The sequence below is a fragment of the Sorex araneus genome, chromosome 1, assembly GCF_027595985.1.
Source record: "Sorex araneus isolate mSorAra2 chromosome 1, mSorAra2.pri, whole genome shotgun sequence".
In the NCBI taxonomy this organism is placed as follows: domain Eukaryota; kingdom Metazoa; phylum Chordata; class Mammalia; order Eulipotyphla; family Soricidae; genus Sorex; species Sorex araneus.
In genome coordinates, this window is record NC_073302.1 from 228584406 (window position 1) to 228711552 (window position 127147).

The following is a 127147-nucleotide window of genomic DNA, read 5'->3' on the forward strand; positions in this document are numbered from 1 at the left end:
GATTCCTGAGTGCAAAGCCAGGAGTAACCCCTGAGCATCGCTGGGTGTGACCCAAAAAGCAAAAAAAAAAAAAAGATTAAAACAGGGCTAATGGAAGTATGGTGAAAGTAATATTTTAGGAACACTGACATGACTTATATCTGTGGGAGGCTTCAGAAAAGACTGGGAGGAACCATATGCATCAAGAAACCAGTCTTTGATGCACACAATAATGAGAGTACAAACTGGACCGCGGAAAGGAAAAGAGAAGTGAGCCGGATCTGAAAGATACTGAAAATGCAACTTTTATCATTGCTTTTTCACTGTCAGTAAAATTTAATCTTGACCTATTTCTACACAAGCTGTTATCAATTATGATTCCCAGATATTTTTGCCCATCGCCCCAACTGCACAAAAGGCACAATTAGCAATTCTCTTGTTTCATCAAGGTCCTCAGTATGATTCATACCCTCTGCTACACAATTATCCACCATAAATATAGTTCAGTCTAGTACAAGCCGCAGTTCCTTATTAAGTTCATTCTTATGCTGCTTATTCCAGTAATACTTGTTTCAATCTTTCAATCTTTGAGATCTTTTATTTTTTTCTCTTCTACCCAAGATTCTCAACTCACATTAGACAACAATAAATAATCTCAGGGTCAGGATAGCAATGTTTTAATATAATTGTACATCCAGGCAAAGCTCAAAGGTGCAATGGTGTTTATGACCTTATCTTTTTGTTCTTGTTTGTTTTGGAGTCACATGCAGTGGTGCTCAGGAATAACACCTAGTGGTGCTCAGGAGACATATGTGGTTATGTGGGATATGAACTGATGGCTGCATGCAACGCAGATGCCTTAACTCCTATACTATTTCTCCAGTTCCAAGAACTCATCTTTTAAATGGAAATATGGGGCAAGAGAGAGAGGAATGTGGCTCAGTGGTAAAGCACTTGCCTCATGTGTGTGAGGTCCTGGGTCAATTCCTGGTATCATCGCCCAAAAGGAAAGGAAATAAGGTAGATCAAATGACTTCCATAGGAAAAGTTTATTGATCTCTTGCACAGGACCAGTAACCTAGAAAAAAACAGAAGTTTTTGGTTGTCAGTGGGGAGTGAGTGAAAACCAAGTGTGTTGATTTTACTTTTTAAATAAGGACACCATAAAATCTAGAGGACAGCCATGCTGTAAGGTATCTGAGATGCAGAGATCAGGCAAGGTCTAAGAAGATGCCAGATTGCAGATAGACAACACAGAGGGATGAGCACTGTTCACTGGTGATGGAAAATTGCTGTAAGGCTTCTGTGTCCCCATGAAATTCACAGTCAGTTTTCCCTCAAGTCATTGTGAAAACATTCCCTATCCGAATACACTTCTTCCCATGTTCTTAATCCTATATTCCTCCAATGGCCAGATTCTACCTGTACTAGCATCCTCACCTTCCAACTTCTAGACAGAGTCTCCCTCTTTCCTAGATACTTTCTGGCTGTTTCAGTTTTAAGAAATATATAGTTCAACACCATCTTAAATTGTCTTTGAAATCCAGGCTTAGCAGTTCCAGTAAAAATTAGGTCCTTTTAGAGGAGTTTTGATGCCAGATAACTTTTGTTCTTCCCACAGGGAAAAAAAGAAAAAGAAAAAAGAACATGGAATAAGTGAATAAAGAATGATATTCTGAAAATATTGTTGTGTCTATTGTGTTGTTCTCAAAATACCATTTAAGGCAGCTTGGATCTTATAGCTTTAGAAGCTGCTCCTTATTTAGGGATTGGTTTGTAAACTACATAGTTTTGAAAATACATCCCAGTCAAGGACTTTCTCTACAGCTGGTGTTAAAGAAATGAACAAAGCTGGAGTCTAAAAAGACAAATGTAGTCAATGTGCTGAGACAAATGTCAGCAGCTGCCAGGGTAGATTTCATACTTAGAACGGTTAGTCAGCTAGAGATTGGAGCTATTAAAAGAATTTGTTTCCTCTGCAAAAGAGAAGTTTGAATACATTAAATCTCAATGAGTTTTCTAGAGGCTTGGGCATACAACTCACACACAGACCCAAAAAATTACAAAGCACAGATTTTAGAGCAGGTTCAACAATTTTCAACAAAGGGAAATAATTAAATTTTTTTCTTAGAAAATAAATTACACCAAAAAGTGTTTCTCTACATTAATGCCCAAAAAATAAATATTGGTGCCACCACGATTTTATTTTGTGCCATCTTTTAACCATGTGTTTATATACTCATTCATTGAATATATGTCCTAGGCACTAAAAAAAATATAAAAGTAAGACATCCTCACTTACAAGAATGTTAAACTGTGAGAGATACACATTTTTAAATAAAGACCAATGCCCTAATAAGAGTATATACCTATTGGGGGTTTGGAACCAGGACTAAAGGATCTGGGCTTCATTAAATGGGTAGAACTGACTTAGTAATATTTACCTAACACTAACATTAGCACTAACACTAGTATTAATACTAGCACGGGGGGAAGGGGCACAGGTATGTTGTTCTCCAGTGGTGCTCAGGAAGACCAATATTACCAATGCCAGAATTCTCTGTCTAGTTGGGCCAGTTTAGTGCTTCAACCAGGCTATGAGATGCAAGTCAAGCCCAGAACTTAAGGGTTGCCACTGCAGTGCTGGGGAACACCAGGGCCACACACAGTGATGCACATGTCGCAGAAGTCTAGAATTACCAAGATAAAGAGAAAAATTAGATGTCAGTAATCCAGAAAAATAGCACCTGAGCCAAGAGGCTTACCATGTCAGGCTAAGTATTAAAAAAAAATAGCAATAATAAGGAAAAAAAGAAACCGCTGCCTAGGCCAGCGGTCTGTATCAAAGATGTTCAGGTAAGCACAGCTGTGATCAGGGCCTGAGGAAGGAAAATCTTGAAGGTAACCTGACATCCATGGTGAACCTACCTTTAATTTGTCTTACACTATACAATATTTCTTATAATCCCACACCCCAAAGTATGAGAGTTTACAGTTGAGAAAACTGAATCTCAAAGATATTAAGTAATTTTCCCTAAACCACAGTGATCGTTATAGTAGATGCAGGATTCCAACCCTGGTCTAATCACATGACTAAGCATAATACAATAAATCTTATTTACTTCTAGCCTAGTAAGGAACCTATAAAAGTGGCTTTAGAGCTGTGAAAAACATGAGAAAACTCTGCAGATTAATTTAGAGGAGCCTGCTAAGAAATATGGGGTAGGAGACCCACATCCCACTGCCTCTGCCATGTAAACAACAGCCGAGCTTCACAACTTCACAACTAATCCCAGAAGAAATGTGAACTCTAGGAAACACCCAGGTATGTGGGTTTCCCGGCTGAAAACACTGGGGGCCCCTTGGGAAGGGGAGCAGGCCAAGCCTCCACCCTGCTGAAGTCCAACAGCTGCAACCACACCCCACAGCTGCTGCCATTTAAACAGCTCAGCTTCACTGCCTCAAGACTAATCTTGGAAGAGACACCACATGAACGAAACTTCCAGGTACACCAGTTTTTTGGCTGAAAACCCTGGTATCTTCTTGGACCTCCTATCCCCAAACTCTCCAAACTCCCCAAACTCAGCAGCCACACCCAGATTCAAAGTCTCCACCATGGGGCCCAATTTCACAACTAATCCAGGAAGAGATACCAAGCTGGTGAAAGTCACAGGTACCTCAATCCTTGGACTGAAAGCCCAGGGCCTTCTCAGGAAAGCGATGGGCAAGAACTGTCCCAGTCCTACAATCCTTGAGTTTCTGGAGCATGTGTACATGGTTGCACAACATCCCCAAATTCTACAATATGGACAGCCCAGGAGCACACCAAATTTGATGGGAAAGCAGCATGTAATATTAGCAACTATGCTAATATTAACTAAAAGAATAACACATAAGACTCAACTAGTACAAACAAGGTCTTTAGTGAACCCCATGGTGAAATACAATTTTCAAAATTCACAAAGTAACTGGGCAAGAAAATATTACAAAAGAAATTCAAATTGGAAAAGAAGTAAAACTATCATTACTTAGATTTATGTGATAATATCACCGTATCACTATATCACTGTCATCCCTTTACTCATCAATTTGTTCGAGCGGGCACCAGTAACGTCTCCATTGTGAGACTTGTTACTGTTTTTGGCATATCGAATATGCTCGGGGTAGCTTGCCAGAATCTGCCATGGGGGTGGGATACTCTCGGTAGCTTGCTGGGCTCTCCAAGAGGGACGGAGGAATTGAACCCGGGTCGGCCACGTGCAAGGAAAATGTCCTACCCACTGTGCTATAGCTCCAGTCCTACTTTATATAATTGGTGAACTCAGTAATGTGGAGAACTCAAAATCAATACAAATGAATCTAATTTATTTATATGTACACAGGAGTTAGAGGGAAAAAAGAAATTAAAGTAACGATTACTGTGTTACCTCAGGCAACAGAGGAAACAAAAAACTTTGCACTGCAAACTATGACATAACTAAAAGAAATAGAAGATACAAAAACAACAACAAAAAGCTATCCCTTCTTCATAGATCAAAATACACACTACTTAAATGGGTGACCAGGCTGAAAAGATAGCTCAGAGACCTGAGCACAGAGCCAGGAGGTGTGCAAAAACAAAACAAAACAAAACAAAAATGGCCACTAGCTACAGCAAACCCTATCAAACCATAAACATTTTTTTAAAAGCTAAAACATAGGTGAAACATTCAGGATATCAATAGCAGAAGTGCATTGGCAATAATTCTACTGGGTAAGGGAAGTCAACGCGACTGCATCCAACTGAAAAGAGCTGTTAGACAGCTACAGTACCACAAAGGCCAAAAGGCAACCAAAGAGTTTGAAGATTTTTTTTTTTTTTGGTGTTTTTTGGGTTTTGGGCCACACCCAGCAGTGCTCAGGTTTTACTCTGGCTCCTCCCTGCACTCAGGAAATACTCCTGAAAGTGCTGGAGGGACTGTATGGGATGCGGAGGACCAAAGCCAGGTCAGCCGCATGCAAGGCAAACGCCCTGCGGGCTTTACTAAGGCTCCAGCCGCATGGAGAACAAATATGTGTGTATTTTTTTAAGTGGGTGAGGTTCAGGACTTACTCTTGACTCTGTACTCAGAAATTATTCCTGTAGGGTTGGAGTGCTGGGGATCAAACCTGGGTGGCTCAGTGCAAGGCAAATGCCCTACCCGCTGTACTAGCACCACTCCCCATTAAGATTTTAGTATAATATATCTGACTGTCAAACACAGGATTCACAGAACTTCTTTTTGACAAACTTTAAACTTGGGGGATTTTGGCCACACCTGGCGGTGCTCAGGGTTTACGACTGGCTCTGCACTGGGGATCACAGCGGGCAGGCTTTGGGGTCCTTCTGGGGGGACTGAAACAAAGAAAGCAAAAGCGCTTTCCCCACTCAAATAGTGCTTCGGCCCCGAAAAAAAAAGGGCAAAAGACCTGAGCTGACAGTGCTCCAAAGAAAACGTATGGAATACCGCAAAGCCACGAGAAGGCAAACCAGTATCACCTTCTACCGGGCGAGCGAGGCCGGCACCGAGACTGGAAGCAAAAGTCAAGACCGTGGAAGGAAAGGCTGCCGGGTGGACCGCGGGCGCGGGCAAAACCCGTGAACGCCAACTGCCACAGCGCGACGGTGGAGGCCAACCCCGACACCAAATCGGGAGGGGCGCGGGACCCATGCCCATCACGGGCAGCGAGGTATGCCTTTGTGCACAGTGTCACCTCTCCAGGCCCCGCGACAGCTCCAGACACTGCACTGCAGCGTCAATGACTAAGACTGTTCACTTCCCCTCAGAGGATGGCGCAGCATCGACGGAGACGTCTCCGTCCGGTCTGGGGCTCGGAGGCTGGAGTCCTGCGGCTTCTTCTCCGCGACCCCCGTTTCCGCTGCATAAGATGCACCGCCCTCAGCACACGCGCCGCCCCGGTGTTGCCCACCAGTGCGGGGCGCGGCTCCCCGGTCAAGGTGCGTGGACGGAACGTGGCTCGCGCACCACCCGCGGTCCCGCGAGACTTCTAAGGTCGGGGCGCTTCCGCAAAGATGGCGGCGGCGGCCGGGAGGCGGCTGGCGGCCTGGGGCGGGAGCGTGCGGCGCGGCTTCGCCGCCGGCCGGCGGGCTGTAGTGCGGCCCGGCCCCATGGCGGCGGCGGTGGCCGCAGTGGCGCTGGGAGGCAGCGGACTGGCCTGGTACCACGGCCGCGTGAGCGTCGCGGTCCCCGCGGGGAGCCTCACAGTCTTCGCCAAGGTATGCCCGGCCCTCCGCCCGCAGGCTCCGCCCCGACGGCCGCGGTTGGGAGGGGGCGCCCGCGCCTGCCGGGGGGATGCTGGCCGGCCAAACTCGGGGCGGGCGTGCGTGCGGCCGGTCCCGACCCGACCGCGCCTCGCTCCCGAGCGCGCGAACGTGGACTCTGGCAGTGACGTTGCGTCTGCGGGCCCTCGGGGTTGGGTTCGGGTGGGGCCCGCCCGAGCGCGGGGCTCCGCTCCTACCTGCGCGCGGGACTGCGCGGGGTGCCGCGGCTCCGTACCCGCCGTCAGCGGGCGGGCTGGACCCCCGCTGCCGACAACCTCTGCGGTGGGCCTAGCAAATGGGGCCCGAGAGAGTGCAGGATCCAGGGGCGTGGGCCCCGGCACTGCCAGGAGTGACCCCCACACACACCCCAAATTACCAACCACAAAAATTAGTTGGTTGATCATTTCCAGATTTCAGGATGAACTGGAAGATGCACTGTCACGTGATCTGAAACGTCAATGCAGGTCCTTTCTAAGTACGAAGCAAAAGTTTTTTTCTGAAATCGCTCGTTAAAGGTCACGTTCAAGAGTTCAAGATGAAATTGCTTTATAAGACAGTTTGTCAGTCTGCAAAAGTGCTACTTTTAAAATATTTGCTGGACATTTTAATTTGAGTAAGGTTTTGTGTATGCGTACACACACATCCATTCATAGTCTGAGGTTCAATCCCAGGTCACATGCGTGCAAGGTATGCACATTATCACTGAATCACACACCCAACCCAAGGTTTTATCTTTCCTTTTTCAATTGATAGCAGTAATATTTTTTCCTGTTGTTTAGGTTTACTTTATGCCTAAAAAAACTCAAATAACATACTAGAGGAAAGCAATCCCTTGGAATTCCTAACAAATTAGTTTTACTTATAATAAGTAATCATACTGCAAAGATAGTATATGCATTTATATTATATACCTTTTCCCTGTCCTTATGCTGTTTCTGATCACCACTGTCAGTTCTCTGATCTTTCTTAAGATCTTTGTTGGTTAATTTTGTCAAGTAATTTATTTTTCATCATTGGTTTCTGGGACTTTTCAGTCCCCTAATTGAGCCTACTTGGAACCTTAAATTTAATCTTCTGAATAGTATCACTTTAATCACAAATCTACTCTTCTTCAGAAATCATTACTGTTTCATTCTTTCTGCCTAGGCTAAAATCCACATTTCCATATTTAGAGCTCTCCATAGTTGTGCTCTAACCTGTCACTGTTCAGACACAGACCTTCCAAAGTAATTTCAGGGCTGCAGAGCGAGTACAAGGGAAAGGCTCCTGTCTTGCACACAGCTCACTCCCCTTGGATCACCAGCATCACAAATGGACCCCTCAGCAGCACCAAATGTGAACTAGTCCACACCCCAAAATGTAATTCCTGGTCTCCAAAGTGTGACAGCAGTTTACCTCTTTTACAATTTATAAATTCTGATTCTGTGTCATCATCTGTCTTTGCTCAACCACTTCTTGCTTGTTTTTATTTTAAATTTCTAACATGACATAAGAAAGGCTATACCAGTATAATAGGTTGAATCCTTTCTATTTTTCCTGACACCAGTGTTGGTACTTTCACCTTTGCCAAAGTCAGAAACCCTGATTTTTATTGTTTATTTTGGGGCCATACTCCAGGGTTTACTGCTGTCTCTGTGCTCAGGGATCAGTCCTAGGCTTCAGAAACCATATATAGTACTGAGACAGAACCCAAGTGTGTTGCATGCAAAGCAAGAGCCTAAACGCTTGCACTGTATGAACTGGAAAACCCTGTTAATGCCTTTATAAGGTCTGTTGACTCAGCAGTTGTTTAGTTTGCTGTTGAAAGCATTTATGAAGTGGTTCTCATGGACCTGAAGGTGACCACATACATGTCCCTCTCAGCAGCATTGATTACTTAAACAGTTGATCACGAATCACGTCACGAAATCCCGTTGATAGTCTATTTCTTGAGCAGGCTCAGTAACCTTTCCATTCATCCTATCCCTGAGATTTTTTTAGAAGCCTCTCTCCACTTGGCTTTCTCAACAATGCTGCATTGGAGGCTCTTTGAGGGTCAGGTGAATGAGATTCAGCTGGTCACTGGCTTTAGCATATGAATACACCATGGGAAGCTTGCAAGGCTGTCCCATGTGGGCAGGAAGCTCTCAGTAGCTTGCTAGTTTCTCCCAGAGGGAAGTGGGTTATAAGAAGCGGCCGACCACTTCTGGGAGCTTGCTTTTAAGTCTCTGGATGTTGGCCGTTGATGGGATTACACACACCTGGGTTCCTCTGCCAATACCTTCATGCGTGAGGCTTGTCCGAACGTGTGGAGAAGGGCCTTGAGCATGCTGTGCCTAGGTTCCGGTGGTCTTCAGCCCGACAGGAGCTCTGCTCAGGGCGGGGATGGAAGCTGGAGCCCATCCCCTCTGAAACAGTTGATAAAAAAAACAGTTGATAATACCCAAAATTTGTAAACCATTTCTGTGTCAGCGGTGACACCTCCCTAAAGGAAGTTTGCTGCTCCCACCACCTCTCCCCTTGTCCTTTAGGAGCCATATGTGTATAGTTGAGAATTACTGGGTATAAATTCTATCTCCTATTATTATACTTTATTAGTGTTATTCTTCTACTATTGCTGAATCAATTTTTTAAAAAATCTTCCTCATTTGACCCCATTAGACCTTTTGATCCCCACCAGGTTGATCCCTGAGTGCAGATCCAGGAGTAAGCCCTGAGCATTGCTGGGCGTGACCCAAAAACAAACAAACAAGAAACCTAAAAAACTTCCTGATAGGAATTTTTAGTAGTAGTAATAATCTCTGAACTTATCAGTGATTTTTCTGATAAAAATAATAAATTTCTATTAGTTAGTCCTAGATTTGATTGGTTCCCATTCTGATAACAATTTGTATGTTTTAGTCAGTCAGGAGTTAAGAGTAGAATTTATTCAGGATCATGAACTTAATTCTCTGCCTGGATCTCTTGGGGTCTATGAGGTTTAAGATTTCCTGTGAAGGGTCAAAGACACAGAGCAGATTAAGGTACTTGCTTTGCATGTGGCCAACCTGGGTTTTCAATTCCAAGCTCTGCCTGGAGTGATCCCTGGAGGAGGAGGAGGAGGAGGAGGAGGAGTGGGGGAGGGGAAAGCAGGAGGAGAAGGAGGAGAAAGAAGAGAAGGGGGGGAGGAAGAGGAAAGAGGAAGAAGACCACAGTTTTCCTGCTATCTCATGTTAAAAGTTCTGTCTTAAAGAAGCATAAGCAGATCAGAGAGCATCATGATCTGGTTCTCTATTCTGATAAGCCTCCACTCCCAGTTTTAAACTTTATATGAGTCTTTTGCAGCTCACACTCTCCTAAATTCAACTCTTTGAGATGCTGCTTAGACTATTCTCTTTGCTGAAAATATTCCCCACTCTGGCCCTTCTCCAGTCAACTTCCAGCTCTACATGTATCAGCATTGTTTCAGGAAAGCAACAGTGCTCTTGCACCAAGCTCCTCCAGCATCTATTAAAGCCCAATACAGAATTTACCACACTACATTGGAATTGCCCTTTCCCTTGAATTCCCTACTCCTTGCATGCTACCTGACAGAGTAAACACTTCAGGAGGAAGAAAAGAAATAAGGAAAATTCTGATTTATTGTTTCATGATCTTGAATTCTACCTTTTAATCCCTGATTAACTTTCCCAGATGCAAGCAGTTAGTCACAGTGGCAGCCAGAAATGTGCAAGTTTCAAGTTTCAATTAATACAATTTTACTGGAAAAGTCAGCTACTCTGATGATCAAATGTGAAGATAATTACTGTACCTATAGCAGAAAGATTTTGCCTTAAACCAACATCTAGTTCAGAGTGAGCCATAACTTCCAATTCTCTGAAGGCTGAGAGACTGAGAAAAGTAAGAAAACGTCAGAAGGAAAGTTGGAAGCTAACAGCAACTGGTTCACGAGGTTGTCGAGCCATGGTTCTCAACCACTAAGTGGTCCAGAGACTAGTGCCGGTCTGACATTACAGGAAGGTTGAAAACCACTGGTCTACTACCTTGGTTATCTTTTCTATTCCATGGACCATATGTGGACCAGATGCTGATGTGTAGGTGTGAAAATGTTGAAGAGGCTGCTCTAGAGAAAGAACTAGTCTCCATAGCATCTAAGTGCAAGCTCAAGTAGCAAGTTCTAAGGTAGAAGCTGTGTCAGGCTGCCAGCTCTAGCTACCAGAGTTGATAAAGGTAGCTATACTAAACAATGGATTTTCGTTGTCAAGGAAATAATATTGTATTGGCAGAGATGCTCTTGGGTCTTTCAGAGCTGGAAGGAAGTTTGTGCTTGATTTCAAAGGGTCAAAGGGCAGGCTGACTAATGCAGCTGATGATTCTGAGTTTAAGCCAACAGCCACTTATTGGGGAAATTCTAGCCATGTCTTAAAAATAATATATATAGGTGTGATTTGGCACTTATTCCATATGTAGTGACCTTGACCTATTTAGTCCTAAACTGATAATTTTGTGTCTTAAGTAGTAAGACAATGTTTTTAGCAAGGATCATTCCTGTCGCGTTTCAAGCATACTGTAGCAGTATTAGATGATTTATTAAAGACTTGTTTCTATCACAGAGCAACATTAGCTTTTACAGACTTTCTTGTTTTCTCAGAAGTGCCTACTTTTTTATGCCTTTAAAATTTTTTGCATTTATGATAATTTTCAGGTTTTATCAACTCCTGCTCATATGTAATAATCAAATATTATAATTAAGATTATCCCCTCCTCTGGCTATTTAACCTCTATTGAGGAAGATGGTTTCCTTGAAGTTTATCTCCTTTTTAAAATTTTTTATGTAATTCTGGTGTGTGCCATTAATTAGCTGTTCCTTAGGAACAGCTCCAATATCTAGTTTCTTTAAGCTTATTAGCCTTAAGCTCAGAAAGTTATTTTTATGTTTGGTTTTTGTTTGTTTGTTTGTTGGGGGAGTACACCTTGGGGATGCTCAGGGGCTCATTTGTGGTGCCAATAATTGAACCTGGGTTGGCTGTCTGGGAAGCTGGTGTCCTATCTGCTGCATCGTCTCTAGCCCCTTTTTACATGGTGATCCAAAACATTTTCCCAGGTGATTAAATATAATTTTATTGGATAGCGAATGACTTAAAATTCCTTTTTGATTTGTTTCGGTTTCCTTGGGGACTACACCTAGCAGTGCTCAGAGACTACTCCTGGCTCTGCACTCAGGAATTACTCCTAGAGGTGCTTGGGGGACCATGTGGGATGTGGGGAATTGACCCTGGGTCGGCCCTGAGCAAGGCACGCATCCTACCTGCTATGCTACTACTCTGGCCCAGACTTTTAAAATTCTTAATAGAGTTAAGAATATAATAGCACTTCTACTTTATTATACTTCTGTTAATATTATACTTCTGTTATATTTTGCTCATTCTAGAACACTTTTTTGTTGGGGGCTGGGGGAAGGTCTACATAAGTGCTCAGGGTTTATTCCTGGCTCTGTGCTCAGGGCAGGGCAGGCTCAGGGAACCAGGCAGTGCTGGAGATCAAAACCCAAGTTGATCAGTTGGTTGTATGCAAGGCAAGCTCCTTAGCCACGATACAATTGCTTATGGCACTTTTTTTTTTTAACATCTTACTATCAGAAATCAGAATATCTCCTAGAGTTGGTGTGTCTTACCATCCCTTTAGGTCAGGTGGTAGTCAGGAGAATTTGGTCAAACTTTTATCTCTTGAAATAAGAGACATTCCACAAACACAAACACTCATTGTTTGTGGAAATAGTAGTCTTTAGGAGAAAAGAAATCAGATACACAAATATCTCTCAAAGAAACATTAAAAGGTTTTAGCAACCTTGACAGTAGTGTTTTCAGTGAAATAATTGGGACAGAAATGTTTTTGGAATAGCTTGAGAAGAAATTTGAAGTAAGGAAGCAAAACATGGTAAAAGATACTTTTTAGAAGTATTGCTGTAAAGGCGCTTTGGAGTGAATAGGCAAAAGACCCAGGACAGGTTTTGAGGCTGGGTTGGGCTTTGTTGTTGCTAAGATTTGAACATAAGATGAGGTGCTTACCTTGCGTGCAGCCAACCCTAGTTCCACCCCAGCACTCCCTGTGATCCCTGGAGCTTCACCCGGAGTGAGCTGCAGAGATAGGAGTAAACCCTGAGCACAGCCAGGTATGGTCACAATACTTCAAATAAATGAAAAATAATAAATTGGCAATTTTTTAAAAAAAGCAGCTTGAGATAATAGAGGTTTGATGATAAAATTATGTGCAATAAGGAAGTAAAAATTGCCCTCCCTGGGGAGACAGAGGCTCAAAACTGAGAAAGGAGTATAGTCACAACCACAAGAAGAAAGTTTAGACTATGAAGGTCCCAGGATTTTTGTTCTATTATAACACATGAGTAGTGAAAAAAAGGTTTAGACCAATTCCAGAAACTGTCTATAAACCTCTTCTTTCCCCCACCCTATAGGTTTTATACCCTATAAAACCTCTTCTTTCCCCCACCCCTATACTTTGTGGTTTACAAAGTTGTTCATAATGATTTGTTACAGGTATTCGATTATTCAAGATGGTTTGTTAGAGTTATTCAATATTACACCACCAGTCTCACCACCACTGTCACCTTCCTTCTAGCATTATCCCCATATTTCCAATAGCCCCTCAAGACTGCCCCCGGGGCATACCCACAATCATTTATCTTATATTGCTTGTTACTCATAAATGACTAAAGATCAAGAAATATTTCCTTAGAAGAAAATTAGTGGGGCTAGAGCGCTAGTACAGCATGTAGGGCATTTGCCTTGCACAAGGCTGACCTGGGTTGGATTCCCAGCATCCCATATGGTCCCCCGAGCACCGCCAGGAGTAATTCCTGAGTGCATAAGCCAGGAATAACCTCTGTGCATCGCTGTGTGTGACCCCAAAAGCAATAAAGAAGAAAATTAGTGAAAATTGTATCTCACCATACAGATACTAGTCCTTGTTTGAGGGATTACTAAAATGTTACAAGTTAAGCTTCCGTGTTAATATTTTTGTTAGTGGAGATTGGTTGGCTTCTAAATTATATCCGATCCAATCTGGTGTGCCACTACTAAATTGTCAGTGCTGTAGAATATGGTAGATGTCACTCCAGGAAATGCACTATTTTTTAACTGGCCCATCCAGCTGAAGTTTAATTTTTCACTGTTGAGTTTACACGGAGGCAGAGATGGTTTGTGGGCGTGACTGCTGTGACTGCCTGAAGTCCAGGGCATGAGGGGAGGCAGCCTGCCCCGACCTTGAGCCATGGGACCTGAGTATCTGAGATTTCAACAGGGTTAGCTTCACTGGGAAGCTCAGTAGCCCTGGGATGCTGGAGGCCAGCTGAAGGCTTGATGGCAGCTTTTTTCCTCCTCTTGTTTTTAAAAGGAAAAGGGGAACAGTTTATGAGCTTTCCTTACAAAGAAGGAGGTAGTTTCTGGGAAATAACTGTCAGAGAGACCTATAATGACTGTTACTGAAGAGAAAAGCAAAAAGAGGAGCTAAAACTTAGAGAGTTACTAAAGAAAGAGAACTTTGAAATAACAATGAGAAAAGCAATTCCAATTGTCTCAAAGTTCTAGTGGTGTTATCCCCAATGTTGCTAAAAATTGACATCAAACATTTTTAAGAAATCTTCATATTTTTAGTTTAATATAAGTAACTTATTTTAAAATTTATTAAAAATCTAGATGTGAGTAAAACCTGACTAAAGCAAATGGTTAGTTTTCTTTGGGGCCACATTCAACTGTGCTCAGGATCTGCTCCCATTTCAGTGTCAGAGGTAGTGCTTAGGACACCATTCTCTACCAGGACTCAAGCCTGCAGCCCCATCCAGGCAAGGAAATGCTCTCAAACTTCATACCTGGCCCCAAATTTTAAATAAAGTTTTAGCAAGGACATCATATTTAAAGAAACATTGGGAAGAGAATTTGCCGGTTTTGTTAGATTAGGTCAGATCAGACTATCCTATTTCAGTGAATATTTTTAAGACTCATAATAGGATGGAGCTATTTTAATCTATAGGAGCCAAAATAATGTAAAATTTTATTTGTAGTGATTATTTTTAATCATTTCACTTTACCTATAGTGGTGACTTTTGTGAGTAATGAAGTTATACTTTGTAAAAAAAAAGAATAATTTGTAAAAATGTTTAGCACATTAGTAATGTCTAAAACTTATTATATTGTACTTGGATTGCAGTGTTTTGATTGCATGTTAAAATTGCCATACCAAGTAAACTTCACTTATAGGAGCTTGATAATCATGAAACATTGTAAACCCAATGAAGACAAGGAAAAGTGAAGCCAGATTACAAAGTAATTCTTAAACTTATTTTCTACAGGTAAATTATCTCTAGAAAGCACTAAATGATAGAAAAGATTTGTTGTTAAAAAAAAAACTCAAATGGAAGTCAAAACTCAATGTTTCTAAGCGTTGATTAGATTGTGAAAAGAAAGATGATAAAACTATACCCTGTCATTAGTTGTAATTAGTATTTTTTGGCTTAGCGATTTGCGCTTAGCTAGGAGTAAGAAGTTGTCTTATTTTCCTTCCTAGCGATAGCACAGTGGTAGGGCGTTCGTTCGCCTTTTACGCGGTCGACCCATGTTTGATTCCTCCGCCCCTCTCGGAGAGCCAGGCAAGCTACCGAGAGTATTGTGCCTCCACAGCAGAGCCTGGCAAGCTACCCTTGGCATATTTGATATGCCAAAAACAGTAACAATAAGTCTCACAATGTGAGACGTTACTGGTGCCCACTTGAACAAATCGATGAGCAACGGGATGACAGTGACAGTGACTATATAATAGGCAGTGCTTACCGATTCTACTATAAATCTCTGAAGTTAGTGGGGACAGGGGAGGAGAGGTAGCAAAAATAAAAGAGAAACAAATTATAATATACAGACAAATGTTTTAAAAGGAAATGTCTTTCCTTTTGCAGTTTTACTTGTTTTGCATTATACCTGGCTTTTGGTATCAATCATTTGTAATATACTGCCTTTTCTGTGATACTCTTTTACCAGTTCTTCACTTCTATTTCGCCATAGTGCTTTCTCTATTTCTAGGCCAATATATGTTGTTGGCCCTATCATATTGATATATTCTATTTATACCTTAGATATAGTAGATACAGTAGATAAGTGAGGAATAGGGAGGGACCAGCCACAGTAGATAAGTGAGGAGTAAGAAGGGGCCAGCTACAGACGATAAATAAGGAGTAGGGAGGGGGCCAGCTATTGTAGATAAGTGAGGGAGTTGGAAAGGGGCCACCTCTCTACATGCCACCCATATGGCAGAGCCTGGCAAGCTACCCATGGCATATTCGATATGCCAAAAACAGTAACAAAAATGGGTCTCATTCTCCCTACCCCGGAAGAACCCCCAGTACAGCAGCATTGAGAAGGACAAGCAAGGAGAGGCTGCTAAAATCTCAGGGCCAAACTAGGCTGCCAAAACGAAGAAATATTAAAATGATTGTCTATACTTTAAACGCACGTACACTGTCATCAGAAGCATCCATCGAGGACCTGATGGTGCAAGCTTACAAGATCAAGTACGACGTCATTGTATTAACCGAGACAAGAAGGCATCAATCACATCATGCCGTTTTCGACACTGGAAAAGAACTGGTCCTCGGAACATGCAATAGCAGAGGCATCGGTGGTGTCAGTGTCCTCGTCAGCACAAACTTGGCCATAAGCATTGATTCATTCGAATGCGTAACAACTTGAATCAGACTCTTATGTTTGAATAGATGTGGCTCATTGCCGGCAGTTTCTATCTTCATCTACGCACCAACATCCAACTACATTTGAAGAAAAAATTGAGAATTTCTACATGGAGCTGGAGAAGTTCTATAAAGAAGACCACACCTTCTACAAGGTCATTGTTGGTGATTTTAACACCAAGATAGGACCCAGAAGGTCATGTGAAGAACTCCACATCGGGACCCACGGCCTAGAATGGAACGAACAGGGTGAGAGACTGTCTGAGTTCATCATATTGACCAAGACCATCCATGATAACTCGCAGTTCCAGAAGGCCGGATCTAAACATTGGACATGGGAGTCTCCCAGTGGACAGTTCCACAACGAAGTTGACCATATCATATTCATTTTTTTTTCTTTTTGGGTCACACCCAGCGATGCTCAGGGGTTACTCCTGGCTTTGCACTCAGGAATTACTCCTGGCGGTGCTTGGGGAACCATATGGGATGCCGGGGATCGAACCCGGGTCGGCCGTGTGCAAGGCAAACGCCCTACCCGCTGTGCTATTGCTCCGGCCCCCCATATCATATTCATTTGATGGTTTTGTCTGACTGATGTTGCTGTTGTCCCAAAATTCCACACGGGATCATACCACCATCTCCTTCATGAGAAATTCTACTTCATGGAGCGGGAAGGAAAGGCTGCAAAGTTTAAGAAGAGAATTCCCAGAATGACCACCAACTGGGAGCTCTTTGGCACTATTGCAGCAATATGGGAAGATGCCATCGTTGACAACATCGATGAGGAATACGATCTACTGATTCAGCAACTTCATGATTGTGTGAGGAACACTGAGAGAGAGAAAGACAAAAAGACAGCGGTCTTTGGAAACTTTCTAGCTCATTCACCAATGTGGTTTGGCTCGAGCCTCAGGCAATCACAAGCTAACATCCAAGCTTGCAAATCTATGCAGAGTAACGACAGAGGAAGACCTCAAAGAGAGAAGAGCAGCAGTGTTGGCTGATGAGGCAGAAGCCAGGAAAAGTATTCACAATGCCCACCTGTCCTTCGCCAACTACAAGACCAAGATGACTGCACCGATATCCTAATGGATCTATCACATCTTCCAGAAGGGCAATGGAGAGGATTATCCAACGACTTCTACTCTGATCTCTTTGATAGCCATGTCCACCTGCCCACATACCAAATTCCGCAGGATGGATATGTCATTCCCAGCGTTCTCCCTGCCACCAGTACTCATCAATACACTGGCTCAGCTCTTTACATGCTACCTGTCTGAATGCAACTTTCCATCCCAATGGAAAACCAGCAGTTCCGAAAAGGATTCAGCACAATCGACCATATCCACACGGTGACCAAGCTCATTGAGGTTTTTGCGAGAGTTCAAGATGCCGCTCCGTCTAACATTCATTGATTTGCAGAAGACCTTTGATTTTGTTGAGACTGAAGCGGTCATCGAAGCCCTAGCCAGACAGGTCGTTCAAACTCAGTGCATCAGGATCCTCTGTGAGCTGTATTACGGATTCACCACCAGGATCTCACCATTCTACAAGGAAGTGATCATCGACGTAAAGAGAGGGGTTCAGCAGGGCGACATCATTTCACTGAAACTCTTCAGTGCCACCCTCGAGAACATCATACGATGACTGGAATGGGAAGGAATGGGAGTGAAGATAGACAGTCGGCAACTACACCACCTCCGCTTCACTGATGACATCATTCTAATAACACCAAACATTAGCCAAGCTTCATGAATGCTGACCGACTTCAACCATGTGTGTAGAAAGGTTGGGCTGCAGCTGAATCTCACGAAGACAATGTTCATGAGAAATGGACTAGTTCCTGATGTTCCATTTGCTCTCAATGGAACGAACATCTCCAAATGCAGCAGTTATGTGTACCTAGGTCAAGAACTCAACATAACAAATGACCTGGCACCTGAGCTGCACAGGAAGAAGAAAGTGGCGTGGAACGCCTTCAAGAGCATTAAGTTCTTAAGAGGATGGATGAAGAACCTCCAGCTCCTGGCACATCTTTTCTACTCCAACGTTCTTCCTGAACTAACACAGACCTCAGAGACCCTACGAAAACAGGATAAGAACACTATTTGGGTCTCCCAAAGAGGAATCGAAAGAGCTATGCTTGGAATATCACGTTTCACTCAAGTGACAGAAGGAATCCAGAGTTCCAACCTTCTTTGATGATCAAAACTTAGAGACACTGTCTCATTTGCCAAGAAATCGAAAATCAGATGAGCTGGACACATAATGTGATTTGGAGATGACCGCTGGACTAGAGCTGTTACTGACTGGATTCCATGGGACATCAAAAGAACACCTGGCCACCCAATAGGATGGTCAAACTTCTTCATCAAGACCCTGAACGAATGGTTTGAGGCTCTTCATGTTTCTAGAGTGAGCAGATGCCATTGGGCTACACTAGTACATGACAGGGACAAATGGAGATGTTACTGGCGCCTGCTTGAGCAAATCGATGAGAAAGGGGATGACAAGTGATACATTTTTATGGAATAGATGCCATTGTCTAAAATATGCCCCTCCTCTGTAAGTCAGAAAGACCCATCATGTAAGTGATCTTCAAGTTTATTCTTTTTACCCTCTGTGAGTTGAATTACTCAAGTTTCTCAGGTTTAAGAAACCTATCTAGCCGCGGCCCTGAGCACCCCGGGCTTCCCTCCCCTCCGGACTGCCGGCCGAGTGGCCGGCACGCCGACCCCAAGCGCCGCCGCCATCCTGTCTTCCGGCAAAGGTCTGTGACGCTCCCTCGACCCGCCCTTCCGGACCCAGCCTGCTCCGCGGCCCTGAGCATCCCGGGCTTCTCTCCCCTCCGGACTGCCGGCCAAGTGGCCGGCACGCCACCCCCAGCACGTTGACTGCTGTCGGGTTGTGGGAAAGGGGCGTGGCCTAACCACCAGGGGGCGTGGCCTGAGAAAAGTGGGCGTGGCCTCACTGCCGGCAGCCACCACTAACGCGGCGGCAAGTAGTTTCCTCAACATCCTATCCAAGACTAACATCCTAGCTATTCGCAAGCAGTAGGACAATAAAACACAAGACTTCACATAAGAACTGAAGGAAACATCTCAGTAGGAGACCAGGTTCTACAACCGGCAAGTAAAAAGCCAACCACTATTAACTGAGCCTATCCACAATCCTTTTTCGCAACAAAAGGAAACAGGGACACTCATCATCAAGGGCCCTCTTTCATATCACCACAAACAACATGAAGAAACAGCGAAAATCCCCATTGCAACCAGAGGACGATCAAAGGAGTCCGGAAAACTCAATGGGCGCTTCCTAAAAACTTGACCTCTCTGAGAAAGAATTCAGACTTGAAATCCTCAACATGTTCAATGAACTCAATGCAAAGATGGACAACTTCAAGGAAGACGTGGCGGAAACAATACAACAGACAGCCGACAAAATACGGGAAGAAATGAGAGCAGAAATAAAAAACCTTCAAAAAGAAATGAAGGATTCCGTACATGAAATCAAAAACTCTCTGGCTTCCCTCAACAATAGGATGACTGCAGCCGAAGACAGAATCAGTATGCTTGAAGATGAGCTGCAAGAGGCCTACAGGCAACATCAAACCATGGCAAGAGACCTCAAAATAGCTCTAGCCAGAATCAGAGTCCTAGGGGATGAATTCAAGAGGAACAACATTAGAATCATTGGACTACCAGAACCACAGGGAACCAACCCCAACGAAAAAGACACAGTCAAACAAATCATTGCGGAAAACTTCCCACAGCTGGACAATGCGGGCATCCAGATTCAAGGCGCCCGAAGAGTGCCAGCTAAAAGAGATCCTAACAGAAAAACCCCAAGACATATCATAGTTACAATGATGGACATCTTCCAGAGAGACACAATACTCCAAGCAGCAAGGTCCAAGAAGGAAATCGCATACAAAGGAGCACCCCTTAGGCTCACAGCAGATCTATCAGAGGAAACCCTCCAAGCTCGAAGGCAATGGTGGGATATAGTGAAAAAACTCAATGAAATCAACGCTTCACCAAGAATACTTTATCCGGCTAAACTCTCATTCAAACTACAAGGAATCATACACTACTTTGGGGATAAACAACAGCTCAGGAACTTCATAGACTCAAAACCAAACCTAAAAGAAGCACTAAAGGGGCTATTGTAAGACAAGAACAACCCCTACAAGCACAACAAACACTTGCACAAAGACGGCACAAAATCCCATAACAATAATCTCCCTTAATGTCAATGGTCTGAATTCACCAATTAAGAGACACAGACTGGCAAAATGGATTCAGAGACTCAAGCCAACATTCTGTTGCCTGCAAGAAACACATCTGAATAGCCAGAACAAACACAGACTCAAAGTCAAAGGATGGAAAACAATCCTGCAAGCAAACAACTCCCTCAAGAAAGCCGGGGTGGCTTTACTAGTATCGGACAACATAGACTTCAGGTTGAAAAAGATTAGAAGGGATAGTGAAGGCCACTTTTTATTAATCAAGGGATGTGTACATCAGGAAGAAATCACACTCCTAAATGTCTACGCACCCAATGAGGGACCAGCTAAATACCTACAACAGCTGCTAAGAGACCTCGAGAAGGACATCTCGAGCAACACAATAGTAGTTGGAGACTTCAACACCGCACTGTCTCCTCTGGACAGATCTAGAAGATTAAAACTCACCAATGAAATACTGGCTTTGAAGGAAGAAATAGAAGAGAGAGGGCTAATAGATCTATACAGGGCTTTATATCCCCAAAAAAAGGAATACACATTCTTTTCCAGTGCACATGGAACATTTTCCAGAATAGACCATGCGCTGGGCCACACAACATACCTCAACAGAATCAACAAGATAGACATTGTACCAGCTATCTTTTCAGACCATGATGCACTGAAGATAAAACTTAACTGTTGACAGATGCAGAAAACCAAATCAAACACCTGGAAATTAAATAGCTCGATATTGAACAATGGAAATTAAATAGCTCGATATTGATTTCAGGAAGGAAATCAAGGAAGAAATCAAAAGGTACCTAGAAACAAATGAGAATGAAGACACGAGCTACCAGAACCTGTGGGACGCAGCTAAAGCCATTTTAAGGGGAAAATTTATAGCTCTGCAGGCATATCTCAGGAAGGAAGAAAGGGCCCACATAAATAACTTGACTTCACAGCTCAAGACCTTAGAAAAGGACCAACAAAAGGAGCCAAAAACAGGCAGAAGGAAAGAGATAATAAAACTTAGAGCAGAAATTAATGACATGGAAACCCAAAAGACAATCCGGAAGATCAATGAAACCAAGAGCTGGTTCTTCGAGAAAATAAACAAGATTGATAAACCACTAGCAAGACTCACAAAGAAAGAGAGAGAGAGAACCCTTATAAGCCGAATCAGAAATGAAAAGGGGGACATCACAACAGAAACCAATGAAATTCAAAAGATCATCAGAGACTACTTTGAAAACCTCTATGCCACGAAACAAGAGAATCTAGAAGAAATGGATAAATTCCTCGACTCCTATAATCTCCCAAGGCTGAACCAAGAAGACCTGGAGTACCTGAATAGTCCAATTAACATCAAGGAAATTGAAATGGTAATCAAAAGTCTCCCCAAAAACAAAAGCCCAGGTCCAGACGGATTCACTAGTGAGTTCTTCCAAACATTTAAAGAGGACCTTTTGCCAGTCCTTCTCAAGCTCTTCCAGGAAATTGAAGAAACAGAAACCCTCCCTAACAGTTTCTATGAGGCTCATATCTCCCTAATACCAAAAGCAAACAAAGACACCACAAAAAAAGAAAACTACAGGCCAATATCCCTGATGAACACAGATGCAAAAATTCTCAACAAAATATTAGCAAATAGAATTCAACAACTCATCAAAAAGATCATACACCACGACCAAGTGGGATTCATCCCGGGGATGCAAGGATGGTTTAACATCCGGAAATCAATCAACATAATCCACCATATCAACAAAAGAAAAGATAAAAATCATATAATCATATCAATAGATGCAGAGAAAGCATTTGACAAGATCCAGCATCCGTTTATGATGAAAACACTAGCCAAAATGGGTATAGAAGGGACCTTCCTCAATATAGTCAAAGCCATTTATCACAAGCCTATGGCAAGCATTGTCCTCAATGGGGAAAAACTAAGAGCCTTCCCTCTGAGAACAGGGACGAGACAAGGATGCCCACTCTCTCCACTTCTGTTCAATATAGTACTGGAAGTACTTGCAATAGCGATTAGGCAAGAAAAAGACATTAAGGGCATTCAGGTAGGAAAGGAAGAAATCAAGCTCTCACTATTCGCAGATGATATGATACTATACTTAGAGAACCCTAAAACCTCTACCAAGAAACTCCTAGAAACAATAGACTCGTACAGTAAAGTTGCAGGCTATAGAATCAATACCCAAAAGTCCATGGCTTTCCTATATGCAAATAATGAGAGAGAAGAAAGTGACCTGAGAAAAGCAATCCCATTCACAATTGCGCCTCAAAAAATCAAATACCTCGGAATCAGCTTAACAAAGGAGGTAAAGGACTTGTATAGTGAAAACTATAAAACACTACTTCAGGAAATAAAAGAGGACACGAGGAAATGGAAAGACATCCCCTGCTCATGGATTGGAAGAATTAATATTGTCAAAATGGCAATTCTCCCCAAAGCAGTGTACAAATTCAATGCGATCCCTATAGGGATACCCTTGACATTCTTCAAAGAAATGGAGCAAGCGCTCCTGAAATTCATATGGAACAATAAGCCCCCACGAATAGCTAAAGCAATCCTTGGGAAAAAGAAAATGGGAGGAATCAACCTCCCCAACTTCCAACTCTACTACAAAGAGGTAGTCATTAAAACAGCATGGTACTGGAACAAAGGCAGAGCGGCAGACCAATGGAACAGGGTTGAATACTCTGACATACACCCCCAAATATATGATCATCTAATCTTTGATAAGGGAGCAAGAAATGTGAAGTGGAGCAAGGAAAGCATGTTTAACAAATTGTGCTGGCAAAACTGGATGGCTACATGCAAAAAAATGGGCTTAGACCTCCATCTATCACCATGTACAAAAATCAGATCAAACTGGATTAAAGACCTCAACATCAGACCAGAATCCCTAAGGTACATTGAAGATAAGGTCGGCAAAACCCTCCGCGACATTGAAGCCAAAGGTATCTTCAAAGCTGACACGCCACTGGCTAAGCTCGTGAAAACAAAGATAAATAAATGGGACTATCTCAAACTAAGAAGCTTCTGCAACTCAAAAGAAACAGTGACCAAAATACAAAGACAATCTACAGAATGGGAAAGGATATTTATGCAGTACCCATCTGATAAAGGGTTGATAACAAGGATATACAATGCACTGGTTGAACTCCACAAGAAGAAAACTGCCAACCCGATCAAAAAATGGGCTGATGAAATGAACAGAAACTTTTCCAAAGAAGAAATCCGAATGGCTAAGAGGCACATGAGAAAATGTTCAACATCACTAATCATCAGGGAGATGCAGATCAAAACAACAATGAGATATCATCTCACACCACAGAGACTGGCCCACATCCCCCAAAACAAAAGCAACCGGTGTTGGCGTGGATGTGGGGAGAAAGGGACTCTCCTTCACTGCTGGTGGGAATGCCGACTGGTTCAGCCCTTTTGGAAAACAATATGGATGATTCTCAAAAAGTTAGAAATTGAGCTCCCATTTGACCCAGCAATACCACTCCTGGGAATATATCCCGGCGAGGCAAAAAGGTATAGTAGAGATGACATCTGCATTTCCATGTTCATTGCCGCTCTGTTCACAATAGCCACAATATGGAAAAAACCAGAGTGCCCGAAAACAGATGATTGGCTAAAGAAACTCTGGTATATTTACACAATGGAATACTATGTAGCTGTCAGGAAACATGAAGTCATGAAATTTGCATACAAGTGGATCAACATGGAAAGTATCATGTTGAGTGAAATGAGTCAGAAAGAAAGAGACAGACATAGAAAGATTGCACTCATATGTGGAATATAATGTAACTGAGAAGTACAAGTTGGCAACGATGCAACTTCTGGCAGATATCTCTCTGGACTTAGTTACTAAAATACTAAATTACAGAAACCCAAAACTGAGAGGCTGCTAAGTGTGGTCACTCGACCTCATACTTCTTCATCCTCAGCAATGGAAAACAAATTATCTAATGCTTCCTTTTCAGCAGGTCTGACTTTAGGGGAGAGACTCTCCAAACAATAATAGTGAGTTTTGTTGAAATATTGTATGCAATCAAAGTGAAAGTAAAGTGAAATTTATTAGTTACACAGGCGGGGGGGGGCTTAGGGTGGGGGAGCTAGGGGCGTGGGGGGGGGGGTTGGGGTGTGAGGGGGCGGGGTGGAGCTATACTGGGATTCTTGGTGGTGGAATATGAGCACTGGTGAAGGGATGGGTATTCGAGCATTGTATAACTGAGATTTAAACCTGAAAACTTTGTAACTTTGTAACTTTCCACAATAAAAAATTAAAAAAAAAGAAACCTATCTATGAATAGATAGGAATATTTTTCATATTGCTAGTTGTATACTTACATAATTATGTAGAATTTAAAATTATAAATTGAAAGTAATTTTAAACTTCAAGTAACGAAATTATCAAAGTCTTTAAATATTTAGAGTTACTATTTGGAACTTCGTTGACAATTCATGTTTGAAGGGTGGGGTTGCCCAAATTATTTGGGAACTTCAGGTTCTGCCTGTTCTGCATATCTCTGTTCCATTTCCCGCCCCCCCCCGCCCCCGCCACTTATTTCAAGATAGAAGTAGGGTTACTCTTTTTTAATGATTTTTTTTTCTTTTTGGGTCACACCCAGGGATTACTCCTGGCTCTGCATTCACGAATCATTCCTGGCAGTGTTCGGGGGGCCATATGGGATGCTGGGAATCAAACCCAGGTCGGCCTAGTGCAAGGCAAACGCCCTACCCGCTCAGCACCCTCTAGTGAAATATTTTGAAGAATAGTAATAAAACTATTCTTTTGATTTTGAGTATGGGAATATATTAACCTCTAGAATTTAATTTTATCTCTTCCCCTTCTCTGTACCTTAGTTGATATTGTTTCCGTGACTGGGACTGCGCACACACCTGTCTGGTGCTCTCTCAGCCCCTGTGCTGACTGAGGTTTCCCCTCCTTCTGAGTGGTGCTATATATGTGCTTCTCAGTGAAAATGCTTTTAGCTGGGGCCCACAAGTTACCATGAGGTGCTTACTGGAGGCCCCTTTGTGCTCACACACTTACTTGCCTGCGGATACACTTCCTAGTTGTGGTACTTGCATATCTTTTTAGTTGCAGTTTTAGCAACCCAGTTAGTGGCCCTCATCTGGCCATGGTGTGACTAGAAATAATTTGTGGTACCACAGATCAAAGACAGAGTAATTGCCAGGCTCAAACAGCAGACTCTCCGGGAGCTCACTCAGTATATGTGGGGCACCAGAAATTTGAACTCATGATCATATCTTGCAAGGCAGGCATCTAAGCCAACTCACTACTCCTCCAGGTTTCACCAAATAAATGTCAATGGAGAAAGATTATTCATGTGCTAACTCCATTCTTCCCTACCCTTAAAAGTACATACATAACCATTCATAAGCTATAAGTCTTCACTGGTTTATTTCTCATGTGTGATTCGTTCTTAAGATTCTTAGGGGTCATGATGCATATTTTCTTTAATATGCATCCAAAGGACCATTTATTTGGTCAAGACATCACTATTTCCTGGGCAAATGCTAGCATTTCTTTTTAGTACATGATTCACTGGCACAATTTCAGATCGTTCCTTTCCTGTACCTGAAGGGTAAGATGAAGAGACTATACCAACTGTTACCAAAGACATACAGGGTCATACGGAAATTGAAACAAACAAACAACAACAACAACAACAAAAAACCCTGCTACAATGGTAATTAATAGGAGTTATAAAGTGTGAAGTTTTTTTCCCCATTTATTTAGCAATTGTATACTTTATTTTTGGTATTACCTTAATGCATTTTTTTCAGTCATTGTATTACTAATTCCATTATAAAATCATGTTATGTGTTCACTGTAAAACATGCTCTCACTCCACTGAGCTAGATCTCTAGTCCCTCTTCCTTCTCTTTATAAAAGTGGTTTGTTTTTTTTTTTTAAATTTTGGGAGTTGGCTTTTTGGTTTTTGGAGGGGTGGGTTGTGGAGTGGTACACCGGGCAGTGCTTGGTGCCTGCTCTCAGTGTGGTCCTAGGGGACCATACGGTGGTGTGGGTTGAGCCTGGGCTCCTCATCTGCATGCAGTGCTGTAACATGTTGAGCTATTTCCCTAGCCTCTAAAATCTATAGTGATTAACAATATACAATAATGTGTGTTTATAATAACCAAAAACAAATCTATGTGCTTACTTAGCACAGCTCTGCATCTCCGAGTACAACCTAACAATCTAAAGATATTTTAGTAAATAGTTAATAGGTTTAAAATATGTAAGTAGAAAAACGAAATTTTCGCATATTGATTAAATGGCTGAAATAGTTTTGAAGATTTATTTACTTTCAGTGGTTTGGGGGAGCCAATCTAGGATCTCTCACATTGCAGGGCAAGTGTTCTTAACCCTGAACATCATTAGCCCTGAGATATTAATTTAGTAAAATCACACTTTGAGTTTGGGTCTGTTCCCTTTCATAAAGCTTGCTTGGTTTTAGTAGGAATGTTGTTTCCTTGTTTTTAACCATTTAACAATGTTGTTGACCATGTGGGCTGGAGCGATAGCACAGTGGTTGGGCGTTCGCCTTTCATGCGGCTGACCTGAGTTCGATTCCTCTGCCCCTCTTGGAGAGCCCGGCAAGCTACTAAGAGTATCGAGCCCGCGCGGCAGAGCCTGGCAAGCTAACCGTGCATATTGGATATGCCAAAAACAGTAACAATAAGTCTCTCAATGAGAGAAGTTACTGGTGCCCGCTCGAACAAATCGATGAGCAAAGGGGATGACAGTTGGCCGTGTAATAGAACCAGAGATCCAGAGTCTAAAGCTACTTCTGTTCTTGAGAGATTCATTGCAGTGGGACAAAGATCATTCTAAAAGTCATTAGGGGTTTCATGAGCATGTGCTAAGGGTTCTGTGTGCTCACTCAGAAGAGTCGCCTAATTCAAGTAGGTGCTCTGGGAAGGACATCCAGGAAAGATGCTACCACAACTCATTCTTAGCAAAATAAGGCAGTCAAATGAAATGGGGGCCAAAACAATGAGCCGTGTTACTTGCTTAGTTTTATGGTGTGTTTTAATGCCATTCAGAAACAGTAGGTGTTGATTTAATTTGTCTTCTGGAAAAGTTCTAAATGTTTATTCAAGTTCATCAAAGGGAGCCAGGAGAGCACTGATACTAAAGACACCAGAGTTAGACGAATCAGATTTAAGAAAATTACTATCATTGAATAAAACTCAGGCTGATACTGTAAATCAGTACATTATTATTTTGTATAAAATGAAACTCATTGAAGAAAAACTGGTATTAATGTGTATTTAAAATAGAAATGTAAGGGGTTTTTTGTATGCATGAGCCATGATTTATTAAATATGCATCTAATATTTTCTGCTGTGCAGGTAATATACTCCTGGTAGCTTGCCAGGCTCTCCAAGAGGGCTCTTATTTAAAAAAGATAAATCCTAAGCTGAAAGATAAGGGTTCGATTGCTGGCACCACGTAGGCTTTGCCCATCCCCATACCCTCCCCTCACACACACACAGCATCACTGGTCCTAACATTCAGGCCTGGAGAAACTCTGGGTGTGATCTTGGAAACCCCCCAGCACTGCCTAGTGACCCAGGTACCCTGGCATCACAGGATGCAAGCAGCATCACATCCGAGACCCTTTTACCAAATGTAATGCACAGTTCAGAATTTCAAGTGAGGTGTCTGGACTTCTTGATCACTGCTGGAGAGCCCCTCCCCCCCACTTCAAAAAATCTTGGCTTTACCGGACTTTTTGTAAAGTTAGTGTGTGTGACTTAAGGGACTTACTGGTAGAGAAAGAAACCACCATCAGTATTGAGACACAAAGTTTGAAAATTCATCCTGTTATTTTCCTATGCTGAGGAGATGTCTTTTGCTGATGATTGGGAATGTGGAAGTTTGAGTGAATCACAGAGAATTCAATCTTGATCACAGAGAGATCAAGGGGAAATAGCACAAAATACAATACAATTGAATCCCTTCTACAATCTCCAACTATAAATTACAGCCAAGATTGCAGCTGTTGCCCAAGAAAGGAAGGCAGGAAGGAGAGAGGGATTCTTTAATCCACTCCTCCCTTGCTCTACCCTGTGTCACATTGTCTGATACAGTTTCATAAATGCTGTGATCCCTACTGGTAGCCTATTTGGGACTCAGCTCTCTGACAGCAGCACCTTTCCAAGGCTTGCTTTTAGTTCTCAGTTCCAAGGAGATCTTTCACTTCAATGGGTAATGTTTACAAAACTAGATCACACCTTCTATCTTAAAAGGATCTTGTTACTGTTCTGCTGTATGTCTTCATTGCAGGAAGAAGAGAGATCACAATCCAGATAAATTGTTAGTTTCTGTTTAAGTAGATAGTCTTGAGAAACATGAGTCATATAAATTTTACTTTAAAAGTTAGAAGTCAAAAGTTATCAACCATTTATGGCTGATAAGTGACTGGAAGAATTATCAGTTTGAAAGATATCATGGGACATTAGTGTGTGCTCAATGTTACTTGCACATTTCATGTTTCTGTCTCGTACTACATGCTACAGTACCTTTCCCATAACTGGGAGGTGAGTCCCTCTTCATTTCTCATTTCTGTCAGGTAGCATAATATTTATTGAATAAGTTGGTGTTGAATAGCTGTAGAATGAGTTTGTGAAGTAGTATTTTATATTATGTAGGAAATATAAAATTCTTGAGAAAACCATACCTCATTATGGTTGCAATGAATGATGTTAAGGAAACATGAGGAACGGGGTGAGATTTTAGTCAAGGTTTTAGGTATTTGTGGCTTTGCATGTGTGATCGGGGACTGAGCCCAGGGCCTCCCACATAGGAAGCCTGTTCGCCACCATGGGCCACATCTCCAGCCCTCTCTTCCCCACCCCCCCTCATCATTTTAAACCTAATTAAAACAGTTGCTTAAAAAACATAGTAGAAGAGCAGTTTCTTATTTCTTCAGTCATCAGCTCGTAACATAGCCTCTCTTTTCCAATTCTAAAAGAATTCTGCAGTATTTTAAAACACTATATAAGCATATGCCATTTCATTTTACCATGTCCATCTAAGAAAAGTAATTTTACTTTCTTCCAGTCTCAAAAAAGAAGTCTCAAGCGGGCTATTATTATATCAGGCTGTATTCAGAAACTAGAGAATAGTAGCTCTTAGAGCTTGCTGGTTCCTCAGACATTTCTCTCTTTGGTTAATCCTCTGTTATTTTATAGAATTTAGCATAAAACAGCTTTGTAGTGAATATTTCTTATTTAGTCTAGCGGTATTTTGTTTAATGTACAGTAATGCCTCCCGGATTCAGAACAAAGTGAAAATGTTTCGTCTGATGACCGAAAACTTCCAGTTACAGTTTTTCTACAAAAAGAAATTATATTCTTTCAGTTACATCATAGAAAGCTTAAGGACAGCAGTTATATTTTATTCAAACTATTATCAACTCAAAAACAACCCCATATAAGTTTTTACTATATTTTGTCGCAATGATTTATATAGGATATGTTTTAAAAAATTAAAAACATTGTATGGAAACCTTTTCATTTACAACTTTTTCCTGAGAAATATAAAGACAAAAAATTGTTCAACACAAAACTTTTTCCTGTTTGTCACTTTATGGATAAAAAGTAGAGACAGGATGGTGAAGCACCTGTTGCTTTCGGCAGTAAACTAGTGAAACGTTTTAACAGTCATCAGCTTTCAAAGATCCCTTTTATCTGGTTCATATCACTCATTGCTCTTAATTCCTTTGTCACATATTTTATTGCATTATAAATAATCCTTAAAATCCATGAAGCGTTTTATATTTAACAGAACCATGTGAAAGGCTCTCATGTGTTTGTTAGAGTCCCAAACTCTGGCATTTCTCTGCCCTTCCTTTCTTATATTGTTCGCTTTAGATACAGATTTGAGAAAGGAATTCAGCTGTGGTAATAGGAGGGATGCATCCCCACTCCCATCACTTTTCACCCACTGGGACTCTAAATCCAGTCTCATAGCATTAAAGAGCCACCAACATGCAGCAATTTACTCTCCAGCACTGCATTCCATATTCTCTTCCTTTCTTTCTGGGGAGCTGGTTCCCGAGCTGCTTTCCTCCTGCAGTTTGTTGGTTATGTGTGACCATCTGCATACAGTGGCCAAGAGGCTAGCCTTCTAGAGTCTGTTGATTATTATGAAACATATTTGATTAACAAGTGTGTGTGGAGCTGAGGGTAGGTAAGATAGAGAAGAGACCAATATGACAATAATAGCTGGGAATGATCATGCTGGACAAGATCTGAGAGTTAAAAGTAGGTAAAGGGATATTCTTGATAACCTTTGAGTATCAGTATTGCAAACCACAATGCCCTAAGAGGGAGGGAGGGAGGGAGGGAGGTGCCTGCCATAGAAGTAGGCAGGCAGGGGGTGGGGAGTGGGGGGTGATGGGAGGGAACCTGGGGACACTGGTGCTGGGAAATGTGCATTGGTGGAGGGATGGGTGTTTGGAATGCTGTAGGACTGAAATCCAATCATGAACAGCTTTATAAAGGTCTCTCTCACAGTGATTCAATAAAAAAAAAGTTTTTAAAAAATGATTGGTAATTTTTTTAAAAAAATATATTTGGTTAAAGGTTAAGGTTAATAGTGCTTATTCCATTTCTACTAGAATAGTTCTCTTGAACTTAAATGAAGCTTGAGGGGTGCAAAAAACAAGCAGCTTTTTTTTAAAAGCCATTTTTATTGAGGTACTGGGAGTTCCAATATTGTTACTCATACTTCTCAAGGGTACGTCCTTTCAGCGCTGCACCCTCCACCAGAGAGCCCACCTCGCCAGGGCAGCTCCGCCCACCTCTCCCGCCACATCTGCCCAGATCTGTAGACAGAATCTTCAGTTTTCATGTCTTTGACCGTGTACTGTTCCCTTACTGTGTCTCTTTTTTTTTTTTTAACATATCATATTTAGGATAGATCTTTTTCTTTTTTAATTGTTGAGGTTGTGACACCTACATATATAGGTGAATAGAGCTAAACTGGAATTCCACAAGATTTTAAGTCACTGATAAATTTATAAAATTTTTCAAAGCCTGTGACTTCTTAACAGGTATATATACATTTTAAAAATTATGCTAATTCATTTTGGAGTTTTTTTGGTGTTGTGCTTTGACTTGGGGGTATTTGGTTTGGGATCACACCCAACAGAGCTCAGTGTTTACTCCTGGTTCTGCGCTCAGGGATTACTCCTGGCAAAGTTCTGGGGACCATATGGGATGCTGGGGATCGAACCCAGGTTGGCAGTGTGCAAGGCAAGCGCCTTACCCTCCATAGCTATACTATTGCTCTGGACCTGTATTCTTTTTTAATGGGCTTTCAATTTTTTTTGAGTTGCCTTTCAGGAAGATACCTTTATATCTACTTCCTTTACAAAACCAGCTAAATGGATTACATAAATCGGGTATGACACCAACATTTTCTTAAAAGCAGAATCCAGTACATCCAGTAAATCCTTTAATGCTTGGCGATTCCATCATTCAGTACTAATACTCATTTACTCTGTAGCATTTAGACTAAAATTTATATCCTAAATAGTTTCTTTCAATTACAGTTTGCTTTATGATGATTATTTTTAAAAGAAATTTTTAGCCCTAGGGGATAACAGCCACATTTTGCATGGCATACTGAAATCCCCAAAACTATATCAGCACATTGAATTGTTATCCTATTAGTGATTTCCTATGATACGGCATGTGACCAAGAATACACCAACAGTAAGTTCTCAAAAACTATATTGGAAAATGAAGAGATGTACATCCTATGGTCTAATTTTATTTAACATATAATAGCATTTTTGACAAGCCCATATTGTGTCTACTTTATTTTTTTGAAAGGCATTTCATTTTTATTCATCATTCTAATCATTTAATGTTTCCATGAACATAACTCCTAATATTTTTATGTGACAAATGTTACAAAGTGCTTTGAGGATACTTGTGTATTTTTTGGTGTGTATATATATATCACTGTATCACTGTATCACTGTCATCCTGTTGCTCATGGCTTACATATATATCTATATACATACATATATATAAGTAGTGCTGCACTTATGAGTATGAGTTAAGTGATTTTTCCCAAGCAAAACTATCCGTGTAAGCAAGAAAAGGATCTTTTAACTGAAAGATTGACATTATTTTACATTCTCATTTTAACAGACTATTTTGTACATAATTAGTGGCTGAAGAGATCTCAGTGGCTAAAGATCATAACATAAAAAGCTAGAGTTACTGATTGGTAACTATCATACTGAGTGACCTGGAGCAGTATTTCTGTTTTTTTTCTGATCATGGCCCTCCTTCAGGCCTTGCTTCCTTTGGCTCTTGTCCTGCTGCCTTGCCCCCCATCTTGTGTTCTGTCCCCACATGATTCTTACTGCAGGCCTCCTTGGAATATCCTGGAGTATATACATGGCCCAAGTTTTGAAACACTGTCTTAGAGGATTGTGGCTAGCTCAATTTTGTATTATTTTTTTCTCTCTTATCTCACTGTCAGCTACTAAATCTTTCTTTGGTCTTTCTGATGTGCTGGAGATTTAAAACTGAGTAACCAGGTTCATCAGATTGCTTTGTATATAGGAAGAAGTATTAAATTAGTATGGTATGAAATAGGCAGTACAGATCTTATATGTGTGATATCTAAAAAATTTAGTGGCAACTGTATAAATTTTAAAATACTCATTGATCTTTTCAGTATAATGTTTCCTCTATTACATGATACAGTGATGCATGCTATCCATTTTTATCACATATAACAAAGACCATGAATCTGGCTGCCCAGATCTCAGAACGGATATCAGTGTGGTTTGCTTTATTATCATCTATTTTACTCACTCTTCAAGATCTAATCCAAATAGTTCCTGTACTGCCTTGAAAAAGTCTGCCAGTTAACAAGGTTATGAATCATCCATTCCTTTCTGTCTTCTTTAGAAATATATTTCTATTTTTAGTTTTTATTTCTATTTTTAGTTTTAGTTTTAGTTTTTTGAAATATATTTCCATTTGCATATTCATTAACAGTAGGTTGATTTAATAGTGGCAACTAATCTTTTAGCACATTTAGCACGTGCTGGATATTATGCCATTGTATTCTCATTGAAAAATACCCTCAGAGATAGATACTATTACTTTTTCTATTTTACAGATACTTAGCTGAAAGAAAAGAGTAATGTAATTTGGCCAAGTGACAGAGCTGAGATTTAAATCTAGGCAATTTAAATCTAGTGTCCTCAATAAGTATTCCTCAGCTGAAGCACAGAAAAGTAGTTAGTCCAAGGTCTTATACCTAGTAAATGACCATTAGAATTTGAATCCCAGACAGTTTGACCTCAGACGTTTAACTGCTTATTTGCTATTCAGCACTACTCTTTTTGTTGTTTTTGAGGCTTCAAAGATTTTTAAAATGTGGACAAAAGCCAAAGAATGTTATTGATACAAATTCAACAACTGTTGAATTGATAGATTTTAAAGCTCAGTATTAAAATCAATCATCATCATCATCACCATCGAATTTCTCAAGTGGTCTCAGTAACATCTCCATTCATCCTAGCCCTGAGATTTTAGAAGCCTTAAAATCAACAAGTATAACATATTTATTTTTATGTGAAAATTGTTCTGTCTCGTCATGGGGTTGTTAAGTCCTTGTGTAAGAACTTACTAAGCCATTTCTGGCTAGTTGAGCCTTCTGTGTTATTGTTCATGAAGGGGTGTAGTTTAGCCCTTCACCTGGCTGCAGCAGTGGGGTATGGGTGCAGCTCTTGGGGCTTCAGCAGGGCAGGCGCTGGGCCTGTCTGCCTCCCAGGGGCGTTCCAGGGTTTTCAGCTGCCTGACCCATATTTCCATGAATTTTAGCTGCTTGGCTTGCATCTCCTTGGGAATTTATTGGTGACTTGCTAGAGCAGGGCCCGTGGGTGAGTAAACATGGCGGTGGCCGTGGAATGTCGGTATGGCTGCCAGGGCAGAAGTAGTGGGGGAGTCAGCTTTTTTTTTTTTTAGCCTCCTCAAAGGCAGAGCCATCCATCTAGATACATGGAGAAATGATAAATTCCTACATATTGTAGGATAAATTAATGAATTTTTCCCTGCCAATATTTGACAATACTAAGCTAGGCACTTGCCCGTGTATTGTCATTCTGTTATTGTTTTAATATTGTGACCTTTGTTACTCCTCATGATTATCTTCTACAAATTGATATTCTAACTTCATATACATATAATTTCAAAGTCTACAAACCTTCGTTTTTACTGTCATACAGTTTGTCAGTCTACCACAAATATGCCAACATGAGAAATGGATAGGAAAGATTAAATAAAGGAAAAGGTATTACCAAAACAAAATGGTTAATTCAAATAATATAAAAACAGGGCTGGAGACAGAGTACAGCAGAGAGAGCACTTGCTTTGCACACACCTAACCCAGGTTCAATCTGTGGCACCCAGTGTAGTACCGTAAGCTCCACCAGGAATGATCCCAGAATGCAGAGCCTGGAGTAAGTGGGATGTACCCCCAAAAAATAAAATAAAATAATTTTTTTAATTTAAAGAGCATAAAAACAATAGAAGCACAACCAATGATAAATAGACACCTTAAACATGTCTGGAAAAGGAAGAGAGGAAAGTAGATATCATGAAAGTACAAAGATAGCCTGAGCTCAGAAGCTACAGAGTCGGGCCTGGGTTATTACTTAAATGGGAGGAAAAGCACAAAGATGAAAAAGGCAGGTGAGGGTGGAAGTAGGGAGAGAATTGTTCATTCTTGATAAATATAGCATGTTTGTCTATAATGCAGATGAAGTAATGCAAGAATAAACTTTCCAGGTAAACAAAAACTGAAAGTAGCAAACCAATTTCCTAATTCCTTTTGAAATTCAGCTCCCTAAATAAAATTAATAAATTATTCTGGTTCATCAACTTTGAATAGAAAGATTCTGTAAATTTCAGAGGAATACTTTTTTTTTACTGTAAACTATATTGCAGAGAAACATAACATGCTACTTTTAATTTGATGGAATGAAAAAAGTAATATATACCATTATTGTTAGCATTTACTACTCTGTTCATTCATATATATTGTCTTCCCCGAATAGCCTCAAATTGATATGCTTAAATTAATTATTTGAGAAAATGGGTCTTCCTTAGAAGAAGTGGAAAGACTGTAGCATAGAGTTGGTTATTTGTGGGTTTCCACTGACACATAAGGAAAATGGTAGGATTAGAATCTATTATGGTGATAGTTGTGTACTCAGTAGGCAGAGTGAAAGAAGTAATGAAAAGAATTTGAAAAAGAGAGATGTTGGGGCTGGAGCAATAGCACAGCGGGTAGGGTGTTTGCCTTGCACGCGGCGGACCCAGGTTCGATTCCCAGCATTCCATATGGTCCCCTGAGTACCGAGAGGAGTGATTCCTGAGTGCAGAGCCAGGATTAACCCCTGTGCATCACCAAGTGTGACCCAAACAGGAGAAAAAAAGAAAGAAAGAAAAAGAGAGATGTTATTAGTGTTGACAATAGGAGTTAAAAAATTGAAAACAGGGCTGGAGGGGATAGCACAGTGGGTAGGGCATTTGCCTTGCATGAGGCTAACCCGGGTTCGATTCCCAGCATCCCGTATGGTCCCCTGAGCACTGCCAGGAGTAATTCCTGAGTGCAGAGCCAGGAGTAACCCCTGTGCCCCTGTGCATTGCCGGGTGTGACCCAAAAAGCAAAAAAAAAAAAAGTTTAAAATATTGTGGAGAATAGTTTTATTTATAATGTGGCGTGGCAGGAATTGAAAGCAGGTTGAATTGTGAAATTAAAGAGAGAGAATTAGTACTGATCATAGTTCTAAGATCGCTCACAGAGACTCTTAGTGGCTTTGATTTTCATAATGTTCTTCATCTCATGTATCAGGGTGAATAATCAATCAGTTGTTAGTGTGATGAGGAGGTCATATGTCTAAGAAGAATGTTGTGCTCCAGGTTAGAGCGGTATCTTGAAAAAAGCATTTAGGCTGAGATGGTAGTGTTGATTTCATAGCTAAAATATACATTGTATCACAATTACTGTATGGATCTTGGTGTCTCTGTTAACCTGCTGTGCTCTCCAGTCAGCTGAGTGTATAGTACCCAGCCAAGGTGGGAGGCTAGGAAGAAAGTCATGAGCTTGATACACTTCAAGTCCCACACCTGTTAATTTATCCTGAGCCCACCAGTTACTTTACATTTTTCATTACTACTGCTCCTTTTTCGTCAGTCACTATGAGGGTTGACCAAATAATTCCTGGAATTAGTACAATGCCTAAATCATAGTGAGTATCCTAATGAAGGCTCAACAATAAAGATTTTATTATTACCTCTGTCAGCATGTTCAAGATACAGGTTCCATTGTCCAAGCTCCAGATTCTTATACTACTCACCCTTTATTGCTCCTTTAGCAGTTTATACCAATGATGTAGACATATTTCTGAAAACGAAACTTTTATTGAATATTTTAATCCTTGCAAAAGCACTTTATATAATCTGCTACCTGCTTCTTTTATCTAACTTTCTTTTCAGTTTCTTTACTTATCTACTTGGCCTTCTTATCTTTCTCATCTCCTAAGCTTTGTCTTGCTTATCTTAGACAGTTCCATGACTTAATTAGCCTCTTATATGTTACCTCCTCATGAAGACTTCCCCTGACTAAAAGATTCTCTTTCCTCTTCCTTATCTAGTATTATATTTCTTTGTAGTATTTCTCCCTGTCTCACCTAATATGTTATACTCTTATTTATTGTCATTGTGTCTTTCTGAAACATAATTTATAGTTCATGTTAGTTTCACCAAATTAGCCATGCCTGAAACAGTGCTAAGTAATTATTTGTTAAATGAATGATTTAAAGTTTTGGAGGTTATTAGACCTATAAATTGAATTTACTCTTTTTTTTTTTTTTGCTTTTTGGGTCACACTTGGTGAACAGGGGTTACTCCTGGCTCTGCATTCAGGAATTACTCCTGACGGTGTTCAGAGAACCATATGGGATCCTGGGAATCGAACCCAGGTCGGCCGCATGCAAGGCAAACGCCCTACCCCCTGTGCTATTGCTCCAGCCCCTGAACTTACTCTTTAGAGATTATTTTAGAAGATGAAACATTGGCAACTTTTAATGAAAAGAACATTAAACTGCGATATTTTTCTTTCAGAAAAATGTTGACTGTGAAGAGACTATCAGGAAGTCATCTCTTCGTAAACAGCGTTTCATGCAGTTTTCTTCACTGGAACATGAAGGAGAATATTACATGACACCACGAGATTTCCTATTTTCAGTAATGTTTGAACAAGTAGAACGTGAGTTGTTTATTTTAAATTTTTTGTTAAATTTAAACATAGAACTAAAAAGAAAACTTTTTTAGAATTGGTTACAATTTTTTATTTTAATTATTGTCATTATTTATGCCATTTGTTTGCATAACCTTTTCATTATGATGACACCAATGTAGTAGAACTTTTGTATGTATTATCTAAGAAATGGTTATTTTGTACGTGGTTTTTCTAAAGAGATAGAAGAAAATTAATGTGTCTTTAAATGAAACCAGCCATATTATTAATCAAATAATTCATCCAGGATGTTAGTTTTGGGGGAGATTTATGTTTTAAATTGCACACACATGCAAAATGAGAAACTAGTCATAATATGAGTCCTGATACCATGACTAAAAAAATAGAATGAGAAAATTCGTGTAGAGGAGCCAGAGAAATACTACAGGAGTTAAGGTGCTTGCCTTTGGTTCAGTTCCTGGCACCACCTGGTTCCTGAAGCAGTGCAGGTGCATCCCTGAAACCCCCCCTTGAGCACGGCCAGTTGGCCCGGGAAATCCTTGGCACCACAGGGTATGAACACCCCCCTCCCCTCCCATCCTTGGCCATCTCATGGAACTACCAGTCAGGTTGGCTGAGAAACTCCTGCGAGAGGCACCCAGGCCTCTTGAGCACTACTTGGGAAGTCCCTCAAAATAGAATGTGGGCTGCAGAGATAACTCAAGTGGTAGAGCACATGCCTTGCAGGATCCATCCCTCAGATTCCATGTACTTCCCCCAAGCACCACTGGGTGAGACTTTAGTGACCCTCAGGATCATCAGACTCTACTACACATCTGAGCGTGGCAGGGAGTGACCATGAACCCCCTATTTCCCAGCACCTCTTTTTTTTTTCTGCTTTTTGGGTCACACCCAGTGATGCACAGGGGTTACTCCTGGCTCTGCACTGAGGAATTACCCCTGATGGTGCTCAGGGGACCACATGGGATGCTGGGAATCGAACCCGGGTAGACCACGTACAAGGCAAATGCCCAATCCGCTGTGCTATGGCTCCAGCCCCTTCCCAGTACCTCTTAGTGGGGGAGACACAATTTTTTATATTAAGACACAATTTTTTTTAAATTTTTTTATTGAGTCACCATGTGGACAGTTACAAAGTTTTCAGGTTTAAGTCTCAGTTATACAATGCTCGAACACCCATCCCTTCACCAGTGCACATATTCCACCACCAAGAATCACAGTATAGCTCCACCCCGTCACCCCACCCCTAGCCCTCCCCACCACCCCTAGCCCCCCCATTGCCTGTGTAACTGATAAATTTCACTTTACTTTCACTTTGATTGCAATCAGTATTTCAACAAAACTCACTATTATTGTTTGGAGAGTCTCCCCCCTAAAGTCAGACCTGCTGAAAAGGAAGCATTTGACAATTTGTTTTCCATTGCTGAGAATGAAGAGATATGAGGTCGAGTGACCGCACCTAGTGGCCTCACGGTTTTGGGTTTCTGTATTTTAGTATTTTAGTAACTAAGTCCAGAGAAATATTTGCCAGGAATTGCATCACTGCAAACTTGCACTTCTCAATTATATTATATTCCACATATGAGTGCAATCTTTCTATGTCTGTCTCTTTCTTTCTGACTCATTTCACTCAACATGATACTTTCCATATTGATCCATTTATATGCAAATTTCATGACTTCATGTTTTCTGACAGCTACATAGTATTCCGTTGTGTATATGTACCAGAGTTTCTTTAACCAGTCATCTGTTTTGGGGCACTCTGGTTTTTTCCAGATTCTGGCTATTGTAAACAGTGCTGCAGTGAACATAGAAATGCAGATGCCATCTCTACTATACCTTTTTGTCTCTCCGGGATATATTCCCAAGAGTGGTATTGCTGGGTCAAATGGAAGCTCAATTTCTAATTTTTTGAGAATTGTCTATATTGTTTTCCAAAAGGGCTGAACGAGTCGGCATTCCCACCATCAGTGAAGAAGAGTCCCTTTCTCCCCACATCCACGCCAACACCAGTTGTTTTTGTTTTTTGGGATGTGGGCCAGTCTCTGTGGTGTGAGATGATATCTCATTGTTGTTTTGATCTGCATCTCCCTGATGATTAGTGATATTGAACATTTTCTCATGTGCTTCTGAGCCATTCAGATTTCTTCTTTGGGAAAATTTCTGTTCATTTCATCACCCCATTTTTTGATCGGGTTGGCAGTTTTCTTCTTGTGGAGTTCAACCAAAGCATTGTATATCCTTGATATCAATAAAGGGTTGATATCATTGTATATCAACCTTTTATCGGATGGGTACTGCGTAAATATCCTTTCCCGTTCTGTAGATTGTCTTTGTACTTTGGTCACTGTTTCTCTTGAGGTGCAGAAGCTTCTTAGTTTGAGATAGTCCCATTTATTTATCTCTGTTTTCACCTGCTTGGCCAGTGACGAAGACACAATTTCATATATTTCCTTACTCTTATTTTTTTTAGTACTTCCACCATTTATGTAAATATGTTCTCTAAAAGAACAAATAGAATAAAAAAAAAGCAAAAAACTTAAAAACTGTAATAATTATATTCTATATGCTATTGCATTATTCCCAGTATCAGAAATTATTGGACATCCTTACAAGTGAGGGAAGAGTGTTATGTTGGGGACAGTGCTGGGAGGTATGTCTCCTTCACAGGTGGCTTTCTCTTTGATTGGCAGTGGTGTTGTTGATGGTGACATCTGCTCTTGGTCTACATTGCTAGAGCAAGGCTATCAGCCATATACACTAAGTTCCTCTTTTCCTTAAATGTGGTCCAGAGTTTACATCCCCAGAGGAGAGTCTCTGTGAATATGTATAAGGAAGGGAGATTCCCCATTGTTTCAATATCCTTAGACCACAAATCTATGAGCGCTTGGAGGTTAGGAACTGGAGTTGTCAGATGTGGTATTCTCAAGATCAGGTTAGTTAACTAACCAGGTAAGGATCCAATCTCATTCAATGAGTGAGCAAATTGAATAACAAGGTAGCCAGATTACTCCCTAGAGACATGAGTATTTGGTGGGCATGGGTTGTCAACTTCATCCTGAGCTAGTGAGGGAGAAATTAGCTGGAAATAAAGTGCTTAAATATTTACTTTGTATTTATTGATTCTGATTGCACTCCTGCGAACTCCTGATAGTGCTGTGGTGCACACACATGCTTGGCGGGCAGTAGTGCTCACACCATGATCCTGGTGCTCAGGGCAGGTGAAGCCCTGTAGTTGCAATGCTTGCAACTCACCTGAGTGTGGTGCAGCCAGAAATAGCTGATAGAGCCCACCCAGTGTTACACACAACAGAGATGCCAAGCTCCATGACAGAACTTCTAGGATCATACTTGGCACAGACAGGCAGAAACTGAGCTAGCAGCATCACACTTGCAAGGTGGCACTGTAGACTCTGAGCTGTCTGCCAGCTGCTATATTTTAGATCATGGGGACAGGAGCGATAGTAGAACTGGTAGGGCTTTTGCTTTGCACACAGCCAACCTGGGTTTAGTCCCCAGCATCTCATATTGTCCCCAGCATCTCATATTGTCCCCTGAGCACTGCCAGGAGTAATTCCTGAGTGCAGAGCCAGAAGTAGTCTCTGAACATCACCAGGTATGCTCCAAAAACTAAAACAAACAAAAATACACACGCACGCACATGCACACACGTTCAGACATTCAAGCACATCTTCTTTGAAGGGAAATTTGATACATCTCTCAAAAACCTTTAAAATATTTTCTGATCTTGATTTACTCCGGGAAAGTTTAAGTAAATAATAGGATTTATCTGAAAATTAATTAGATGTATCTAAAATGTTTCTTTTAAAGAATATTATAACACAAATCATTAATTCAAATGGAGATGTACACACCTATCATGTATGTTCATTGCAGTGCTTAGTACAATAGTCCAGATAAGAAACAACCCAGATGTTCAACTGTGAATGAAGTTATGGTACATCAAGAAGTTATGGTACACTATGCAGCTGTTAGAAAAGGTGAAGTCATGAAATTTGCATATAAGTGGATCAACATGGAAAGTATCATGTTAAGTGAAAGGAGTCAGAAAGAGAGAAACAGACATAGAAAGATCGCACTCATCTGTGGAATATAAAATAACAGAGTGGGAGACTAAAACCCAAAAGTAGTAGAGATAAGGACCAGGAGGTCTGCCCCACAGCTTGGAAACTGGCCTCACATGTTGGGGAAAAGGCAGCTCAAATAGAGAAGGGAACACCAAGTAGAGGATGTTGAGAGGACGCATTCGGTTAGAAGATGCGAACTGAAAGTACACTATAGACCGAACATGAAGGCCACTCAATACTGTATTGCAAACTACAACACCCAAAAGGAGAGAGAACAAAAGGGAATGCCCTGCCGCAGAGGCAGGGTGGGTGGTGGGTGATGGGGCGGGGATGGTGAGAGGGATACTGGGATCATTGGTGGAGGTGAATGGGGACTGGTGGAGGGATGGGTAAATAATCAGTGTATGAGTGAAATGCAAACACAAAAGTTCATAAGTTTGTAACTGTACATCACAGTAATTCTCTAATAAAAAAATTTTTTTTAAGTTAGGGTACAGTAGTTCAAGTGGTACAGTGGTACAGTGGTTCAAGGCAAAAGAACTGGAGAGCTGGTCCACAGACAGAACTGAGTTTAGGGTGAGGAAAGATGGAAGAGGGTAAAACAGAGTGGTATTTGGGACACTGATGGAGAGAAGCAGGCGGGGGGGATGGCAGTATTGACATGATGGAAGCATGAAACTGTCATTGGCAGTGTTTGTGTTTTGGTTTTTGGGGTTTTTTGTTTTTGTTTTTTTGCTTGCTTTTTGAGTCACACCAGCGATGCACAGGGGTTACTCCTGGCTCTTCACTCAGGTATTACTCCTGGTGGTGCTCAGGGGACCATATGAGATGCTGAGAATCGAACTCGGGTCAGCCGCGTGCAAGGCCTTTCCCACTGTACTATTGCTCCAGCCTCTGGCAGTGTTTTAAACTACAGAACCTCAGTAAAAACTTTCTTAGGGTGTGGAAAAAGGAAATTACTTTGAAAAATTAGATAAATTAAAAGTAATATAACTCCTCCAGTTTGCAGAGCACTTAGGTGTCATTACATCTGTCTGTACAAGATAAAGCTGAAAACAGAAAATCAACAACTCTTAGGTACATAAAGAATCGAGGTGATGGGACTGAACTTACAGACCTAAACACTGTAAACAGGTAGATAAAGAGAAACAGATCTTACCAGGAGGAGAAGCCACCGTGGGGCCAGCATGTGCTGGCAATATTAAAGAGTAATAGGCCAAGTGCTAGAAGCTGAGTCTGGTCAAGATAAAGAAACACTTGGGAGAAGGGGCCTGGAGGAATTAGCGCTGTGCCTTGGAACACATGCTTGCAAGCATCTGTCCTGAGTTAAGTCTGCAGCTGCCTGCACAAAGCCCAGTCCTAGTCGCCGTGCTGCTTGCGCCAGCAGCTCTGGTTGCCTTGGCCCCTGGCACCACGGGTTCCAGCTGTTCTGCGAAGCACCAGAGGTGAGATGGCAAGCACTATGGCCGCAAATGCACTGCCTGGGCAGCACTGCAGCCAGAACCTGCCAGAAGTGAAGGTGCAGCTCCCAGGAGAACCTGTGTGAGCACTGAAGGAATCCTGTTCATTACAAGGACAGCATCAGCTGCAACGAATAGCACAGGAAAGACGGGCCAGAGAAATAGTATAACGGTAAGGCACTGCCTTGCACGTGATTTCATCCCTATAACCACATATGGTCCCACAAGCACCACCAGAAAGTAGTCCCTAAATGCAGAAGTGCAGAGCCTGGAGTAAGCCCTGAGCGATCTCAGGTTAGCCCGATTATTAGTTAGTTATTAGATATTGGTTATTAAATATTAGTGCTAGTTATTAGCACTCTCAGGTTAGCCTGATAACACTCTCAGGTTAGCTTGAGAGTTGAGGGGGAGGCATAAGTTTTTGAGCCACCCAAGTGGTGTCCAGGAGGCCCAGGGACCACTGTTAGCAAAACTCTGGCAACTGGGCCAGTAACTAAGTGCTAGGATTGAGGGTTGTGATTGCTGCTTAGGCCTGTGGTGCTGATACCTCCAGGGCAACTCTGGAGCTGCTCAGTGGCCTCTAGGACCATACACAGTGATGCTCAGGGACCTCCAGACTATACCCAGTAGTGATTGAGAGGCGACCTGGTGCTGGTGTTGCGGGGGTTAAACCTTGGTCAGGCATATGCAAGGGAGGTACCTAAACTACTGTACTATCTTCTGGCCCTGGGAATATTTTTTATTATCATTTAATCAGCTTTATTTTGTTTTTCACTTCTGAAAAGTTTTTAAAATTTATTTTATCATCTATTTTGGGGGGGTTGGGGTGGCCCAATGATGCTTAGGGGTTACTCCTGGCTCTGCACTCAGGAATTACTTCTAGCATAGCTCAGGGGAACATACGGGATGCTGGGAAACAAACCCAGGTCTGCTGCATTCAAGGCAAGCACCATAACTGATGTGCTTTCTCTCTCTTTCTGGCCTCCTAATTTTTATATTCAGGTCACAGGGGCTGGAGCAATAGTACAGTGGGTAGGGCATTTGCCTTGCATTGGCCAACCCAGGTTCAATCCCCCATATCCTATATGTTCACTATTTTATCACTATAATTTAGACTGTTGCAACATGGTTAAAGTTTATGGTATTGTATAAAATTGCTGTACCAATGTGCTCTGTACTGGGGTCCTTATGTAACCCCTGGTGTGCGCTTCCTTCCCCTCCACCTACCACCCAGTTTCTTAATAAGTTTTATAATCCAAGGTTAAGGGTTTGTTCAATACTGTCTGTTCCCTGTTTCTCTGGTCCACAGATGAATATCATCTAGTATTTGTTATTTTCTCTTTGACTTATTTCATTTGACATGTACCCTCTCTTCCATCTATGTCGCAGGGAACTATATGATTTCATCTTTTCTTGGAGCTATCTACTGTGTATATAGACCAAAACTTCTTGACCCATATATCTCTCAGTGCATATTTGCATTGTTTTCATATCCTGGCCATTGTACTAAGCACAGCAATGGACATGCTTCATTTTGAATTAATGTGTTTGTGATTGGGGACAGATGCCAAAAAGGAGAGTTGCTGAGTCATATGGGACTTCCTGATTAGTTTTTAGATCAGTCTCTACACTGTATTTTATAGATGCTGATCCAGACAACGTTCCCATCAACAGTGAGCAAAACCACATCCCCACCAACACTGGTTGTTTCCTTTTTTTAAAAAACGAGCTATTCTCACTGGTGTGACATGATATCTCACTGTTGTTTTAAATTGAATTTTCCTCATAATAACTATAAATGCTTTTTCATTTGCCAATTAGCCATCTATATGTCTTTGAGGAAGAATCTTTTCATCTTTCCTAACATATTCCGATGGGGTCATTGTATCTTTTATTGGTGATGATTTTTATGAGTGTTTTATGTATCTTGAACATTAACTCTTTGGTGACTATATGCAGATATTTTCTCCCCTTCCGTAGGATTTTTTTTTTAATTTTAGCCTAAGTGGTTTATGTAAAAAGTGTTTTAATTTGATATAGTCCCATTTTTTTATATTTTCCCTTATTATCTTTGTCTCTTGAAGCAAATCACTAAGGACACCTCTGAGATCTGTATCCTACAGAATTTTGCCAGTGTTTTCCTTGATGTATTTGGTTTCTGGTCTATTTTGTGGATTTCTTAGGCTATTTGGGAAATTTTTTGATTTTATACAAATTTAATTCAAGTTGTTCTAAGTCATTGAAGAATGTCTTTGGCAGTACTTATTTTTACTTTAGTCACTGTGATCTATGGTACTGTCGATGATAGTTTCCGTTAACATAATAATGTGTTCTACTGGCGCACTTTTCCACCAGAGTCCTTTCTCCATTATCTCATCCACCTTCACCCTCACCCCCATCTCCCTGACATTGTAAGTGCAGATCTGTAAACCAGTTCTCAGGTTCTCTTGCTTTTTACCTTTTGTTGTTCTCTTACTAGCTGCTTTATATTCCACATCTGAGAGAGATCATTCTGTATTTCATTAGAGTTCTAATAGGGATTTCATTAAATTTGTGTAGTACTTTGGGTAGGACATCATTTTGATACTGTTCATTCTTTCAGACCGTGAACCTGGAATGCTTTTCTATTTCCTTGTATCTTTCAGTAGTGACTTACCGTTTTTGTCATACTTCTTTTACATCTGTGTTGATAAAAAGTACCAAAGTGATTTCTTTTCATTGTTTGCTAAAACATACAAACATCTGTTGTATATGGACAGAAATGCAGGTGTGCGTATGCTTTTTGAATGTTGTTTTGTAGCCTGCTATTTTGTTATATTAGTTCTGGGAGTTTTTTTGTGGAGTCTTCAGTGCTTCCTGTGTTTATTATCATGTCGTCTACAAAGTGTGATCATCTAACTTCATCTTTTTCAAGTTGGATCAGTTTGATATCTTTTTCTTGCCTGATTGCTGTAGCAATCTTTTGTAGAATCAATTCTGTAGGATACAGATCTCAGAGGTGTCCAATCAATTCTAAAACTTACTGAATGAAAGTGGATAAAATGAACATCTTTGTTTTTAGCCTGATCTCAAAGGGAAAGCTTTCTTTTTTTTTCACCACTGAGGAGTATAATATTGGTTGTGATTTTGTTGTAGATGACCTTTACTGTCTTGAGATTTGTTCTTCTAGCCTTGTTTCCTTAAGAATTTTTATAATGAATGGATACAGAATATTTTAAAAAGTTCTCTTTGTATCTATTGAAATCACCGTGCTGTTTTTGTATTTTCTTTTGATATGGTGTATTATATTAATTGATTTAATATATTGAACCATCCTCGCATCCTTGAAATGAAACCTACTAGATCATGGTGTTTTGTTCTTTTTTTTTTTAATCTTATTGATTCACTGTGAGATATAGTTACAAGCTTTCATGTCTTAGTTACAGTCACATAATGATCAAACACCCATCTCCACCAGTGCACATTCCCCACCACCACTATTCCCAGTATACCCCCACCTTTCCCACCCTCCCACTGCCTTCATGGCAGACAATATTCCCCATACTCTCTCTCTACTTTTGGGCATTATGGTTTGCAGTGCAGATACTGAGAGGTTATCATGTGTGGTCCTTTTTTGCTTTTTGGCACACATCTCCCATCCCTACCGATTCCTCCAGCCATCATTTTCTTAGTGATATCTTCTGTATTCCAGCTGTCCTCTCACCACCCACTCACGAGGCAGGCTTCTAACTATGGAGCAGTCTTCCTGACCCTTATGTCTACTGTCCTTGGGTGTTGGTCTCGGGTTATTTTATACTCCACAAAGGAGTGCAGTCCTTCTATATCTGTCCCTCTCTTTCTGACTCATCTCATATAGCATGATACTCTCCATGTCTATCCACTTATAAACAAATTTCATGACATCATCTCTCCAAACAGCTGCATAGTATTCCATTGTGTAGATGTACCAAACTTTTTTTAACCAGTCATCTGTTCTTGGGCACTTGGCCTGTTTCCATATTTTGGCTGTTCTGAACCATGACCAGGTAGGATTCATCCCAGGGATGCAAGAATGAAATCAATCAACATAACCATCATATCAACAAAAGAAAAGATAAAAACAATATGATCATATCAATAGACACAAAGAAAGCATTTGACAAGATCCAGTACCCATTTATGATGAAAACTCAGCAAATGGCATTGAAGGAACTTTCCTCAATATAGTCAAAGCCATCTACCACAAGCCCATGGCAAGTATCATTCTCCATGGGGATAAACTAAAGGGCTTACCTCTAAGATCAGGTGCTTTGTTCTTATGATATGTTGCTGGGTTTGATTTGTTAAGATTTTATTGAGGATCTCTGCATTGATATTTATTAGGGATATCAGTCTAGAGATTTCCTTTATAATGATATTTCTGTCTGCTTTTGATACTAGGGTAATGTTAGCTTCATAGAAGCACCTATGTAGGAGTCCCATTTCTTTGATAATTTGGAAGGGCCTAAGTATGCTTAGTAAATCTCTGAAAAATTGGTAAAACTTTGTAGTGATCCCATCTGGACCGTGGCATTTATTCTTCAGGAGAATTTTTGTTTTTGTGTCAATTTCCTTACTTGAGATTGACCTGTTCAGGTTTTCTATTTCCTCCTGATTCAGTCTTGTTTGATTTTAAGAATCCTGTGATTCTCTTGGGTCCTTTGCCTTAATGGCATTTAGTTGTTCATAGTAAGCTTTTATCAACTTTCATATTTCTCTTTTTTTGCCAACCCCTGCAGTTCTCAGAGCTCACTTCTGACTCTTTGCTTAAGGATCCCTTCTGCCAGGGCTTGGGGAACCCTATGGGGTTCCAGGGATTGAACCTGGATCAACCACAAGCAGGACAAGTGCCATCTGAACGTACTATCTTCCTGGCCCCTCAACCTTTTTATTTCTGAGGTATGTATTGTATTTCTCCCTTTCATCTCTAATCCAATTTGTCTGGAACTTCTCTCATTTTTTTCCTTGTTGGTCTAGCTAAGGGTTTATCATATCTTGTTTGGCCTTTTGAAAATAGCTCCTGTTTTCTTTGATCCTTTTGCATTGTTTTCTTGTCATTGACTTCTGCTCTCATTTTTATTATTTTCTCCCTTCTACTTTGGAATTCATTTGTTCTAGATTCTCAGACTATAAGGTTAGACATCAGTTTGCGCGTTTTCTTCATTCCTGTTGTAAATCTGTCGCTCGTTGTGAACTTGCCTCTTGGTATTGCTTTTTCTGTGTCCCATAGGTTCTGATAGTTTGTGGGTTTATTCCTGCTTTTTTTGAACCTTTTTATTTCTTACTTGAGTTTCTCTTTGGTTCAGTTGTTATTTAACAGTATGTTGATCAGTTTCCAGGTATTGGAGCTTTTCCCAACTTCCTTTTTATAGTTAATTTCTACCTTCATGGAATGGTGGTTCTGTCCCAACATTTGATCTTTCCTGTAATTTGTTTCATGTGCACTGGAGAACAATGTGTAATTGGCTTTGGGGGAGATACTCCAGTCCTGCACATGTATGTTAGTTCCAGTTCTTCCAATTCCTTTTTTAGGGCTCTTGTTTTTTAATTATTAATTAAAATTGTTCAATTAATCAATCTATCAAATGACTAGAGTGGAATATTAAAGCCTCCCATTACTGTTGTGCTGTCATTGATGTATCTCCTCCAGTCTGTTAGCCTTATAAACTTTGCTGCCCCAAATTGGCACATACATGTTGATCAAACTTAAGTCCTTTTGATCTGTATATGTAATATCTATCTCTATCTTACTGTTTTATTTATCTTAGTACTATTTGGTCTAATACAAGTTTAGCCAGTCCTGCTCATTTTAGTCTGTCTTTACTGTTTTTCACTCTAAGCCTGTGTATGAGGGTTTATGTACACCCTTTGTAAGCAATATAAACTTGAATTTTATTTCCTGATCCAACCTGCCACTTTGCCGTTCTATGGGAGCATTCATCCTATTAACATTTAGAGAAAATATCTATATGAAGGAATTTTTTGCCATATATCTATGAGGAGTTTGAGTACTTATTGCTGTTTTGATCTTTGTTTTTTATTTGAGGTAATTCGGTATCCCTGCCAGAGCTGGGTTAGATGTTACAAATATATTCAGTTGCTATTTTATCTGACATTGTGTTTTTAGTGGGTAGGAGTGTGTTTATTTGTTTTGGGGTCACACCCAGTGGTGTTTAGGACTTACTCCAGGCTTTGAGCACAGGATGGGACTCAGGGGACCATATGTGGTGCCAGGGCAGCATCCTGCCTGCTGTATTATTTCTCCAGCCCCTGAAAATATTTTTATGCTTTCTGTAGCTCCCCGTGATAATCTTGTGGATAGAGGATTCTTGATTTAACTTTCCTTTCATTCCATACTTTGCATATTTCAATCCATTTTCTTCTTGCTTATAATTTCATTAGAGGAATCTGCTATGAATTTTGTTTTATCCTTGACTAGATTTTATCTTTCTCTTATTCCCTGATTCTTGCTATTGTTGTCTGAAATGCATCGTAGTGTTGCTCTATTGGGTTTTCTCTGATTGTTACTCTGATTTTTTTTTTCGGTCTCTTTTATGTTGCATCTTCTTTCCTGTTGGAGCTGTGCACTGTATCTTTGAGTTTTCTTAACTTGATTTTCAACTTTATGCATTCTGCTGCTGAGACTTGTTATGTATTCTTTAGCTCCTTTACTTTTGTTTGAATGAGTGCTTTCTTTTTTTTTCCCTGTCAGGCTGTCTTCAAGTCTATTGATTCTCTGTTTAAGTGTCTTTTCAGACCACTAAACATCAATAGGATCAGTATTCTAAAGTCTTCTGTTGGCAGATTCTAAAAGTCTTCTGTAATTGGGGGGTCTTCCTGGACTTTCTATTGACAGGGCTGACTGACATCCTTCATTTTTTCCATTATTTCTGCTGCTCAGTTGTCTTGAGGGATAGAACACTGACAGTCCTGTTCCACTCTGATGAGTGTGGTTCAGATTGTTCCTAGGGCATACCCCTGGCCCTGAGGCTCTGGCTAGGCTGAACTGGGCTGGACCACTGGCTTGGATAAGGGTGGTGGAGGAAGCTTATCCAGCTGTGTGACAGTCTGGGTGTATCATGGAGCACTGGGATGTGCTTATTAGCAGCTTCTGGGGCTGTGCTTCAGGGTCCTGGCTTGTCTGATCTGGGTATGTCTTGAGCACCCAGGCCATGCTTGCAGCAGCCGCATAAGGTTCCAAATCTAAAGATAGGGAAAAAACTTGTGAAGATCAGGCCGTAAAAGACCTGTACGTTTTTGTGTGTTTTATACTTTGCAAACTACTTTGGATTTTAACAGCAAAGATCTGAGGAAACCATCTGCTTTCCTTAGTGGAAGGAGAAAATTCATCAAGTACATCAAATTCGAAAATAAATCAGATTTGAAATTCTCCCAGGGCATTCTAGTTTCCTTAATAAAGGGCTGCACAGAAGTAAAATTGTTTCACCAAAATCTAACCTACTAATGTTTTTGCATAGCCTAAGCAGCTTGAGGGAAATAAAAATACTCAACTCCAGCTCCCTTCTAGCTGTCTGTCTCCTTAAGATGGGGTGGAGAGGAGCAGAAGCAAAAACTGAAAGCCCTGGTAAAGATCTCAATTCAGAAACAGGCCGGGTTGGGAGCAGTAGCGCAGTAGGTAGGGCGTTTGTCTTGCACGCGGCAGACCCAGGTTCGATTCCCAGCATCCCAGCAGTCCCCTGAGCACCACCAAGGGTAATTCCTGAGTGCGGAGGCAGGAGTAACCCCTGAGCCTTGCTGGGTGTGACCCAAAAAACAAAAGAGAGAGAGAGAGAGAGAGAGAGAGAGAGAGAGAAAGAGGGAACGTTAAAAGCCTTGTTTACTTAAGTGTTTGCCCATTACATCATAGCTGACTCTCCATAAAAAAAAATAATAATCTGGCATACTAAAAGACAAAAAGGTTAGACTAACGAGACAAATCAGTATTGGAGTGATAGTACAGTGGTTGGGGTCTTGCCTTGCACATGGCCGACCCAGTTTCAATTCAGGGCACCTCAAATAATCCCCTAAACCCAGTCAGGCGTGATCCCTTAACATATGTCAATATAAAGTTTTCAAATTCAAAAGAAAAATGTCTGGGGCCAGAGCAGTAGTACAGCAGGTAGGGCATTTGCCTTGCTTGTGGCTATCCCAGGTTCCATTCCAGGCATCCCTGAGCACTGCTAGATTTCCTGAGCACAGAGTCCAGAGTAATTCCTAAGCATCCGTGGGTGTAGCTCTGCTCCTTCATGTCCCACAAAAAAAAAAAAAAAATAGGGGGCCGGAGCGATAGCACAGCGGGTAGGGCGTTTGCCTTGCACGCGGCCGACCCGGGTTCAATCCCCGGCATCCCATATGGTCCCCTGAGCACTGCCAGGAGTAATTCCTGAGTGCAGAACCAGGAGTAACCCCTGAGCATTGCTGGGTGTGACCCAAAAAGCAAAAAAAAAAAAAAAATAGCTTGGGTCTGGAGTACAGCAGGCAAAGTGCTTGCCTTGTATGTGACCAACCTGGGTTCAATTTCCAGCATCTCATTTGATCCCCAAAGCCTGCCAGGAGTGATTTCCTAAGCACAGAACTGGGTTTAACTTCTGAGAACTTCAGGTATAGCCCCAGATTTTTTTTTTTAAAAGAAAAAACCCGGAGTGGGGGGAATACAGAGTAATCAAAAACTGTTGAACAGCTTCAAAAATATAACATAGGGGGCTGGAGAGATAATACAGTGAGTAAGGGACTTGCCTTGCATGAAGCCAACTCGGGTTCAATTCCCAGATCCCCATATTGTCCCCTGAGCCCTGCAAAGATTGATTCAGGAGTAAGCACTGGTGCAGAGCCAGGAGTAATCCCTGGGCACAGCAGGGTGCAGTCCAAAACCAATAAATGAATAGTGTAACATTTACAGGTGGCAGTATAAAAATGAAAAGAAACAATTAGAACAGAAGTACATGAAGTTGTGTGGGGTTTATATATATATATATATTATATATATTTATATATATATATATTTTTTTTTACTGAATCACTGTGAGAGAGACCATTAAAAAGCTGTTCATGATTGGGTTTCATTCATACAGTGTTCCAATACCCATCCCTCTACCAGTAATCTCAGTTTCCCTCCCACCATCCCCTAAGGCCCCTCCCTACGCAGACTGCCTCTATAGCAGTCATATTTTTCTTTCTCTTTCCCTTTCCTTTTGTAAAAGCATTATGCTTTGTAATGCAGGTACCAAGAGGTTATTGTGTTTGTTCAGGGAGTTCAGTAAGTTTAGGAAGGAACAGCTGGAGTAGCTTTTTAACTGGGTGTCAGCTTTGGGGTATAGACGTGACTGCTGAGGCTTCTGGAAGTACAGGGAGGTGTGGGGAGGTAGCCCATCCAGACTTTGAGAGTGCTTAGAGATTCCAGTCACACTGCATACCCAAATTTTCAGCAGATTAATATCTCAGTGTGGCCCGACCCCAGATGGTAGAGTCCAGACAAATACATGAAATCTTAATAACAGAATTTTCCAAAATTATTAAGTACCAAACCATAAATTCAGGAAGCTTGCAAAAGAATATCAGAAAGAAAAATACCCTAAGATATATTCAGGAATAGCATATTCAAACCACAGAAATTCAAAAACCAAGTGAAAATCGTAAAACTGATCAGAAAGGGTGGGAAGAGGGGGGGAATTCTTATTTGTAGAGAAATGGTGTAAGAATTTTATTTGTCTTCTCTTTATAATACATGCAGCAAGAGGAAAATAGAATTAATTTTGTAGATTTGAAAGAAATATCTACCAACATAGAATTCTGTATCCACTTGAAATTATCCTTAAAAAGAAGAAATATTTCTCAAACAAAAATTAAAAACAATTGCCATTAAAAGAAGTTCCTGAAGGCCTATAGAAATGGAATTAATTAAGTCATTTGTTTTTCTATTCTTTGTAAATTTGACAGGTAACAATTTACTCACAGCAACATATTGGTTGATTAAAATTTATATGTATGAGAAAAGGAATGGAAAAATTAGGAATTCTCTTATTATAAGATACTTGCATGAGGCAATGTAATGTGTGTGTGTACAGGGACCTGGTTTGTTTGGGGTTTTGATTGGGGGGGGGCTGATGTTTGTTAGGTTGTTTTGAGGTCACACCAAGCAGTGTGCAAGGCTTACTTCTGCCTCCGTGCTTGGGGATTATTCCTGGCTGTCCAACATATGGGATGCTGTGGATCACCCAGACTGGCCAAATGCAAGGCAAATGTCCTACCTGCCATACTATCCAGCCCTAACAGTACAGTGTTATTTAAAGGTGAATTTCAAGTCTCGAATTTTTTTTTTCTCTTTGGGTCACACCTGGTAATGCACAGGGGTTACTCCTGGCTCTGCATTCAAGAATCACCCCTGTCAGGGCTCAGGGGACCATACGGGGTGCTGGGAATCGAGCCCGGGTCAGCCGCATTATATCTAAAGACCTGAGAAAGAATAAAATCATAAAAAAAAAAAAAATACTTAAAATCAGGGGCTGGAGCAATAGCACAGCAGGTAGGGTGTTTGCCTTGCACATGGCCCGACCTGGGTTCGATTCCCAGCATCCCATATGGTCCCCCGAGCACCGCCAGGAGAGATCCCTGAGTGCATGAGCCAGGAGTAACCCCTGTGCATCACCGGGTGTGACCCAAAAACCAAAAAAAAAAACAACAAATAAAACAAAACTTAAATTCAAAGAAGGCCAGAAAAAAAAAGGGAATCAAAACCTAGAATGAAAATTACAGTGAAAATCAAGAACGAGATATAGTACTCACCCAACTATGTAAAAATTATTTGAAATGTGGGTTGTCTAAGTATGCCAGCTAAGACAGAAGCTTTCTCTATATGTTGTCAGTGAGAAACTCACTTTAAATAAAGCAGTAGATTTTAAATGAAGGGATATAAGTGAACTTCCAGATGGGAGTGAAATGCTCCACTGTTGGCAGACTCTGAGCTGTGGGACCAAAAGCTGAGTCCTGGGGATTTAGTCCAGTGGCAGCTGGAGCAGCTGAGTCCCCTCCACGTGCCTCTAGGGAATTTAAGAAGTTTGAATCTGACCTCTGCCAGGAGGCCGACCCTGGGAACACTGACTGGGAATGAATAGGGAATCTGGTTGGCCAGAGAGGCTGAGGGTCTGCATGGAATTCTGCCTTTGGGTTGGAGACCCCACTAGCAGCACAAACCACCAAGGTTTGTTTTTTTTTTTTGTCTTGTCTCCGCCCCAGCCATATAATCAAAAGGGAATTACAATAAAGCCATAGCGTCACCTACTGGAAAGAAAAAAGCCAACCCAGATTCATAAAGTGAAAAATTAGCAAGCAACCCTTACAAAAATAAACTGGAATTTCAAGAGAATGATAACTATCTAGAGAGCAAATACAGAGACATAGAATTAGAAACTATGACAGATGAACTTGAAAGAGCTATCATAGCAAAACTTAATGATGTTAGAAAATCTCAGGTTTTCTAACACAGAAAAGCAGGTCCAGGGTATTTTAAAAAAGAGCTTCAGAAATATACAGAATTTTTCACCAAAGAGATTTAAGATCTCAAAACATTCCAAACAGGTGAAAAGTATGAGGGTACCAACTGACCAAGCATCACTGGGAGTAGCCCCCAGGCCCTCTCACAGCACTGCTGGGCATGCTTCTGTACAAATAAATTAATTTTATTAAAATGTGGCCATCCTACCCGCAGCAGTTATCAGATTCAGTGAAATCCCTGCAAAATACCAGTGATAGACTAAAATTTATGCGAAACCACAAAGCAGCTAATACAATATGAGAAAAAGAAGGAAAATGAAAAACACATTCTCCACGACTTTGAACTGTACTACAAAGCATCTGTAGTCAAACCTGTATATTAAAATAAAGTCATGAAATTTGCTTTTAAGTGGATGGACATGGAGCATATCGTACTAAGTGAAGTGCGTCAGGAAGATAGGGACAGACATAGAATGTCTGCACTCATTTGTGGAATATAAAATAACATAATTTCAGACCAGCACCCAAGGACAGTAGAGACAAGGGCCAGGAGGATCCCTTCACGGTTTGGAAACCTGCTTCATGAGCTGAACAGGCATCAGGCCAGTGGAGTTGGAATAACAAGTGTGAATTTCATGTTTGACAAAGGAGTCAGGACCTTACAGTGGATAAAGGAAAGCCTCTGAAATGACGTTGGTGAAGATGGACAACCACAAGTGTCCCCCCACCACCTCCAAAAAAAGAACTGGATTACTATTGACACTGCAAACAAAAATTTACTCCAAATGGGTTAAAAGGGTTGGAGTGATAGTACAGTAGGTAGAGGCACTTGCCTTATACATGGCTGACCCAGGATTGATTCCTGGCCCCATTTAGCCCCTCAAATACCATCAGGAGTGATCCGTACATCTAGGGCCTGGAGTAAACCCTGACCACTGCTGGGTGTGGCCCCCAAAATGGGTTAAAGACTGGGGCATTAACCCCATCATCATAAATAGATAGAGGAAACCGTTGGTGACAAGCTCCCAAATTGTGATTCAAACATTTCAGAAGCCAGTTCCAGTATTGGGGAGACAAACACAAAAATAATGAACTACATCAAATTGTAAAGCTTTTTTTTTCTCTTTTTTTTTAATGTAGGAGTATTTATTTATGCTATTTATTCAGTCATTGATCAGGATGATTGAATTGGGCATAAACTCCACATTACTTTTTTTTTTAACTCAGAATGTTAATTTTATTTTATTATTTTATTATTATTCTTTTCCCCCTTTTTTATTGATTCACCGTGAAATACAATTACAAAGCTTTCATGTTTGAGCTTCGGTCATACAATCATAAAACACCCATCCCTTCACCAGTGCACATTTTCCACCACCAAAATCCCCAGTATTTCCCCCCAACCCCTGTTCCAACCCTTCCCCTGCCTCTGTGGCAGACAATTTCCCCCATACTCTCTCTCTACTTTGGTTACATTCAATACTTTGACACCAGCCCCACCACTACTCAAACCTGCCAAAAAGGCAATGCTAGATGATTTGTTTTGTGTTGATTGTTATGGATCTAATTTAATGTCCAGGAAATTCTGTGTCATTCTGTTCCAGGAGCTTTAGTTTATAGTCTCTGGGTCGTGGCCGTTGATGAGATTACATGGAGTGGGGAGGAGGGAGAAACGGCAGTAGTTGTGGATGTGACTGCCAAGCTACTGGAAAACTGGGGAGCTGGAGGGAGGAGGCCGAGTCCTGATTTGAGCAGGCTTGGAGATCTCAGTCACAGGTTCCCGCTTAGCTCTGCACTACAGGCCCTAACTGCGGCCTTGATCTCTTTCAAGATTTATGGGTCTCTGAAATAAGGCCAGTAAATGAGCTTATATAGCTGAGCCAGAGGTGGTTTGTGGGTGTGACTCCCACATACCTAACTTTTGGCCATTTAATTTCTTGGTAAACTTGGCCCCAAGTTGTTGGGGTCTGGTCAGAGGCATAGCAGCAATTTGGGGGTATCTGGATCTCTTTTTCCCTTTTCCTGTTTTTTTTTGTTTGTTTATACAGCAAACAAAACTACCACAGAAACAAGTTACCCAGCAATTGAGATTTAGGTATTTTTGCACATACATCTGTCAAGGGGTTGATGACTAAAATATAGTAAGAATTCATGTGACTAAACAAAAAGCAAGCAAACCGATTTTAAGGTAATGCAGGGCAAAATACTTAAATAGACATTTTTCCAAAGATAGGGGGCTTATGAAAAATGTTGGGTCCTGAGAGCTAGTACAGTGGGTAGGGGACATAGAAAACCTTGCACATAGCCTTACACATAGAAAACCTAGGTTCAATCCTCAGCATCCCATATGGTTCCCCATGCACTGTCAGGAGTAATTCCTGAGTATAGAGCCAGGAATAACTGCTGAGCATTGGTTCAAAAAGACAAAATTTTTTAAGAAAAATATTTCACTTTTCAGAGAGATGTACATCAAATCTATAATCTATCACTCATACCACTGAGAATGTCTTATATCAAATTACAAGAAACAAATGCTGGTGAAGGTGTGAAAATAAAGAAACTTTGGTAGGCTGTTGTTGGGAATATTAATTGGTACAACTGTGAAACGATAAGGAGATTCATTTAAAACTGAAAATGAAAATACCATGTGATTAACACAACCACTCATAAGAGGTTATCTGAAAGGTAGGTGAATACTAATTTGAAAGTCTTTTTGCCACCCTGTGTTCCTAAGCAGCACAGTGATCATACATAAAATCAAACTAAAAGCACACCAAGTGCCCATCACAGCTAAATAAGCTGTAGAGAGATAGATAGACATAAATACTCAATGGATACTGCTACTAGCTTGTTAAAAAGATGAAGTCATGTCTTTTGCAACAAGATGGATGAAGTTTGAGGTGATTATGCCTAGTAAAATAAGTCCAGAAGTGAAAGATAATTACCCAACAACCAGAGAACAGACATTCTCAAACCAATATGGAGTATTTTTTCAGATATTAGATAGACTGTCTTTGGGATTATGAAGCACACTTAAACAAATTTACAAGAATAGAATCTTATAAAGCATGCTTTAAGACTAAAAGAGGATTGACATACAGACTGTAAAAAACTAAAGCTCGCCGAGGGACGCGAGCACTCGCGGGCTCTCTGGGCGGCTCTGTCTCACCGCCCGCATTCGGTGCCCCGGAACCGCTGTGTGTGCCCTCGGTCAAGGGCAGGCGACGGAAGGAAGAAGGGCAGACTGGTTGCTCGATCAGTTTATTTCATTCTCTCTCTCCGCTTCTCTCCCGCTCTCGGTCTCTCTCAGGATCTATGGATCTGGCCCCCCAACCCACTCTTACAGCCTAGTTAAGTCTCCACAGCATGCGGGGGGAGGGGGGGCTTGGGTGTAACACATAGGTATGGTCACCATCAATAGGGTAAGGTTCCTTTCCCTCAGGGAATGCTTCTCCTTGGACTTAATTCTCTTTCAGCAGGAGGATCCACCCAAGGGCGGAGTCCCATGAATGTGTTTCTCTTCTCCTCAGCCAGCAAACATATAAGAATTCATAATATTAATTATTTTGTATGGACACAATAAGAGATGCATTAAAGCTTATAGAATTGCTCTCCTGGAGGTTGACTCCATGGCTTCGAGGCTGGCCTCACGTTCCGGGGAAAGGTCAACTCAGAGAAGCGATCACCAACTACATTGTAGTCGAAGGCCATGTGGGGGAAGGGAGTTGCGGGCTGAATGAGGGCTAGAGACTGAGCACAGTGGCCACTCAACACCTTTATTGCAAACCACAACAGCTAATTAGAGAGAGAAAACAGAAGGGAATGCCTTGCCACAGTGGCAGGGTGGGGTGGGGGGGAGATGGGATTGGGGAGGGTGGGAGGGACACTGGGTTTACGGGTGGTGGAGAATGGGCACTGGTGAAGGGATGGGTTCCAAACTTTGTATGAGGGAAGTATAAGCACAAAAGTGTATAAATCTGTAACTGTACCCTCACGGTGATTCTCTAATTAAAAATAAATAAATTTAAAAAAAAAAAAAAAAAAGAATTGCTCTCCTGGGGCCATCTCAATCTCAGACTACAGTGCTCAGGCCAGATCAGTCTTTCCTATCCCTGGCAGGGTCCCAGTCTCATAATTACTATTGGATCATGACAGCATTTGTCTATGATCAAGCTCTTAACTTATAGTTAAGAATTAGGCACTTTGGCCAGGCCCATCTCGATGCCAGGGTAGCACATAACTCACCGCTTGCCCTGGATCCTTCCTGTCCCACGTCGGGGACCCTGCTTTGGGGTGCTAGGAACTGAGGGCAACTGAGGCTTAAGTGGAGAAAGTAGATGCCCAGGAGGGAATAATATTCGAGGCCAATTAATTCCCAAGTTATAAAAACATAATATTGTCTTCTTGTGTCTATACAAAACAGTCATAGCTTTAAAGTAAATTATTCAAAAGGCAGAAGAAGAGGAGAAAGGCAATATTAACTTATATAATATAAATTCAGTATCCTAGGAAGGTCTGACCTTGCAAATTAGCAGAGTCAGATTAAGGGAAAGCCGAGGATTAACTCTTTTAGGGGAGAGCATGGAGAAGTGATTATAGCTAAACAAAGGGATGGGAGAGATTCGGGAACACCTTGATGGGTGTGACTGGGGTAAGCCTAAACTCCGGGGAAAACCGGGACAAGCTACTTGTGGCGAGGAGGGAAAGGACAAAGTAATGTCATCCTACAACAAACGAATTTCAGGCCCGAGCAACTTGCTGCAGAGATGGCCCAGGACTTTGCAATAGCTGTTCTCCACTGGGCTGCTCCAGATAGGGGCAGGTGTTGTCCCTCTGCCTGCCCTCTAGGAGCTCTGGGGGACGCCATTTTTTAGAAGCCAGCCAGAAGCTCCAGGTAGAAGTGGCGGTGATGACAAATCCCAAGTCTCACAGGACAGGGGAGGAGTGGGCCCTTCTCCTTCCCCTGATGGGACTCCAAGATGACGCCATATCCGCCCACTGTCTACTTAAGCTCTCACATAGCCACGATCCAGAGACACACAAACGAATCTCAGACCCCAGCAACTTGCTGCAGCAGTTTCTTTAGACCCTAACTATTAAAATCTTAGAATTCCTTGAGCGTGCGGCCACTCTTGCAGTCACACGACATTATATTATATCCATCACAAACAATACAAAACATATTGTCTAGCATTGCCTTTTCGGCAGGTATGAGGGGTGGTGGGACTGGTCTCAAAATATTAAAGGTAACTAAAGTAGAGAAAGAGTATTTTGTAAATTGTCTGCCACACAGGCAGGAGGAGGTATGGAATTGAGGAGGCCAGTGGATACTGGGGATTTTGGTGGTGGAAAATGTGCACTGGTGAAGGGATGGGTGTTAGATGACTGATCAAAGTTCAAACATGAAAGTTTTGTTACTTACCTCACAGTGAATTAATAATTAATTAACTAATTGATTAATTAAAAGACTACAAGAGGATTAGCCTAGAGAACAGTAACAAAAAGATAACTGGACAGTCTCAAATTAGGTGGTTTAGCAAGGCATATTTTTGAACTATACACGAGTCACATAGGAAATCTCAAAAAATATTAATATTGGGGGGCTGGAGCGATAGCACAGCGGGTAGGGCGTTTGCCTTGCACGCGGCCAACCCAGGTTCGAATCCCAGCATCCCATATGGTCCCCTGAGCACCGCCAGGGGTAATTCCTGAGTGCAGAGCCAGGAGTAACCCCTGTGCATCGCCAGGTGTGACCCAAAAAGCAAAAAAAAAAAAAAATTAATATTGGAACTCATTGTAAATGAGATATAATTATTTAAATTTGTGATAAAGAGAAAATGATGCTTAAAGGAAAAGTCATATTGCATATATTAGAAAAAAGAAACATTTTTTCTAGTATATGTATTTATTGCTATACTAAAATATATAAAATCAACAACCTAGGAATATGTCATCAAAAATCAGTGACTTAAGCTTTCATCTTAGCAAAATAAATGAAGAGCCAGTTAGCCAAAATAAGCAAACGAAAAGAAATGATAAAAATTAGAGCAAAATTCTAGCAAGCTGGGGATGGATTGATAGCACAGTGGGTAGAGCATTTGCCTTGCAGGCAACCGACCTGGCTTCAGTTCCCAGCATCCCATATGGTCCCCTGGGCACTGCCAGGAGTAATTCCTGAATGAGAGCCAGGAATAACCCCTGTGCATCACCAGATGTAATCCCCCCAAAAAAATTCTAGCAAGCTAATTAACAGGGAGAGAGTATTATGTAATATTATTTCTCATTTGTACAAAACTGTAATAAAAAATAAATTATTCTAGGGGGGCATTGGGCCACATCCTTCAGTGATTAAGACAAATGCCTCAAGACCTGTACTATCTCACCAACCCCCAAAATAAATTATTTTGAACTTGGCCCCGAGTTTAGTAACCTTAGGATTTCTGAACTCTTGTTTTGAAAATTGGTTCTTTTATTTGGAGATAGTCCCTTAAGGAATATATTTAATTATGGAAAGTAATGCTTTTTTGGGTAGAGATATCATTGTGAAGAGTTAAAACAAATACTTAAAGAAAAACCATTTGTTAACAGGCTATTATTTTTCTGCTGAAAGGAATAGGATATTTGGATTTTTCACTGGCATTATCAGGTGGGAATTGGTAGCCTAGAAAAGACTCTTAGGAAGGAATGGTCTGTAAGTCTGTGTGGTAGAATTAGCGAGATAAAAGTAATATTTGTATTGAGTGAATAATAGGGGAAGGACAGAGGACTAATTGGGTTTTTAAGCACTCAGAATATCTTATGTAACTTTCTGCTATCCAATTGACAGTTTGTACAGGCATAATCAGGCCCATAAACCCCAATATGTAACCCATAAGCTATAGATTCAGTACAATTTGAAGGCTTCCATTAAGGCTGTGTGTATGCACATGTTGGTGTGCACATACATGCAACTGATAGGAAAACTCAACACAAAAACTAGGTGGCTGAACTAAGGTAACTCTTAAAGAAAAAAAAGTAGAAATGAGGAACTAACCCCACCAGGTAATAGAATTTCTTATAAAGTACAGTAATTAAGGTCAGGCATTGGTACAGGGATAGACAAATTGGCAGTAGAACAAAGAGCTGCAAAAATGGATGGGAATAATGGAACTTTGGCATGATATAGATGATATTGTAAATCCTTGTGAAATGGAGGGACTATTCAACCTGATGTGTGTGTACATACATATGAAAATGGATATGAAAAAAAGAAGTGCTTAACACTGAAAGTAGACTAGAGACTAAACATGATGGCCACTCAATACCCCTATTGCAAACCACAACATCAAAAGGAGAGAGAACAAATTGGAATGCTCTGCCACAGAGGCGGAGTGGGGTGGGGGGATGGGATAAGGGGGTGGGAGAGATACTGGGTTCATAAGTGGTAGAGAATAGACACTGGTGGAGGGATGGGCTCTCGAACATTGCATGAGGGAAAAACAAGCACGAAAATGTGTGAATCTGTAACTGTACCCTCACTGTGACTCACTAATTAAAAAATAAATTATTTTAAAAAAAAGTGCTTAAAATTTTTTCCAAGATAATAAAAATCTCTTAGGTTAGAGAATTATTTCCTAAATAAGACATAAAAAGTGCTAACATGAACAAATTGACAAATTCACTATATTAAAATTTTTACTTCTATTTATCAAAAATTACCATAGAGTAATTCAGTCCACAAATTTTCAAAATCTCTTATATCTGATTGACAAAGAATATTTAGTATATATACAATCTACAAAATAGTAACACAAAGACAAAAAGCTCAGTTAAATAAAAAAGAGGAAACATGAAAATAATTTTCTCCTAGTGATAATTATTATAGTGATTATATAAGAATTAGTGATTATAATAAGACTAGTTATTGTAATTAGCGTTTAATGGGTTTACATTAAATGGGCAGCAGTTAAGTCCACAGTAATGAGGATTGCAGAGGATGTAGATCAACAAGGACATTTTCACCCTTTTGGTTGAAGATTAAAATTTAAACAGCTATTTGCAAATCCATGTGATGTTATCTTATAAAGTTAAACATAAGCATAACTTTGATCTAAAATTCCATTCCTGAGTACTCACTGGACATCAATTGGTTCTTGGAAACTGCAACTTTAAGGAAAATTAAAGATAGGGGCCGGAGTGATAGCACAGTGGGTAGGGCATTTGCCTTGCACGCGGCCGACCCGGGTTCGATCCCTGGCATCCCGTATGGTCCCCCACGCACTGCCAGGAGCAATTCCTGAGTGCAGAGCCAGGAGTAACCCCTGAGCACCGCTGGGTGTGACCCAAAAAAGCAAAAAAAAAAAAAGATAATAAAAGCAGGTTCTTTACTAACATTTCAACCTCTTTTCTTGCCATGGATTTTTTTTTTTTCTCATCAACAGTATAGAGAAGTAACATTGAAAAGAATACTATTGGGAGACTTGACCCACTGTTTACTATATTTCTAAAAGGAACACTTGTACATGTGCAGTAGTAAATGTCTAAGAATGCTTATGGAAGCCGTACTGTAATAGTTAAAAATAACTAGAAATAACCCTAGTATCAGTTGGGGAGTGGGTAAGTAGTAGGTATTTTAATCACAAAGTGGAATTTTATTTTGTAGTAAAATTGAGCAAACTAAAGAGTTGTTAATCAGTTTCCATTTTGGGCAGCCTGAGTACTCCATGGACCTACTTCCCACTGAAATGAGAAAATTATTTTAAAATCACATTTAAAATCTCTGAAAATTGTCATATGGCCATATAACAATTGAAGAAACATGTCCTTATCTGCTATAGTTGGATAAGAAGTGAGTCTTTGCTATTTAAACTTAGATTGATTTCTCCCTTGGCCTCTCCTAACCTCCTGAGGCAGAAATTCCATTCAGGTCAGGTGCAACTAAGAACAAACATAGGTTCCTCTCTCCCCCAGTCAGAAGACCCTTCTTGCAGGAGCATGTCTGTTCTGCTACCAGTTCGTAGTTGTAAGTGAGTACCATGAAAGAAGTACAATGGAGGCTCTACTTAGGTCCCTCGCCTCCTGAGAATACTTGGGTGATGATTTTTTTTTAATCTCCTAAGGCTTTGGAACTATACTAAGAGAGTCAATTAGGTAGACTTGAGATTCCTGCTGCCTACTACCTCCTAGAGTGGGAGTGTCACTCAGAGCTCTTTCCCAGACCGTGAGCACAGATTTTCACCTATGAGAAGTAGCAGATGGCAAAACAGATACCTCCTAGTATCCTCGCAAAGAAACTGGCTTTATAGTTTAAAAAGCACAGAGGAAATTCAAGTCTAAGGCTGCTCTCAAAAACGGAACAGTTGTGAAAATCCTCCCATGCAAATGGAAGACACTGATGGATTTCATAGTTTTACTTTAAACTAATTTGCAGGGAGAAATTAGGGGAGAAACACTTGGAGTGACATAACCCTATTAAACACTGACCATGACAAGTGTTCCTTAAGGAGCAAAAAATATTGGTTGCATTATTATCAAGAACAATTTGTGCTCCAGGATATTCTTGAAAATAATTCATTTAATAATGCAATAATTTCTTAGAAACAAGGGAGCAGAGGGGAAAGAAGGCAGGAAAACTGTCATTCTTACATTTCAGTAGTGGAGTTCACACGAAAGTGGAGCTAACGCCACAAGGGATAAGTGACAGGTTGAAGTGGTAAAGGAACTCAGAGTGGATCTAGTGCGTTCTGACAGAATGAAGGCATAATATAATAGGCATTCTGAAGAACAAAGACAAAGAGTGAAGAAAGGAGACATCTCAGAAAAGTACAGACATTTAGAGTATCAGCACATGGAAAAGAGAGAGAAGGGGGGGGAAGGAAATGGAAGAAATAATAGCTGAAAACTTCCCCCAAAGTATTGAAAAGCACTTACACATCCAGGAAGGCCAACAAACTCCAAGTAGGATGAACATAAAAATCTACTAGCAAGCACTATGGAGTTTATTTCAAGTTAAATGTGAGGTCCTTGATTCAATCCCCAGCACTATTAAGGAAAAAAAAAAGATGGGAGTGTATGTTTTGCTTCTAGGATCCCTGGATTCAGTCTCAGCACACATTTCATGGTTCCTGATTCCTGAACCAGGAGAGTGCCCAAGCACCACTGGATCTGATCTCCCAAAACAAGAACACAAAAAGAGAAAGAAATTATGTATTCCGTAGGTTAATGAACCAAGTAGAGCCTATTCCAGAGGTTGTTTTGTTGTTGTGGTCACAACCCCGCAGTGCTTTGCAAGCCTTGGGGTCAGTCCTTGGCTCCATAGGGTGGGGCTGAAAGTTCAGGGTTCAGGTTGACACTGTGATACTCCGTGCTTCGTGGACCATCAGAACTACCCTTTATACTGGGGCCTTGAGGTGCCAAGGACTGAACTTAGGAGCACATGCCATATTTGAACCATATTACTGGCCCCATTTCAAATAATTTTTAAATAATACTTGTCCAAGGTGAGAATACAATATCATGGAAGTGGTGTGATGTTTGACTAGTTGTGTGAGTGCTTCAGAATGGTCAAGCAAGATAGCTGGGAAGAGGGTATTGAATTTGGTCACTGTCATGGGTTACAGGATCATTGGTAGATTATTTTCAAGAGAGTGAGCAATTAAAGAGAATTATAAAATAGACTGCTTTTTTCTGAAAATTTGGTTTAAAGGATGAAACAGATGATAGTATAAGAGAAAATGAAAAATAATACTTTAGAAATATTTTGTAGCTAAAATATTTCTTGGTTATCATAAATGTCTGTGTTCTATACTATACTTTATACTTTATGCTCATTTTCTCATGCTGGAGTTTCAAGTGGAAATTATAATTTTTTTTTGTTTATGTTTATCCCATCAGTGGTTCTCAGGGTTCATACTCCTGGCTCTGTGCTTAGGGATCACTCCTATGAATGTTCCTGGGGACCAAACCAGGATCTGCTGCCTGAAGGGCAAGCACCTTAACCCCCGTACTATCTTTATGGTCCATCAAATGGAAGTCATAAAAATTTGATCAGCTAACTGAAAATACTAACATATCTTCAAAATACTAATGAAAATATACTCGAAGTAATGTATATTCATGTCTTCTTTCACCTAATTTTGGTTCTTTTTACTTTCTCATTAATCATTTATGGTTTTTCTTTTTACTGTACTAGCTTTCCTCTTATTATCAATATTACCTAGGATTTCCTTTGTTTTCCCATTTGAGCCTAGTTTTTCCTTTACCTTATTTTAACCACATGCCCATACTATTCTCCTAATCAAGTTCAAAGTTTACATGGCTTTTTTCTTTCATTGTTGAAGTTTTTATGCAACCCTTGATTTAACCAATTTAGTTCTTATAATGTTTCCACTTTTATTATTCATTGAAATGTAATTAAACTGTCAAATGGCATTTAGCTAAATCAAGAATTTAGTAATTTTGCAGATCAAATAATACATCCTTTATGCATATGATGTACTTTATCCTCATTTTTCATCATGGATAAGAAATACAATCTTGGTTGCATTCCTAGGGATCATGATGAAAAGCAAACAAGGAATTATAGAGTGAGCTCGATGACCCGTGATCTTCCTGTAAACACAGCGAGAAACAAAACAGTCGGAGATTTTATTAGATCCTAAACTCATTTTTACCTAGTATTTATCTTCCTAGACTTTTTATAAGCAATACACTTTATTAATAGTAATGGATGGGGCTTATTTAAACTATCTTCCAGGCCTCTTTAGAATGAATGCTGGCTGCTTATTCTTTATGCTGTGTTGGACTTAGCGGGGAGATCAGTGTTATCCTCAATCCCTTACTGTGTAGTCCAGAAAGGACCCTAAAAAATGTTCACCTTTAAGAAGTAGGTTGTCCTAGCACCAGGTTGTTTCACTCAGGGTGCCCCAAAGGGGTGGGGGCAGGTGAGAGACCTCCCTGCCCCAAGGGACCCTCAAAAACTCAACCACTGCCGTGCTCACGGCCACTTTCCACATGCTCAGTCTGAGCCTTACCAACACGTGAACCCACTCCTGACCACGCGACACTTCATACCACACACCACCCATACTCCAAGAGTACCGCACCACATTTGATGGAGTTAAAAGTAGAAGGGGAAATATTTTTTTCAGATATATATATATATATATATATAAAAGTATACAAGGCTCAACCTCTAACAACATGTTAGTAATCTTTTATAGCAGGGCTTAATGGCTCTTGGGTGAAATACAACAATATTAACCCTCTCTCCTCTAGGGATACTTTTTTGTAGCATTTTCAGCAGTTTTTCCATAACAGACAATACAAAATGTATTATTTCAGTTCTGCTTTGGGCCAGGGATTGGGGTTCAGGATGGAAACATCCAAAAATCCAAAATATGGTGGTGGGAAGGTGTAGTGGTGGTGGAATTGGTGTTTGAATATTAAATGTAATGAAATATTGTGAAGTACTTTATAAAATAAAAAAAAAATTATATAAAAAAAGTAGGTTATATAGCTGAAACACCAGTTCTCTAAGTTCTTCTGTATTGAATTTTAATGCTTTTTTTTTCTTCCTTAGGTTTGCAATTCTTCACTTCTCAGTTCCAGTGACCTTAATTCTCACTATTCATATTCCATATGCATTACCTGGAATTGCTCCAGTTTTGAAATCTCAAATTATAAAATCCCACTCTCTGTGGACAATCTGTTAAATAGTCTCCCCTTTACCCACCTTCTAAAAACCCAATATGCCTATTCATTACCTCATAAAAATTCTTCATCTTAGTTATTCCCAAGCACTCAGTTCCATCAGGTTATATTCATTGCTTAGCTACAAGAATTTTTATTTATTATTCTTTAATAGTTACTTTCAAATATTTTCCCCTTCTAATTGAACTTAGTTTGATATGAACTATGGAGGAAATCACATGGTGGTACAAGGCTGAACCCTAAATTCCTATTCTTCAACTTCACCTTGAACCTCCAAAGCATTTTATATATCCAAATTAACTTTCTTTTTTTTTTTTTTTGAAGTAAATAGATTTTATTTAGAGGTTTCTGAGGGAAGGAGGAAGGGATAGTAACAGTAGGAGTAACGTGCTCAAGAAAGAACTCGGGCTTCTCTAAGGGTGGAGGAAGCTCTACACACATCCTAGCACTGGACACAAAAGCATGAAAGTACACATCTCAAGGGGGGAGATGCGGGCGACACATGTGCTCGGGCACCACATGTGCTCGGCCACATGGGCACAAGCAGCACATGGGCTCAGGCAGCATATGTACGCACTTCCTTTGTTCAAGGTGTCTTTTATAGGGTCTCTTCAACCTGCCCCCACGTGGGGGCTTCTTTCCAGGTAAAAGTCCCTTGCTAAGGAGGTTACCAGGGAGGCTGGGAGTGGTGATGGTCTTCTTTAGGCTGCATCACATTTTAATCAGATTAAGGGAGAGGTCAAGGGAATTCGAGGAACTTCATGGGGAGGGGTCTAACCTCCTCAGGGTTGGCTGAAGGTCTTTTAAATTTTTATTTTTTAAAAAATTTTATCACCATGTGGAAAGTTACAGAGTTCTCAGGTTTATGTCTCAGTTATACCGTATTCAAACACCATCCCTTCACCAGTGCCCATATTCCACCACCAAAATCCCTGGTATACCCCCCGTCCCCCACCCCAACTGTATAACTGATGAACCTCACTTTATTTTCTCTTCACCTTGATTACGTTCCATATTTCAACACAAAACTCACTATTGTTGTGGGAGTTATATCCCCAAACAAGATAACCCTAATAAGGAGGCATTTGATAATTAGTTTTCCATTCAAAGATTGTATGTTTTCAGGTTTTAGAAAAGGTCGCGCGGCCGCGTTAGCGGCCACGCGGCTCGGATCTGTCCCAGTCCCGAATCCTGGAGCCATGTTAGTTGCTGCTCAGTGTCGCCAGGGTTCCATCTGGAGAAGGTGTGCAGGCGGCACCTCCTCCCTCCGGTCCCCCAGTGTTGCTGGCCCCGATTCGGGTCCGGAGCATTGTCCGGGCCGTGTTGCTCACCAGAATGCCTGCCGCTTCTCTTATCCAAATTAACTTTCTGACAGTGGTCCTCCTTGCCCTGTTGATACTAATTCCCCTACCATGTCCTCATATATATCTTTTTTAAAAAATTTTTATTTTATAAGTTATCACTTGTATCACTTGTCATCCCGTTGCTTATCGATTTGCTCAACCGGGCTCTAGTAACGTATCCATTCATCCCTGTCGCCCAATGGTGTCTGTTCGCTGTTGAGGAACACAAAGAGCCTCAAACCATTCGTTCAGGGTCTTGACGAAGAAGTCTGACCATCTTGTAGGTGGGCGGCCAGGCATTCTTTTGACATCCCATGAAATCCAGTCGGTAACAGCTCTAGTCCAGCGGTCATCTCCAAATTTTATAAGGTAGTTTACAATATTTGATTACATTTAATCAAACACTAATCCCACCACCATTATACCTTCTCACCACCATATTTGGCATATTTCCATCCCAATCCCAAACCCTGTCCCAAATTACAATCAAAATAATATGTTTTGTATTGTTTGTTATGAAAAACCGCTGAAAATGGTACAAAAAAGTATCCATAGAGGAAATGGTGTGAAGTTGTTCTATTTTGGCAGGGGCTATTAAGACGTACTTTAGGATATCACTAACATGTTGTTAAAGGTTGGGTGATAGGAACTTTCATATATATATATTTCCCTCTATGATTGGTTGCCTACATTTGAGCCCCGTCAGATGTGGTGTGGTACTCTTGGAGAATGGGTAGGGAGTGTCTTATTAAGTGTCATGCGCTGCAAATGCGGCCACACGGTCTAGGAGTAGGTTCTCTCTGTGAGGCTCAGCCTGGAGAGAGACGGCGGTTGGGTTGTACAGGTTTTCAGCTGCCAGGGCTGGGTCTCTTGGGGTAGGAAGGGCTGTCACCCGCCCCCCTCTGGGGGCCCTGAGTGAAACAGCCTGGTGCGGGGTCTGGTGGCATGGCTGTAATGGGCATCATGTTGCTCTCTTCCAGGAGAGAAGGCCATGCGATCTGAATGATGGCCTATGACGAGATTTTATATCATTCTTTTCATCTTCGTTCTTGAGACCTACAATAGTCTCATATATTTACAATCTTTAAAAGTCCCTAGCAATGGGCTGGAGTGATAGCACAGCGGGTAGGGCGTTTGCCTTGCATGCGGCTGACCCAGGTTCGATTCCCAGCATCCCATATGGTCCCCTGAGCACCGCCAGGGGTAATACCTGAGTGCAGAGCCAGGAGTGGCCCCTGTGCATTGCCAGGTGTGACCCAAAAAAGAAAAAAAAAAAGTCCCTAGCAAGATCTCGGTTCTCACTGGCTGTCTCTCGGCCCTGTCACCCATCCAGACTCTGTCTTGCACTGCCTGTTTATCCAGCAGCACCCACAAGCTGGTTTTCTCTCTTGCCTTTCTACTGAGCATCATCTGCTTTTTAATTGACTCAGCAGTGTTTACAGTGTGGTCTTCTCCTTCCTTGAAACTCTTTCCTGGTTTCTATGACACATTTCCTAGTTTTATTATAATAGATTGTTTTTGTCTTTGTTCATTTTGTCTCTTCTCTTACCATCATCTGTTAAGTCAGTACTCCCTTCAGCTCCTCAATTTTGTGCATAATTCATCACACCTTTTCTTTTCATCTATTCTCTCTCTACAGTGGTACAGCCCCTATCACTTCCCTATGTCACTCAGTTTATTGGGGAATCTTCCTGGACACCTTGTCATTTTGTTCATTACAAGACCTGTTTGTGTCCTTAATTTATTTTATTTGATTCATGCTCCCACTGTCTGTGCATTGGATGCTCCTATGGCCTAAAATACATTGTTCAGATACCTGATTGGTGCATTCCCTCCCTCTACATGAATGTCACCTTCTCAATCAAGATATACACTCTTAATGCCACACTGTCTCATCCCATCCAGTTCCTCTTACCTTGTTCAAATGTTTTCACGTCACTTAGTATCACTGTAGCACTGTCATCTCATTGTTCATCGATTTACTTGAGTGGGCGCCAATAACGTCTCTACTCGCCCCAGCCCTGAGATTTTAGCAGCCTCTCCTTACTTGTTTTTCCCAATTGGAGGCTCTTTTCAGGGTCAGAGGAAGAGTTACTGTATTTGGCATATCGAATACACCACGGGGAACTTGCCAGGCTCTTCCTTGCATCACTTAGTACACTCTAATACTATGTATGTATAGTTTACTTATTTTTAAATTGATTATTAATTGCTGATCTTCTCCCTAGATTGTCTGTTCCATGGCAATAGGGACTGTCTGTTGTGTTGAGTGACACTAGGGGGCATGAGCCAAATGCCACAGTATATGTGACCTTATAATGAGAATTCAGTGAACCTAAGTTTCTGTAACACATTCAAGATGAAATAATGAGTAGGTGTTAGATATGCAAGGAGGAAGAGAATTGAACTGGAATTTTGAGTTCAAGTGTCCAGTATATTCCTACTATTGTAAAGCTGAGATACTTTTTTTCCTAGAGAGTGCAAAAGTTAAGGGAAAAAAAAGAAGTTAAGAAATGCAAAGGCCAGGGAAAACAAGGGCTAGGAGGACTGGTCAGTGGTTGGAATCTACCACAAGTGTGTGGGGGTGGAGATTTACCCCCAACTGTTCAGCCATGCATGGGTTTAAGATTAACTGCAGTGTTTGATCTCTTTCGAGATTTATTTATGAGTCTCTGGAACAAGTCCAGTAGAAGAGCTTACATGGTAACACTGGAGTTGGTTCGTGGAGGTCACTGCCAGAGCTTCCAGGAGTAATTGGGAAGTGGGGGGAGGTAGCCTATCCCAACCTCGTGAAAGCCTGGATATTTCCATCACAAAACCTGCATACACATATTTTCAGCAGATTATATCTTGGTGAGGTCCATCCTGAGACGGTGGAGTCAGGCTGGGGGTATGGTGGCAATTTTGGATTGTGGAAGCAAGAAGCTGCCGGGGGCTCCGCTTGGGTGGGCACCAGGCTAACCCACCACAGTCATATTTACCCTGGTCTGTTCAGCCATGTGTTGGTTCGAGATTAACTGAGCCTTTTGATCTCTTTCAAGATTTATTTATGGGTCTTGGAAATACAGCCGATAAATGAATTTGTATAACTGAGTGGAGGTGGCTTATGAGTGTGGCTCCCACATACCTAACTTTTGGCCATTTAATTTCTTGGTAAACTTGGTCCAAGTTGTTGGGGTCCAGCCAAAGACACAGTGGCAATTTTGGGGTGTCAGGAAGTCTGAAGGCACCATCAGGTTGCTGATGCACTTGCCCCAGGTACAGGTTGACCTGCTAGCAACACCATACCCCCAATTTTTAAAATCTTGGGGGAAAAAAGAAGTTTAGGAATGAGGCTTGTGGTTTTACAGCATTTGAAAGTTGGAGAGAAGAGGAGAAACTAGTAGAAGAAAATAAATAGAAACTGGTTAAAAGGAGCAAACTGTAATGCCTAAAATGAGAGAATGAGAAAGAGAGAGAGAGTAGAGAGATGCCTGTCATAGAAGCATGCATGGTTGGGGGTTGTTTTGTGGGTAGGAGGGAAGGGAGGGAGACATTGGTGCTAGGAAATTACACTGGTGGAGGGATGGTTTTGAAATACTGTATTACTGAAATCCAATCATGAACAGCTTTGTAATACTCTATCTCAAGGTGCCTGCCAGAGAGGTAGGCTTCGGGGAGGGAGCTGGGAGGGAAACTGGGGACATTGGGGGTGGGAAATGTATACTGGTGAAGGTGTGTTGGAGTATTATATTACTGAAACCCAATCATGAACAACTTTGTAACTGTGTATCTCATGGTGTCTCAATTTTTTTAAATTATTAATAAAATTATGTTACTACAGTGAAAATATGTAGTTCATATTTTTGCCACTGTTGTCACTGTGTGGTTTTGAAACTGTCTTTTCATCTCTTTAAGATTATCTCCTCTGTAAAGTTATTTCATTGTCTTTTTTTTTTCTTTTTTTCTTTTTGGGTCACACCCGGCGATGCTCAGGGGTTACTACTACCAGTTACTAATACTGGCTTTGCATCTCAGGAATTACTCCTGGCGGTGCTTGGGGGACCATATGGGATGTTGGGAGTCAAACCCGGGTTGGTCCCATGCAAAGCAAACACCCTACCTGCTGTGTTATTTATTGCTCTAGCCTCCTGGGACACTTCTTAAAGCTCTGCTCTGCCTCCCTTTGATCCAGTAACTCTGATCACACCTGCTCCCTAAGCTTCCATTTCTCTTTTAGGTGATGTGTTTTTAACAAGCCACCCCCAAGTGATTGTTTTTATCAAAAAGTTTGTGAAGTGGTTTTGTTTTGTTTTGTTTTTTTTTAAAGAGAAATATCTGTAGATCCCTTCAATGCTCCTTCAGTTTACACAAGGCAAGCACCCTACCCACTGTACTTTGTCCAGGCCAAATTCTGGAAATGCTTTTAACTTTCTGAGCTAATTCATATTAATTATTTTTGTCTTAATTTAAATATCTCTACTGGGGCTGGAGTGATAGCACAGCGGGTAGGGCGTTTGCCTTGCACGCGGCCAACCCGGCTTCGAATCCCAGCATCCCATATGGTCCCCTGAGCACCGCCAGGGGTGATTCCTGAGTGCATGAGCCAGGAGTGACCCCTGTGCATCGCCGGGTGTGACCCAAAAAGCAAAAATAAATAAAAAATAAAATAAATAAATAAATATCTCTACTGTTTGAACTGTCTCATTGCTTCTAGAAATGCCTTTATTCTCTTTTCATGTGTCAGAAGTCCAGAAAAATGATTTTATAGTTATGATTTTCGATAACTTTGTTAGCAGCACATATTTATTTGATTGGTAACAGCACTCAATATATATTAATGCAATTTTACTTACATTAAATATAAAAATGACTGTCTGTAACAGGATGTGACTATTGTAAGTTTTCATTTCATAAATCCTCTGGAAATACTGAACCACCTGGAGTCCAGGAGAGAAAGTCGGTGCCCTGGGCCAGAAGTCTGTCACTGTGCTTGAAACCTAATCGCATCCCTTGCTGAGAAGAGTGTTTTCCATTAGTCCATATTCTATATTATAGCCTCAATTTTAAATCTACCTTTTGTTGTTTTCCCCCATTAAATTATTTTGAATTAGCACATGTATATATATGGAATGGCTATGAAAGTAAGACTTAATTTCTTATCTTTGTGAAAGTAGAACTAAGCCAAGGAAAGAGAAGCAACAATTATCCCCTATCCCCCACAAGAAGACATATAGACCAAAAACATGAAAAAACATTAGATTATTTACCCTTAAACTGATGATTCAGGAGGAAGCAATTAACTTAAGGCTTGGCATCAAGACTAATAACTGCAGGAAAGCAATGTTACACCCTTTCCTCACTTTCAAAAAATATTTCTTTTTTTCTAATTTTTTATTTTATAAATTGATTCACAATATTTGATTACATTTAATATTCAAACACTAATCCCACAATCATTACACCTTCCCACCACCAAATTTGGGATGTTACCATCCCATACCCCAAACCCTGTCCCAAAACACAACCAAAGTAATATATTTCATATTGTCTGTTATGAAGAACTGCTGAACATGCTTACAAAAAAGTGTTCATATAGGAAACATTGTGAAGATTGTTCTATTTTGGCAGGAGTCATTAAGACATTCTATAGGATATCAGTAACATGTTGTTAAAGTTTGGGTGATGTGAGCTTTGGTGTATATGTATATATATATATGTATGAAAAATAGGTATATATGCATATGTATATATTTCCCTCTATGATTTGTTGCCTACTATCTGAACACCATCAAATATGGTGTGGTACAATGGAGTACTATGCAGTTGTTAGGAGAGATGAAGTCATGAAATTTGCTTATAAATGGATAGGCATGGAGAGTATCATGCTAAGTGAAATGAGTCAGAAAGAGAGGCACAGACATAGAAGGACTGCACTCATTTGTGGAGTATAGAATAGAATAACATCACATGAGGCTGACACCCAACAATAGTAGATACAAGGACAGGGGGATTTCTACATAGCTGGAAGCCTGCTTCATGAGAGGAGGGGAGAAGGCAGATGGAATAGAGAAGGATCATAAGAAAATCATGGCTGGAGGAACCAGTCAGGATGAGAGATGCGTGCCGAAAGTAGATAATGGACCAAACATGATGACCTCTCAGTGTCTTTGTTGCAAGCCATAATGCCCAAAAGTAGAGAGAGGGTATGGGGAATATTGTCTGCCATGGAGGCAGGGGGAGGGTGGGAAAGGGCGGGTTCCAATAGCCGGGATATTGGTGGTGGGGAATGTGCACTGCTGGAGGGATGGGTGTTTGATCATTGTGTGATTGTAACCCAAACATGAAAGCTTGTAACTATCTCACGGTGATTCAATAAAATTAAACATATATATATGTATATATATATATACATATATATATGGTGTGGTGATTATGGAGAATGGGTAGGGAGTATCTTATGACGTGTCTTATGATGTGATGCGCGGCTTTTTCAGCCGCGTGGTCCAGGAATATGTTCACTCATATGTGAGGGTCGGCCCAAGCATGTGGGGAGCACCCTTTAGTGTGGCTAGTGTGGCGGCAATTGGGTTGTGGAGGTTTCAGCGGCAGCTGGGTCCCTTGGGGCAGGGATGGCTCTCACCTTCCCCTCCTCTGGGGTGCCCCAAGTGAAACAGTCTGGTGCAGAGTATGGTGGCATAGCTATGGGGACCTCATGTTTTGCTTCCTTCCGGGAGAAGTAGCCATGTGATCTCAAAAAGTATTTCTAAGTATTATTTTTATTGATATAACGTAAGTTTACAAGATCATCAGTGTTTATATGTTTTAGGAGTACAGTGTTCCCACACTTGCCCAGTACCGAAGTACCAGTGTTCCTGTACCCCTTTAGCCCACCAACCCTTCTATCACAACTTGGCAACCGTGATTCTGTGGTCAGAGTTTAAGAATTTGTTTTTGAAGGACATTGTCTGTTTCCTTTCTCTCTTTATATTACTATATATGAATGAGGTCATCTGGTATTTGCTTTTCTCCTCCCGACCTATTTCAGTGCGTGTGACCCACCCCCTCTGTTTCCATCCATGTTTTCACAAAAAGCACCTAGTTTACATTTTACAAACGGTATATAAGGTTTTTTTTCTTAAATACCCCCAACATTCTCATAGCTGTAAGGTGTGAGAATGTTTTTGACATGGGGTGGGCGGTTGTTTTTGTTCATTTTATTTTTATAAAGTAAAAGCAAAATATCTTATTGCTGTATTGGTTTGCAAATCCCTGATAATAATTTGGGTGTTTTTTTTTTTTTTTTTTTTTTTAGCTTTTTGGGTCATACCTGGCAATGCACAGGGGTTACTTCTGGCTCTGCACTCAGGAATTACTCCTGGCGGTGTTCAGGGGACCATATGGGATGCTGGGATTTGAACCCGGGTCGGCTGCGTGCAAGGCAAATGCTCTACCTGCTGTTGCTCTAGCCCCACCTGATAATAATTTGTAATGAGCAGTTTTTCATATGCCTGTTACCTATTTATGTCTTCTTTGGTAAAATATCTCTTCTGCTCTCCTCATTTTTTTGATGGGATTGTTATGTGTTTGTTGGATTGGGGGGGAGGTAGGGGGGTATCAGGTAATACTCAGGGTTACTCCTGGTTCTGAACTCAGGAGTCATTCCTGGTGGTGCTCAGGGGACCATATGAAATGCCGGAGATTGTACCTGGGCCAGCTGCATGCAAAGCAAGCACCTTACCTGCTATACTCTCTTTCCAGCCCCTAATATTTTTTTTAGTTCTTCATAGATCATGTTTGATAAGCATTATAAGGCATGTTAATCTTGCTTGGTTCCTCTTTTTTAAGTTAATAGTCTTTGCAAAGATAGGTAAAATACTTGCTTACACAATTTTGTGGGGTTTTATCAGCATTTTATAACTGTTTCTATGTGCACATTCAGAACAAGTTTTGTAAATTATCTTGCCTTTTAATTAAATTAAGTTAATGAAGTTAATTAACTTTTGTAAATTAACTTGATGATCTTCTAATAGTAACTAATATTAGAATCTAGAGTTCTTTGTTAACAGATAAGCACATAATAGTTTTTCAGTAAATACAGACTATACCAACTGGTAATACCTAAGCTTATGAGAAGCATGATAAGTGTTTCTAAAAATTATATAGTCATATTTTATAATATATTTTTATTAATAATAAAAAACATTGACAATACCAAATAATAGAATTTGTCTCCAGTAGACTTATTTTTCTAAACTAATATCTTAAACTACAAAAAGGAACAGCTTTCTCCTTTCCAAATTTTTTATTGAAGACCTATGATTTACAAAGTTATTGATTGTTGAGTTTTAGACATATGATATTTCAACACTGCCAGTGTCAGTTTCCCTCCATCAGTGTTTTCATATTCCCTTCCCATCCCAACCCATCCCTTCCTGTCAACTTGACAGGCACATAACAAAGTTTCAGTGGTTGCAGCTTAGAACGTATGTTTTCAGTTTTGTTGAGACTCTGTTTTGGATATATGGCCATATCACTCACTCCTATCACCAGTATAACTGAAGCCCAGATGCCTGTTCATCCATTATTCTCATTCTCTTCTAAAAGAAACAATTTTTTAACCTGACACCTGAATTATTGCATATCATTAATTTTACTGAAGGAACTTCACAGATAATTTTGAAAACCTAAAGTGATCTTTCATAACTAATATACAAGCAAAGTAAGTCTTTTTCAGTACTGTTCAATATTGTTGTAGGTGTGTAAAGTGTTGTCAAAGTATCATCACAGTATTTCAATAAGAGAAGCAGTACTAGTGCATGAGAAGAAACTGGTAGAAAACAGAAAGAAAATGGCTAAAACTGAAGGAGTTTTGGGTCTTGGTATTCTGTTCCTCTTTAGGATGTTATTCAAAGTATCGTCTCTTTGGGATGGATAGTATTCATATTGGCTAGCCTTCTCATTTTGACAAGAGAACTTTAAGCTTGAAGAGAACGTTTCAGGATTAAAAAAAAAGCAGCGTTCTTAAGCATAAACTGTGTACTATGATTTACAAGGTTGTACATAATGCAGTTGTTTCAGGCATTCAGTGTTCAACACCATTCCCACCACTAGTGTGACCTTTCCTCCACCAATGACCCCAGGTTCCTACCACCTCCCCAAGCCTCTCCCTTAGTAGGCACAAATAAATTTACTTCAGATTGCTTGTTACACCAAAAAGGTAAATAGAATTATTAAAAGACAGGTCAATAAAAATGTGTCATCATTGTTCTATCTCACAGTGGTGTTATTAAAATCATTGTCTCACAATTTACTGAGCTAGTTGGTGCTAATTGAGCCTTCTAAGTTATTGTTTTCTCTTACTGTTTGAGCTTGGTGGGCTTCTGTGCAAATTGCCCATCAGATTCTCTGTGCTCCTACTGAACTGTCAATTCTATAAAATTTGGAGCGGCCTTGAACTCCAGGAGCTGTGGAGCTAGCACAGTTTGGTGACTTGATGAGATTCAGTTGGTGGGCCATTTGTTTCTATGCCAGAGGGAATAAGGTGTTGGTGGGGGCTGCTGGGCCTCAGGCAGAAAGGAGAATCTGCCTGCCCTCCATTCATTCCAAGAAAGCCCCAGAGTTTTCAGCTTGAACCTATCTAGCTGAGACAATTCAGCAACATCATATTCTTTTTTATATTAGTTGTAAAGCTGGCAATTGTTGACTTTTTCATCAGTAAAAACATAAAGACACAACTTTAATTATCATTTGAAAAGAAAAATGGTTGGCAGGAATTTATTGTATAGTCAATATGATTAGTTTATTACTGTGACTCCTTTAATCTTTTAAATGATTTTATTCCTTAGTAGTAGTGTTTTACCAAAGAATATGAGGGCTAAATATTATTTTTTTCTTTTGCTATAGGTAAAACTTTAGTTAAGAAGATGACACAAAAGGTAAATGAAATGTGCAAAATGTTTTTTTTGTTTGTTTCTCTTTTTAAAGCTACAAAATGGATTTTTATAAAACTAAACTGATGGATTTTATTATATCTGTTTAAAGGAGCTTGATGATATACTGGCTGGAATCCAAAGAGCTAATCATGGGTCCTCCTTTTTCAGAGACCTTGGTGATAAAGGTAATTTTTGACTTGTTAACCTTTTAACTTGTGTTTTATTTTACCAGAATTTATTAACTTACAAGGTTTATATCTGTAGACTATGAAATATAAAACAGAATTTAAATGGAGAATGACTTATTTTGGTTTTTTCTTTTTTCTTTTATTTTTATAAAGTTTTTCATAATAATTTATTGCATTCAATATTTCAAAACCAATCCCACCACCATTACACCTTCCCAACACTATTATTTTGAATTTTACCACCACCAGCCAAGCCTGCTTCAAAGACAGATGCTAGATAATTTATTTCGTATTGCTTACGAATGATTCATTAATAAAGAGTATGAATATTCATTCTGAATAATCCACTAATAATGATCCAAAGGTTTCCTTAGAGAACAGTGTGTGAAAGTTGTTGTATCTCACCTTGGAGCCATTAAACCCTGTATAAGAGATCACTAACATGCTGTTACAGGTTGAATCTTGTGTGCTAACATATATATTTATACACACACACACACACACACACACACACACACACACGTTTGTTTTTTCTTTTTCAATCAAGATCGGTTGCTTTCTACTTTACACTCCCTCAAATGTGGTGTGCTACCCTTGATATATCAGTGGCATACAGTATGGGATGTAGATCCAGGAATTCACAAATTTTAAATAGGGTGCTAAAACTGGAGTTAAATATTTAACTAGATGCTAATTTGGGGTTCCAAAGGCATTTCTGCAGCATGTTGCTCTCTTCTGAGATTTATTTGTGAGTCTCTGGATCATGGCTATTACTGAGCTTATGTGGTGCTCAGAGGCAGTTCACCTGACTGCCAGGTAGCTGGAAGCAAAGTGAGATGCGGGTGGAGACCCATGAGAATGACGTATTTTGATAGATGATATTAAATCAGAAACCATTATATAAGAAAGATCTTTTTTTCCCAAACTCTTTGAGAAGCTAAAAAATACTAAAACATCATTTTTAATAAAAGCTTAAAAATAAAATGAAAGCAAGGGCTAATGAGTACCTAAAGTAATAAGAGAAGATTCACAGAACTTCTGGAGGAACATCGGCATCTAATGGAGTGGAGACTGAAGAAGTGCCTGTAGAAGAAAGCAGCAGAGTGATCAGGGAAACTGAGAATACCAAGAAGGTAACGTCACATAAGCCAAAGGGAGGCCATATTTTGGAAAGAAGGAGTTATTTCTTTCCAAATCAAGTAAATCCAAAGATTTTCATTTAAAATCAAGTAAGTTAAGGAACTCAGTAAGCAGAGGACAAAATACGCATTAGTTTTCACAACGTGTTGATATTCTGACACTTTAGCAAGTACCTTTTCAGCAGTGGGTAGAGATATGAAACCACATTGTAGGAAATTGAGAAGTGAGCTGGGAGATGAGAAAAGTAAATGCACACCAAAAAGTAAGAGTGAATAAAGAGAATTAGAAGGTGTACACAAATGGCCTCTGAGAAATTACATGAAATTAGGGAATGTTTCTGTAGGGTTTTGGAAGCTTTGGGGTTTTTTTTGTTGTATTTATGTTTTTTAGCCATTATGAAATTACAAAGTTTTTTGTAATTAGATTTCAGACGTACAGTTTTACTGATCCCTTCACCAGTGTCCACTTCCTTCGACCACCCCCACCCCATGTACCTCCCTCCATGGGAGTGTTGGTTTACTTTGAGTGAAATACTTGCTGATGAAATGAAACAATGGAAAATGTAAGAGAAATAAAAAAGAAATGGGGCACAATACTGGGAAATATGAGCAAAGGGATTGTCTTCAGAACACAGATCATCATTCCAGAGGGTGGATAGCTTTTACATTGGAACAATAGAAGGAACAGATGGCTATTTTGTGCAGGTATTTACAAATTTAGTGCCAAGAAGTTAAGGCAAGTTTGGGGGATTAACTGTGATTTTTTTTCTTAGTTTGTTTTTTTAATTTTATTTTTAAGTTGTTCACAGTGATTTATTACATTAAATATTCCAACACCAATCTTACCACCATTACACCTTCCCACCACCACTGTTTCTAATTTTACCACCACCACCCAAGTAACTGATTTTCTTTCACTACCGTATTGTCTCACTTATTAGAGATTAGGTGTCCATATGTGTGGGTTCATTTCTAAAAATAATTAAGAATAAATGTAGGATGACATTACTTTGTCCTCTCCCCCTTTGCCACAAGTAGCTTGTCCTGGTTTTCCCCGGAGTTTAGGCTTACCCCAGTCTCACCCTTCAAGGTGTTCCCAAATCTCTCCCATCCCTTTGTTTAGCTATAATCACTACTCTATGCTCTCTTCCCCAAAACAGTTAATCCGCAGCTTTCCTTAATCTGACTCTGCTAATTTGTAAGGTCAGACCTTCCTAGGATACTGAATTTATATTATATAAGTTAATATTGCCTTTCTCCTCTTCTTGTGCCTTTTGAATAATTTACTTTAAAGCAATGTCCTTTTTGTATGGACACGAGAAGACAATATTATGCTTTTATAACTTGGGATTTAATTGGCCTCGAATATTATTCCCTCCTGGGCATCTGCTTTCTCCACTTAAGCCTCAGTTGCCATCGGTTCCTAGCACCCCAAAAGCAGGGTCCTGACGTGGGACAGGACGGCTCCAGGGCAAGCAGTGAGTTATGTGCTACCCTGGCATCGAGATGGGCCTGGCCGAAGTGCCTAATTCTTGGTTTTTTTGGGTTTTTTTTTTTGTTGTTGTTGTTGTTGTTGTTGTTGTTTTTGCTTTTTGGGTCACACCCAGCGATGCTCAGGGGTTACTCCTGGCTTTGCACTCAGGAATTACTCCTGGCGGTGCTTGGAGGACCATATGGGATGCCAGGGATCGAACCCCGGTCGGCCACGTGCAAGGCAAACGCCTTACCCGCTGTGCTATCACTCCGGCCCCGAAGTGCCTAATTCTTAACTATAAGTTAAGAACTTGATCATAGACAAACACTGTCATGATCCAAAAGTAATGATGAGACTAGGACCCTGCTAGGGATAGGAAAGACTGATCTGGCCTGAGCACTGTAGTCTGAGATTGAGATGGCCCCAGGAGAGCAATTCTATAAGCTTTAATGCATCTCTTATTGTGTCCATACAAAATAACTAATATTATGAATTCTTATGTTTGCTGGCTGAGGAGAAGAGAAACATACTCATGGGACTCCGCCCTTGGGTGGATCCTCCTGCTGAAAGAATTAAGTCCTAGGAGAACCATCCCCTAAGGGAAAGAAACTTTACCCTATTGATTGTGACCACACCTAGGTGTACACCCCAACCCCCTCATGCTGGGGAGATTTAACTAGGCTGTAAGAGTGGGTTGGGGGGCCAGATCCATAGATCCAGAGAGAGATCCAGAGCCAGGAGAGAAGCGGAGAGAGAATGAAATAAACTGATCGAGCAACCAGTTTGGCCTTCTTCCGTCGCCTGCCCTTGACCGACAGCACACACAGCGGTTCCGGGGCACCGACCAAACACGGGCGGTGAGACAGAGCCGCCTGGAGAGCCCGTGAGTACGCGCGCCCCGTCAGCGAGCCTTAGTTTTTTACAGCAAACCTAAGAAAGGAGATGAAAGATCCAAACACTGAAAACTATGAGGCTTTACTGAAAGAAATTTTTTAAAAAGCAAAGGTCTGTAAGATGGCACAGTGGTTTAAAGACTTGTACAGCCCAGGATCTTCATATTCTGAGGGAACCTTGAGAGCCCCATTGACTGGAAATCCCTTGTAAGGGAAGAAAGAAAAACAAGATATGCCAAATGACCATCTTAATTAAAGCAGTCTATGGATTCAATATAATTCTTATCAAAAATTCCAATGAAAAAAATTCAAGACAGTAGAACAGATGATTCTAAAACATGAATGGAACCATAAAAGACTTTAGAGCACTAAAACAATTCTGAGAGAAAGGGAGCTTCACAGTTTTAGGGAAGAGTTTGAGTAGATGCGTTCTTTGGAAGCTCCATAGGATTCAGCTAGAAGTCATCTGATCTGAGTTGAATATTCTGTCACACACTCCCAAATATATGACCACTTAATCTTTGACAATGGAGCAAGAAATGTGAAGTGGAACAAGGAAAGCTTCTTCAACAAGTGGTGCTGGGAAAACTGGGTAGCTACCTGCAAAAAAATGAACTCTGACCTCTGTGTAGTGCCAGGCACAAAAGTCAGATCAAAGTGGATTAAAGACCTCAATGTCAGACCTGAAACCATAAGGTACATAGAGGAAAATGTAGGCAGAACCCTCCATGACATTGAAGCTAAAACCATCTTTAAGGATGAAACACCACTGACCAAGCAAGTTGAAACAAACATAAAGAAATGGGACTATATTAAACTAAGCAGCTTTTACACTTCAAAAGAAACAGTGACCAAAATACAGAAAGAGCCCACAGAATGGGAAAGAATATTTACCCAATACCCATCTGATAAAGGATTAATATCCAGGATATACAAGACACTAGTAGAATTATATAAGAAAAAAACCTCCAACCCCATCAAAAAATGGGAAGAAATGAACAGAAGCTTCCTCAAAAAAAGAAATACAAATGGCCAAAAGGCACATGAAAAAATGCTCCACATCGCTAGTCATCAGGGAGATGCAAATCAAAACAACAATGAGATATCATTTCACACCACAGAGACTGGCACACATTCAAAAGAACAAAAGCAACTGGTGCTGGAGTGGATGTGGGGGGAAAGGGATGCTCTTTCACTATTGGTGGGAATGCTGACTGGTCCAGCCTTTTTGAAAAACAATATGGACAATCCTTCAAAAACTAGAAATTGAGCTTCCATATGACCCCAGAATACCACTTCTGGGAATATGTCCTGAGGGTGCAAAAAAGCACAGTAGAAATGACATCTGTACCTATATGTTCATTGTAGTACAATAGCCAAAATCTGGAAACAACGCAAGTGCCCAAGAACAGACAACTGGATCACTGTGTCACTGTCATCCTGTTGCTCATCAATTTGCTCAAGCGGGCACCAGTAACGTCTCCATTTTGAGACTTGTTTGTTATTGTTTTTTGGCATACTGAATACTCCACAGTTGGGGCTGGACTGAGCTATCAGGGCGAGCCCATGTATACTGTACCGTACTTACAGACAGGAACATAGGGACCCATGAAAATGGGCGAGATTTCTCGTGTGTCCTGACTGGTTTGGATGAAGCTGAACATTTTCCCCCTTCAAGCTGCCTTCAGAAAAATAATTTCAGTATATTGAAAAGAGCAGCTTTCCTTCTCTCACAGAAGCCTGGCTGGTCTTTGACATGCAGATCTCCGGTGCTAGCCAGGCATGTCTATTTCTTTTTGGTCTACCCTCGGCTTCACATACTCTAACTTCAAACTGTGTTACAGAGCAATTGTAGTCAAGCAGTACTATTTCAAAACAAACACAGACACACAGATAATGGAATACAGAGCCCAGAAATGAAGTCTGTTGGTGTTTCATTGATGTGGGGTTTCAGCTTGTGATGATAATAAAGTTCTGATAATGGTTGTACAACAAGATGAATGTCCTTAATAGCACTGAAGTGTGCATTTTCATGGCACTAAAATTACAGTGTTTAATACTGTAAATTTTATCACAGTAAAAAAAATGTGACTTAAGTCATGGCACCAAATGTAATGCAGGCCTTCTTTAAATATTAATTTGAGAAAGCAGAGATAGCTCAGTGCTTTGCATGCATGAATCACAGTTTTAATCACTGGCACAGTACAGAACTAAGAATAGTCCCTGGGTACTCCCAAGTATGGCCCCCAAAATTAAATAAATACTTCAAATTAAAAGTTTGCTTCTGAAACATGGAAGTTTGTAACACTGATTTGGATACAAGATTTGATGTTATTAGAAATACTGGTAATTTTTTTAGATTTCATGAACATTTTTAAGGGGTAGAAATCATCCTTTCAGAGATAAAGTCTGAATTTTCTACTATAAATGATATTCTATATAGGATTTGTTTCAGAATAATTCAGAGGGAATTTGGGTATTGAGTGAATGAGTTATAGATAAATGAGATCCGCCACTTATTTGATTTTTTTAAAGCTCATATATATAAATGTGTATGTATATATGTGTGTGTGTATGTAATTTTGGTTTCCTAGGGTGTGAGGTGTGGTTGGCACTTATACACAGCTTGTAATACAGAGGTATTGTAGCTACATAAAACCTGATGGTGGCAGAGGCCTTGTCATATAGTACAGCAGGCAGGGCACTTGCCTTGCATTTGGCCATCCCAGATTCAGTGCCCAGCACCCAGTATGGTCCTCTGAGCACTGCCATGAGTGATTCCTGAACATAAAGCTCTGCATACCATCAAGTTTGACTCCAAAGCAAAAACAAAAAACTTAATAGTATCCACTTAAACAATTAAAGAAATTATTTATTGAATGGACATAGAGCCAGGTTAAGCCCCTCTTAAGTCTACAAATTTGCCAGTACCCATCAGCATCAGAGAGGGAGGAGAAAAGAGAGAACTCTCAGCATCTCCTTCCAATGGTGGCATCTTACCCAAATATTTCCAATTTTAGTATATGTGCAGCCTAAGCAAGCACACTTATTCAAATCTTGTATCCAAGAATGAAACGAGGTGGTTTTTCAAAGGAAAAGGGAAATTTGATTATTTCACTTTAATGTTAAAATTTGACCTTTGATGTCTTCAAATCTCTGTTCTACTGAGTTGATGATTTACGTCACTTCAGAAATCATAAATAGTAAAATTTGAGTAGAATTTCCATAAGGTGACATGCAAATAAAACCTATAGTGGATACCAGTTATTTGTAAGCCAGTATTCATTAGTGATAACCTAATGAAGCTTAGTATTTTAAAATTATTGTTGCTGTACTTCAAGAATGTTATAAAAGTTTTCCACTGTATCAAAAAGTGGTCTAAAGTAGAACTCTGTGTGTGTTTAATTCGTGAAAAATCACATAAATTATATAAGTGACTTCTAAGCCATTTAAAACTTGTTTTCTGATGTTTCTACTTATCTCTTTCAGGGATAATTTCATATACTGAGTATCTTTTTCTGCTTACAATCCTCACTAGTAAGTATCCCATATTTCTCAGTGATGTTGTAAAGTCTTTATATACCAAAGCAGGGTTTTGGAAGTTTGGTATTTAAGCCTGTATTATTAAAAATATTGTTGAGACCTTAGTTTCTCTATTAGTCTCTTATTTTTTTTTCTTGCAGTGTGACTCCATATAACTTTGTATTCTTGATAAGACTCGTTGAAGAATCCAAGTTAGCCTTCACTATTTAGAAACTCTCCTCTGGGGCTGGAGAGATAGCACTGGGGTTACGGTGCTTGCTTTACATACTGCTGACCCTGTTAATCCCTAGCACCATATATGAGCCTCAAGCACTTCCAGGAGTGGGCCAAAAGGACGAAAAAGAAAGTTTTTTAATTAAAAAAAGAAAGCCCTCTTCTTACCAGTACTCGTCAGGCTGTCATGAATGTCAAAGAAAATTTGAAAAACTTTCAGAGAAAACTAAAGAAACTACCATTAATTGTGACATAGTTTGTTATACTTGTTCATAGATAGAAAAACGAGGAGGGAGCATAAAATTAGATAATATAGTGTAGTTAATAATTTATAGCAATATTATTCTCTTAGTCTTTATCATGGTTGTGGTCTTATGTTAACATTAGAGGGAGCTAGGTCACACTTAAGAACTTGGTATATTATCTTTTCAGCATTTCTGTAAGTTTAAAATTATTTAACAGCTTGGGAAAGCACCTGCTTGATAGACCTGAAGTCTTCTGTTCGATATCTGGTGCCACCCACATACCCCAAGCAAGTCCTGCCTGGCCCTCTGCTGGGAGGACATCTGGAGCCACAACCGAGTGTGATGCCACTCCGAAGGAACACTGAAGATTGTGGGCACCAAAGCCAAGTGTTTGTACAGCTTTTGTCATTTGCAACAACAGCAAAGAGAAGGAAAGAGGAATTTTATTTAAATAAGTAAAATTAGAAGAATGTTTCAAAAGCCTTCTCTGAGAAAGGAGACTAAAGAACACTAATCAATATGAAAAATTGATTGTTACTATTCATATTATTACTGTTACTATTATTATTACTATTATAGATTATTACTATTCATATTAATACTAATTGATATGAAAAATTAGTATCATAGGGTACTATCAGAATATAGGAAAGTGGAGCTGCAATGATAACACATCAGGGAAAGCTCATGCAGCCCACCTGGGTTCAATCCCTAACATCCCATACCATCTCCCCAAGCACCATCAGGAGTGCACCCTGAGTCCAGAGCCAGAGGTAAACACTGAGCACTAGACATGGCCCAAAAACCAAAGAGAAAAGGATAGTAGTTGAAGTATCTGTCACTGTCACTGTCATCCCGTTGTTCATTGATTTGCTCGAGCAGGCACCAATAACATCTCCATTGTGAGACTAGTTGTTGCTGTTTTGGGCATATCAAATATGAATACACCTCAGGTAGCGTATTCCTACCTGAGTTTGACGGATTTGAGGGTTTGACAGAGGAATCAAACCCAGGTCGACTGCAGGTAGGGCAGCCTTGCACACAGCTGACCCAGGTTCAATTCCTCCACCCCTCTCAGAGAGCCCGGCAAGCTACTGAGAGTATCCCGTCCGCACGGCAGAGCCCAGCAAGCTCCCCGTGGCATATTCGATATGCCAAAAACAGTAACAAGTCTCACAATGGAGACGTTACTGGTGTCCGCTCGAGTAAATCCATGAACAACGGGATGACAGTGCTACGGAGAAATAATTATATCTTCCTCAGAAAATTATATCATCCAACGAGATTCTTTTTTTTTTCTCCCTCAGCTTAAACATTTACTCATATAGTTTCTGATGGCTGTTTCAAATTTAAAGATATTTATGTCTGGAAATAACTTGCATTTCATAAACAATTGTTTATTTCTACTTGATTATAGAACCCCATTCTGGTTTTCATGTTGCTTTTAAAATGCTGGATGCAGATGGTGATGAGATGGTTGAGAAAAAGGAATTTTTTAAGGTAAGTAAATTCTGATTATATTATTTATGTGAAGCATCTGGAAGCTTGTGTGACTTACAATTCCATTAAAAATGAAAATTATATCCTCTGCTTATATATGAGTTATCAGGAAATCAAAATATTAAACTTTTATAAAATAACCTTAAGAAAATCATTAAAGAACAAGTTATTATATTTTTTTATTATATTTTTTAAAAAGTGAGTTTAACCATTATGTCGGAGGCTGGGGGAGTCCTGAGGTTCATTCTGATGACTTACAGCCAGGCAGGCTTGCACTTCCATGTGAGCCTGAGGGTGTGGTGCTGCTCAGGGCCTGCAGTGCTGAGGGTGACTGGGCCACCCCAGCAGTTCTGGAGCCTTGCAGTTTTCAGAGAACCGTGTGTTGCCATAGATCAAACCAGGGTTGGCCACATACAAGGCATCCGTAACTATCTCTCCAGATCCCCAATAGCTGTATCACTGTATCACTGTCATCCGGTTGCTCATCGATTTGCTCGAGCGGGCACCAGTAACGTCTCCATTGTGAGACTTGGTACTGTTTTTAGCATATCGAATATGCCTCGGGTAACTTGCGAGGCTCTCTCTACCGTGTGGGCGGGATACTCTCAGTAGCTTGCCAGGCTCTCCAGAGGGGCGGAGGAATCGAGCCTGGGTCGGCCACATGCAAGGCAAACACCCTACCCGCTGCACTATCGCTCCAACCCCCAATAGCTACATTTTCTAAAGTTTTTATTTTTGATTTCAGCAAGTGATGATTAATACAAAGAAATCCAAAGATAATTATTCTTCCTTTTCTACCTTATAAAGAAGGAAAATATTTTAAAGCTATAATTCATCCAAATTGTCTAGAAATTTGCCAGGCCTGATATTCCAGAAGTTGAAAATATATTTAAATTACATAATTATATAATCCAAATACATAACTCTATCCAATGTGTAACTTTCCAACAAGTAACTTTCACTCCATTCCAAGAAAAGTGGTAGTAATATTTGAGAAAAAGATGAACAACACTTATGTGTGCATAAAGCATTAGCTGTGAATCTATCTAAACAATTTTTAATCTATTGGAGTACTTTGTAAATAATAAAACATGAAGAAAATAGCACATCTATCACTATAAAGTAGTTATAGAAAATTGGGCACTGGTGGAGGGATGGGTACTCGTCATTATGTGACTGGAACACAAGCATGAAAGTTTATAACTCTGTAATTGTACCCCATGGTGATCCATTAATAAAAATAAATAAATTGAATAAATAAATAAATAAATTACTGTCACTGCCATCCCATTGTTCATTGATTTGCTCAAGCAGGCATCAGTGACATCTCCATTGTGAGACGTTGTTACTGTTTTTGGCATATTGAACATGCCATGGGTAGTTTGCCAGGCTCTGCCATATGGGCAGGATACTCTCGGTAGCTTGCCAGACTCTCCGAGAAGGACAGAGGAATTGAACCTGGATAGGCCACATGCAAGGCAAATACCCTACCCGCTGTGCTAAATAAATAAATAAATCATGTTAAAAATAACAAAAAAAAATAGCTATAAGAAACTTAGCACAAAGTGGAGTCAGAAAGAGAGAGATAGACATAGAAAGATTGCACTCATCTGTGGAATATAGAATAACAGAGTAGGAGACTAACACCCAAGAATAGTAGAAATAAGTACCAGGAGGTTGACTCCATAGCTTGGGAGGAGCTGGTCTCACATTCTGGGGAGAGGGCAACTCAGAGAAGGGAACACCAAGTAATATGTGGTTGGAAGCCATGCGGGGGAAGGGTGATGTGTGCTGAATGTAGACTAGAGACTGAACACAATAGCCACTCAACATCTTTATTGCAAACCACAGCACCTAACTAGAGAGAGAGAACAAAGGGGAATACCCTGCCACAGTGACAGGGTGGGGTGGGGGGAGATGGGATTGGGGAGGGTAGGAGGGATGCTGGGTTTATTTGTGGTGGAGAATGGGCACTGGTGAAGGGATGAATTCTCGAGCTTTGTATGAGGGAAACATGAGCACAAAAATGTATAAATCTGTAACTGTACCCTCACAGTGATTCACTTATTAAAATAAATAAATAAATAAATAAATAAATAAATAAATAAATAAATAATTTTTTTTTAAAAAAAGAGAAACTTAGCACAGGAGGTATGGTGCCACCAACAGGTCAACTTGTACCTGCAGAGCGAGTGCATCAGCAGCCTGATGGTGCCTTCAGGCTTCCTGATACCCCAAAATCGCCGCTGTGCCTTTGGCCAGACCCCAACTTGGAACCAAGTTTACCAAGAAGTGAAATGGCCAAAAGTTAGGTATTGGGAGCCACATCCACAAACCACCTGCAATTCGGCTATACAACCTCATTTATTGGCCTTATTTCAGAGACCCATAAATAAATTTCAAAAGAGCTCAAAGCCACAGTTAATCTCGGACCCGCACATATCTGAACAGATGTGGGTAAATCAGAGGGGGACAGGTTGGCCTGTGCCTACCCAAGCAGAGCCCCCAGCCGCTGCTTGCTTCCACAATCCAAAATCGCCGCCATACTCCTGACCTGACTCCACCGTCTCAGGATGGACATCACCAACATAAAATCTGCTGAAAATTTGGGTATATGGGTTTTGTGACTGAAATTTCCAGGCTTTCATGGAGTTGGGATGGGCTACCTCCCCCGATTCCCAATACACATGGAAGCACTGGCAGTCAGCCCCATGAACTAACTCCAGCGCCACCCTGTAAACTATTACTGGCCTTGCTTCAGAGAACCATAAATAAATCTCAAAAGAGATCAAAAGCCAGAGAGTCCCAGAAGATACCACAGAGCTGGAGATCTTCTAGGCTCCATACCAAGCCAGTTTCACGAGGGCACCCCTGATGGAGCAGGTGCAGTCTCCCTGCCTACTCCAGATGGAATCCCAGTGACCAAGAGCTTCCACAAGCAAGGCCCAGGTATGCGGGTTCCAGGATTAAATCTCCATGCTGCATGGCGGCAGAGGTTCCGGGCTGTCCCTCCCCAGCTCCCCGCCCACTCGTTGGCCCAGCTGTCACCCCAACAATTTTGCCTCCAGATGCCATTTTAGTGCACCAACAGCCCTGGTCCAGAGACGCCCAACTGAATCCCAAAATTGATTATTGCCACACAGAAATGTCTCTGGAAAAATTCCAGAAGCGCACAGTCGCAGGACCTGTGATATTCAAAATGAGCAATGAACAATAAATGGTCTAGCATCTACCCCTGGCAGGCAGGCTTGAATGGTAATGGGAAAATTTGAGTAAAACATAATGCCCAAAAGTAGAGAGACAGTATAGGGGAAATTGCCTGCCATGAAGGCAGGATGAGGACTGGGATATGAGTGGGGGGAATATACTGGGAACATTGGTGGTGGAAAGTGTGCACTGGTGGAGGGGTGGGTGTTTGATCATTGTACAGCTGAATTGTGAACATGAAAGCTTTGTAGCTGTATCTCACAGTGATTCAATTTATTTATTTTTTTTAATTGAGTCACTGTGAGAACAGTTACAGGGCTTGTAGGATCGAGTCTCAGTTATACTATGCTCAAACACCCACCAGTGCACATGTTCCACCACCAATAACGCCAGCATACCCCCCCTCCCACTCCCCCTCTGCCTGTGTGGGAGATGATTTTCACTTTACTCTTTCCTTACTTTGATTACATTCAATTTTCAACAGGAAACTCACTATCATTATTTGAAGTTTTTCCCCCAACAGTCAGACCTGTCAGAATGGCATCATTAGATTGTATGTTTTCTGTTGTTCGTAACAAAGAGCATAAGATGTTGCACGGTCTCGAAAGCGGCCGCCCGGATTTGGAATTCTGGTATTAAGTCCAGAGGTATTTCTGCCAGCAGCCGCTGCATTCTGAGATTGGTTTCTGTGGCGCTGGGATCATGGCTGTTCAGGAGCGGAGGAGCTGTACATGGGCGACTGCTCGTGATCTCATTTGGGCAGGAGGCAGGGCCGGTTCACAGTGATTCAATTTAAAAAAATAATGTGGAGTTCATGCCCAATTCAATCAGCTTAATAATGGCTGAATAAATCGCAGTACTTTTACGTTAAGGAAAAAAAAACCTTAGCACATCTATGTGCTAATTTCAAGAAAGACTTGAACTTAGCACATAGTCCTTCAGAAACTAAAGATGAATACATAAATAATTCATTTATGACTTTTTTATGAGAAGACCTTGTCAAGTGAAGCAATTGAAGCTTTTTTATTACGGATGGAGACATACATATATTACCTATTAACTAGTAATTCTGTTCCTGTGCTTAGTAAAAATAAAAATATGTTTACCCAAAGACGTTCAGACATGCCTCACACATGAAGGAACTGGCAGAGGAACCCAGGTGTACGGGACCCAGGGCCGAGATCTCTAAGGGTGCTCAGATTGGGACTGGGCCTCTTCCACCCAGATTCCCTATTTTCCAGTAAGTAGGCAGTCACACCCAGAAACTGCCCCCTGTGCCATGTAATCCCATCAATGGCCAACATCCAGAGACTAAAAAACCAAGCTCCCCAAAGTGCAAGACTGTGATGTGGCCGTGCAACATCTAATAGCCTAATTCTCTCTGTTGGAGAACCTGACAAGGTAACAAGAGTTTATTGCCTGCATGGGAGAGCCTGGCAAGCTCCCTGTGGCGTATTCATATCCCAAATACAGTAACAGAAATATACATACCTCTCGGAGAGCCTGGCAAGCTCCTGAGAGTATACCGCCCACATGGGCAGAGCCTGGCAAGCTATCTGTGGCATATTTGATATGCCAAATATAGTAACATTTGTATTTATAGTTATATATAATATAGCATTATATATTATATGTAACATTATATTTATTTTTTTCTTCTGGACTTTATTGATCTAATAAAATTACATTAAGAATTGAAATGAATTATACATTATTGTGCTCATGTTTCCCCCATACAAAGTTCGAGAACCCATCCCTTCACCAGTGCCCATTCTCTACCACCAGTAAACCCAGCATCTCTCCCACCCTCCCCAGTCCCGTCTTCCCCCCCACCCCACACTGCCACTATGGCAGGGTATTCCCTTTTGTTCTCTCTCTCTGATTAGGTGTTGTGGTTTGCAATAAAGGTGCTGAGTGGCCATTGTGTTCAGTCTCTAGTCTACATTCGGCACGCATCACCCTTCCCCCTCATGACCTCCGACCACATTTTACTTGGTGTTCCCTTCTCTGATTTGCCCAGAATGAGAGACCAACCTCCAAGCCATGGAGTCAACCTCCTGGTACTTATTTCTACTATTCTTGGGTGTTAGTCTCCTAGTCTATTATTCTATATTCCACAGATGAGTGCAATCTTTCTATGTCTGTCTCTCTCTTTCTGACTCATTTCACTTAGCAATAACATTGTATTTATAATGATACTACAAATATAGTATCATTCCCCTGGCCCTGAAAGAGCCTCCAGTTGTTGGGAAAGACGAGTAAAGAGAAGCTGCTAAAATCTCAGGGCTGAGAGGAATAGAGATATTACTGGTGCCTGCTCAAGTAAATCGATGAACAACAGGATGATAGTGATACAGTGATACCCAAAGACCTGTATATGAATATTTATAGAAGATGCATTCGTGGGGCCGGAGCGATAGCACAGAGGGTAGGGTGTTCGCCTTGCAAGCGGCCGACCCGGGTTCGATCCCCGGCATCCCATATGGTCCCCCAAGCACCACCAGGAGTAATTCCTGAGTGCAAAGCCAGGAGTAACCCCTGAGCATCGCTGGGTATGACCCAAAAAGCAAAAAAAAAAAAAAAAAAGATGCATTCATAAAAATTGAAACAATCAAAATGTTCATCAGCAAGTCTATTCACGCCGCATAAAATAGCGTGAATTTTATGCAGTCAATTTCTTTGACTGCTCAGCAAGTCAAAGAAACAACTAACATGAATGAATCTGAGTCAAACAATATATGTATTGTCATACACACACATGCATACACATACCCTATGAATCCATTTATATGAAACTCCAGTGATGATTGGGGGACCATGTGGTCCCACATCTACCACATGCAGGCTGTGCCTAAACCTCTGAACCATCTCTGGCAGTTTCAGGGATTTATTGTGGTTTCTTTATTTCTTTGACTTTCATCATTCTGATTCTCTTAGAGTATTTTTATTCAGGTCTCTTTTGGATGGGAACCAAATTTGGGACTCTTTAATCTGGACACTTTGCTCCTCAGCTCTGGGAGCTTCTTAGCTATGATTTCTTTGACTAAGGTTCTTCATCAAAATCACCTTCCTCTTCATTAGGGACTCTGATAATTCTTTCATTTTTTCCTCTTGACCTCATCCTGTGGTTCTCTCATGTACTGTTCATTTGTTTTGAGACTTTTTTCTGGAGTTTTACTGCATCCCGTCTTGGAGCTCACTGATTTTACTCAGCTGTTGTTACTCTGCTGCCAATGCCTTATATTGAACTTTTTATTTCACCTACCGTGCTCTTCAGTTCTATTACTTCTAGATTGTAGTTTACTCATTTCTGACCTCATGCTTCTCCATTTCTTGTACCATTTGTTTCTTTGAGTTCCTTAAACATTCTCACACAGTATCTCTTAAAGTCTTTATCTTGGGTTGCAGAGCTGGTTCGTAGTGGTCCCATCTTGCAGTCTCCTGTCTTCCCTCGTTAAACTTAGTGTGGTTCTTCCCTGCTTCCCCATTACATCTGTTCCAGTCATGATCATTTACCACCACCATCCCCACAAGCACTCTCTGAGGGATTCATCTAAAGGTCCATCTGGGGGGCTGGAATAATAGCACAGAAGGTAGGGTGTTTGCCTTGCACACAGCCAACCCGGGTTCAATTCCCAGCATCCCATATGGTCCCCCAAGCACTGCCAGTAGTAATTCCTGAGTGCATAAACCAGGAGTAACCCCTGTGCAATGCCAGGTGTGACCCAAAAAACAAAAAATTAAATTAAATTAAATTTAAAAATAAAGGATCCATCTGGGTGCTGCTTTCTTCCTTCCCTGCCTGAACATCCTAAACAATTTTATTGTTTCTGTCTACTTGTTTGGAGCTTCCTGTGAAGGTTCCAGGGCATTTACAATGGCCCTGCTTCTTCTCCAGCTATAATTGTAAAGTTCTGTGATTTCTTTCTACCGTGGCTATTTTTGCGTGTTTTTTGAGGGGAAAGGTGATTGGAAGTAGGATTAAGTTATGAATAGCTCAATGTGGTTGGGGCAGCCATGCCACTCAGAGTCTGTGGGTTCAGTGCAGGAGTCCCATATGTGTCCATGTGAGGTACGAAAGAGGAAAGACTCAGCCAGCCACATTAGCAGCAGCTCAATTCTGGGGAAGCTGAGAGATGATCCTTTTGTTCTTTGGGTGGAATGGGGTGGCATCAGTGGGCCAGGGCCTTCCCAAAGCCTTCAGACACTCCTGTGGACCCTGGCAAAGGAGGTCTGTGCCCCTGGGTGCCTAGAGTCCACGAGGAGACAAGCTGCTCTCTGAGGGAAGGGCAAGAGACCAGTGCAGCTTCTTTAAACAAGAGATTAATAGCAGTTTTAGTTACTAGTAGAAATTTGTCTTAAGTGGTTATTTTATTTCATAATGCCTTGATACCATTCTCCAAGTAATGCTGCGTTATTACTTTATCATGCTAAATATACCTATGGAATAATTAGTAAATAAACACAAATCCTAAAGTATAATAATTTTTCTTCAATTTGGCATAAGAGTTGTTTTTAGTTTGTTGGTGGGGGCGCTATTCATACCCACTGATGCTTAGGGGTTACTCCTAGTTCTGCACTCAGGAATTACTCCTGGAGGTACTCGGGAACCATATGAGGTGCAAGGGATCAAACTTAGGTCATTCATGTTCAAGCCAGCCACCCTAACCGCTGAACAGTTTCTCCAGCCCCAAGGTATAATATTTTTGTTTCCGAATTTGAGCTATTATGGTCCTGAAAGCAAAATTAAATTGACTTTATACGCTTACCTTCATTTTCAGCCTGAAATTAAAAATAAAGATTAATACTCAATGCTACATGTTGGTTAGTTTCTCCTGTCATTTAAGGGAGCTCTTTTAGCTTCTTGTTTTAACCATTTCAAACTTTAAGCACTGTGATTTGCAAAGTTGTTTATAATAGTCATTTCAAGTATTTAACATTCCAATAGGCTACCAGAAATTTTCTGAATATAGTCAATTTTTTTAATATTCTGTGCTTTTAAGACAAGTGTGTATACGTATAATATATGTAATGTATGTATGTATGTTATACACATTTGCACATATGTATTATAAACTGATATATTTATACATATATGTATACATATATTATACATATATATTTTAAACTGAAGCACGGAAGAGCCTGGCAAGCTCCCCATGGCATATTCGATATGCCAAATTCAGTAACAATAATAGGTCTCATTCCTCTGACCCTGAAGAGCCTTCAGTCATTGGGAAAGATGAGTAAGGAAAGGCTGCTAAAAATCTCAGAGCTGGGATGAATGGAGATATTACTGGTGCCTGCTCAAGCAAATCTATGAACAACGGGATAAGTGATACATGACAGTGAATACGAATTTAAATAGTAACTTACTACTCTACTGTCATGAATCAGTTCCATGTAAAACTGTTTTTGAAAATGTATTATAGACTAGAAGACCTTTTACCATAGAGAATACCTGAGTATTCGTGCCTTTTCATATGGTTATTATTATAGAGCTCAGTGTACAGCTCTATATTCTTTCAAGTGTGCTAGAACCTTCTATACCCCTTTCCTGAATCCAATTTGAAATGTCTGAGATCATAAGCTTTATCTGGCACTAAGCACTCAGTAGACTGAAGTATAAATCTCTGTTCAAAATTCTACACCATACTGAAATACTAGTATTGTAATAATAGTTAGTGCCTTGAAATTTTTATTTCAGTGAATTGCACCTGTTTATTTTTTGTTTTGTTATTTTGACTCTTTGACAATAAGACTGTGGATCATATAACAATTATATTAAATTTCCTATAATAAAAAAGACAATAACAAATATATTCTCCACAAAAGCTTAGAGAAAGAGGACACAAATTACCGATATTAGGAATGAGAAAGAGATGTTGCCACAAATAATATCAGCAAGAGAAGCATTGAATATTGTCAGCACGTGATTATCATCTGACTGGAAAATTGATAACTCAGATGAATAAGACAAATGCCTTAAAAAACAAAATTAAGAAGAGATGGGATAGAAGTCTGAATTGCCCCTTGTCAAAGAAATTGAATATTTTACCAGAAACTTTACCAAAGAAAAACACCCAGGTCCAGATGGTTTAACTGGCAAATTACAGTAAGCATTTAAGAAAGGAACAATTTCGTATTTGTACAAACTCAAAAATTATAAGAAAATGAACATTTTCCTTACTATTAGACTAGCATGTGCCTAATGTAAAATTTAGTACAGACCCAATAAGAAAAGTAGATTATAGACCAATTTTCCTCATGAACAAAGAACAAAAACACCTACTAAGAAGAACAAAATACATAAAATCCTTTATAAAACAATATGCCATAACCACAAGTGAAATTTATCAAAGACATGGTCACGAAGTCAGGGTCACAAATCAGTGCAATCCCTCGTATTCTCAATGAAAAGGTGCAATTAACATGAACAGACCAATAGATTCAATCAAAGCAGTTAATGAGATAAGCACTATCCTAAAAATTAACAGTGGATTGGAAAGAACTTCAGTCATATAAAGGGTATTTACAAATTTTTAATAGCACCATGCCCTTAAAAAAATCACGATCACGAAATCTCATTGATCATCAAGTTGCTTGAGCGGTCTCAGTGACCTCTACATTCGTCCTATCCCTGAGATTTTAGAAGCCTCTCTCTTCTTGGCCTTCCCAACGATGACACATTGAAGGCTCTTCCAGGGTCAGGCGAATGAGATTCAGCTGGTCACTGGCTTTGGCATATGGATACACCATGGGAAGCTTGCAAGGCTGTCCCATGTGGGTGGGAAGCTCTCAGTAGCTTGCTAGTTTCTCCCAGAGGGAAAGGTAGGTTATAAGATATTGCGTGGCGCGCACTTCTGGGAGCTTGCTTTTAAGTCTCTGGATGTTGGCTGTTCATGGGATTACACACACCTGGGTTCCTCTGCCGGTACCTTCATGCGTGAGGCTTGTCGAACATGTGGAGAGGGGCCTTGAGCATGGCTGTGGCTAGGTTCCGGTGGTCTTCAGCCGCTGCTCGGGTCGGGAGGGAAGCTGGAGCCCATCCCCTCCGAGGGGCCCAGGGGAAGACAGCCAGGCATGCAGGCATTTCTTTGAATGCCCTTAAAGAAATAATGACCACATTTCCCTTAAATCAAAACAAGGGTGTAGGGAGCTTGGTGGTCAGTCAGAGCATGTGCTGGGGTCCTACTCGGAATCTCAGGCACTGCCTAGCTTGGCCCTGGACTGCCCAGCATTGCTGGATGTGGCTCTCTATCATCGCTACAGGCCCAAGCTACTTCGTACCCTCTGGCCTGAACACTGAACCACCATCCGGTCTATCAGGCCAAGTGTGTTAGGAGTTCCAGGGCCCCAGAGAACTCCTCGGGAAGCAGCATGTATTTGTCCAAGAGAAATATTAAAACACATGTTCACATAACACAGAAGAGCCTGGTAAGCTCCCCGTGGCATATTTGATATGCCAAATGCAGTAACAGTAACAGGTCTCATTCCGCTGACCCTGAAAGAGCCTCCATTCATTGGGAAAGATGAGTAAGGAGAGGCTGCTAAAATCTCAGGGCTGGGATGAATGGAAACATTACTGGCGCCTGCTCGAATAAATCAATGAACAATGGGATGACAGTTCACATAAAAAGGTTGTACAGGAAAGCTTGTGATATTGATATCTTCTGGACAACATAGTGCATATAATTAATTTTATAGTGTTGTGTGCTTATATACTTGTTAAGGGTATGTCTCTGCTAAGTATTCTTATTACTGAAAAATATTAGGGCCAGGGAGAGAAAACAAAGACTTGAGCACATATATGGAATGTGTCAGACCCCAAGTTCAGCATTCAGCACCACGCCTCCTACTGCACCAAAGGTGTGGTCCTAATGACCTGGGGAGGTCTCAAAAAATAAATCAGAGAACACAAAATTTTGAGGTGATTGATACGTTTACTACATGGATTATGGTCATGTATGTCCAAGTTCATCGAAAAAAAATATATATGAAATCATGTGTACATTTTTTTATATTTTATATGCACCTCAGTAAAGCTAGGAAAAAAGAAAGGAATTATGGTAATTTGATTCATAATAGCTGGAGAGAGTGCACTGACCCATCAATAGGTGACTAAATGAATATTCATTCAGTAGGATGTCAGTTATAAAAATGACAGACTATTAATACAGAAAGAAGCCTTACCTAAGTGTCAAAGCCGTCATGTTGAGAGAGAAAAGGAAGGTGCAGGAATGTGTACTATTTCATATCACTTATTTGTATTTCTAAGCCTAGTGAAACTAATTAGATTGGAGGAAAAAAATCAGAACTCTAATTCTACTTCCCTCGGGATACTGAGCAAAAGCATTGATTAGAAGGATCACCAAAAAAAAAAAATCTAAGAAAATGAAAATGTTCCACCAGCGTCCCGCTGTTCCAAGTACATAATAATTTATTCCCTTGTATCCCATTCCCACGCCACCAGGTCCGTGTCAGCTTAATGGACATCATACTATGGTTAACGCCACACCGCGTTTCTTCCCGAGAAAGAAGGATATTTCTTCTCAGCCAGCGTGGGGATATGGCTTAGTTCAGTCTATAGAGATGGCTACCATTTTGATTGCCTTCAATATTTCAGCAAAAGACTTACTATTCTTGTTAGGATTTCCCACCGAAGTCCGACCAGTTACAAAGGAACCATTTCATATTGGTTATGATTAAATGACATTAGGTCGCGTGGCCATGGCAGCGGCCTCGCAGCTTTGAATTTCTGTATAAAGTCCAGGGAAAGTACAGCCAGAAATTACATGTCACTACAAACTTTAACCCTATTATGGTCCCCCCAAAGTCCAACCCGTTACAAAGGAACCGTTTCATATTGCTGATGATTAGATGACATTAGGCTGCTGCGGCCGTGCGGTTTTGTGTTTCTATATAAAGTCCAGGGAAAATTCTGCCTAAAATTCTATCGCTACAATCTTTTACCCTTCAACAAAAAACTTAGTACTATTGTTTGGAGTTTACCCCCACGGTAAGCCCTGCTAAAAAAGAACATTTACACGTTGCTGGCAATCAAGAGATATTAGGTATTAGCCTAAGAGATACTAGATATTAGCCGCGCGGTTTTGGATTTCTATATGAAGTTCAGGGAAAATTCTTTTGGTAATTGCATCACTCGCTGGCGGCGCCTGGGCCAGTAGCTCCGAGCACACAGTTTGGAGGCATTTTGGGGGCGCCGCTCGTGTCCAAAGTGGTTCAGTTGCCTCCGGGGTCGATCTCGCGTGGCGGCACAAAGCTTATAATAAAATTTTTAGGGTAAAATGCAATAAACAAAGAAATGTTTGTATTGAATTGAATATTTTATTTGGTTTTCAACTCAAAAGATAAAATACAAATAGAAAACTATTCAACTTTTTTTTCTGGGTGAAAGAGGCTGAAGCAATAGCACAGCAGGTAGGGCGTTTGCCTTGCAGTCGGCCAACCCAGGTTTGATTCATCTGCCCTTTTCAGAGAGCCCGGCAAGCTACCAAGAGTATCTCACCCACACAGCAGAGCCTGGCAAGCCACCCATGCATATTCAATATGCCAAAAATAGTAACAAGTCTTGAAGTAGAGACGTTACTGGTGCCCGCTCAAGCAAATCAATGAGCAATGGGATGACATTGATACAGTGATGTATGAAAGATTGTATTGAAAAGTCTGAGGGTTTACAGAACTAGAATCCACTGCTTAGAACAAACAATAGAATCACCTAAATTATAATTTGGAATTGAATTAGAATAGCCTAGAAAAATATGTGGAAAGTTTAACTGCTAATTTATTTGAATCCATAGTTGAAGGTTTTGTCTACATTTAATTCTTTTTAAACCTTGTCTTTTTTTTTTTTAATTTGCTTTCCATTTGAGGATTGGTACAAATTAGTCTAAAAGGTAGGTAGGTTTTTCACTGTGCTTGGTATCAGGTACAAATTTATGATTAGTTGAAAATGTGTGTTTGTATTCTTCTATGGCTTTATAAATCCATAAAGGGGAAAGAGAGAACATTCATATGATAAAAATAACTTTTTAGGTGGTATGTACTTTAAAATGTGGCTTTGGGGGCCGGAGTGATAGTACAGTGTTTACCTTGCATGTGGTCAACTAGGGTTTGTTCCCCAGCATCCCATATGTTCCCCCAAGCACCACCAGGAGTGATTTCTGAATGTGGAGCCAGGATTCACCCTTGAGCATCGCCAGATGTGACCCAAAAAGCAAAAAATTAATTAAATTTTAAAAATAAAATGTGTGTCTAAATTCTCGTTGATATAATGTGTTGTAAGCTAAAATTCTCTTGAGAAGAATAAGGATTATCATGAAGTTTTTAAAAAGTGATTCCTCTAGGTTATAATATATTCAGCAAAATAGATTTCTTAGGAGAAAATCTAACCCTAATAATCCTAACATTAATACTTGTATATTTATTTCCATGATCCGGTAAAAAAAAATCAGTCACTATCATCCCGTTGCTCATCGATTTACTCGAGTGGGCACCAGTAATGTCTCTATCATGAGACTTGTTACTATATTTGACATATCGAATACGCCTTGGGTAGCTTGCCAGGCTCTGCTGTGCAGGCGAGATACTCTCGGTAGCTTGCCGGGCTCTCCAAGAGGGGCAGAGGAATCAAACCTGGGTCAGCCGCGTACAAGGCAAATGCCCTACCCACTGCACTATCACTCCAGTCCAGTAAAAAAAATATTAGAAATTAGAGGGGGAAATTGATATTTAAGAAATAGTGTATGTATATATTTTAATAAACATTTAGCACATTTTTCCTTGTTCTGTAAAATCAAATAGACACAGATTTAGATTTACATTTGCAATCTTTTTTAGCTGCAGAAGATCTTAAGTAAGCAAGATGACATAAAGACAAGAACTGAACTGGAATGTGAGGTAAATGCAAATAAACCATTATTTCCTAACATTGTATTAACAGTGGCTGATATTATGTGTGTTAAAATAAGTGTTTCCAAGCCTCTTTAACAAATGGTGCTGGCACAACTGGACAACCACATGCAAAAAAATGGGTTTAGACCTTGACCTGACACCATGCACAAAAGTCAGATCAAAATGGATTAAAGACCTCAACATTAGACCACAAACCATAAGGTACATTGAAGACAAGGTCGGCGAAACCCTCCACGATATTGAAGATAAAGGTATCTTCAAAGGCGACACGGAACTAAGCAATCTAGTAAAAACAGAGATCAACAAATGGGACTACATTAAGCTAAAAAGCTTCTGCACCGCAAGAGATACAGTGACCAGAATCCAAAGACTATCCACAGAATGGGAAAGGATATTTACACAATACCCATCAGATAAGGGGTTGATATCAATGGTATATAAAGCACTGGTTGAGCTCTACAAGAAGAAAACATCCAACCCCATCAAAAAATGGGGCAAAGAAATGAACAGAAACTTTACCAAGGAAGAAATACGAATGGCCAAAAGGCACATGAAAAAGTGCTCTACATCACTAATCATCAGAGAGATGCAGATCAAAACAACCATGAGATACCACCTCACACCACAGAGACTAGCACACATCCAAAAGAACAAAAGCAACCGCTGTTGGAGAGGATGTGGGGAGAAAGGGACCCTTCTTCACTGCTGGTGGGAATGCCGACTGGTTCAGCCCTTCTGGAAAACAATTTGGACGACTCTCAAAAAATTAGATATTGAATTCCCATTTGACCCAGCAATACCACTGCTGGGAATATATCCCAGAGAGGCAAAAAAGTACAATCAAAACAACATCTGCACATGTATGTTCATCGCAGCACTGTTTACAATAGCCAGAATCTGGAAAAAACCCGAATGCCCCAGAACGGATGACTGGTTGAGGAAACTTTGGTACATCTATACAATGGAATACTATGCAGCTGTTAGAAAAAAGGAGGTCAAGAATTTTGTAGTTAAGTGGATGGGCATGAAAAGTTTCATGCTGAGTGAAATGAGTCAGAAAGAGAGAGACAGACATAGAAAGATTGCACTCATCTATGGTATATAGAATAACAGAGTGGGAGACTAACACCCAAGAACTGTAGAAATAAGTACCAGGAGGTTGACTCCATGGCTTCGAGGCTGGCCTCACGTTCTGGGGAAAGGTCAACTCAGAGAAGCGATCACCAACTACATTGTAGTCGAAGGCCATGTGGGGGAAGGGAGTTGCGGGCTGAATGAGGGCTAGAGACTGAGCACAGCGGCCACTCAACACCTTTATTGCAAACCACAACAGCTAATTAGAGAGAGAGAACAGAAGGGAATGCCTTGCCACAGTGGCAGGGTGGGGTGGGGGGGAGATGGGATTGGGGAGGGTGGGAGGGACACTGGGTTTACGGGTAAAAAAAAAAAAAAAAAAGAAAAAAAAGAAAAAAAAAAGTGTTTCCAAAAAGTTGGGAAATTATCAGAACCTTAAATTTTCTAAATATTTAAAACATATGTGCTACATTCATATGATCCAATGAATTTAAAAAATTCTTAAGAGAATATATATAGGGCAGAATTTTCCTGCCATTCACCCAGTTCTCCCTAAGAAATGAGAATTTAGTGCTACAGTTCCTGTGTGTTCTTCCAGGATAGCTTGTATCTGAGAATAAGTAACTCAATTGCACTCTATATTTTTACCCTTTTGTAGAAGAGGTAGAGTATGCTACAGAGTGAGCCACACTTCCCTTTTAATTTTGTTTTTGGAGGGTTTTTTGTTGTTTTTCAACCACATTGAGTGCTGTTCAAGGCTTCTTCCTGGCTCTGAACTCAGATCACTCCTGCAGGGTCTGGGGGACAATATGTAGTGCCAGGGATTATACCAGACTGACTGTGCAAAGGGAGCACCCTACCTGCTATCCTCTCTCCACCCCAACCCCCTTTTTACTTAATAGATCTGATGTTCTCAAAAATCTTTTAAATGGGTTAATAGTAGCTCATTGTCTGGATGGACCCATTTCCCTTTTGAAATCACCTTATTTAGTCTTTTGATTTTACAAATCAATACTGTAGTCATGCTGTGATTAGATCATTTTATACATATGCCTGAAGGATAACATCCCAGGAATTTGAATGCTGGGTCAAGATTTATGATCATTTCTAATTTTTTTGATAAATATTGCCAAATATGTTCCCTAAAAATGAACCAATTTGTGGGACAAGAGCAGTAATACAGCTGGTACGGCACTTGCCACGTACTAGGCCACCTCCTCAGCCCCTCTACTGCTGTTCTGAAGAAGTTGGGTTCTGGGTAGATATACCAGCACACCCGGCACATGTATAGTGCTTCTTTCTCCAAATGCTTTTTTTTTTCAAAATCTGTGTCTTAAATGTCTACCTCCTTTTGCTCTTTAGTTATTGCCACTAATAACTAAATTGTTGAGCAGTTCTATATGTAATTTTTGTTGATTTCTTATTAGAGTGATTTTTTTAATTTTGGTTTGGGGACCACACCAGACCTACCTGTTGCTTACTGCTTGAAGGTCACTTTTGATGGTGCTCAGAGGACCACAGGGTAGTAGGAATCAAACCTGGGACCCCAGTATGCAAAGCAGGCTTTCCAGCCTCTAGGCTATTTGGTCCTTGTTAGAGATTTAAAGAAGAAAGCACCTTTGAATCTGCATCATTACCTTGAATGAGATTCTGTGTCATAATTAGGAAGAGCATTTCAGATATAGACTATCAGAGTCTCCCCTGAGCATTTAATTTAAGCCCTCACTATTTCTCCCACTTAAGCAGACAGTGACCACATCTTTCTTTTTATTGTTCTTCCAAGAATCTTCTGTCCTGAGTTCCAGGCTCCAGGAGACTTTTTTTCTTGTTTGTAATTGATAATTATTGTGTAATTTATTTTAAGGAATCAACAATTAAAGAACCTAAAATTAATACAACTCTTCAGTTGCGTTTTTTTGGGGAAAAAGGAAAAAGAAAACTTCATTATCGAGAATTTCGAAGGTAAATACAAAAAAAATTTTTTTTTACCACCTTGAAGATAGTATTTATTTGAATTTATAAGCTCTGATTTATCTTTTTTTTTTAATTCTTTTATTGATTCACCATCTGGAACGTTACAAAGCTTTCAGGTTAAAGTCTCAGTTATACAATGCTCAAACACCCATCCCTTCACCAGTGCACATATTCCACCACCAAGAATCATGATATACCTCCCCCCTTCCCCCTACCTCCCCAGCCCCCCACCCCGCATGTGTAACTGGTAAATTTCACTTTACTTTGATTACATTCAATATTTAAACAAAAAAATTCACTATTATTGATTTGGAGTTTCTCCCCCCTAAAGTCGATCTGCTGAAAAGAAAGCATCTGGTAATTTGTTTTCCATTGCTGAGAATGAAGAGATATGAGGTCCGGAGGCCGCACTAGCAGCAGCATAGTTTTGGATTTCTGTATTTTAGTAACTAAGTCCAGAGAAATGTCTGCCAGGAATCGTAAGATTGTAAGCTTGTACCTCTAAATTTTTTTTTTTTAGGAAAGTTTCATAGGTAGGAATTAAGCAAGTATAGTAATTTTCTAGAACTACAGACAATAAAAAAAATACTATATGTGAATTCTATATTATATTTGTCTCTGAGAATAAATACTTTCAAGTTACTATTTTTATAAATGTATACATATACATATATATATGCGTATGTATGACCTTTTATGAGAAAACTGTTTTACCAAACACAGTACTTTTTATTATCTTAATGTTTACAGCTAGTGGAGACATACATGCCTCTTTATTACTTAGTGAAAGGTACAAGTAAATATAAGCTTTTGATGTAACACCCTTGTTACATCATTGTTCAACTTCGGTTAGCACTGTGGCACTGTCTTTCCGTTGTTCATCGATTTTCTCGAGCGGGCACTAGTAACATCTCCATTGTGAGACTTGTTCCTGTTTTTGGCATATTGCATACACCACAGGTAGCTTTCTAGGCTTTGGTATGTAAAAAAATGTTATTTCACTCACTATATCAAGAGACAAACACTTAAGTGGGTGATGCTAAAAGTATTTTGCAATACCTTATACAATATTAAGATTGAATTTCATATTTTAACTTTCAGGTTTATGGAAAGTTTACAAGTAGAGGTTCAAGAAATGGAATTCCTGCAGTTTTCTAAAGGTTTGAGTTTTATGAGAAAAGAAGACTTTGCAGAGTGGCTGCTTTTTTTCACCAACACTGAAAACAAAGATATCTATTGGAAAAATGTAAGAGAAAAGTTGTCAGCAGCAGAGGTATGTGTGTCTTTCTGCTCTGGTTGTGATAGGTATTTCTTGTTTCCAAGTATTCATGTATACTTAGTTTATTTTTTCTTTTCTTTTTTTTTTTTTTCATTGAATCACTGTAAGATAGACCCTTACAAAGCTGTTCATGATTAGGTTTCAGTCAGTGTTCCAACATCGGTCCCTCCACCAGTCTTCCAGCACCAGTGTCCCCAGTTTCCCTCCTATCACCCTACCCTACCCACAACCTGTCTTTATGGCAGATTTTCTCTCTCTCTCTTTCCGTCCCCCCGTCTCCCCCCCCCCCTCTCTGTCCCCCTGTCTCCCCTCTCTCTCTCCTCTCTTTCCCCCCCTTTCCCTCTCTCCCCTCTCTCTCCTCTCTTCCTCCTTCACCCCCTCTTTTTCCCACCCCCCTTTTTTTGGGACATTGAGGTTTGCAATACTGAATAGTTGGAAATGATCACACTGGACAAGAATTGAATGTAGGTAAAGGGATATGCACAACAACTTAGTTTACTTTTCTCTCAAATTCTTTGATTCACTTGCAATTTATTATTTATTAATAAATGAGGCAGAAATTTATTCTTATTTTCCTCCAAATAACTGTTGAATTATCCTACTGCAGCTACAAATTAAATATATAATTAAAATAATTTCCAAATTAGAGCTAATAAACCAAAACAAAACTGTTCTGTTATTTAAATATTTTATTAAATTTATTAATGCTTTCCATATACCATTTTCTGATGAAAAACTATAACCTGGGTTAGAATTATTATAAGTATTATAGAAACTATGAATTTAGTATCTGTAGTTAAGTCAGTAGCACTCTAGCACTGTCGTAGCACTGTTGTCCCGTTGTTCATTGATTTGCTCGAGCAGGCACTAGTAACATCTCCATTGTGAGACGTTTTTGGCATATTGAATATGTCACAGCTAGCTTACCTGGCTCTTCCGTGCAGGAGGGATACTCTGGGTAGCTTGCCGGGCTCTCCAAGAGGGATGGAGAAATCGAACCCGAGTCGGCTGCATGCAAGGCAAACACCCTACCAGCCCTACCCACTGAGCTATTGCTCTAGTCCAAGTAAATAATAAATCAGTAATCTTCACTAGTCCCACTGTTAATTTCTGTTCTCAAAATCATAGCCATTTGCTACAAATTAACAAGAGTATAAACATTTGAAAGAAAGTGACAAGTGGGATTATATGTGTAGAGGTCAGTACAAAGAAAATATATTTTTCAGGCAGCCAAGAATTTATTTTCAAATTAAGATTTTTTGTATTTATTTTGCATTTAAAAAATGGGATTTTTTTCACTTTTTGTTTTGTTTTAAAGTATAGATTTTTTTTTCCAGTTAAATAGGACAAAGTTTAAAATCCTTATTGTTCTATTAAATTCATTAGTCCCTGAAGATTACTTTTCTAAGACTTGGAAAAACAAAGTCCTTAGACATAGTAAAGGTCAGAACTGAATTTCAGTCTAGATTCATCTAAGTCCAAAACCCAGTGCTGTGACCACAAAAAAAACTAAGCCTTTTTAGGAGATGAATTGCTTAGCAAAATGTCTTAATCTCCTGAGGCTGCCATAATAAACACAGATTGGTTGAGTTAAATAATGTGTTTACTTCTTTACAATTCTGGAAATCAGGGTGCCAGCAGGGTTGGCTGTGTGTGATATCTTGTTCCTGACTTGCAGGCACCATGTCCTCACTTAGCCTGACTGGAGCGATAGCACAATGGGTAGGGCGTTTGTCTTGCATGCAGCTGACCCAGGTTCGATTCCTCCATCCCTCTGAGAGAGCCCAGCAAGTTACCAAGGGTATTCTGCCCGCATGCCAGAGCCTGGCAAGCTTCCTGTGGCATGTTCGATATGCCAGAAACAGTAACAACAAGTCTCACGATGGAGACATTACTGGTGCACACTCGAGAAAAATCAATGAACAACAGGAAGACAGTGCTACTGTGCTACATGGCTAATGAGAGTGCTGGGGTGCTTCTTCCCCTGACCAGGACATCCCTATTGGATTCAGGCCCTTTCTGTGACCTCATTCAGCCTCAATTACCTGCCTAAACATTTCATCTCTGCATACACTAGGATCTGGGCTTCAACACTTGGATTTTGTGGAGACACAGTTCATTCAGCCATAGTCATTTGCAGCCTTTCAGCACCAGCAGTTGGTGATTGAAGGCAGGTTGGCTAGCACCAGATGAATCCACACACACATTGGTCTTGACCTGCGCAAAACCAGGTTCCCAGGAACACAGGGTAGAGTCTACACAGCCACAACATCTCAAATCTCTCAACTCTGTAATTCTGGTATTATTTTGCATCTCAAACATCTAAATTGTAAAGAGGATTCATTTATAAGAATAATGTATTTACAAAATTGAATGAAATTTACTTTCCTTATTTTGTTAGAGCATTAGTCTGGATGAGTTCAAGTCATTTTGCAATTTTACAACCCATTTGGAGGATTTCGCCATTGCCATGCAGATGTTTAGTTTAGCTCATCGCCCTGTCAGACTAGGTAAGTTGTTTGACTTATTTCATTTTTGTCATCTATAAACTATATTCTTATCTACATCAGTGGTTTTCAACCACCCATCTGCAGGCTTATCTGGATGACAGCAATTAAGAGGCCAATTCTAAACAGTTGACTGACCTTCTGATTTAAGTGTCTGGCTATTCTAGTATCCAGGTGTGTTAGAGGATCAGAAAGATAGTACAGGGGTGCTTGCCTTGCAGGAAGCCAATTTAATCCCTGGCATAATATATGGTCTCCCAGACACAGCCAGTCCCTGACTACACCTGGATGTGGCCAAGCCATTCCCCAAAAGAAATACACTAGAATGCATTTACATAAGTATACTATATACAAAATAGCATTTAAAAAGTATATTTGCTTTTCCTTTTTTTAAATATTTGCATTTAAACATTGGTTAGTATTAAACAACCTACTTAGTACTCTGTTTACTTTTGTGTCATTTATTAGTCAAAATTGTGGTTCACATAACGTTCTTTGTCTGCCAAAATGAAAATGTATATGACTCTAGTTTTCAAATAACAAAACTTTGATTTTGCTTAGACTGTTGCATGTGGTAGGTGAATTGTTTTCTGCTTTGTTTTTTAGCTGAGTTTAAAAGAGCTGTGAAAGTAGCCACAGGGCAGGAGCTCTCAAACAATATTTTGGACACTGTTTTCAAGATCTTTGACTTGGATGGTGATGAATGCCTTAGTCACGAAGAATTCCTTGGGGTGTTAAAAAATAGGATGCATCGTGGTTTATGGGTAACAGATTTTGACTTTTTAAATAACTTGTTGTTATGTGTAATTATGTGAATGGTGTTAAACCTAACACCTGAGCAAATGTATAGTTTTAAGTAGAGCTTCTGTCATTTATTAGGGAACTGTAAGCTGGAACTATAGCCATCATTGAAACATCTCAACTTATAGAATCCAGTGTTATTTTGCTTTTTTTTTTTTCCTTACTGTGACTCTAAACAAAAACCACCCTAGGATTTAGTCAGAATTTAATCTGATCAGAAATCATCACCTGGAATTCATTTTGGGCTCTGTGGTTACTACACTTTTACTCATATCCCCATTCTGTCACCAATTAACTGCTAAATTTTACAGATACTTAAATTTTTTTGAGCTTCATGTTGAGCAAGCCAATTGAATTTACCAGAAAGAATTGTTTGAGAATTAAAGGCAAAAATTCTAGAACAAGGGCTCAATATTAGCTATTATCATTATTGAAATTTGTTAACTCAAATTTCACATTGGTCAATTACTGTAGAAGTAATCACAACTCAAAATTTTGTCTAAATTGGAATCTGCAGTCTACAGTGAAAACTAGGGCCCAAAGAACTGCATGGCAGAAGGATAAGGGGGAAATTACAGTAGGTTTGTAAACTATTTAGAAAAGTGAATTATCTCCAGCTACAGACATTACTTGCAGAAAAATCAAGATACAGTCTTCATTATCAAATGTGTTTTCAAACTTTGTAATCATGTAATGCCTAGAGTTAGTAAACATCCTCCTTAGTGATAAATAAGCCTGTATAGTTAACCTATATTCCCAGAAACCTCTTTACCATTTCTCAGACATAAAAGAAAAGAGCTATTAATCAAGGGAAGAGCAGATAGGGTGTTGGCCTTGCACACAGCCAACCCAGGTTCCATCCCCAGCATCCCATATAGCCCCCCAAGCACTGCCAGGAATAATCCCTGAGTGCCGAACCAGGAGTAACCCCTGAGCACCACAGGATGTGGCCCCCAAATAAAAACAAAACAAAACCAAAAAAAAGCTATTAATCATTACATGAAAAAGAGTGTCTGTATGATAGGATTTTGTTTCCCTGTGCCTGATTCCTGTGTGGCTGTGCTATTATGGGCCTCAGGATACAAATCTTCTCTAACCCGTACTTTCCCCTTTAGCTGAGAGAGCTAATGATCACATAATACTTTAACAGTCACATAGCACCACGCTTTTTTACTATTGTTATGCTATTTCTCCTTAAGTCATCTCATCAAGTATATTGTAACCTATTGTTTATTATTTCAGCTAAACCAAAATTTTAAGCATATGTTTTTTTGGGGGAGAAAGATTGGAGGCCTCTCCAGGGGCTGGTGATGGAAGGCTCCTCCCAACTCAGGGTTCTAGAGTCACACCCAGCAGTGCCTAGGGAGCATACAGTCCCGAGGATCAAAGCTGGGGCCTCAGGCGTCAAGAGCAAGTGCTGTGTGCACTGAACCTGAGCTCTGACCTTGTCATTTTTATTAGACATAGCTAAAAAGTCCGCCCCCCAAAAGGGAAGGTTACAAAATAATTATAAATTAAAATGTTATGAAATAATTACCTTTTGGAGGGTGTGTCACATCCAACAGTGCTTAGAGCACCAACATTTTAAAGCCAATATATTAAGATAATTATCAAACCCTTGTTATTATCTTACGGAGGAATCCCCAATCTCACAGTCTTAGTTTGCCCTCCGTTCTTTAGTTCCCTTGAGGATATCCTTGGGACCCAAGATAATACAGGGTTAAGTTAAGGCACTTGCCTTGCACAGTGAACTGCAGTTCAATCCCTGGTATCATACATGGTCTCCAGATCACCACCAGGAGTGATCCCTAAGCACAGAGCGGCCAAGATTAAGCCCTGAGCACAGCCAGTTATGGCTCAAAGACCGCCACCAAAAGTGTCTTTTGTTTGGGAGGGAGGGTTGGAGGAGGGGAGGTAGCTTTACATCATTTTCAAATCATTTTTCTTTAATATTTTATCTTAATTTTACAGTTCTGTCCTAGTTATCTTTTACAGTAATTCACCTCAAATACTTTTCATAGAAGTATAGGAAATAAACAGTATCAAAATAAATGTGAAGCCATGCTCAGCCCTAAAGAGAATGATTACTTAATTCTAACTTCTGTGTCACAGGTGCCACAACAAGGAAGCGCACAAGAATACTGGAAATGCGTGAGAAGAGAAAGTATTAAAGGGGTGAAAGAAGTCTGGAGACAAGCTGGACAAGGTCTTTAGAAAGGGATAGTGTGGGAATTCTATCGATGAAAGTGCCGAAATCTGTTTTTTTCATAACCAGATTATTCTCTAAATCTTTATTGACTTCCTTTATAATATAAACAAAATCTTGTGTTTGCTTTCTTATTCAGGAATTTTAGTAGGATTTCTGAAAACAGATAATAGATTCTGTTAGAAGGCCTAGAAATAAAGTAACACTTTGTACTTTGATAAGGTTGGAAACCTGGGTTCCAGGGCAGGGAGAGAGGAGGCGGGGGCTGGACGGAATTAATATTTGGCAATACTAGGGACTGGCTACACCCTGTGCAGTGCTGGGTCCATGCAGTGCCCAGGATCAAACCCAGGATCCCCACCTGCTCCAGCCCACTGAGTCATCTCCCTGACCCCTTACTAACTTTTTTAACATAGTGGCACAATATGTTCTCTGCAAGGGTAAACTGTACTGATGAAAAAGTAATTGATATGCAAGGCCAGTATCTATTCCACAAGTCTCTATGCTCCCAATAGAACCAGTTACATTTTTTTAATTTCAGGTTTTTTCAATATGTATCTTTTACCTCATAAACTTCTATGTTTTATTTCAACTAATTAAATGTCTTTCAAGTAATAAGGTTATTTCTTTATTTCCTCACTAATAACTGAATGCTTGAATAACAAATGGTAGGTGCCTTATTCCAGTTTCTTAAGTATTTTGTGCTGATTGGAAAATATAAATCATTATAATTTATTGTTTTAGAAGTACTTTTTTTTTCATTCATTGCAAAACCAAACCAAGAGAAAGGGGTAAATGCAAAAAGCATCATCCACCATTTCTTCTTTTTTCCAAAGAAATATTACCTAACTTTCCTCACATGTCTGTCTGGATACCCCTTATGTACAAAGTCTGGATATTAGAATTATTTCTTGTCTTCTCAGGCTCACCCTAACTTTTTCCAGCTCTATCTGGCACCGATGCACTTGATCCGCTTTCTCATCTGACCATTCTCATTTTCCATTTTCCCACTATGCACCATGTACTTTTCTTATTTCCCTACACTTCCCCCTGTACCCCATGTCCTCATATACAGTTGCTTCTCCTGACCCAAGATACTTCCCCCTGTACCCCATGTCCTCATATACAGTTGCTTCTCCTGACCCAAGATACTTCCCTCCTGTCTTCCAAATTTTTAGACAGCGCGTGCCTGTTTGCGTAAAAAGTTTCTCTCCTAAACTGTCAAATCAGGAATAGGAACAGTGCTTTAGTCATCTATCTAGGTGAGTTCCCAGGCTTATAAAAAGCATCTAACAAAAACTTGTTTAAATAAAAGGAAAGAAAAAGGGAAGAGGAGAAGAAAGAAAAGTAAGGGAGAGGTAGGTGGAGGATAATGGGAGGAAAGTGAGAAGTCAGCCAATATTCCAGGTACCTGCTAAGTACTGAGTGCTCATGGCGAATTCAAACAGGTGGTTCCTTCTCCCATGGAGTATTTAGTTTAAAGGAGAAAACTGAAAACTAGTCATAAATCGTGTTCAATATCTAATACATATGAAGGTTTTTTTTTAAGCAGAGAAATGTTAGAGAACAGAAGAGTTGACCTTCTTAACACAAAAGCAACCAAGGGGATTGAGGATACAGTTTTCAAGTTGTCAGAGCCCAAAGGATATGTTCTACAATTTCAAAAATGCATAGAATGAATAATTTGTGTTTGTCAATAAGATGTGATTTCTACAAAGTAGTCTAATCTCCCTTTGAAAGTGTGTGGATGAGCATTTGTATTAAATAAGACAACTAGATTTGCCAGTGTCTCCTTTCACTACTGTGAAGTAAGCAGGCAGACATCTGCCTAATGAAAAGTCAATCTTAAATTATTTGTTCCATTACTGAATTTTATTAAATAAACCATTGAATCTCCTAATGTTTTTATGGTTAGTTTGTATTTCTTGTTTGTATTTCTGGGGAGAACATGAGGAGATGGGGTGTCTGCAGAGATCATGAAGTATGGAGATCTTCTTCAGTCTTTTCTCCCTTTTCCTTTCCTGTACATTTCTAGCTTCTGTTCTCTTCCCAGAGTTCCTAAGCCCAGTTTCTTTCTGGATGTCTCCATTTGATAGATAGGGGAAAAAAGAGAAATTCCCAGTCTAATTCTTCAGAGTACCAGGGAGGGCTAACTACAAAGATTCACCCTCAGCAGAGGAGCACAGCACACACAGTGGGGAAGATATATAGAAGCCCACCAAATTCAGTGAGCAAAAAACATAAAAGGCTCAACCAACACTAACTAGCTCAGGAAATCCTGAAGCAGTGACATAAGTGACACCATTGTGAGTATGTTCATTGAACTCAAAAAAAGTTGGCACATGTAGTTAATAAAGCACAAGAAAATATGAAAGCCAAAATGAGAAAACTGCAAGCAGAAAATAAGAGTGTGGTAGGTGATATTAAAAATAATAATAATAATAATAAAACCTCAATAGAAGTTCTGAACAGCAGCCGAGGAAAAGAGCAAGGAACTCCAAGATGAGATGGAGGAAATTGCTAGGAAAACAGCAAAAGGTGAAAATAGTCTGAAAAGAAATGAACAGCATACCAGAGCACTTTGGGATGAGTTCCGCAGAAGCAATATAAGAATCATCAGAGTTCCTGAGGAACTGGAAAGGCAAATTAGATAAAGAAACAATAGTTAAAGAAATCAAGAAGAATTTCCCAGAGTACAGACACCCAAATACAAGATGTCTGATGGGTCCCAATAAAAATAGTCAAAATAGGAAAATTCCAAGACACACTGTACTCAAAATGACAAAATCCAAAAATAAAGAATACTGAAAGCAACAAGATTGAAAAAGGAACCATATACAAGGACAGCCCGTATCTACCAATTGAAAGTCTAGAGAATGAAGGGAAATAATACAAAAACTCAACAAAATGAACACCTTGCCAAGAGTATTCTAATAGTCCAGCTAAATTATTATTTGGATTTGAAGGAACAATTCATGACTTCATGAACAGGCAATAAATTCATAGGGAATATTATCATAAGGAATAAAATTATATATATATATATTAGAAGACTATATCCATAGCCAAGGCAGAGGTTAGGAAGACTTGTCAGTGGTTGGAACTAACCACAAGTGTGTATGAGGCTGACGGTACGTAATATAGAGAAGAGACCACTGTGACAGTAATAGCTGGGAAAGATCACGCTGGACAAGATCTGAGGATTAAAAGTAGGTAAGGGATATTCTTGATAACCTGTCAGTATCAGTATTGTGAACCATAATGCCCAAAATAAAGAGAAGAAAAGCACCTGCCATAGAGGCAGGCAGGGTGGAGGGTGGGGAGTGATGGGAGGGCACGAGGGAACACTGATGCCGGGAAATATACACAGGTGAAGGGATGAGTGTTGGAATACTGTATGACTAAAATCCAATTGCAAACAGCTTTGTACTGCTCTGTCCCACAGTGATTCAGTTAAGAAGTTTTAAAAAAAAAAAGTATTTAAGAAATTTGTTGCCAGTGCATCTGGTTTACAAGCAACATTACAGAGAAAAAGGAGGCAAAATTATATGGGTCAGTGTGAGATTGGTGCAGCCTGTATAGAAAACAGTATAGAGAGTTCTTTAAAAACTGAAATACTGGGCCAGAGCAATAGTAGGGTGTTTGCCTTGCACACGGCTGACCCGGGTTTAATCCCCGGCATCTCATATGGCTCCCCGAGTACCACCAGGAGTAATTCCTGAGCACAGAGCTAGAAGTAACTCCTGAGCATTGCTGGATGTGATCCGAAAAGAAAAAAAAAAAAACTGAAATACTGAGCAGCTCGCTGTAGATTTCTCCATACCCTATGCCGAACCAATTTCATGGGGGCGCCTCTGATGGAGTGAGTGTCTTCTCTCCACCCACTCCAGATGAAACCCCGGTGGCCACAACTTCCAGAAGAAGATCCCAATTACACAGGACCAGGAACTGAAGAACTCCAGGCCACATGGCAGTGGTGGCAGCAACAGACTGTCCCTTCCTGTCTTCCCAGCCCTTCGGGGTCCTGGCTGTCATGCCCATGAACTGCCTCCAGGTGATATTTAAGCATGTCAAGAGCCTTCATCCAGGGAATCACAAATGAATCTCAGAATGGATTTGCTCCCTACAGAGATGTCTCTGGACCCCAAATTATTTACAATTTTAAAATTCCAGGAGTGCATGGCCCCTTTTATTGCCACACAACCTTTCATGATACTCATAATAAGCAATAGAAAATAAATTACCTAGCATCTACCTGTGGCAGCAGGCTTGAATGGTGGTGGGAAACTAGAAAATACTGGTGGTGACATTCAGCCACTGTCTACCTAAGCTCCCACATAGCCATGATCCAGAGACACACAAAGGAATCTTGGACCTGAGCAACTTGCTGTAGCAATCTCTTCAGGCCCTAATTATTAAAATTTTAGAATTCCTAGAGTGCTCTCGTGGCCATATGACATTGTATTAATAACAAGCAATACAAAACACATTGTCTAGCATTGCCTTTTTGACAGGTATGAGCGGGGGTGGAACTGGTCTCAAAATACTGAAGGTAACTAAAGTAGAGAAAGTATTGTGCAAATTGTCTACCGCACAGGCAGGGGGAGGTGTGGGATGGGGGCGGGGAAGATACTGGGGATTTTGGTGGTGGAAAACGTGCACTGGTGAAGGGATGGGTGTTTGATGACTGTATGATTGAAGTTCAAACATGAAAGCTTTGTTACTGTACCTCACGGTGAATCAATAAAAAAAAGAAAAAATAATGGTGGTGGGATTAGTGTTGAAATATCGAATGTAATCAGTGTGAACAACCTTGATGAAAATAAAATTTAAAAACTAAAAAAAGCTGAAATACTGTATGACCCAGTAATATAATCACTACCAAAATTAAAACCCTAATTCAGTAAGTTAGGTGTACACTTATGTTCACAACAACATAGTCAAGAGGTGGAAATAAGTGCCCATAATAAATAACAGTATAAAGAAGTTCTGAAGTGGAAAACTCAGCAGACTTAATGGAAAAGTGTTCATATATTTTTTAAAACTGAAATCTTGAATTTTTCAAGAATATGAAAGGAACTTGAGTTGACTGAAACAAAATAAGTCAGAAAAGTAAAAAGACAGTTACTGGATGATCCAAAAATGAAAAAAGGAGATGAATACTTCCCCAAAGAAGACATATGGCTGGCCAATAGACATGAAAACATGCTCATCATCACTCATAGTTAAAGAAATACAAATTTAAAAAAAAAAATGAGATGCCATCTCACACCAGTGAGAATAACACATATCAAAAAGTCTAGAAATAGTGTTGACAGGATTCTGGTGAGAAAGGAACCTTCATCCACTGTTGGTGGTAATGTCATCTGCTTCAGCTTCTATGGAAAGCAATGTGGCAAACTCTCCAAAAAAATAAAATAGAACTCCCATATGACCCAGCTATACCATTTATTGGTACCTATCCCCAAACACAAAATCATTCATCCAAAAGGTTGTATGCACACCTATGTTCACAATGTTCACAATGCTTAGTACAATAACTAAAATATGAAAACAATCCACATACCCTGCTACGGATGAATTGATCAAGAAGTTGTGATATACATTGGCTGAGATATAAAGTAAAAGGCAACCAATCTCAATTAAAAAAATATTAGCACACAAACTCAACCTGTAACATGTTAGTAATCTCTTCTGCAAGGACTTACTGGCTCCAGGGTGAGATACAACAATCTTCACACACTTTCTTCTAAGGAAACTTTTTGAGCACTTTTTGGCGAATTATTCATAACAAGTAACAGAATAAATTATTGAGGGCCTGCTATTGGGCCAGACTTGTGTGGTGGTTGGGAAAATTTGAAATAATGGTGGTGAGAAGGTTTAATGATGGTGGGATTGGTGTTGGAATGTTAAATGTAATAAATTATTGTGAACAACTTCATAAAATTTAAATTTAAAAAAGAAATTGTGGCATATATACATAATTGAAAACTATCCAGTTCTAAGAGCAAAGTTATGCAATTTTTATGACACTGATGGAACTAGAGAATATTGTGCTGAGTGAAGACAGAAGGAAAGGGATAGGTACAGAATTTTCTCTCTCAGGTGTTGGACTTAAAGATACACAGCAAGATAAGTAACCAAAGGTAAGTAATAATGGGAAAACCAATCTACAAAACTGACTTGTGGAGTGGCTTGAAAGTAAGGGGTCATTGGGGACATTGGAGGAGGAATTGGATGTGGGGGAGTAGTTAAAATTGTGTACTTAGGAAGCCATCATTAACAGTATTGTAAGTCACAGTACCTCAATCAACTAAAAAAAGGTAAAAATATGTTAAAAGAGAGTTATTGGATGGCTTCTCTCATTCGGAATATAAGTAACCAAAACAAATTAGCAAATCATGACAATATAAGTTAGGACAGCCCCTTAAGAAGTGCAAAACAGGCTTGTTCTTCAAGGCCATGTTCTCGCTTGAACATGTTTCTCACTTGTCTTGATGTTTCTTTGCCTACATATTTCCACTTTATAGAAGTCTTGTGTTCTCTTTCGAACAAGTAGTTCTTTCTCACCTCACATCTTTCTTCCTTTTTTCCTTTTGCGGGGAGAGTCATACCCAGCGATGCTCAGGGGTTACTCCTGGCTCTGCACTCAGGTATTACTCCTGGCTGTGTTTGTAGAACCATAGGGGGTGCCAGGGATCAAACCTCGGTCGGCTGCATGCAGCAAATGCCCCACCTGCTGTACTATGGCTCTGGCCCCACATCTTTCTAAATAAATTTCAATAAGAATTTGATTCATGTTTTCATTTCACAGGCACACACAAAAAAAGCAAAACAAAAAAGATACCACTTCACACCAGTGAAACTGACACACATCAGAATCAAACAGCCAGTTAATGGAGTGGATGTGAGGGAAAGAAACCCTCATCCACTGGTGTGGATGTCAACTGGTTCAGTCTTTTTGAGAAACTATGAATACTTCCCCAACCTAAGAACTGAACTTCCATATTACAGAGCAATCCTACTTCTACCTCAAAGGCCCAAAAACTATTTAGATAAGTCGTCTGTGTTCCTAATGTTTATTTACAACAGTCAAAACCTGCAATCAATCTAAGTTTCCAAGAACAAATAACTGAATAAAGAAACTATGGTACATACACACAAAAGAATAGTATATGGCTATAAGGAATAAAAAGCAAACATTGAACTTTCCATGTGGATGGAACTGGAGGGCATCATCCAAGTGAAGTTGTTCAGGAAAGGGAGAGAAACAGAATGAGCTCCCGCATATGTGAGATACAAAGAAGCTTAGGAAGGAAGTAACTGATGCCCCAAAACAAGAAAATATGAGGACTGGTTTACAGAACTAAGCCTACAATGGTTATGAGGTGGGTATTAGGGACTTCTAGCGAGGTCCTAAGACAATTGTGGAGGGAAATGACATCGGTAGAGGGTGTGATGTTGGAACATTGTAAGCATGAAACTATCATTGACAGTATTATAAATCACAGTGACAAAAAAAAATTTTTAATGTTTTTAAAGACTGTCACCTCAAAAGTGGTGTTTACTAGAGGAGAAGAAGGGTAGGACATAGAAGGAAGGGCAGATTATGTCCAATCTAAAAATTAAATTTTTAAAATTTAGAATTTGGGTGGTGTGTATGAAGAGGCTTATATACATGTACTGGCATAAAATCATTCTCCCAAAATGCATATGGTACTGTAAAGCAATTAAATTCTAATTTTTTATTTTTTAGTTTGGGATACATAATGTTAAATGTATAATATTGTTGTACATATGGACTTCATCACCTCAAAAGCACCCAAACTGTATCAACCTCTAGTTTGATTTCTATTCCCCAAAACCCTCCCCCTACTGCTTCTTAATCAGTTTTATAATCCAAGGCTTTGTAATTGTTTGATACTATCTATTCCCGTGTTTTTTTTTACTATATTCCATAGATGAGTAAGCTCATTCAGTATTTGTCTTTCTCCCTCTGACTTACTTTTCTTAACATGATACCCTTCGATTTCATCCATGTTGCAGTGAAATGCACAGTTTTATCTTTCTCACAACTGCATGGACTTTTATTGTGCAGAAATACCACAACTCCTTTACACATTCATCTGTTGTTGCACAATTACATTATTTTTGTATCCTGGCTATTGTATAACAATGAACATGTGCATGTATCTTTTTGTGTTAGTGTTTGTGGGTAGATGCCAAGAAGTAGAATCACTGAGTCATATGAAAGTTCTATTCTTTTTTTTTTTCGGGGGGTCACACCTGGCAATGCACAGGGGTTACTCCTGGCTCTGCACTCAGGGAGTAACCTTGGCGGTGCTCAGGGAACTATATGGGATACTGGGAATCAAACCCAGGTCGGCCGCATGCAAGGCAAACACCCTACCCACTGAGCTATTGCTCCAGCCTCCAGTACTATTCTTACTTTTTGGAGAACTATCTATATTGTTTTCTATAGACTGACCAGATGACTCTCCCATCAATTGTGAATGAGTGTACCTTTTCCACCACATCCAGAACAACACTGATTGTTTTTACTTTTTGATATGCCATTCTCAGTGGTGTGTGAGAATATCTCACTGCTGTTTTGATTTGCATTTCACTGATGATAAGAGATGATTAATACTTCTCATGTGCCATCCATGTACCTTCTTCAGGGAAGTGTCTCTTCATGTCCTCTTCCCAATTTTTTAGAGGATTTTTGCTTTTTGTGTGTACGACTATTATTCTTGAACTTTGTGAGTGCTTTGTATATCTTAGGTTATTAGCCCTTTATCTGGTGTATTGTGTGCAAATGTTTTCTTCCATTCAGTTGTCTTCTTATTTTTAACATGAATTTATTTTACTGTGAAAAAACTTTTTAATTTTATGTAGCTTCATTTTTTTTCTTTGCCTCTAAACTCGAATCTCTAAAGACACTGCTGAGACCCATGAAGTTTTACCTATGATGCCCTCAGTGTATTTTAGGTCTAACTTGAAGGTCTTTAACCAACCTTGAGTTAACTTTTGTGAAATGTGTGAGATATAGCTCCTATTTGTTGGTATTCTTTTGCATGCAACTATCCAATTTTCTCATCACCATTCGTTGAAAAAGATTTCCTTGACTAACTTCCTGCTCCCAACTTTGTTATAGATTAACTGTCCATACATTTGAGCATTTATTGTAGCCTCTCAATTCTGTTCCCAATACAATTCTGTGTATTCTCCACATAAACCTGAGAGTCTGTCTTTATTCCAATATCACACCATTTTGATTACTTTAGCTTTATTTAGAGTCGGGAAATGCAATCCTGTTTTCAAATTTTAAAAGATCTTAAATGGAATCCTACAGTTTGCTGCAACTTGAATGAAACTGGAGGGTGCCATTCGGAATAAAAGAACCAAAGGGAGAAGAACACATGCTGAGTAATATCGCTCACATAGTTTAAAGAAACACAGACCAGTGAGAACAGCCCTTGAGAGTCTTAACTGTAGAACTGAGTTTTCTAATTGTCAATGTTTTCCTCAATGTGTTCTTTGAATCCAGGTGTTGAGAGGAAACAGTGGTAGAAGAACGCTGATACTATGGCCATGAGTGCAGTGTAGCAATATTATATTCCTGAAACAACAATATTAACAGTATTGTAAGTCATGATGCCTACATTTTGTAAAGGTTTAATCAAAAAAGATCATTAAGAATAAGTAAATAAAATTAAAACCAAGTGCTGGAAAGATAGCACAAAAGCTCTGGAGTACATGCTTTGCATGGAGGCCCAGTTTGATCCCCAACAAATCCCCAGAGTAACCCCTGAGCAACTACTAGGGAGTAGCCTCTGAGCACCACCACACAAAAACAAAATATAGCACCATTATTTAATGTTTTGATTTTTTTAAGAACAAAAGACACCATGATTGGCACAGTTATTTACAATAATGAGGCATAAAATATTCCCACTTCCAATCCCGCCTCCTATGAACCCTCTCCCTCCACAAATGACCCTAGGTAACCTCTCACCCCACAACCTGATTCCTTTACAGATACATTTTAAGTTTAATTATTGTAGCTTGGATCCCACGCTTGCAATAGTGGCCAGTCTAGTGGTTATACAAGTAACTTCCTCTGCAAGTTCCCTGTCCCTTGCTCCTATGTTATTACCAGATCTCGTCCTGCTTCCCCCTCTGTTTCTGTCTTTTTCTGGCATTTTTGTTTCTCTAATCTAGTGCAGTGTTTTTCCCACCTTTTTATTTTCTTCTTGGGTCACACCCAGCGTTGCACAGGAGTTACTCCTGGCTCATGCACTCAGGAATTACTCCTGTCAGTGCTCGGGGGACAGTATGGGATGCTGGGAATCAAATCCAGATCGGCCACATGCAAGGCAAACGCCCTACCCATTGTGCTATCACTCTGGCTCCTGTTTTTCCCACCATTAACTTAAAATAGTTTGTTCAAAATAATAGCAGCTATGTATTGAATGGTTATTGGTTATGGATGAGTGAATATTGAAAGGAACATACATATACTGTCCATGAAGTATAGAGTATGAATTGAAATGTATAGTGTAGGGGCTGGAGCTATAGTACAGCAGGGAGGGCATTTGCCTTGCATGCAGCCCACCTGTTTTGATTCCCAGCATCCCATATGGTTCCCCGAGCATCGCCAGGAGTGATAACTGAGTGTAGAGCCAGGCCTAACCCCAGAGCATCGCTGGGGGTGATCCAAAATTTGAAACAAAACAAAACAAAAATGTATAGTGCGGGCTTGAGGGATAGTATAGTGGTTAAGTCACTTGCACACAGCCAAACTGGGTTTGATCCCCTGCATCCCATAAGATACCCTGCGCTTGACAGGAGTTATTCATGTGTGCAGAGCCAGGACTCACCCCTCAGCACCCTTCAGTGTGGCCCAGAACAAACAAGAAAAAAAAAATACACTCTTCTGGACAAGTTCTGTAGTGTTAAATTATTAGTTATAAATCTATATTGCCAAGTCTTTGTATTGTTTTTGTGGGGATCACACCCAGTGATACTCAGGGGTTACTCCTAGCTCTGCACTTAGGAATAACTCTCCTGGTGGTGCTCTCAGGGGACTATATGGGATGCCAGGGATTGAACCCAGGTTGGCTATGTGCAAGGCATGTGCCTACCTGCTGTACTCTCTCTCTAACCCTATATTGCAAACTATTGAGCCAACCACTGAAGATGTAAATAACCTACTTAGGCATCATTCAGAGATGGGGTTCTATGCTCAGGAATCACTTCTGGCAGGATTGAGGGATTCTATGAAGTATCAGATATTGAACCCAGATCAGCCACATGCAAGGTAAATGCCCTACTAACTATACTATCTTTTACGCCCCTTATACCTATTTTTTAATTAGGCTGTTTTCTGTCTGTAGGGACTTTCATTCCATAAAATCAGGACTTTTGTTTTTAACTTATCAGTGTTCATACTTGAAACAACACCTGGACACAGAAGTTGTGCATTAATTCTGAATCCCTTAAACCTGCAAGAACTTGGATCAGTTCTGAAAGCATAAAATGAATTCACAGAAGCAGTAGCTCTCCGGAGAAAGGGATGCCTGTCTATGACACATCTAACTGTTGGAATGGAAGCCTGTGCAGAGCACGTTACAATGAGTCCTGCTACCAAACCCTCGTGTGTGTATGTGTGTGTGTGTGTGTCCATTTCAAATGAAAACAAGTGTAAGTCTGTGGTCTCAGTGGTCCCTGATTTTTCTTGGCTCACTGATAATTGGCTACAGAACCAGAAACTCAAAGTTGCTAAGAAACAGGAGTTTGTTAAAAGTGAAAGGACTCCAGCAGGAAAGGTACTGGAGAAAGAACCCACAGAAGAGCTCTAGCTGGACCTCTGCTCTATTTCTGATGACACTGTTTCTTCTTAGATGACATGCTGAATCAGGGCACCCTAATGTTCCCAGATAGGATTTGAGAGTAGCTGAGAAACGTGTCTGCTAGCCTATTGCTACATTATGTGGCTCTGGACATAATTTGACATTACCCTTTGGGTGCTGCAGAGTCTGCAGGTGCCTCAGAAACCTTGGGGGTGATTGACACCATCTTCACCGTCAAGGATTGTTTGAGGCAGGTTGATTAATTTTTTCATTTTATAAAGTAGTTCACAGGGGCTGGAGCGATAGCACAGCGGGTAGGGCGTTTGCCTTGCACGCGGTCAACCCGAGTTCAAATCCCAGCATCCCATATGGTCCCCTGAGCACTGCCAGGAGTAATTCCTGAGTGCAGAGCCAGGAATAACCCCTGTGCATCGCCAGGTGTGACCCAAAAACCTAAAAAAAAAAAAAAAAGAAAAAAAAAAAAAGAAAATTAGAAAAAAAAAAAATAAATAAATAAAGTAGTTCACAATATTTGATTACATTAATCAAATATGTATATTTGATACATATCTGTAAAAAAAAATTCCCTCTAAGATTGGTTACCCCTTACTTTGAACTCCATCAAATGTGATGCGGTACCCTTGGAGTATGGGTAGGGTGTGTGGTATGAAGTGTCGAGTGGCCGCATTCACAGCCTGAGGCAGATTTTTGACTCTTTCCCCGCCTTGGCTTGTGAAAAATCTCTGCAAAGTATCACTGGCTTTGGCTGAGGAGTGATTTGCAGAGTGTGGAGCTAGAATCAAAGGTAGGAGAGTCATGGAGTTTACAAGGGAATTAAGATGGAGTGTCTCCTGACTGCTAATGAGGAAACAGAAATCCTCTTACATCTGGTTCTGATTTTATACTTACTCAGCAAGCTTCTAAACGGCTGACTCTCTGGGTCAGACTCATCAGCTATGGCCAGAAGGCAAGGCCTATAAGAATGTAACAGCTTTATGGCCTCTGTATAGCCAAAGACCTACATTTTCTAAAAGGAGTTACTATGTCACAGAGAGACAACTGAAAGAGCTGAACTCAGATTTTGCATGCTGGAACCCTGGGTTTGATCCCAGACACTGAAGGAAGCTACCACCAAGTCGGGAGAAACTGCCACCATTGCCAGGAATGGATCCCTGATCCCAAAAAAAAGAGCTACTGCTTCCAGAATGTCTGGGTGCTAGATTGATGCACAGCAGACTCTTCCTCCCCAAGTTGAAATTCTAAAGCCTAAAACTAGTTTAAGGGGTCTCCCAGGCCATACACAGCAAAATTATTTTCAAGACCAGACTTGATCCTAAGTTTCAGGGGGTCTCCTGAGCACTGTTGAGGAGTCCCAAGCCCACAAAGAAGATTGTTCATATCAGAGAATCAGGACTGTGAATGACAAATCAATCTCAGGAGAACTTTCAAGAAGTTAGTAGCCTGGGCACTCCCCCGCCCCCACCCCCCACACACGATACTACCTTGGTATATTCCAAGGATTCTGTATATTTAACCCCTTTTAAACCAATATACTGTGGGAGCTGGAGAAATAGGGACGAGGGTTAGGGCACTTGCCTTGCACTCAGCTCACCCAGATACAATCCCAGACACCACAAATGGAGCTTAAAGTGATTCCTGAGTGCAGAGCCAGTAGTGAACTCTAAGCACAGCCTGGTGTTGCCAAAACAAAGCAAATACAATTGAAAACAAGCAGCAAATTAACAGCTATGTACAATATTTTCATTTGATTATTTTTTCCTGTTTTAGGGCATGTTTTACTTTTATTTGCAGTCAGTGGAGAGATAACAAGATTCAGGCAGAAGAGAGGCCTCCTAGACCCTCTGTGTTTTCAGTTCCTTCTGTCTTGGACCTTCCCGACCCCCAGTGGTAAGCAGTAATACAAAGAGAAGGGAGGGTATGGGGGCAGGGGGACAGTGAGTGGCAGGAGGGCATTCTTTGCCTTTAGGAACCCATGGTCCCCAAACACCAATGGAAGTGAACCCTGAGCATTGAGCCAGGAGTGACCCCTTCTGCTCTGATGGAAGTGGCCCCAAACCAAACCACCCCTCCCCAGAAAAAGCAGAAGATGATGAAGAAGAAGAAAAAGAAGAAAAGAAATAAAAATCAGTACATAAGCAGAAATGCCTTGAGTCTTTAGTTGTCTGTGAAACCTTTCTCTAAATTCAGACATCACCATCAGCATGCATCCGAGTAAGGCAGAAGCAGATTGCAGACAAATCTGAAGATTTCCTGAACTTCCAAGAGTTGCCTCTACCTTCCCTCCCCTCTCCTCAAGTTGTCGATATTCACTGCAAAATTGTAAAAGGTAGTTTTAAAAGAATCTATGCAAATTTTTTTTGCTTGTTTGTTTTGAATTAGCCAAGTGATGTTCAGGGCTTACTCCTGGCTCTGTACTCAGGGATCACTCCTGCCAGGCTTGGGAGACCAAATGAGGTGTCAGAGATAGAACCAGGGCTAGCCACATGAAAGGTAAGTGTGTTTTCTCTCTGCAACTTCACCTTGCTAAGTCTTTAAAAATAAAAGAGGAAGTATAAGACTGTTGAATCAAAGTAGGAAGCTGTAAAAAACTTCTGCCAGGGGTGTGGCCAGGGGAGAGTCCCAGCGGCTCTTCCTGTGGGCCGCGCCAGGTTTCAGGGGGTTGGTCCCAGGCCACTCGCCCAGCGGGAGCGGCCCAGACCATGGGGCAGACTGATTGCCTTTTATTCCATTCTCTCCACGCACCTGTTCCAGTCTCTCTGAGCTCCCGATTTCTCCTCCTCTGGATTCTCCTTTTTTCACTCTTCTCTCCCCCTACTTATCTCTCACCACCTTGCCCTCAAAATCAACATCAGGTTCAAAGGAAACTAGGGGCATTCCAAAGCCCTTTCTGACTGCCAGCAGGCAAAATACCTCTAAGTAAGGTGTTTTCTCCTTCCCTCAGTCCAAAAACTCCATCAACATCTTAATACTAGTTACTTTTGTATGGACACAGTAAGAGATACATTGAGGCTTGCAGGGCAGCTCTCCTGGAAACATCTTACAGACTCAGACTTCAGAGCTCAGGCCAGATTAATCATCCCTAACCCTAGCAGGGTCCTAATTTAGTTATTACTTTTTGGATCATGACAGCATTTGTCCATGACCAAGCTCTTAACTTATAGTTAAGCATTAGGCACTTTGGCCAGGCCCATCTCGATGCCAGGGTAGCACATAACACACTGCTTGCCCTGGGTCTGTCCTGTTCCTCCTCGGGACCCTGCTTTTGGGGGTGCTAGGAAGTAAGGGCAGCTGAGGCTTAGGTCTAGAAAACAGATGCCCAGGAGGAAGATAACATGTAGTCAAATGACTCCCAGGTTACAAAGCATAGTATTTACTACAGTCCCATATAAAAGGACATGGCTCTCAATAAACTATGCAAAGGACTCACAGAGAAGGGAAAACCAATATTTACAAGTCAACAGAACACAAAGAAGTCACAAATAAATACAGAGGAATGGGAGCACTGTGATGGGA

General features: G+C 40.4%; 1 protein-coding gene across 1 annotated transcript; it reads left to right on the forward strand.

Moving 5' to 3' along the window:
* The first annotated feature begins 5510 nt into the window (after nucleotides 1–5510).
* MICU2 (mitochondrial calcium uptake 2) lies at nucleotides 5511–113658 on the forward strand. The gene is made up of 12 exons (XM_055140506.1): nucleotides 5511–6235; nucleotides 37442–37586; nucleotides 78552–78583; nucleotides 78690–78765; nucleotides 85764–85811; nucleotides 87693–87775; nucleotides 101843–101902; nucleotides 104856–104953; nucleotides 106067–106238; nucleotides 108646–108754; nucleotides 109358–109515; nucleotides 111665–113658. The coding sequence occupies exons 1-12, from the start codon at nucleotides 6032–6034 to the stop codon at nucleotides 111764–111766; spliced, it is 1287 nt and encodes a 428-aa protein (XP_054996481.1). The 5' UTR covers nucleotides 5511–6031; the 3' UTR covers nucleotides 111767–113658.
* The last annotated feature ends 13489 nt before the right edge of the window (nucleotides 113659–127147 follow it).

Excerpts from the sequence above, each read along its gene's own strand:
- MICU2 (XM_055140506.1), top strand. The coding sequence starts at position 6,032 with ATGGCGGCGGCGGCCGGGAGGCGGCTGGCGGCCTGGGGCGGGAGCGTG. Across the intron at positions 78,584-78,689 it reads TTAAGAAGATGACACAAAAG|GAGCTTGATGATATACTGGC; the intron begins GTAAATGAAATG and ends ATCTGTTTAAAG. Across the intron at positions 87,776-101,842 it reads AGAAAAAGGAATTTTTTAAG|CTGCAGAAGATCTTAAGTAA; the intron begins GTAAGTAAATTC and ends AATCTTTTTTAG.